Source organism: Lacerta agilis, chromosome 8 (assembly GCF_009819535.1).
Source record: "Lacerta agilis isolate rLacAgi1 chromosome 8, rLacAgi1.pri, whole genome shotgun sequence".
Classification (NCBI taxonomy): domain Eukaryota; kingdom Metazoa; phylum Chordata; class Lepidosauria; order Squamata; family Lacertidae; genus Lacerta; species Lacerta agilis.
Window position 1 is genome coordinate 77,856,224 of NC_046319.1, and position 141,131 is coordinate 77,997,354.

The window sequence follows — 141,131 nt, forward strand, 5'->3', positions numbered from 1 at the left end:
GCTAAAGGCAGCTTGAAAATCAGCTTTGCCAAGAAGTTCTGGTTCCTTCAGGAGTCGGAGAAAGAAACTCATCATTTGCTTAGGTATGGATTCAGTTGGATTGTTGTTGATTTCAGATTTTGAGTTGGCAAGTCTGAAACAAAGGAGATGCCTCCCCTTTGTTCCTTTTTAATATTTTTTTTTAGACTTGTATCCCACCACTACCTTACTGCCAAACAGTTCTGAGCAACTGAAGGGTATATGTCCCCCTGGGGGTGGCAGTCTATACCTTCTTAGCTGAAAGACTTGGGTTCAAATCCCGGCTCGACAATGAATCTCATGGGGTGACTTTGCGTCGGCTGCTGATACCAACCTGCTTCAACAGGTTCTGTATAGTTAAAGCTATGGTTTTCCCAGTAGTGATGTATGGAAGTGAGAGCCGGACCATAAAGAAGACTGATTGCTGAATAATTGATGCTTTTGAATTACGGTGCTGGAGGAGACTCTTGACTCGAGAGTCCCATGGACTGTAAGAAGATCAAACCCATCCATTCTGAAGGAAATCAGCCCTGAGTGCTCACTGGAAGGACAGACCCTCAAGCTGAGGCTCCAATACTTTGGCCACCTCATGAGAAGAGAAGACTCCCTGGAAAATGAAAGGCACAAATACAGGATGGGTGACACCTGGCTTGAGAGCAGTACATGTGAAAAGGATCTAGGAGTCTTGGTAGACCATAAACTTGACATGAGTCAACAGTGTGATGCAGCAGCTAAAAAAGCCAATGCAATTCTGGGCTGCATCCATAGGAGTATAGCATCTAGATCAAGGGAAGTAATAGTACCACTGTATTCTGGTCAGACCTCACCTGGAATACTGTGTCCAGTTCCGGGCACCACAGTTCAAGAAGGATACTGACAAGCTGGAACGTGTCCAGAGGAGGGCAACCAAAATGGTCAAAGGCCTGGAAACAATGCCTTATGAGGAACGGCTTAGGGAGCTGGGTATGTTTAGCCTGGAGAAGAGAAGGTTGAGGGGTGATATGATAGCCATGTTCAAATATATCAAAGGATGTTATATGTAGGAGGGTGAAAGGTTGTTTTCGGCTGCTCCAGAGAAGCGGACACGGGGCAATGGATTTAAACTACAAGAAAGAAGATTCCACCTAAACATTAGGAAGAACTTCCTGACAGTGAGAGCTGTTCAGCAGTGGAATTTGCTGCCAAGGAGTGTGGTGGAGTCTCCTTCTTTGGAGGTCTTTAAGCGGAGGCTTGACAACCATCTGTCAGGAATGCTTTGATGGTGTTTCCTGCTTGGCAGGGGGTTGGACTGGATGGCCCTTGGGGTCTCTTCCAACTCTATGATTCTATGATTCTAAGACCCTGATGTTGGGAAAGATGGAGGGCACAAGGAGAAGGAGACGACAGAGGGCGAGATGGTTGGACAGGGTTCTCGAAGCTACCAACATGAGTCTGACCAAACTGTGGGAGGCAGTGGAAGACAGGGGTGCCTGGCGTGCTCTGGTCCATGGGGTCACGAAGAGTCGGACACGACTAAACAACAATACAGAAAGAGAGACGCTCATTTATGCCACCTTCATCTTCTTGGAGGAAAGCGTGGGATGCAAACTCAGTAATAAATAAAACATTGCTCGTTTAATTAAGTAACATAACCCACTTAATAATGAAGATTGGCAGCAAGGCAACTTTTAAATCTGTGAACTGAATGGGGAAATACTCCCTTGGGAAAACATTACGTGGCAAATTTGGCTTTCGGTATGTCGGGAAGGGTGGTCGCCTAGAGGATTAGGTTAAATGGACAATTAAGAGTTATATAAAATGAATTTACAAACAATAATGACCCCAAAACAGTTAGCTACCGAGCCCTGCCCTAGGGATAGCTTCTTCCTGGTAAGAGGCAGGGAGAAGAGAAGAGAAGAGAAACTCTGGCCAAGTTGTTCCCTGGCTCTGGGCCAACGAGCTGCAAATTTATTACTTCGATGTTTATGTTCTTGGGCTTCAGAGCTGCTGATGCGGAGTTTTTTTTTTAACTCAAACAACAAAGGGAGAGCTGCAGATTACAGATCCCCGTCGCTATTCTGCAATGATCTTTAGCAGCTGAAGACTCTTGTGGAATAAACTCTGCTACAGGCAGTCGCTGAACCAATATCACACCCTCCAACATCCCTACTGATCAAAATCGGGATGCTAATTTTCTTTCGGTTCTGACCTCTGATGGGAGGCAGCTGCCTCGCAGGACAGACCAAAAAAGAGAGTCTCTTGGTCCGGCGCTCTGGTGCGAGCCAACTGACTCGCACCGGACATTCTGGGATCCAATCAAAAGCTGGGATGGCTTCTGTAATTCTGGGTTTGTTGTTGTTGTTGTTCAGTCGTTCAGTCGTGTACGACTCCTCGTGACCCCATGGACCAGAGCACGCCAGGCACACCTATCCTTCACTGCCTCCCGCAGTTTGGCCAAACTCATGTTAGTAGCTTCGAGAACACTGTCCAACCATCTCATCCTCTGTCATCCCCTTCTCCTTGTGCCCTCCATCTTTCCCAACATCAGGGTCTTTCCCAGGGAGTCTCCTCTTCTCATGAGGTGCCCAAAGTATTGGAGCCTCAGCTTCAGGATCTGTCCCTCCAGTGAGCACTCAGGGCTGATTTCTTTAAGGATGGATAGGTTTGATCTTCTGGCAGTCCATGGGACTCTCAAGAGTCTCCTCCAGCACCAGAATTCAAAAGCATCAATTCTTCGGCGATCAGCCTTCTTTGTGGTCCAGCTCTCAGAATTGTAAATTCAGGGTTATCCTGCTCAAATTGGGATGGTTGAGGAGCATGCAATATAGGAATGTAAGAAGAGGCTACTGGATCAGGCCAGTGGCCCATCTAGTCCAGCATCCTGTTCTCACATTGGCCAACCAGATGCCCACAAGCAGGATTTGAGCCCTCTCCCCTCCGACAGTTTCCAGCAACTGGCATTCAGGAGCATTGCTGCCTCTGACTGTGGAAGCAGAGCAGAGCTATCGTGTCTAGTACCCAACTTTATCATCCGTAAACCTAGGAAATTTCCTTATGCCCGTTGGCCGATCCAGCTCAGTGGTGTCAACGCTAGCAGGCAATGTCCCTCTCGGGGGTTCTCGGGCAGGGTTCTTTTTTTTCTGCACTGCTTTGAGGTGCCGGATTTGAACCCAGGACTTTCTGCATGCAAAGCCAGGGCTCTACTGCCTGAGTGACAGCCCCTTCCCCAATTCCAGGAGCCAAACAATGAGTGGCAGCACTGCCAAAAGAAGTGGACTGCGGATTTTCTGCCCTCTTGGCCGGGGTCACAGGGGGTTGAAGACCCCTGACTGTTTCTGTATCAAGGTCCCTGTCTCCAGCGTCCCACAGGGGCCCGATCAGCACGAAAGGTGGACTTCCTAGCCTCCATATGCTCCGAAAGCTAAACATTTAGGGACACAAAACACAAGGGGCTTCTGCTTCAAAAGTGTGCACATTCTGTTATTTAAGTCACTCCGGAAAAAGATACTGAAACACTCCAAATCATTTGCCAGTGTACGTGCAGACAAAATAGAAGATCTATCTGGACTGATTGCTGCAATGCATGATGAATTATTATTATTATTATTATTATTATTATTATTATTATTATTATTATTGCATAAGATTATTGTTATATAATCTTAGAAGGGGTGTGCCTGGGACTGCCATGAAGGGACTATGCTACTGTTTGGTGAGGTGCTCTCTTGCAAAGCTGGTTGCTGGGCAGGGACCTTAGAAACAGCTTGGCCCCCCCATGCCACTTCCCCCCCCCCCAATGGAGGATGGTGTGTGTGAGAGAGAAGGAAGCGTCTGCTACATGCTCAATGGTCACTAGATGGGGCTCATGGACACTCCCTGTTCCTCTTACCAATCTCATTTGGGTGCTTGTTGTTGTTTATTTATGGCACGTAGGACCCGGGTGGCGCTGTGGTCTAACTGTAAACCACTGAGCCTAGGGCTTGCCGATCAGAAGGTCGGCGGTTCGAATCCCAACGACAGGGTGAGCTCCCATTTTTCGGTCTCAGCTCCTGCCAACCTAGCAGTTCGAAAGCATGAAGTGCAAGTAGATAAATAGGTACCGCTCTGGCGGGAAGGTAAACGGCATTTCCGTGTGCTGCTCTGGTTCGCCAGAAGCGGCTTAGTCATGCTAGGCACATGTACGCCGGCTCCCTCAGCCAATAAAGCGAGATGAGCGCCGCAACCCCAGAGTCGTCCGCGACTGGACCTAATGGTCAGGGGTCCCTTTACCTTTACCTTAGGACGCTAATATCCAATACTAAGATGAAGCTGTGGCAGGTTTGTGTGCTGAGCACACCGCTTTGTGGAATGGGCAACTTAAAACCATCAAAGCCTTCCACATGTGTAACATCAGGAAGATTTTGGGCATCACAAGGCAGAACGGAGTCTCAAACAAATATGTGCACATTCACAACATCTTCGCACTCCTGTCTCAGCGACGTCTATGCTGGTTTATCCATGTCCACAGAAGGGAAGATGGAAGGATCCCCAAGGACCATGCTCAGTCAACGGTGTCTCCAATTTTTTTTACGTATCACTTGGGAAGACTGGCGAACTAATGCCAGTGTACTGGAAGAAGCAAAGATCACAAGTGTCGAAGCGATGATTCTTCAACATCAATTTTGTTGGACTGGTCATGTTGTTTGGATGCCTGATTATCATCTTCCAAAGCAACTACTCTATTCCGAACTTAGAAATGGGAAGCGTAATGCTGGTGGTCAACAAAAGAGGTTTCAATAGGTGGCTGGGGGGGGGGCACAATGCCACCACATCTTTCCGTACCTTACTAGGTCACGTCTTTTTAACCAAAACCACTTTCCGAATGTTTTTAACTGAAACTGTTTTCAGAGCGTTTTTAACAGCTTTAGCTGTTTTTAACCGTTGCTATTTTTAGAATGGCTTAAAATGTTTTAGAATGTGTTTGTTTATATATAATATACACACATACACACCACATATTTAAACCAATCTCATGGCACTTCAACAGCTGTGTCTGCCCACCCCACCCCAAAAAGGAGAATCGTGGGAACCGTAGTTTGCTCAGGCTGCTAGGAACTGTAGCTCTGGGAAGAAGGCCTCCCTTAAGAACTCTCAGCACCCGGAATACAGTAAATTAAGTTTCCAGAATCCATTGAGGGGACTCTCCAAGTCTTTGATTCCGTGTCGCCTTTCCTCTGAACGGGGGTGGGGGGGACCCAACGCTGTAAACTTTCTTCCCGGGACCCGGGAGCCTCCATATGGGAAGAGAGGCGGGGCTGCTCTTCCCTCGGCAGGGGGCGTGGCGCCTCCCCAGCTGTTCTGGGTCCACGTGGTTTGGACCACCTTAGGGGAAAGTGCAAGGACAGGCGGAGGTAGGGCTGGCATCCCCGCCGCTTTATAAAACCTCCATGCAGCGCGCCCGCAGCGTCCAGTGGCCCCCGCCGAGGAAAGGGCGAGTCCGGCAGCCCCGCTCGGCCCCACCATGCGCTGTGCGCGCCCCCCCCGGCCGCGCCTTGTCCCGGAGCTGCTGCTGCTTTGGCTGCTGGCTGTGGCGGCGGTGACACCTTTCCGTTTGGACACCTCGCCGGTAAGGGGGATCTTTTTGGGGCGCGAACAAGCCAAGAGAGCGATGGGGAAGGTCGTAGTGTGTGGTGTGTCTGTGTGTCTGTGTGTTTTTGGAGGATGGGGAGATCGGCACATGGGGCTTATTCCAGAACCAAAAGTCTTGCGTAAAGTTTGGAGGACGGTTTCCGAAAGCCGCGGCTTCAGGAATACTGGGGCAAAAAAAGAGACAACAAATGTGTTATTATGATGGAATAAATCTTCATTGTCATTGTCCCCTTGCAGGAAACAACGAAATTCCTCTATTAATGGCCATAGTGGGATTTAAGGGTGTGTGGTTGTTGTTGTTTTTAAGGGGAAATGCACTGCCCTTGAGTGAAAAACGCACTCACCCTTTTGCTTATATTGTTAGAATCATAGAACTGTAGAGTTGGAAGGGACACCCGAGGGTCCTCTAGCCCAACCCCCGGCAATACAAGTATCTCAACACGTGGTCTCCCATCCAGTTTGAAACCATACCGGGTCCTGCTTAGCTCTGCAAATGGGCTAGACTTATTTTATTGCTGCACCACAATTATTTAACTTAGTAGTTGCCTAACACGGGGGTGGGGGTGGGGAGTCTCTGGGCTATTCGCCATCAAGCAAAAATTTTGCTGGTCCTCTTCCTTATATTATCACCGTTCTTAATGCTATTTATTATTGAAGTTATTAGTTGCCTAACACAGGGGAGTCTCCAGAAGCGAAAGGTTCATTGAGACCTCTTACTTGTATTACTATTATTGGTAACATTAATATTGTTATTGTTATTTCATTTGTTGGTTGCCTGACTTAGGGGAGCCTCTGTGTGACTTGCAGCCAAGTTTAAGAGCTCGCGAAACGGCTCAGAACAGCAGCTGCCGATATCTAACAAATAAATGCACCTAAACTGACAACATCCTCACTCTGTGGGATTAGGGTAGGGGGAATTTATCAGCAACTGAGATTGACATCTTCCTGGTTTTGGCTCTGTGGCAGATATGACGCGGATTCGTGAAGGTTTGGATGCCACGGCACCTAAAATGTCAAATGTGGGTGTTTTATTTTTTTTAAAAAAAATAGAGAGAAGTTACGGTGATCAATGCTTGGCACGGCATTTGGTTTATTTTGGCTTAACTCCAGTTTACAATCCACAAGGTACAGAACCCCTAATGCAAAGTGTTTTTGCTCTCTGCAAATCTTTCCTTCCCAGAGGCTGCAGAAAGCCGTAGAGCTAACATTTTGTTTTTATAATATACACACATACACCTAGGGAGATTCTCACACTGCGGCTGGAAAGCCAGAATGCCTGACGAAACAAAGCAGTTGTGTCCTGGTTTTATTTTTTTAATTTTATTTTTTGGTGGTTTCTCTTCTGAAATTTGCACGTTCATTTTGGTGGTGCAGAACTCCTTTCTGGAGACTTCCTCTAACTGCCTCCAGTCAAGTAGTTTTTGTAAAATCTGGTTTGGAGCTTGGCGTCCGCTGAGGGTTGCAACTCTGGTGGTTTTTACCCAACTGGCCAAAAATCACTTTGCAAGCATGAGCTGCTCTTGTATTGGCTTGGTCCTGACAGCAAGATCTTAACTCGCCTCTTCTTAGCAGGAGGGCTGAGGTTTTGGCCTGCCGCGTTCCTTAGCTTTCCGAGACCACAGACACCCGAAGAATGAATGTCCCTTTTGAGAAGCCGAGATGATCTTGTAGAAAAGGCGGGCAGCGGTTTGGACTTAGGGGGTACAATCGTGTCAACACAGCAGACTTTTGCTGTCTGGGCTCAGCAGTTTTGCACCTTGGTTTGTTAGCAGGTCTCTCGAACAGCTGCGGGGCAGGCGGAAATTCACCTGGTACAGCTTTTGCTTGTCGTTGCTTTTCCATGGTATTTGGGTCAGTCCGACTTCTCTTCTGAGTTTCCTCAGCCTTGGGCGCTGATAAGGCCGAGGTTTCCAAAGGTCTCTGGAGTTAGGATTACGGTCATCACGCTTGGACTGCATCCACTGAAATTGATTTGGCACAGTTCATAGAATCATAGAATCCTAGAGTTGGAAGAGACCACAAGGGCTATCCAGTCCAACCCCCTGCCAAGCAGGAAACACCATCAAAGCATTCCTGACAGATGGCTGTCAAGCCTCTGCTTAAAAACCTCCAAAGAAGGAGACTCCACCACACTCCTTGGTAGCAAATTCCACTGTCGAACAGCTCTTACTGTCAGGAAGTTCTTCCTAATGTTTAGGTGGAATCTTCTTTCTTGTAGTTTGAATCCATTGCCCTGTGTCCGCTTCTCTGGAGCAGCAGAAAACAACCTTTCTCCCTCCTCTATATGACATCCTTTGATATATTTGAACATGGCTACCATATCACCCCTTATTTATTGATTTCATACATTTATATGCCATCTTTTCCTCAAGGTGGTGTACCTGGTACTTCCCTTCCCTATTTGATCCCCACAACAACCCTGTGAGGTAGATGCAATATAGCGGCATTGTAAAAGCAGATGTACAGCGTAAAGGGACTCCTGACTATTACGTCCAGTCGTGTCCGACTCTGGGGTTGCGGCGCTCATCTCGCTTTATTGGCAGAGGGAGCCGGCATACAGCTTCCGGGTCATGTGGCCAGCATGACTAAGCCGCTTCTGGCGAACCTGAGCAGCGCACGGAAACGCCGTTTACCTTCCCGCCGGAGTGGTACCTATTTATCTACTTGCACTTTGATGTGCTTTCGAACTGCTAGGTTGGCAGGAGCTGGGACCGAGCAACCGGGATTCGAACCGCCGACCTTCTGGTCGACAAGCCCTAGGCTCAGTGGTTTAACCCACAGCACCACACCCGCGTCCAGCATAAAACCCAATAAAACAGGTTTATATAAAAAAACTGGTGTTTTGTTCATTTGATGAACTCAAGGTGGTGTTTGTGGTTCCGCGCCTCCGAGACAACAAACTTGCGAAGTAGGTTAGGCTGAGAGGCTGTGACTGACCCAAAGTCACCCCATACAGAACTTCCAAATGTCCCTATTTTCCAGGGACGCCCCTGATTTATAGAAGCCATCCTGGTTTTCTGATTTGATCCCAGAATTTTCCTTAGGACGTCCCTATTTTCGTTGGAGAAATGTTGGAGGGTACAGAGTTATCCGACCCCTGAGCCGTCTGAAGGCAGTCCTGTATAGGAAAGATTTTTTTAAAAAATGCTTAATGTTTTATAATGTTTCTATATATGTTGGAAGCTGCCCAGAGTGGCTGGGGCAACCCAGTAAGATGTGTCGGTTATAAATAGTAACAAATATCATTATGGAATGGGACCTCCCTATTTTCATCGGAGAAATGTTGGAGGGTATGCTTAGGAGCTTCGTGGCTGAGTTCCCCTTATTGTTTTTATTATTATTCTAGAATCATAGAATTGTAGAGTTGGAAGGGACCCGGGGGTCATCTAGTCCAACCCCCTGCAGTGCAGAATTCATCACCAGCACTAACAAATACGTCAGTACTGCATTAACAAAAACACATCTTCGTTCCAAGAAGCACTTATAGTTATGTTGTGTGTGGCTCTGAACCCTGATCTCCCAGGCCCATGTCCAGTGTTCTAACCACTACACCGCGCTGCCTTTCTTCTGTCACAGAACCTCTGACAGCCACCTTATCCAGGCACTGACCAGGTCTAGGCCTACTTAGCTCCTGCAAGGTGAGGTCCTCCTGTGGCCTTAAGGCCACACCTTGCAGCTAATGGTTTATCAATGGCTATCAGTCACGGCGACTGTATTGAATCTCCACATTCAGGAGCAGTATACCACGAAATGCTGGCTGCTGGGAGAAAGCAGTGGGAAAGGACTACTCTTTCAACATGGTGAGCTTCCTAGGGGGCACCCTTTGGGTTACTGCTATTACTTCTTTTTATCATGTACACAAAACAGAGAGAGACCCACTCGGCTAGGTGAGAAGCAAGTCGCTGGTCCACATGGATCTTTAACCTGACCCAGCTGGCCTGTTCTCAGGTACTTAGGCAAGCGTGAGGAATCTCTGGCCCTCCGGATGGTGTCAAACTACAACTCCCATCATCCCTGGCTGTTGGCTGTGCTTGCTGGGGCTGATGGGAGTTGTAGTCCAGTAGCATCAGGAAGGCCAAAGGTTCCCCACACCTGCCGTTAGGGCTGGGCTCTTTGCCACAGACTTTCCTCCGTGCCTATGGCAAAGCCTTTTAATTATTGTTGTTGTGGTGGTGGTGGGAGGTTTGCCAGTCGGGGCAATGATGATTATTCCTTCGCTGTGTTTATCTGGGCATCTGTAGACAAAGACAACAGGCTTTGCTTGCCTGTTTACATGTGCCAGGGACACTGTGACATTTTGTTCCTGCATGTGCCAAGGCCGATTCACAACTTTCAATCTGCTGCTGCTGCTGCTGTCTTCTGCACTGTTTGCAAAGTTCTGGCCTTGGATGGGCAGCTGACCTCTTGCGAAGCTTGTATTAGCTGATGGAGCAGTTGAGCTCTTGCAAGGCGCTCTACTTTGATTCTTCCCTGATGTGCCAATGGGCCGAAACTCTGTCCTACCTCCCCAGAACCCAGTATGGCCTCTCCACCACTCTCCTAATCCTTTCATAGAATTGCAGAGTCGGAAGGGACCATGAGGGTCATCAAGTCCAGCCCCCCCTGCAATGCAGGGATCTTTTGCTCAACATGGGGCTTGAACCCACAACCCAGAGATGCCACTATGCCACTCTGAATCTCTCCTCCTCGACCCTTTCTAGCCCTTCTAAAAAGAAAAACCCACCCGGCCCATTTGGGCATACCCTTCCCATTAGCCTTGCACCTGCCTTCTCCCCGCTTCCCTCCTCCTCCCCGCAGCGTTGAAATGTAGGTTATAAGGGTTGTGGCCAACCTCTGTCCGACTCGGAGCAGATCCATTGGAATACAACCCTCCCGTTAGGCGAGCCAAGCTTTATGGGGGTGTATATTCAAATACCTGCCCCCTTCATGGTTGTGAACCGCCCTGAGATCTGCTGATGAGGGGCACTATACAAATTTAATAATTTTTTATTATTAAGTAAATTTTGTATGCCGCCCTATACCTGTAGATCTCAAAATAAAATGACAATACCACAAAATACATAATAAAAATGAAAATGAAAAGACAACCCAATAAGCGGAGGGTTGTGCGTCTGTTGATGAAGATGATTAACAATATCTGAATGATTTTGTTTTGTTTTGTGGGTGGTGGGGAGCAGATTCCTGCTCCTCTGACCACATTTCAGGTGCTTCTCTTCAGACCCAGCTTCCTTCAGAGGAGCCTAGACTGCGGTAGAAAGTCACATAATACACTGTACATTTAAAGAATCTTGGGAGCTGTAGTTTTTTAAAGGGCGCTGAGAGTGGTTAGGAGACCCCTATTGCCCTCCCAGAGCTACAGTTCCCAGAGCGGTTTAACAGCCATTCCATCTTCCCAGAGAATTGTAGCTCTGTGAGGGGAACGGGGAAGGGGCGACTCTCGGCGCCCTTGCCAAACTACAGCTCCCATAATTATTTGGGGGAGGCCGCTACTGTTTAAAGTCGCAGGTGCTTTCCTGCAGACTGTGCCCAAGTCGTATGCCTCAGTGTTTTTCAACCTTTTTTGGGCAAAGACACACTTGTTTCATGAAAAAAATCACGAGGCACACCACCATTAGAAAATGTTAAAAAAATTAACTCTGTGCCTATATTGACTATATATAAAGTAATTTTTCAATTTTTCCCACGGCACACCAGGCAACATCTCGTGGCACACTAGTGTGCCACGGAACAGTGGTTGAAAAACACTGGTATGCCTCACAATCTCCACCCCGGAGACACAAGCCAGGAACTGATCCAGAAGTCCCCCTCCTTTAAAATTTGGGTTGGGGTGATTCCCATCAAATCCACCCTCCCTGTGCAGGCCCCGAGATCTCTTCCCAACCCTCCATCTGTCACGTCCGAGCGAGGTGCGGGGACGAGAAGGCTATTGATCTGTGGGTCCTGTTGGCTGGCTTTCCAGCTGACTAATACTGATCTTTTTTTAAGTCCCTGGAGAGGGGATGACATCAGCCCCCAAGGGGCTTGGCCCTGCCAGGGCAGAGTAAAATTAGCTCCTGCAGGCAACCACCGGGAACTAAATATGGACGTCGGTCGTTCCCCGTTTGGCAGCCGCGGGCGGCCTGTGTTTCACAGCATGTGAAAGCGTGACCTATTCCTGAGCCAGGAGGACACACAGTTGGCCCATGAGCACGACCCTGGAGTCGGGGAGGGCTCCCGGACCAAGGAGACCAGCGGCGGCTGCATCTTCCGCAGCACCAGACCCTGATGGGGATGTAGAGGAGAACCCTGGCAGCGCAATGGTCCTCTTTTGCCCGGTCGGGAGAGTCAAGAGAAGACCTCTGAATGCCAGCTGCTTGCTGGGGATTCAGAAGTAGGGAAAGCGGTGTTGAGCTCAGGTGCTGTTGTCGGGCTTCCCATTGGGGCATCTGCGACAGGAGCCAGCCAGCAATAAATCACAGCGAGCAACCTGGAGTTAACTCTTTATTAGCAAACACAGGAGGGTCAGGCCCAAGGAGCACAGTAACTCATCTCTGGCCGGTGTTGCTTCCATGACGCAGTTGCTGAGACTGAAGGTCCCTGGCTCTCCCCACTGAAGTCCCCTCCTCTTCAGGATTTCCCCCCGCAAGCAATCGGAGACTGCACCTGCGTGCAGCCAATCTCTCCTCTGCCCTTTTCATGCCTCTCCTGGTCCTGGGAGACCAGGAAGGAGGGGAGCTTGATGCAGCAGAAGATGGAGACACCCATTACTTTCTACTCATTTCTGCCTCTTGGCCTCCGCTTCTGCCTCTGATTCTGGACTTCTCTCTGCCACAGACTCTCCCTGCTCACAGGGTTGTTGTGAGGATAAAATCCGGAGGGGAGAAGCAGGTAAGCCTCCTTGGGAGTTAACTACAACTACTACTACTGACAACAGCAACAACAACTTCTACCGACCTTTGCGCACAAAATGAGTTCCAAATATAACCCCCTCTTTTAATTCAGCTGTGATTTGTGTATACATAATCATAGAATTGCAGAATTGGAAGGGACCACAAGGAGCATCTAGTCCAACCCCCCCTGCAATGCCGGAATATTTTTCTCAACTTGGGGCTCAAACCCACGACCCTGAGGTTAAGAGTCTCGTGTTCTACCAACTGAGCTATCCCTCAAGACATTTTTATATCCAACATCACTCAGCTACAGCCAATGAGACTCTTTGGAATATTCGTTCCTCAGTGTTCTATAGTCGCCACCTCGGTCCATCACCTTTTGATTGACACCAGTACGGTTGCCGTATTTCAAAAAGTGGAAATCCGGATGGAAATAATCGTCAGAAACGACACTGCCGTACGTCCGGATTTTCCCGATTTCCGCTCGGAAGCTGCTTGCGGCTGCAGTAATCCAGATATGTCCAGACACCTCCTAGACCTGTTACCATCTCAGCTTCCGACGCCTCCTATTCCCAGGCTACTCCCTCTGCTGACTCGTCCCACCGTCGATCCATGGTCTCTGAGTCTTATTTGCTTGGGGGTTCAACATCCAGCTCCTCCTACCACTCCTCTGTATCCAGCCAGTCCCTGACACGTGGGACTTGAACCCAGGACCCTGAGGTTAAAAGTCTCACGCTCTACCAACTTAAACTCCCACTCCCAGTCTCAGCGTAAGTAGCATCACAGTTGAGATTCAATGGTATGAGACAGCTGTAAGTGCATAGGGCATGTGAGTCCCTAGTTTTAAGGAAAGTTTACCCATTGTGGTACCCTCTGTATATCACAGGACTACAACAACCATCGTCCCTATAGAGCAAACAAGATGAACTTTAACAGGGAGAAATGCAAAGTACTACACTTGGGCAAAAAAAAATGAAAGGCACAAATACAGGATGGGTGACACCTGGCTTGAGAGCAGTACATGTGAAAAGGTTCTAGGAGTCTTGGTAGACTACAAACTTGACATGAGTCAACAGTGTGATGCAGCAGCTAAAAAAGCCAATGCAATTCTGGGCTGCATCAATATAAGTATAGCATCTAGATCAAGGGAGGTAATAGTACCACTATATTCTGCTCTGGTCAGACCTCACCTGGAAGACTGTGTCCAGTTCTGGGCACCACAGTTCAAGAAGGATACTGACAAGCTGGAACGTGTCCAGAGGAGGGCAACCAAAATGGTCCAAGGCCTGGAAACGATGCCTTATGAGGAACGGCTTAGGGAGCTGGGTATGTTTAGCCTGGAGAAGAGAAGGTTAAGGGGTGATATGATGTTGTTGTTGTTGTTCAGTCGTTCAGTCGTGTCCGACTCTTCGTGACCCCATGGACCAGAGCACGCCAGGCACGCCTATCATTCACTGCCTCCCGCAGTTTGGCCAAACTCATGTTAGTAGCTTCGAGAATACTGTCCAACCATCTCATCCTTTGTCGTCCCCTTCTCCTTGTGCCCTCCATCTTTCCCAACATCAGGGTCTTTTCCAGGGAGTCTTCTCTTCTCATGAGGTGGCCAAAGTACTGGAGCCTCAACTTCAGGATCTGTCCTTCTAGTGAGCACTCAGGGCCGATTTCCTTGAGAATGGATAGGTTTGATCTTCTTGCAGTCCATGGGACTCTCAAGAGTCTCCTCCAGCACCATAATTCAAAAGCATCAATTCTTCGGCGATCAGCCTTCTTGATGGTCCAGCTCTCACTTCCATACATCACTACTGGGAAAACCATAGCTTTAACTATACGGACCTTTGTTGGCAAGGTGATGTCTTTGCTTTTTAAGATGCTGTCTAGGTTTGTCATTGCTTTTCTCCCAAGAAGCAGGCGTCTTCTAATTTCGTGACTGCTGTCACCATCTGCAGTGATCATGGAACCCAAGAAAGTGAAATCTCTCACTGCCTCCATTTCTTCCCCTTCTATTTGCCAGGAGGTGATGGGACCAGTGGCCATGATCTTAGTTTTTTTGATGTTGAGCTTCAGACCATATTTTGCGCTTTCCTCTTTCACCCTCATTAAAAGGTTCTTCAATTCCTCCTCACTTTCTGCCATGTGATATGATAGCCATGTTCAAATATATAAAAGGATGTCATATAGAGGAGGGTGAAAGGTTGTTTTCTGCTGCTCCAGAGAAGCGGACACGGGGCAATGGATTCAAACTACAAGAAAGAAGATTCCACCTAAACATTAGGAAGAACTTCCTGACAGTGAGAGCTGTTGGACAGTGGAATTTGCTGCCAAGGAGTGTGGTGGAGTCTCCTTCTTTGGAGGTCTTTAAGCGGAGGCTTGACAACCATCTGTCAGGAATGCTTTGATGGTGTTTCCTGCTTGGCAGGGGGTTGGACTGGATGGCCCTTGGGGTCTCTTCCAACTCTAGGATTCTATGATCCCTGGCCACTGGCTTGGCTAGCTCGGAGGATCTGTTCAGTTTCTGACAGGCAATGTCAAAACTGTGGACTGAGCTGTCCTATTCGAGGTCTCCTGTTCAGACAGTAATGCGTACAATTTGGTAACCCATGGGTGGTTGTTGTTTTTTTTGGTAGGGGTATCCTGCCAGTTCAACCGAGCGGGACCCTGGTCTTCTGCCCCCAAAGTCCTGCCCTTAAGGATCTCAAGGCTCTCTCCAGCAGCTGGAATTGAGAAGCGGTTTCAGAAGCGATCTCGCCGCGCCGGCGCCGTTCTTTTAAGGCCGTTTTGTCGTAAGCACAAACGGAAAAGTAACAAAGAAGCCTGGCGATCTTGCGGCCTCTCGCCCGCAACGGGATTCCCTCCTGTTTGTTTCCAGACTTGTGAGCTCCCTTTTGTGGGACAGGGGTGGGGGGAGAGAGCTTCTTTAGGCAGAAGAATTTTTGTGTAGGAATTTGGCAGCTCGGCCCAAAGCCTTCGTAAATATATTTTTAAAAGGAGCAAAACCCCAGGCAGCCAAAAAATGAATTAGAAAAGGAGTAGAGAGGGAGGTGTAAGGACACGTCGAAAGGAGAGCTGGTTTTTCGTTCCAAGTTCCCATCATCAGAGGAAGCAGAGAGCGCCTGAGGGTTGCACACCTGTGTTGAGGGAGAAAGGGGGGTGGGAATGCAACCCACCCACTGATTTCTGCTACCTGGCACTGTTGCTGTGGGAAGTTTTGTTCTTCAGCACTACTTAGTTTTGGAGAGGTGAGGGGTGGGGAAGAAGTTGGATCCATTTGGCACCCGAACCTGAACCAGAAGCTAATCTGCGCTCTCCGAAACAGTGCGCCAAGGGAAACGCAGGCCTCCCTCGGGAATTCGCCCTTCTCCACGGTTTGCAGTTCAGCCCTCTAGACCAGGGGTCAGCAACCTTTTTCAGCCGTGGGCCGGTCCACCATCCCTCAGACCATGTGGTGGGCCGGCCTATATTTTGGGGGGGAAAATAAAAATGAACGAATTCCTATGCCCCACAAATAACCCAGAGATGCATTTTAAATAAAAGGACACATTCTACTCGTGTAAAAACACCAGGCAGGCCCCACAAATAACCCAGAGATGCATTTTAAATAAAAGGACACATTCTACTCATGTAAAAACACCAGGCAGGCCCCGCAAATAACCCAGAGATGCAGTTTAAATAAAAGCACACATTCTACTCCTGTAAAAACACCAGGAAGGCCCCACAAATAACCCAGAGATGCATTTTAAATAAAAAGGACACATTCTACTCATGTAAAAACACCAGGCAGGCCCCACAAATAACCCAGAGATGCATTTTAAATAAAAGGACACATTCTACTCATGTAAGAACACGCTGATTCCCGGACCGTCCGCTGGCCAGATTGAGAAGGTGATTGGGCCGCATCCGGCCCCCGGGCATTAGGTTGCCTACCCCTGGACTAGACAGATCCTGTGTAAAAAAAGAGGGAGGGGGCATTTGTTAGAGTAAAGCATGCTAAAAAGTGCACACGTTACTGGAAATTAGGACACAGCTTTGCATTACCCTAAAACGGAGAAAAGTGTCCTCTATGTAAAATTGCATAGAAGAACACATGTTGGAGGGAAATTCACACTAAAATGCTGGTGAATTTTCATGAGATTTTTTTTTAAGCCTAAACTGTTGTGGAAATGTGGAGAACGGACTGGAAAAATGAGAAACAGAGATAAAATGAGATGGGCGGAGCCCTGCTCCAGATGCTGCAGTACCAACTTCTGCATTTGAGCAACAAACACCATCCTAACTGCACCCTTTTTGCTTGCAGCAGGTCCCAGGTTTAATCTCCAGGATTTTTAGGTTGACTAGGAGAGACTCTGTAGTAGACAGGTTGGATGCAACTGGGGAACCGGCTGAGGAACCACCGAGAGAAGAAGGCTGAGAACCCAGGGGGTGTTGGTGGGATGATCATGAATGGTCAGACGGGGAAGACTGGGAAGAGGAGGTGTCGAAAGCTGAAAAGGTAACATGACATAGTGAGCAGGGAGAGTCTGTGGCAGAGAGAAGTCCAGAATTAAGAGGCGGAAGCTGAAGCAGGAAAGGAGGGAGACCAAGAGGCAGAGATGAGTCCAGTTGGTGAAGAGACACGGGTGTCCCCCCGTCCTGCTGCAACACACTCCCCTCCCTCCTCGTCTCCCAGAACCAGAAGAGGCATGAAAAGGGCGGTTGGATGCAGGCAGGCGTCGTCTCCGATTGCTTGGGGAAAGCTCTGGAAAGGAGGAGACTTAAGCAGCTGTGGGGCGGCAGGTATTTTCAGTCTCGGCAACTGATCCATGGGGGTGAGACGTACCAGGGAGAGCTGTGCCCATTAGGCCTGACGCTCTTCCGAGTCTGTGCAGATCATGTTCTTGCTCGTAAAGACTTAACTCCAACTTGCATGGTGTGATTTATTGCTGGCTCGCTCCTGACTCCCAAAAACTTGTGGTGTGAATCACAGCCCCCCTAAAATGAAGAAAGTGTCTTGTTTTCTGGGTATCGGACTCGTCCAGCCTTCCCTGCCCCTCGGCCACAATAAATGTTATGCAACGACTTGCACCAGCTGGGCTGGGTGATCTTCTGACACCCCCCTCAGGCATGATTTGTTTTGGATACCCCTTTTTATATGTGGTTCTAACCAAAACAAATAACCCCCATCTCTGCTTTATTGCGAGAAATTTCCCCCGAAACCGTACGGTTGGGGCTGGGGGACAGGGAGTGGAGTGCAGGTTGTTAGAGGCCTGTATTATTTTATATTTTTTTATAATTATATTTATATATATATAAAAGAAGACTGATGTGTTTTGGCTGCCTTCCTGTGGCTTTCCCCTCTTTCAAATAAAGCCCCCTTCATAAGCCGCCGAGCCGTGCTCCCTCTCTAACCAAAGGCTTTTGTCGTCTCGGGGGGAAGCAAGGGAGGGTGCCCCACAATGAGGCTTTGAATCTGGCAAGAGAGTTTTTGCTCCGAGAGAAGCCTCTTTTTGCCATGTTTGCTGCAGGCGCTAACAAATTACTCCTCCTGACAGCTGAAAGACGTTTGTGTGTGTCTTGGCCCGATTCAGTGGGGCAGACTGGGGTGGGTGGGGGTGTCCGTGGGACCAGGAAAGCAGAGAAGCCCTATGGGTCAGCGAACATCATGTCTAAATCCTACGGCATCCCATATGCTTCAAGCCAGTGTGGTGTAGTGGTTAAGAGCGGTGGACTTGTAATCGGGTGAACCAGGTTCGCGTCTCCTCTCCTCCGCATGCAGCTGCTGGGTGACCTTGGGCTAGTCGCACTTCTCTGAAGTCTCTCAGCCCCACTCACCTCACAGAGTGTTTGTTGTGGGGGAGGAAGGGAAAGGAGAATGTTAGCCGCTTTGAGACTCCTTCGGGTAGTGATAAAGCGGGGTATCAAATCCAAACTTCTTCTTCTTCTTCAAACCATGGGTAGGCAGCCTAAGGCCCGGGGGCCAGATCCAGCCCAATCGCCTTCTCAATTCGCCCTTCGGACGGTCCAGCAATCAGCGTGTTTTTACATGAGTAGAATGTGTCCTTTTATTTAAAATGCATCTCTGGGTTATTTGTGGGGCCTGCCTGGTGTTTTTACACGAGTAGAATGTGTGCTTTTATTTAAAATGCATCTCTGGGTTATTTGTGGTGCCTGCTGGTGTTTTTACATGAGTAGAATGTGTGCTTTTATTTAAAATGCATCTCTGGGTTATTTGTGGGGCCTGCCTGGTGTTTTTACATGAGTAGAATGTGTCCTTTTATTTAAAATGCATCTCTGGGTTATTTGTGGGGCCTGCCTGGTGTTTTTACACGAGTAGAATGTGTGCTTTTATTTAAAATGCATCTCTGGGTTATTTGTGGTGCCTGCCTGGTGTTTTTACATGAGTAGAATGTGTCCTTTTATTTAAAATGCATCTCTGGTTTATTTGTGGGGCACAGGAATTCGTTCATTTTCTCCCTCCAAAATATAGCCCAGCCCCCCACAAGATCTGAGGGACAGTGGACCGGCCCCCTGCTGAAAAAGTTTGCTGACCCCTGAGTCAAACGATATCATTTTGTGTAATCATAGAGTTGCAGAGTTGCGAGGGACCCCCAGGGGTCATCCAGTCCAACCCCCTGCGACGCCGGAATCTCAACTAGAGCATCCCTGGCCGACGGCCTTCCAACCTCTGCTTAAAAACCTCTTCCCGAGGGAGTCCGTTCAACTGTCGAACAGCTCTTACCGTCAGAAAGTCCTTCTGGTTGTTGAGCTGGAATCTCCTTTCTGTTATTTTGCTCTCTCTTCAGAGAAATGTTGGAGGAGGGCATGGAGTTATCTGACCTCTGAGCCAAGGAGATAATCTGAAGGAAGCCCTGTGTAGGGAAGTTTTAAAATATTGTTTTATTATGTTTTTATATGTGTCGGAAGCCGCCCAAAGTGTCTGGGGCAACCCAGTCAGATGGGAAGGGTATAAATATTACTAATATTATTGTGGCTGTTGTTAAATAGGACGTTCCTATTTTCACCGGAGAAACGTTGGAGAATATGTCCCCCTGCTGATGTTTGGTCAAGTTTGTCTCGGGTCATGTCGAAGTGGCACATCTCGTCATAAGCGTTTTATTGGCCTGTGTTCAGGGCCACCCGATCTCGGTTCAGGAGCCCGTCCAAAATCCTGTCACGATGTTTGACCAGGGAGGCAAATTATCGCCTCCCTGCGGGGGTCTCATTAAGACCTGCTCGCTCTTCTGAGTGTGAAAAATATTGTTTTTGAGGCATCATTTCGTTTTAATATTATTTTTTTACGAGCCTGGGGACCGCCGGCCGTCCCTGTCGGCGGCGTCTATTTTTAAAACGGGGACTGACAGGCGATGGCATCATCGTGTTGATGCAGCGACCGGGGAGGGCAAGTTAAGAGGAAAGGGACGGAGGTTTATTCAGTGCCTTGAGGTTGATTTCCCAACCAAAGGCTGGTGCCTAGGAAGGCATTCTTATAACTCAAACACAGCTTCATTGTGGTCTATACACAGTACAACAATAGTATATAATATATCAACAGTTATTAATGTGGGAATGTTGTGTGGATAGTAGGAGAGGATATATGGATTAAATTTTATCCTTCCTCACTCAGGCTAGTAGCAGAGTACATTCCCAAGTATATAGCAGGAATCAAGCTGGTTGATTCATTTGAATCTCTTTACTTCAGCCATCCAATCTGGCTTTGTCCAGATTTGGCATGGGTAGCCAAACTAAGGACCAGGGGGCCAGATCCGGCCCAATTGCCTTCTAAATCTGGCCCGCGGACGGCCCGGGAATCAGCGTGTTTTTACATGAGTAGAATGTGCCCTTTTATTTAAAATGCATCTCTGGGTTATTTGTGGGGCATAGGAATTCGTTAATTATTATTTTTTTCCAAAATATAGTCCGGCCCCCCACAAGGTCGGAGGGACAGTGGACCCGGCCCCCTGCTGAAAAAGTTTGCTGACCCATGAGATTGGGGTTTGTTCCTGGCAAATTCCCCTCTTATCCCGCTCAAAAAGAATAAAGAGACAACAGTCTTCTTTTAAAAGTAAGGACAAGAAGTTTACTCACATTCAGTTCACAGTAGGTTCCCTGAAGGCAGACTTTAGCTTGGAATTACAGAGGAGAGAGTGGGTTCATCCCATGTAGGGAAATGAGCCCGTGTGCGGCTGGCAAAATACATTCAGGACGGAACAAATTTAAGAAGAATTGAAGGTGGCTGCGTGAACAGCCCTTTTATGGAGTCTCGCAGGGTCACATCCATCTACCTGGTCACATGCAGGGGGAGGATGCTCCAGACCAGGTGTGACAGGAAGTCCTCCTGGCTGGAGTAACATCCCCCTGTGTGTCCACTCTGGGCAAACAGGAAGTGCTGTACTTGACTGCTTATGTTACACCCCACAATTCAGGTTTAAGATCAGCCTTGCCAGCCAACGAGCCAGTACATCCTGATTTCTCGGCCTTTGGGCTAAGATCGAGTGTAGTTTCTTGTTAACTAGCAAAAAAAAAACCAAGGGCTGGGCTTGGGGAGCTGCTGGTTAGCAGCATCTTGAAGACAGGCTCCTAGGGCCCTTCCGGACATCCTTTTGCGGTGCATTCACGACGATTTGCGCTTGTGATGGTTTCAGAGCGGTTATATTGTGTGAAAATTCCGAAAATTCGGTGCTAGGTGCCATCAGGAAGGAATTGAAAACGAGACTTCTCGTATGAGTATGCCGTGATACGAATCGTTGGTGCAACTGCGTTTGGTGTTCTGTGGACTGTTCTGGGCGCCTCCACTCAAAAAGGATGCTGGGGAAAGTTCGTAGAAGGTCGGCCGTCATCCTGGCAATGGAGAGACTCCCCTGTGAAGAAAGGCTACAGCGTTTGGGAGGTTTTAGTTTAGAGAAAAGGCGAGGGAAAGCCGTCATGTTAGGCGTACCTGAAGAAGACGAATAAGAAGAAGAAGAAGAAGAAGAAGAAGAAGAAGAAGAAGAAGAAGAAGAAGAAGAAGAGTTTGGATTTGATATCCTGCCTTATCACTACCCGAAGGAGTCTCAAAATGGCTAACATTCTCCTTTCCCTTCACACTCTATGAGGTGAGTGGGGCTGAGAGACTTCAAAGAAGTGTGACTAGCCCAAGGTCACCCAGCAGCTGCAGGTGGAGGAGCGGGGAAGCGAACCCGGTTCACCAGATTATGAGACTACCGCTCTTAACCACTACACCACACTGGCTCTCAGTACCTGAAATGGTGCGTGGCATGCAGAGAGTGGACAGAGAAAAGGTTTTCTCCCTCTCTCCTAATACCTAAATGCACAGACTTCCAACGAAGCTCATGGGAGTGAAGCTATCTTATCAATGGCTACCAGCCACGATGGCTCTGCTTCTGAATCCCAGTTCTTGGAAACCGCAGGAGGGGAGAGGGCTCTGCTGCTTGGATCCTGCGTGCGGGTTCCCCACAGGCATCTGTTTGGCCACTGTCAGACCAGGGCACTGGATCCAGCCGGGTTTTTCTTACGTTCTTGGGGGTCAAGAAAGGGGGGAAAGAAAGATTTGAGCAAGAATGGACACTGACAAACTTTGAAAGCGAAGGTACCGTACTTTGCAGTCCTCTTACGCCATGGGTAGGCAAACTAAGGCCCGGGGGCCAGATCCGGCCCAATCGCCTTCTAAATACGGCCCGCGGATGGTCCAGGAATCAGCCTGTTTTTACATGAGTAGAATGTGTGCTTTTATTTAAAATGCATCTCTGGGTTATTTGTGGGGCACAGGGACTCGTTCATTTCCCCCCAAAAAAATATTGTCCGGCTCCCCCATAAGGTCTGAGGGACAGTGGACAGGCCCCCTGCTGAAAACGTTTGCTGACCCCTGTCTTACGCCGTGTGTCGTTCAGATAATGGACACAGACCACCAGCAGGACTCCTTAAAAGCTTGTGACAAGTCTTTGCCAACAGAGTCAGTGGATATGGGTGGAGTCGCATTGCTGGGCAACTGCCAAGGCATGTATCTCATGGGGGGGGGGCCTGCCAGACCCCCAAAGCCCACCCACCCCAGCCCTGCCCCTCTGCTATTTCTGCATGGCCATCTGCAAGATTTTTTTCCAGGGGTGGGGGCAAAGGCGAACACTGAAGGGGGAGAGTGGAATAGCCTTTTAAAAAAACAACACAACAACATCGAGAATAACAGTGCCTGTACGTTTTGCCTCCTGACTCAGGTTTTCAGAACCTCCAAGTCCCCCAATTTTCCAGGGACAGCTCCCCCCCCCCGAATTTACAGAAGCCGTCCTGGTTTCTTATTTGATCCCAAAAAAGTCTCACTTTTCCATAGGACATTTCTGTTTCCATTGGAGAAATGTTGGAGGGTATGGAATTATCCGATCCTCGATCCATCTGAACGTGTGTAAGTCGGGGTGGGGAATAATAATAATAATAATAATAATAATAATAATAATGGAATAGGACATCCCTATTTTCATGGGAGAAATGTTGGAGAGTATGGGTTTTGCCATTGCTAGGGAGTTGCTCTTTTGAAAAAAATGGTGGTCTGGAGATTGTGGTTTTCGGGAGGGGGGCTGCCCCTTTGTCCATCCGTCCCCCTGCCTCGCCCCATAGGTGCCGATGTATCTCTCTGCCTGTTTCCCTGCCCCTGTTTTTCACCAGCAAAATACTAGAGTTTGGATTTGATATCCCGCTTTATCACTACCCGAAGGAGTCTCAAAGCGGCTAACATTCTCCTTTTCCCTTCCTCCCCCACAACAAACACTCTGTGAGGTGAGTGGGGCTGAGAGACTTCAGAGAAGTGTGACTAGCCCAAGGTCACCCAGCAGCTGCACGTGGAGGAGCGGGGACGTGAACCCGGTTCACCGGATTACGAGTCTACCGCTCTTAACCACTACACCATTTTGTCCAATCTGTTGAAGGCTTTTCCTTCAGGGTGCAGACAGCACCCAGTTCCCCTGGGCCGAATGCTTTTTGGACAGAGCTTTTCCTGGTCTAGTTACTCTGTCGACGCGACACTCAGATTTTCCTGGCCGGAGCCCCTGTGGTTACCAGTGGCGGTGCGAGAGCCAATGTAAGCTTGGAGGCACTTGTGTAGCTAACACACACACACACAATTTGTTGGGCTGTGAGCCCTGCAGGCTGCCGTGTCAATCAATTCGCCGCAGTGTGATGTTAGCTGCCTCGTAACCGCTGCTCCGAATCCGTCCAACGGACCTGTTTCATCTTAGGCCATGTTCACACCACACATTGAAGAAGAAGAAGAAGAGTTTGGATTTGATATCCCGCTTTTCACTACCCGAAGGAGTCTCAAAGCGGCTAACATTCTCCTTTCCTTTCCTCCCCCACAACAAACACCTTGTGAGGTGAGTGGGGCTGAGAAACTTCAGAGAAGTGTGACTAGCCCAAGGTCACCCAGCAGCTGCATGTGGAGGAGCGGAGACGCGAACCCGGTTCCCCAGATTACGAGTCTACCGCTCTTAACCACTACATCACACTGGCTCTCTTGAAAGCACCGTGATGCCACTTTAAACCATCATGGCTTCCCGCAAAGAATTCTGGGAACTGTAGTTTGCTAAGGGCGCTGAGAGTCTGTTAGGAGACTTCCCCTCCCAGAGCTACAATTTCCAGAATTCTCTGTGAAGGGCGATTATTGACTGAGAATCGTAGCTCTGCGGGGGGAATATTTTTTTGTGGGGGGTGGGAATCTCCTAACAAGAGCACCCTTAACAAACTACAGCTCCCAGAATTCTTTGGGGGAAGCTGTGACAGTTTAAAGTGGTGTCATAGTGCTTTAAACATGAGGTGTGGATGTAGGGGGGAAAGTTGAAGCCAGCGTTTCATCAACCTGGTGCTGTCCAGATATTTAGGATGCTGGCTGGGGGTGTTGGGAGTTGTAGTTCAAAACATCTGGATGGCACCAGATTGACGAATGGCTGCTTGAAATGGAATAGTCACCTCCCTCCCTTAATGTACAAAGGTACAAACGTGTGTTTGCACAGAAACCATTTGTCAACTGGACTTTCCATTTGTCAATTGGACTTTCACCGTCGAGCCTCTCTTGGGAAACGGAAGCTCCATTTTTAACGAATTAGAACATTCGTGGTTGCCGAGTTTGATTTGGTATTATTTTAAAAAACTGGCCTTCTTAGCTTGGGAGAACAGGCTAGTCCGTCCCGTCCCCCCATCCCTGTAGATTTATAGACACCTGTATATTTATTTCATAGGTCCCTCGATATCTCAATTTACCCGATTTAAGCACCCTCGGTGAATCACTACCCCTGTTTTTCCCTCTGGGAGAAGACCTTGTGAGATGCTGGAATCACCATTCTCAGAGACACCATCAGGACAGGACTTTGAGACAGATGTTTTGGGCTCTATATCTGCAGGGCACCAGGTTGGGGGAACGCTGTTGTACACAACAGGGCTTTTCAAGTGGCGCTGTGGTCTAAACCACAGAGCCTCGGGCTTGCCGATCAGAAGGTCGGCGGTTCGAATCCCCACGACGGGGTGAGCTCCCGTTGCTCAGTCCCAGCTCCTGCCAACCTAGCAGTTCGAAAGCACACCAAAAAGTGCAAGTAGATAAATAGGTACCGCTCCGGCGGGAAGGTAAACGGCGTTTCCGTGTGCTGCTCTGGTTTTGCCAGAAGCGGCTTAGTCATGCTGGGCACATGACCCGGAAGCTGTACGCCGGCTCCCTCGGCCAGTAAAGCAAGATGAGCGCCGCAACCCCAGAGTCGGACACAACTGGACCTAACGGTCAGGGGTCCCTTTACCTTTACCTTTATCTGCAGGGCACCAGGTTGGGGGAATGCTGTTGTACACAACAGAAGTCAAAAATGAAAAATCCAAGAACTCTGGCCAGGCGGGAGATCAGTTTTAAAGTCTTCAAACAGTTTTATTATTAAGATATTGGAACAAATCCCAGTTGAAATAAATTCCAGGACAAGGCCCTGTTTCGATAATTGAAGTGTGAACAAGTTAGGCATCCAGAGAATTGACCATGAAAATCTGGGTAAGCTGTTTTTGTCAGTTATATACTGGGTAAAGTTATATACAGTTTGGTATAAACTGTATAACTAATGATCTCACGAAAGGGTGTTATGTATATAAGCACTTATAAATATTATAAGATTTATTTCTAATGTAGGATTTCTTAATATTCCAGCTGATGAAGAATTATCGAAACAGGGCCTTGTCCCGAATTTATTTCAACTGGGATTTGTTCCAATACCTTAATGATAAAACTGTTTGAAGACTTTAAAACTGATCTCCCACCTGGCCAGAGTTCTTTGATTTCTTTTATTTTTGACTTCTGGATATCACCAAGAACTCCAATCTCTACAGTTGTACACAACAGGGCTTTTCCAAGTCCATCTTTCATAGAAAAATACAATTTCAGAGGTGGAAGGGACCCCCAAGGGTCATCTAGTCCAGCCCCCTGCAATGCAGGTGTCGCAGCTAAAGCATCCCCGGCAGGTGGCTCTCCAACCTCTGCTTTAAGAATCTACAATGAAAGGATCCACCATCTGGCTAATTTCCTGGTGCGTTTGATTACAATTCCCATCAGCCTGACCAGTTGATGGGTTTTGTAGTCCCCAGCAGCTGGAAGGCAGCCATGACTGCTTTAACTGAACCAACGGAGACTCTTAATTCTTTTTAAATCATTGGAGCAAAAAGCTTAGGGTTGGCATTTGGTACAGAATAAGAACTTCTCCAGGTCGTAAGGCTTGCGTGTGCTACAGATCGAACGTCATTCCCTTTCCGGCGGGGAGGAAGGGGATGATTCCTCGGCTTGGAATGTGAAATGGAGTCTGCACGTTGATGGTCAGCGTTCGGTAGGCGATTCTCGCAAAGCCAATGCGTCGTGTGAGTCCCTCTTGCTGAAAAGCTCTTCTTAATGGCTCACGAAAGAAGGGAGCAGCCCGCCACATGAGCTGGGATCACGGTTCGGTTATTCTCCTTTTCTCCTATCATTTAGGACCATCCAATGAAATTGAGGAGTCAGGGCAGACAAATGAAAGCCCTTCTTCATGCAGAAGAGTTAAACAACCACCACCATCACCACCACAACAAATTATTATTATTTATACCCAACAACAACAAATAATTATTTATACCCTGCCCATCTGGCTGGGATTCCCCAGCCACTTGTGGTGGCTCCCAACAGAATATTAAAAACACGACAAAACATCAAACATTAAAAACTTCATATGTCTTCTAAAAGTCAGAGAGTTGTTTATCTCCTTGACATCTGATGGGAGGGCGTTCCACAGGGCGGGTGCCACTACCAAGAAGGCCCTCTCTGCCTGGTTCCCTGTAACCTCACTTCTCGCAATGAGGGAACCGCCAGAAGGCCCTCGGAGCTGGACCTCAGTGTCCGGGCTGAGCGATGGGGGTGGAGATGCTCCTTCAGGTATACTGGGCCTTTGAGGCCGTTTAGGGACAGTGTTCTCGAAGCGACTGGCATGGGTTTGGCCAAACTGCAAGAGGCGGTGAAGGATAGGCATGCCTGGCATGCTCTGGTCCATGGGGTCACGAAGAGTCGGACACGACTGAACGACTGAACAACAACAACAACAAGGGCTTTAAAGGTCAGCACCAACACTTTGAATTGTGTTCGGAAATGTACCGGGAGCCAATGTAGGTCTTTCAGGACTGGTGTTATGTGGTCCCGGCGGCCACTCCCAGTCACCAGTCTAGCTGCTGCATTCTGTATTAGTTGCAGTTTCTGGGTCACCTTCAAAGGGAGCCCCATGTAGAGTGCATTGCAGTAGTCCAAGCAGGCGATAACCAGAGCACGCACAACTCTGAAGAGACAGTCTGTGGGTAGGTGGGGTCTCAGCCTGCGTACCAGATGCAGCTGGTGGTAGACAGCCTCCCTGGACACAGAATTGACCTGGAGCTATGGAACTCACTGCCACAGGAGGCCACCAAATTGGATTATTAGACCAATTTGTGGAGGAGAGGACTATTGATGTCTACTAGTCAGGATGAAGGATCCCCACATGTTGCCTTTCGGCTGGATCTACTGTTTTCGGCATAGGCATACGGGCAAATGGTTTGGAGTGCTCCGAAAACATCTTTTGGAGTGACTCAAGCTGTGTTTTCCATCGCACTTAACAGAACTCGCATAGAACGTCTCCGGAAACCGAAGGACCTTGGCAGTTTCAGTGCTGCTAAATGCTCAGCTTTGGAGCATATCTTTCCCCAGAACCACCCCTTTCACGCGGACTGGACAAACGTCGCTGGATAGGGACCCTGTCCCCGAGAGAGTGGCGAGAGTCTTTCGCCCCTCCGGGATCCCAGGCTGCTGCTACACCACTTGCACCGATCCTGTTCCGCTCTGTCCACGTGAAGGCAAGCAGCTTTTCGGGCTTGAGCATGGCAAGTGTGCTCGTAGCTGCAACCCTGTCCCCCCCCCCCCTGGAGTGACTTAACCCTTGGCAGTGGGTGCCACCATTTGCAATCTTTGGAAGGGATCTTGGGCTGTTGCAAGCGGCGGAGTCTGTGTCTGAGGGACGCTCTGTCCCCCACACTTAACGGCAATAGGCGGGGGGACGGGACGTGGCGCCTTTTGGACACGGTAGCTATCTGCCTGGGGGTGGGTGCGGAGGATGACATCATGTCTGCAGAGCAACGGTGGAAAGACACTTCTTTGATTTAGAAATGCGATGGGGGGCCGGGAGAATCCTGCTGGAGACACGTCAGGGTCTGCGGTGTTAGGAAGAGAACAACACCAAGCATGAATCGTGGTTTCAGAGTTAGGTTTGGGGCAGGTGGTGGGAGGGGGGGGGAGAGATCGGCAGACCTGGGTTCAAGCCAAGCAAAAGAATTTGCTCTGCAAAGATCATCCTCTGTGAATCACAGTGGTGAATACTCACTAGATGTTCCCCTAGTATTCTAACGTTTGCGGAATATTTGGTTTCCATCTTTGACATCCAATCCCCGTTTTTATTTGGCCGCGACATGAAATAGTTGGCACCTGACAGCGTTCGATTGTTGACATGCAGCGGTGCTCAGTATTGTAATGCATCGGTTAGTATTTGGATTGAGCAGCGAGCATGATCCAGCACTCTGCCAACATGCTGGGTAGGGTGCAGATATCCACGATTAGCTACCAACGATATAATAGCAGTCTTCTTCAACCTCGGGCCCCTAGACGTGGTTGTTGGACTACAACTCCTATCATCCATGACCATTGGCTGGGGATGATGAGAATTGTAGTCCAGCAACCACGTCTGGGGACCCGAGGTTGAAGAACAGTGATATAGAAGGGTAAAATTTCGTTAAACGTAGCAACGCAAAGTGGAGGCATCAGCAGATCAAATAACTTTGGTTGCTCTTCTTCACCGACCTGGTGACCGCATAGGAACATGAAAACATCCTTGCTGGATCAGACCAAAGGCCTATCTAGGGCACATTCAGACATGGGAAATATTGTGTTAGTTTTCCTGATTACATTGGTCGTGCTTCTGCCTGATTTTCTAATGTTCCTTTCCCACTACGCTACCTGTGCGCTACAGAACTGTGGCTTTTTGACCAATATACTTGCAGGTCACACTAAATTTAATCCACACTAGTCGGGTATGTTGTGGTACAATGGCAGACATCATTGGACAATGTTGCTTCTCCCCCCCCCCTTTCTGCACCTGCGTTCTTCTGTGTCTCCCCCCCATTGATCCCCCCCCATTAAGAGAACAGGAAAGAACTGCATCCTGGTACACCCAGAGTTTTTCCCCCTGCGTTAAACAGATACCGTATTTTTTGCTCCATAAGATGCACTTTTTTCCTCCTAAAAAGTAAGGGGAAATGTCTGTGCGTCTTAGGGAGCAAATGGTGGTCCCTGGAGCTGAATTGCCCAGGGGCCAAAAGAGGATTATGCTTTTTATTTTACAAAGAGAAAAGGGGGTGTTGAAAGGACCCCGCTCAGCAGCTGATCAGCAAGAGAGCGGGAGAGAGATAAGAGTCCCTGCTCCCTTTCAGCCCCGCCCTCCTTTGTTGAATGTGCTGCAGAGGGAGGTTGTTTCCCCAGCAACATGTGACTGGCTGATTAGATTATCTGTCTGGAAACTGTAGAAAAGGCTCCCTTTCCTTTAGAAGCTGCAGAAATGTGAGTTGAACCCCATAAAAATGGGGCTTTTCCTCTTTGCTTTTCCCCCTTTGCAAAAGGAGCTTTGCTTTTCCCCCTTTGCAAAAAAGCTGCAAAACTTTTAGCTGATCCTCAAAAAAACCAGGGCTTTTAGAGGAGGAAAACCAGAAAAATATTTTTTTCCTTGTTTCCTCCTCTAAAAACAAGGTGCGCCCTATGGTCTGGTGTGCCCTACGGAGCGAAAAATACGGTATATTTTATTCTGGATCAGAGAACATGGAAAAGGCAGAGGGGCAGGGCCCAGTTGGAAAGCTAGTGAGCCTAATACATTTGGCTAGCAAGCCTAGTTTGTGAGGCTCATGTAAAAGGTAAAGGACCCCTGGACAGTTAAGTCCAGTCAAAGGCAACTATGGGGTTGCGGCACTCATGGGGAGCCGGCGTTTGCCCACAGACAGCTTTCCAGGTCATGTGGCCAGCATGATGACTAAACTGCTTCTGGTGCAACGGAACACCGTGACGGAAACCAGAGTGTCGGGGTATGGGTGCTGGAGCTCCTCGTGCACGGCCTTGGGCTGGTTATGCACGAGGTACCAGTTGCGGGGAAAGCGGCCAGCGTTCCGCGTGCTTTTGAGCACGGTCGCCGGCCAAGCCTCACAGTCTGAAGGATGATGAGTAAGCCAATTGAAGACTCTGGTGGTGTGTGAGTTCCTAATTGCCTTCTTTAAAGAAACGTTGCCTCGTGAAATAAAATATGTACCCTGACTCTGAATAGACGGACCAATTTACAGAAAATTAAAAATTTTACTTTACTCCCCCCGTTAACCCCAAAGGAAGACAGACACCGGTTGTATCTTTTAGTGGCTTCGGCAGAACCCGCGTAGGCTCGTCCCCTAAGCTAAGTTCTCCTAAGCTTAAAGACCCTGCGCGCCCAATCTTCCGCGAGGCTAACTAAATAAACTAAAACCGAAATATCTTCCGCGGGCCTAACCCTAGGCTAACCTATAAGAAAACCTAACTAAAACTAAAACCGAATGATCTTCCGCGATCTAACTCTAACTAAAGAAAAACCCATCCAACCCGTCCAGCCCGCTCCTAATCCCTTAAACTAAACTTGACTTCAACTAAAACCCAACTAAAAGAACATAAGAAGAACGTGCCTAAACCCAAACTGAACGTGAACAACTCGTGCCTAAGCGGGGTGCCTCTGCCTTTTATTAGGGAACAAACGTGACATCATCAATAATACTTTAACCAATAAAATCACTGTTGCTGCCCTCCAAAAAGGCGGGAAGCAAGTTTAACGCTCATTAACAACTTTGAACATGACCGGATCTACAAAATAAAGGCGGATTAATCTCATAAGTGAACCACATTATTCATTCATGCTTTCACTTTCGCTTTTACGCGCAATTATACCAAAAGTAGACCTCGAAAAACTTATAAGATAACCAAATAAATATGAATCCATGGCGGATCCGTGAAACGTATTCCGACACCAGAGCAGCGCACGGAAATGCCGTTTACCTTCCCGCCACAGCGGTACCTATTTATTTACCTACTTGCGCTGGTGTGCTTTCGAACTGCTAGGTTGGCAGGAGCTGGGACAGAGCAACAGGAGCTCAGCCCATTGCGGGGATTCAAACCGCCAACCTTCTGATCGGCAAGCCCAAGAGGCTCAGTGGTTTAGACCACAGCGCCACCCGCGTCCCATGTGTATGGCCTCATGCACATGGCTCATGTATATGGTCACCAAGCCTCGCATATGTATTTGTTGGAAGCAAACACAGCGTTTCGAAGGTGATAATAGGAAGCCACTTATCATCCATTTTACAGCATCGTCCAGGTGCTTGGCTGAGCTCCCAATAAGGGCATACCGGCAAGATCCGTGTTTTCCGACCCAGAAATAAATATATAGTTCCCTCCTCTAGGGTATTTGAGGCATCGAGGGGACACAGAGGACGGGGCCAGGGAGCCGCGTCTGTATCAGCCTTCATGTGGCCATTGCTTTTCTGCACGGTCAAGCAAGCTAAGAGACACTCCTCGGGTCCGTAAATCAAAAAATTGAGCAGCGCTGGCTTGTGTGGAAAAGAGAAAACAAGCGGCCTGCTTTGGCTGGGCTCCCCAATCTCTTGGCAGGGGAGCTGGGCTGGTGGTTTTGGCAGGGGAGGAGGAGGGGGTCTCCCCCTGATCCCACCCCGCCCCGAGGGAATCCAAAACAAGCTTCTCTTTGCTGGAGAAACCCACAGCTGAAATGGATGGCTGTTCGGGGCCAGGAAGGGAGAAAGGGGGTCGCCTGCCCCCTTGGGTCTGGAGTAAGAGAGAGAGAGTGTGTATTAGTTTTCCACCCCAAGGCCTAAGGTTGTTGCTGATGCTTAACTTCGTCGGAGGCAGGATTTAGCTTAGAGTTCCCTGGGAAGAAGCATCGGCTGTTAATCCACTCTGGGAACTGTAGTTCAGGGAAGGGGGGAGGTGGTCTCCTAACAGCTCCCAGCACCCTTAGCAAACTGCAGCTCCCAGGATTCTTTAAAAGCTGTACTCAGTGTCTCCATGCCAGGAAGAACTCCGCCTGTTGTGTTCCTGCCCGCCGTGCGGCTGTTTGCAAGCACGGACATGGCTCTATCAAGAAATTGGGGGGGGGGCTGTTTCCAGATGTGGTTGGGCTTCAGCTCCCATCAGACACACCTGGCAGAGTTGATGGCCAGGGAAGAAGAAGAAGAAGAAGAAGAAGAAGAAGAAGAAGAAGAAGAAGAAGAAATGTCCCTATTTTCACCGGACGAATGTATGGAAGCAAGGGATGTGCAAAGTGTTAAGCTCACGGCCTCCTTTTCTTCTTGTTGTTGTTCAGTCGTTCAGTTGTGTCCAACTTTTCGTGACCCCATGGACCAGAGCACGCCAGGCACGCCTATCTTCCACTGCCTCCCGCAGTTTGGCCAAACTCATGCTAGTTGCTTCAAGAACCCTAGAATCATAGAATCATAGAGTTGGAAGAGACCCCAAAGGCCATCCAGTCCAACCCCCTGCCAGACAGGAAACACCATCAAAGCATTCCTGACTGATGGCTGCCAAGCCTCTGCTTAAAGACCCCCAAAGAAGGAGACTCCCACCCTGTCCAACCATCTCGTCCTCTGTCGTCCCCTTCTCCTTGTGCCCTCCATCTTTCCCAACATCAGGGCCTTTTCCAGGGAATCTTCTCTTCTCATGAGGTGGCCAAAGTATCGGAGCCTCAACTTCAGGATCTGTCCTTCTAGTGAGCACTCAGGGCTGATTTCTTTGAGAATGGATAGGTTTGATCTTCTTGCAGTCCATGGGACTCTCAAGAGTCTCCTCCAGCACCATAATTCAAAATTTTCAACAGCTGGTCAAAGTGGTTGCGTTTATGCACATGCACACACCAGTTCCCCGCCCTTCCCCCCCCCAAGCCGGTAACCCCCCTACACTCCCCCCCCACCTGTGGTCTGGGCTCCTGTCAGGAGGGGGAGGGGAACCCCACGTCTTCTTGTACATCAAAGAAAAATTAGGTCTTGAGCCGTCGCTGGCTTTTGATTGGCTGCTCTCCCCCTGTGCGTTTATTTGCACGGCAATTAGTTAAACCAACTCCTTTCACCGGCCGGCCCTATCGCTTGCCAAGGTACACAGTTCGTAGGGCACCCCCTAGGGGCAGGGTGGAATGGCAGCAAGGGGAGGTGGAAAGAGAAGGAAAGTAGGGCAGGGCAGGGGGGGAGCGTGGAGGAGAGAGGACCAGGTGAGTGATTACAAGAAGAGACGGGAAGCTTTGGGGAGGGGAGAGGGGCGTGCGAGTCGGTTCCCTTGTTGTGAGAATGCACACAACTCAGACACACACACACACAAACCAGCTCAGTGTCTGTCTTTCAACAAGCACTCCCTATCCTGTTAGGAAAACACACAGTTCTTTCTTCAGTGTTGGTATACAGTGAAAAAGTGGACAGCCCCCCACTCCCGGCCTCGTCTCCCTTTCCGCAGTCAAAAGATTCCTTCTTGGACCCTCGACGGAGGTAGCAGGTTGCTTGGCACAGCCCCCTCCCCAGCGCCTAACTTCTAGTGCGGCCTTTGCCATTACCTGGTGCCGGCCAGGCGCTGTGCACTACAACTCCCAGCAACCCCAAAGCAGAGGGCGTCAGGTAACAGCCGAGTCTCTCAGCTCAAGCCACCACCCTCTTAATTTGGAAGAAGCCCCCTAATTCTTCTAGGTGTGTGGAGGAGACTCTCTGGGGTCACTTAGTGAGGGAGGCAAAGGCCCTCTGCACATGCTCAGAGACCACCCCCAGATGGAGTTGTGACAATGCCAAAGGTGAACATGGGCAAACCACCTGGCACAATTTGAATCAAAAGGGCTTCACGGCGTGTCGCGAGTTGGACTAGGGAAGCCCGGGTTCGAATCTCAGTTCACCCGTGACCGTAGGCCAATCGCCGTCTCTGAGCCTACCTCACCAGCTTGTTGTGAAGATAAAATCCGGGAGGGGAGTAGCAGGTAAGCCTACCTGAGCTCCTTGGAGGTTAACAGCAATGACTTCTACTGACCTTTGCACACACACAAAAAGTTCCAATTATAACCGCCTCTTTTAATTCAGCTGTGATTTGTGTTAATCATAGAATTTTCGAGTTGGAAGGGACCACGAGGATCATCTAGTCCAACCCCCTGAAATGCCGGAATATTTTTCTCAACTTGGGGCTCGAAACTGAGCTATCCCTCAGGACATTTTTTTTTTAGCCAACATCACTCAGCTACAGCCAATGAGACGCTTCGGAATATTCGTTCCTCAGTGTTCCATAGGCGCCACCTCCGTCCATCACCTTTTGATTGACACCAGTAGGGTTGCCAAATTTCAAAAAGTAAAAACCAGGACACCCTGAATGTTGTGGAGCTATATTTTAGGAAACACCCCCCCAAAAAAAAATTTTTTGCTGAACTTTTGTTTTAGGAAACCACTGAAATTGTTGAGCTTTTTTTTTATATACCAATCCCAGAACTGTTCGATTGACATTTCTAAGATACCTGACAGGGTACCGCCTTTCGGAAATTCCCCCCTGGAAGTCAATTCTGCCTTTGAAATCCCAGACATACGGCAGTCCTAGACACCAGACGAAGCAGCTGAAGAAGGCGGAAACCAAAACATTTTGCTTAAAGACTTACATTTATCTGAATCTTTTTATACGCAATTGCTGGTATAATCTTGCAAATAATATCTATGCAATTGCTTTATATTCATAAATGAAATTCTTATTACTAATAACTTCAACAGCATCTTTCCTGAGGAATAGCATCCCTCTCGAGATACTATCACTATCTCCAGTTTCCAGAAGCAGTTGCAAGACATTAAAGTTTTGGCAGCTGGATAAATGGGCCTTGACTGCTTGTTAGGGTTTCAGTCTTGGTTTTAAATGCATTTCTTATTGTTTTGTGCTTTTAACTGTCTTCAATCAGCTAGTGTGTAACTCGCCTTGAGACAGTGGCGAATTGGCGATTAAATCTCTGGTGATAACGATGAGAATGTCTGTTGCCTTGCACACACAGGTGAAACTCGAAAAATTAGAATATCGTGGAGAGGTTCATTTCTTTCAGTAATTCAACTTAAAAAGTGAAACTAATATATGAGACAGACTCATGACATGCAAAGCGAGATATGTCAAGCTTTTGTTTGTTATAATTGTGATGATTATGGCGTACAGCTGATGAGAACCCCAAATTAACAATTTCAACTTTGGGGTTTTCATTAGCTGTGCGCCATAATCATCACAATTATAACAAATAAAAGCTTGACCTATCTCGCTTTGCATGTCATGAGTCTATCTCGTATATTAAACTCCAGTAGCTAATGAAAACAATTGCTTACATAAATGGACATTTCCACGATATTCTAATTTTTCGAGTTTCAACTGTACAGTGGTAATAGCTGTCAAGTTTCGGATTTGAAAATAAGGGATCAGCAGCCTCACCTACCCCGGGGACAGTCACATGGCAGTGGTGGGCGGAGCCAGAAGCAAAAGTGGGCGGCACTGGTGTGAACGCGCGCAGTAGGCTTACTGTATTTTGGAAATGCTGCCCGTGGGCCACGATGCCTGTAAGAGCGGGAAATGGCTCCTGCTTGCTTTGAGGCTGCAAGGAGGCGAGGTCTTCCCAGTCCCTGGCCAGCAGGGGGAGGGAGAGGAGCTGCTTCCTTTGAAAAAACGGGGAATTAAAGGGATATAAAAAATAAGGGATAGCAGCGGGAAACTGCTTGAAATAAGGGAGATTCCCAGGGAAAACGGGATACTTGACAGCACTGACAGTTGTACCTCGGGTTACAGACGCTTCAGGTCACAGACTCCGCTAACCCAGAAATAGTACTTTGGATTAAGAACTGTGCTTCAGGATGAGAACAAAAATCGGGCAGCGGTGGTGCGGTGGCAGCGGGAGGCCCCATTAGCTAAAGTGGTGCTTCAGGTTAAGAACGATTTCCGGTTAAGAACAGACCTCTGGAACGAATTAAGTACGTAACCAGAGGTACCACTGTATTGAGTGATAAACAGGAACGTTTTTCGTTGTTAACATCGTACAGAGCAATCTGGCCTGAACTGCTATTTGATGCTATGGTGTCCATTTGCGGGGGTTTTTCTATTGCAAACCGCCCCGCGTTCCTCGAACGAAGGGCGGTGCAGAAATTTAATAGACAGATAAAACGAGATAACCGTTGTTGCTCTGCATCCTGTTTGTCTCCTTCGCAGTTCATCATCTCCGAGAGCGACCCGGGGGAATCTGCATGCCCGCTGGAGTGTCCTCACGAACGCGGGCGCCCGGTTTGCGCCTCCGACGGGAAGCTCTACAAGTCCCCGTGCACCTTCCAGAGAGCTCGGTGCCGCGAGCGGTCCCTCGAAGCCCTGCCTCGCTTCCGCTGCGGCGGGGCGGCCCACCGGGAGCCCAACTGTAGGTAGAGAAGGTTTGGCAGCGTGGCCTAGTGGTGGGGGACTGGGCAGAGGGAATCTCTCTTTCTTTTTTAATTAGTTACAGGTAGGTAGCCGTGTTGGTCTGCCATAGTCAAAATAAAATAAAATAATTCCTCTAAGGTGCTACTGGAAGGAATTTTTTATTTTATTTTTTAATTAGATTTTTCATTGTGCTATAAGATAAAAGAAACGAATCTAAAGGGAAAGAGAAAAACGGAAAGGAAACACCAAAGGAAATACCAGAAAGTAGAAGAAAAGAGGAAAAATAAAAAGGACGTCCACATGTCCGTTATGTAAAAGAATTTATTCGGAATATTCACTCTAGGAACGACCTCCAACTGATCTACTTTCTGTTAGGCAATATATTCGCAATCTCCCAACTCGTAAGTCTTAGATCAATTCATATTCCTTTTAGACAAAAAGTCCAGCAGGAGTTCTCTAATTGTTATCGTTTTATTAGATTGATATACTGTCTTTTTTTCGAAAGGTTGCAGGGCGGTTCCCAAGATAAAAACACAAGATAAAAACACAAATAAATAGTTAAAACAAAAAGAACAAAATAATATCCCCCAAAAAACACATTTTAAAGGGTGTAATATATTAATCAGCTGATAATTAATTAATAACCATTGTTATTAATAAATTTCCGCAATAGTTTTTCTCTAATCGAACTTCAACAGCTATTTCTCCCTATCAAGCAATAAGTCTTTCCATCTTTGTCCACCCAAGAATCTCTCCACTGCCATCATGTATTAAAATAATATTCCCTAATTCTCTTATTCCCTAATTTTCTTATTATGTATTCATTAGTTCACGTCAAGTTCTGCATCTTCTGTTCCCATTTCCTGTTGTACTTACCGTGGTTTTCCATCCTGGTTTCCAAAAGTTATCTCTGTACATGCTCAGAGGCACCCTTGATGCCTCCAGCAGGCTCCATTTCTGATGCTGCATCTTTCCTCCCGCCCACTGTGCAGATACCAACCTCACTCGGTGCCAGGAGGACCGAGCAACCGCCCTCTCGCAGTCCCGGCGTCAGTCTCACGCAACCTACGTCCCGGAATGCAATGAAGACGGCTCCTTCTTGCAGGTAGGACCCCCATTATCTGCAAAAAATAATTTTCTGCTTCTTGGGAGGAAAGCAATGACAAACCTAGACAGCATCTTAAAAAGCAGAGACATCACCTTGCCGACAAAGGTCCGTATAGTTAAAGCTATGGTTTTCCCAGTAGTAATGTACGGAAGTGAGAGCTGGACGATAAAGAAGGCTGATCACCGAAGAATTGATGCTTTTGAATTCTGGTGCTGGAGGAGACTCTTGAGAGTCCCATGGACTGCAAGAAGATCAAACCTATCCATTCTCAAAGAAATCAGCCCTGAGTGCTCACTAGAAGGACAGATCCTGAAGCTGAGGCTCCAAGACTTTGGCCACCTCATGAGAAGAGAAGACTCCCTGGAAAAGACCCTGATGTTGGGGAAGATAGAGGGCACAAGGAGAAGGGGGCGACAGAGGATGAGATGGTTGGACAGTGTTCTCGAAGCGACTGGCATGAGTTTGGCCAAACTGCGGGAGGCAGTGAAGGATAGGCGTGCCTGGCGTGCTCTGGTCCATGGGGTCACGAAGAGTCGGAAACGATTGAACAACTGAACAATATATATATATATATATATATATATATATATATATATATATATATATATATGGTGCTTTGTCCTGGATCTTAGAAAGTCAATTGATTAAATCGCTCAACAATTTTGGGGGTTTCCTTTAAAAAAAAAAAACTTAACAATTTCGGGGTGTCCTGGTTTTTACTTTTTGAAATATGGAGACCCTAGCTATCCCCATGAGCGTTAAATGTTTTGAACAGGTGTGGGGAAATCTCAAGCCTGGGTAGGGGGCAAATGTGGCCCCCAGCGTACTCTATCTGGTCCCCGGGAATCTCCCTAAGCCACGCCCCTCACATGTCACGCCCTCCCAACTGTCAAAATATCAGCAAATAAAAGTTAAACAGAAAACTTGCTGTCTATGAATAAATTGTTATTTAAATCTGTAAAAAAAGAAAGAGCAAAGTTACAATACAGTGGCACCTTTGGTTTAAGAACAGCATAGTTTATGAACAACTTGGATTAAGAACGCTGCAAACCCGGAAGTAGGTGTTTTGGTTTGTGAACTTTGCCTTGGAAGGAGAACATGTTTTGCTTCCTGTTGAGTGTAAATTGAGCCCCCCGCCGCTATGGGAAAGCATGCCTTGGTTTAAGAACGCTTTGGTTTAAGAACAGACTTCCGGAACAGATTAAGTTCGTAAACCGAGATACCACTGTATATAAAATACCACAGTACATAAAGGAAATATTGAAATGAGCAACAAGGTCACATAAACTTATGAAAGTATTCTTTGGGGTAAGCTAGGATTGTCTGGCGTGGAATTGTAGTGTTTTCAATGCGCGGTGTGCATGCAGCACCTGTACTTAGGGAACTCTGGGAATTGTAGTTCTCTGAGGGGAGGTGGGGGGTCTCCTCACAGCTCTCGGTACCCTTAACAAACTACCGTTCCCAGGATTCTCTGGGAGGAAGCCATGACAGTTTAAAGTGGCACTATACTAGATGCGTCCCCCCTGGCATGGACTCCATCTCCATTTTTAATATTCTTATTATGCTATGTAAATTACGTTTTTAATGTTGAACACCGCTCTGGGATCCTCAGATAAAGGGCAGTATATAAACTGAATAAACAAATAGATATATAATGCACATTTAAAGCTGCGTCAGGAAGTCTGTTGATGGTGGGACTATATTAAAAACGTACCCACCTCTTCCTTCTCCTCCTAGGTTCAGTGCCATAAACAGACTGGCTATTGCTGGTGCTCCACACCGGAAGGGAAACCGATCAGTGGAACGTCGGTCCTCAACGAAACGCCAAACTGTACAGGTACGATTCCCCACTTCTGGGTGCAGGGGACCCTGGGTTGCAAATAATAACAATAACAATAACAATAACAATAACAATAATTTAATTCCCAACAGAATATTAAAACCCTAAACAGGGCTGCCTTCAGACGTCTTCTAAAAGTCAGATAGTTGTTTATTTTCTTGACATCTGATGGGAGGGCATTCCACAGGGCGGGTGCCACTACCGAGAAGGCCCTCTCTGCCTGGTTCCCTGTAGCTTCACTTCTCACAGGGAGGGAACCGCCAGAAGGCCCTCGGTGCTGGACCTCAGTGTCCGGGCTGGACGATGGGGGTGGAGACGCTCCTTCAGGTATACAGGACCGAGGCCATTTAGGGCTTTAAAGGTCAGCACCAACACTTTGAATTGTGCTCGGAAACGTACTGGGAGCCAATGTAGGTCTTTCAGGACTGGTGTTATATGGTCCTGGCGGCCGCTCCCAGTCACCGGTCTAACTGCTGCATTCTGGATTAATTGCAGTTTCCAGGTCACCTTCAAAGGTAGCCCCACGTAGAGCGCATTGCAGTAGTCCAAGCAAGAGATAAGCAGAACATGCACCACTCTGGCGAGACAGTCTGCGGGCAGGTAGGGTCTCAGCCTGCGTACCAGATGGAGCTGGCAGACAGCCGCCCTGGACACAGAATTAACCTGCGCCTCAATGGACAGCTGTGAGTCCAAAATGACTCCCAGGCTGCGCACCTGGTCCTTCAGGGGCACAGTTGCCCCATTCAGGACCAGGGAGTCCTCCACACCCGCCCGCCTCCTGTCCCCCCAAAACAGTACTTCTGTTTTGTCAGGATTCAACCTCAATCTGTTACCCATTACAACTCCCTCCTTCTTTGTCAGGTAGGAAGCAGGGGCGTCCGCAGAGATTTGTCCGTAGCGGGAAACAAATCACTGAAAATGGGGAGCCGGCTTGTTGCTAACAAAAACATGAGAAGATTCATGCCTGTATATTTTGCCTCATATCTCAGCTTCCACAAGTGCTAGAAACTTGCTCCGTTTTCTTCATGAAAGCTGGGAATCTGGGAGTTGCATTTCATCTAGGGGGGTGCAAGTGATCCCCCTTGTTCCTGCAGAAATCCAACAGGGGAAGCTTTTCCTGGCGCAGATTCCTACTCACTCAGTTTCTGTGCAGCTGTTTTAAGCTGAACGAACAGGGTAGGCAACCCAAAAACAGAGGGAACCCGAAACACAAAACAGGGCCGACTGATGACTTATTTTTTATTTTATTTTTTAAACCCTGCCTATTTCTGTCCCCCTCTTTCTCCAGGGTCCTACACGGTGCGGACGTCATGGCCAGATCCCAACTCCTCTCGGAAAGGTAAGGCTGCCCCCCTCCACCCGATCCTCTCCCCCCGATTGCACACCCCACACCTTGGCCGGGCCATTTCTACCCAAGGGGATAATGTTTTAAAATCCCGCCCTACAGAGCTATGGGGTGGACTGTGGCTCGGGTAAGGGAGGGCTGTAGAAGGTCTGCTTTGGGTCCTGAGTTCAAATCCTGACATCTCCAGGTAAGGCTGGGAGAGAACCCTGCCCCCCCTAACCCTGGAGAGCTATTGTCAGTAGCAGACAATCGTCTGACTCAGTAGAGAACAGTTTCCTGTTTCCCTACTCCCTAACCTCCAACATAGGTTTTAGGGTCCTTAAGGAAGGGTGCTCCCTCTGTAGGCAGTTGTGGGTACTGCACATCCACCTCTGTGACTACAGTTGCCCTCCTGCCCCCACTGGCCCAAGAAGGGCAGGAGGCGGAGCCCGGACTCCTGGGTTCCATTTTCAGCCGTGGGAGAGGGGTGGGTTAAATAGTTGGACCCTGGAGGGACGCTACTGCTAAGAAGAGGACCCCAAGCCCGGTTGTCGCATTCTCGGCAGGCAGAAATCCAACAGGTTCAGCTCCATGCATGTTTTTTGGATTTCCGCCTCTCCCAAGGCACGAATCCTCCGCCAAGTAATCACCTTAATAATAACCCCAGACTCCGACCCTCCTTTAGCTCTGAACTCCACCGCTCTTTGGGCAGAGTAGATGACATTAAAACCTCTGTAATAGTTGCCTTCGACCTCTTTTCCTCCCTGAACGCAGAAGATGGTGCCAAGCCCCGGCCCACCCAGCCAAGCCCCTTCCCCCACAAGCAGGAAGGTAAGTGGCCCTCCTCTCGTGTAAACGCCCCCCATCACCTCCCAAAAACCCGCTTCCCTGCTGCAGCTGTGAGCAGCTTGGCCTGTTGCTTGGCTGGTTGGTTGTACAAATGTGTTGGCTCCTTTGACCCTCCGGGTGTTGCCGAACTACAATTCCCATCACCCTGGCCATTCGCCAGGCTTGCTGGGGCTGATGGGGGTTGTAGTGAACCTTGCAGGGCCAAAGGTTCCCCACACATGAAAGGCCTGTGATATGATGTGCTGAAATAGCTCAATTGGTTAGGGGTGTGTCAGTGCTGATAATGCCAAGGTTTTGGGGTTCCTCTACGATTCTATGGTTGTTGTTGTTGTTCAGTCGTGTCCGACTCTTCGTGACCCCATGGACCAGAGCACACCAGGCACGCCTATTCTTCACTGCCTCTCGCAGTTTAGCCAAACTCATGTTAGTAGCTTCGAGAACACTGTCCAACCATCTCATCCTCTGCCGTCCCCTTCTCCTTGTGCCCTCCATCTTTCCCAGCATCAGGGTCTTTTCTAGGGATTCTTCTCTTCTCATGAGGTGGCCAAAGTACTGGAGCCTCAACTTCAGGATCTGTCCTTCTAGTGAGCACTCAGGGCTGATTTCTTTGAGAATGGATAGGTTTGATCTTCTTGCAGTCCATGGGACTCTCAAGAGTCTCCTCCAGCACCATAATTCAAAAGCATCAATTCTTCGGCAATCAGCCTTCTTGATGGTCCAGCTCTCACTTCCGTACATTACTACTGGGAAGACCATAGCTTTAACTATACGGACCTTTGTCTATGGTAGTTAGAACCAAAAATGGGGGAAGAGCTCCCTCTCTTTCTCTCATATACACAAAAACCATACATTGAAAACACGCCTGCCCCCCGTAAGAATCCTGGGAACTATTTATTTATTGCATCCACACGCCAGCTTTTTCTCCAAGCTCAGGGTGGCAGGCGTGGTTCCCTTCATTTAAGGCCCACAACAACCCTGCGAGGTAGATTAGGCTGAAAGAAAGGGACTGGCCCAAGGTCCCTCAGCAAGCTTCATGGCTGAATGGGGATTTGAACCCAGGTCTCCAACGCGGGTGGCGCTGTGGGTTAAACCACAGAGCCTAGGGCTTGCCGATCAGAAGGTCGGCGGTTCGAATCCCCGCAATGACGGGGTGAGCTCCCGTTGCTCTGTCCCAGCTCCTGCCAACCTAGCAGTTCGAAAGCATGGGGGGAACACTGTTGTACACAACAGGGCTTTACAAGTGGCGCTGTGGTCTAAACCACAGAGCCTAGGGCTTGCCGATCAGAAGGTCGGCGGTTCGAATCCCCGCAATGACGGGGTGAGCTCCCGTTGCTCTGTCCCAGCTCCTGCCAACCTAGCAGTTCGAAAGCATGGGGGGAACACTGTTGTACACAACAGGGCTTTACAAGTGGCGCTGTGGTCTAAACCACAGAGCCTAGGGCTTGCCGATCAGAAGGTCGGCGGTTCGAATCCCCGCAATGACGGGGTGAGCTCCCGTTGCTCTGTCCCAGCTCCTGCCCAACCTAGCAGTTCGAAAGCACGTCAAAGTGCAAGTAGATAAATAGGTACCACTCCGGCGGGAAGGTAAACGGCGTTTCCGTGCACTGCTCTGGTTCGCCAGAAGCGGCTTAGTCATGCTGGCCACATGACCTGGAAGCTGTACACCGGCTCCCACGGCCAGTAAAGCGAGATGAGCGCCGCAACCCCAGAGTCGTCCGCAACTGGACCTAATGGTCAGGGGTCCCTTTACCTTTACATTTACCTCCCAGGTCCTAGGACGGCACTCTAACCACTGCAACACGCTGGCTGTCTATAGTTTACCCCATCGTAGAGTTATGATTTCCAGCATCTGTGGCAAACAACAGTTCCCAAAATTCTTTGGACAGGGGCAAACATGATTTAAATGCATTGTGTGTTTGTGTGTATGCAGCCTTAGTTGATGAATCAGTACAGACTGCCACCCCCACGCACCGTTACCTGAGATCCAAACCCATTGATCCCTCCTGGGGGGTTTACTTTTTGGGTAGATGGGAAAGCAAGCTAAACAGTTGTTTTGGATCACACTGAAACCATGCATTTAAATCACTCACCTGCCGCTTTACCGGTCATGGGGAATTCTGGGATCTGTAGTTTGTTTCGTGAACTACACTTCCAAGGAATCTTGGGGGAAAGCCATGTTAAAGCTGATGAATGTCAGGTCTGGATGGGACCTTGGAAGGAAAACAATAAACATAAACCAGGGCTAGCCAAAGCGGCGCCCCCTCCAGATGTTTTGAATGACAGCTCCCATTATCCCTGACCATGGACTGGAGCTGATGGGAGTTATAGTCCACGGCGCCAGGTTGGCTTCATAAGGGACTTGCAATAACATTTTTTAAAGTGTTTCTCTGGGAGCAACTTTCTACTCGATCAAACGCCTTTTAATCCTTCGCGCCAACAATGCAAGCCTAAAAATATACAGTCATACCTCGGGTTACGAACGCTGCAGGATGCACGTTTCGGGTTGCGGACCAGGCCGAACCTGGAAGTACCGGAATGGGTTACTTCCGGGTTTTGGCACTCGCACATGCGCAGAAACGCCAAATTGCGTCACATGAGTGCGCAGACACGGCGCTTCAGGCTGCGGTCGCTGCAGGTTGCGAACGTGCCTCCCGCACGGATCACGTTCGCAACCCGAGGTATGACTGTAGTACAGTGGTACCTTGGTTTAAGAACAGCTTAGTTTATGAACAACTTGGATTAAGAACGCTGCAAACCTGGCCGGAAGCAGGTGTTTTGGTTTGTGAACTTTGCCTTGGAAGCAGAACATGTTGAGTGAGTTCCATTTGTAAACTGAGTCCCCCGCTGCTATGGGAAAGCGCGCCTTGGTTTAAGAACGCTTTGGTTTAAGGACGGACTTCCGGAATGGATTAAGTTCGTAAACCGAGGTGCCACTGTATTGGTTGTACGGGCCTGTTTAAAACAAAGCTGGAGGCAACCAGTAGAAATGTTAGGTTTGCGCCTGCGTTTGGGTGGTGATATAGAGAAATAAAAATGAAATGGCATGTGTATTGTGACATTTAGAGGGAGCAACAGCATTGAGGCAAACTAATGCTTCTGAAGGCCAATTGTTGGAAATTTCAGGAGGGGAGAGGCCTCTTGTGCTGAGGTCCTGCTTGAGGGTCACAGCCCCCCCAAAAAACCTGTTTCTGTTGGGGGAGGGGGGAAATCACACCGCAAAATTGCCTGAGATCACGGCAACAAAAATGGCTGTCATTCTCTCCTTTTTTTGCAAGTGGGGTGTCTCACTTTTTTTCTGGGAAACTTGTTAGCAATGCAAAGTGGACGGGGAGGGTGTCGAGAAACAGATGGGTGGTGTGGGAGAGGCCTCCCCCCCGCCCGTAACATCTACTCTCCTGTCGTCCGTGCCTCTGTATATGTGTGTGTTTGTTTGTTTGTTTGTTTGTGTGTGTCTGTTTCTGTCTCCCCCAAATCTAGAGGGCACCTCCCTGCCGTTCCTCATTCCCATCATCATTCCGGATTTCAAACCCAGCCGCACGGTGAAGCAGGCTCCAGGTGAGTGTCAGGATCCCGCCGCTGTATTTTAATGGGTCAAATTTCAGAGAGGGATGTTTGCCGAACCTTGATCTTCAAAGCCCTAAACGGCCTCAAAGGCCCTGCATACCTGAAGGAGCGTCTCCACCCCCATCATTTAGGCCAGACACTGTGGTCCAGCTCCGAGGGCCTTCTGGCAGTTCCCTCCCTGCGAGAAGTGAGGTTACAGGGAACCAGGCAGAGGGCCTTCTCGGTAGTGGCACCCACCTGGTGGAACGCCCTCCCATCAGTTGTCTAGGAAAGAAACAACTGTACAACTTTCAGAAGACATATGAAGGCAGCCCTTTTTAGGGAAGTTTTTAATGTGTGATATTTTTGTATTTGATTTCTGTTGGAAGCTGCCCAGAGTGGCTGGGGAAATCCAGCCAGATGGGCGGGGTACAAATAATAAATATTATTATTATTATTATTATTATTATTAGATAGAGGAAGTTTTTAAGGTTTGATGTTTTGCTGTGCTTTTAATATGTTGGAAGCCGCCCAGAGTGGGCCAAGATATCACCATCATCACCACCATAATTTTATTATTATTATTATTATTATTATTATTATTATTATTTAATTAATTTCAAGAAGACCCTCATCACAAATCTGGAAGTGCACTTGATGATCTGATAAAGTTGATAATTTTTACTTGGACGTTTGTTATTTTAACTCATGCACAACTACTCGTTGTGTACGTATTTTGTAGTTTTGTTTTTCATCTTTTGTCTTCTCTTGCTGCCATCGTTCTCTCTGTTTTATATACATTATAAAATGAAATAGTAATAAAAAAAACCTTTGGCAAAAAGCAACAACAAAGTCGCTGGAGGAGCCAAGGTCCGTCTACAGTCCTCTAGCTGGGAACCACCAGAGGGTGGTCGGCGTATTTATTCTATTTATTTGATAAAAGTGTAGACACCGCTCGATGGTAAACAAAACAAAGGCAAAAAACAGCTCAAAGCAGTATGCAATAAGACAAAACAATAGAATAAAGAAAAATGTACAGCTGTCCTTTAAAACAATACAAAAGTCAAAATACTGAAACAGATTAAAAATATCTTCTGAAGCATTTGGGTCGGTTTGTCGGGGGGGGGAATGTTTTGGACTGACGCCGAAAAAAGTGCAGTGAAGGAGCATGTTGATTTCAATCGGCAGGGAGTTCCACAGTGTAGATGCCGACACGCTAAAGTTGTCTTCTTTGTTCCGATTGGTGGCTGCTTGTGCCACTCACCCCCGCAGAGTACCCGCCGTCATGTGAGCAGGAGCGGCGAGAGGCTATTGATGAGGCCCGGCAGCACCAACAGGAGGGCACTTTCATCCCGGAGTGCGAGGGGGACGGCACCTATAAGGCCGTGCAGTGCCACCAGGCCACGGGGTATTGCTGGTGCGTCAGGGTGGACACTGGCCGGCCCATTCCAGGCACTTCGACAAGGTCAGTATCGCCCAACCCGTGAAGTCCGGAATGAGGGGTCCTGGTTCAGTCGGTGGAGCATGAGACTCTTAGTCTCGGGGTTGCGGGTTCGAGTCCCACGTTGGGCAGAAGATTCCTGCACTGGAGGGGGTGGGATTAAATGACCCTCTACAGATCTGTGCTTCTAAGTGGGTGACTCCCATCATCAGCAAAGTAGCAGCATGAAGGCTATGTACCGTATTTTTCGCTCCATAGGACGCTCCGGACCATAGGGCGCACCTCGTTTTTAGAGGAGGAAACCAGGGGGAAAATATTTTTCTGGTTTTCCTCCTCTAAAACCAAGTGGGTTTTTTTGAGAATTAGCTCAACGTTTTGCAGCTTTTTTTTGCAAAGGGAAAAGCCCTGCTTTTTGAGGATCAGTTCAGATTTGTGCAGCTTTTGTAAAGGGGGGAAAAGCATTGCTTACAAACCAGTAAGCACCAGTACAAACCAGTACAGACCAGTAAGCACAAGTACGCACCAGTACAGACCAGTAAGCACCAGCAGGTAATAGGCAGCAAGAGGAAAACAAACCAGTACAAACCAGTAAGCACCAGTACAAACCAGTACAGACCAGTAAGCACCAGTACAAACCAGTACGTACCAGCAAGTAATAGGAAGCAAGAGGAAAGCCAACCAGTACAAACCAGTAAGCACCAGTACAGACCAGTAAGCACCAGCAGGTAATAGGAAGCAAGAGGAAAGTGAACCAGTACAAACCAGTAAGCACCAGTACAGACCAGTAAGCACCAGTACAAACCAGTATGCACCAGCAAGTAATAGGAAGCAAGAGGAAAGCGAACCAGTACAAACCAGTAAGCACCAGTACAAACCAGTACAGACCAGTAAGCACCAGTACAAACCAGTACGCACCAGCAAGTAATAGGAAGCAAGAGGAAAGTGAACCAGAACAAACCAGTAAGCACCAGTACAAACCAGTACGCACCAGCAAGTAATAGAAAAAAGTGCGTCTTATGGAGCAAAAAATATGGTATGTTGAAAACACACCCTCCCGCCTCCTCACGTGAATCCTGGGAACTATAGATTACACACCTCAGAGCTACAATTCCCAGCACCCTTGACAAACTACAGCTCCCAGGTTTGGGGGAGGATTCTATGCTGTCCACAGATGTAGCAGTGCCTCCAGACGACCTTCTTAATTGAGCATTCAGCCTGTTTTGTTTGTTAGTGGTCTTCCCCCCAATATTTCTGTTAATTAGGAATTAGGCCTGGGCGATATATCGATACACAGTGGTACCTCGGTTTACGAACTTAATCCGTTCCGGAAGTCCGTTCTTAAACCGAAGCGTTCTTAAACCAAGGCATGCTTTCCCATAGCGGCGGGGGACTCAATTTATACTCAACAGGAAGCAAAACATGTTCTGCTTCGAAGGCAAAGTTCACAAACCTACTTCCGGGTTTGCAGCGTTCTTAATCGAGTTGTTCATAAACTAAGCTGTTCTTAAACCAAAGGTGCCACTGCATTGCCCAGCAGACTGCGATGTATGAGCAGCAGACTGCGGTGTTGGTTTCACTCAGAAGAGGGCAACCAGAAGAGGGCAACCAAAATGGTCAAAGGCCTGGAAACAATGCCTTATGAGGAACGGCTTAGGGAGCTGGGTATGTTTAGCCTGGAGAAGAGAAGGTTAAGGGGTGATATGATAGCCATGTTCAAATATATAAAAGGATGTCATATGGAGGAGGGAGAAAGGTGGTTTTCTGCTGCTCCAGAGAAGCGGACACGGGGCAATGGATTGAAACTACAAGAAAGAAGATTCCACCTAAACATTAGGAAGAACTTCCTGACAGTGAGAGCTGTTTGACAGTGGAATTTGCTGCCAAGGAGTGTGGTGGAGTCTCCTCCTTTGGAGGTCTTGAAGCAGAGGCTTGACAGCCATCTGTCAGGTGTTTCCTGCTTGGCAGGGGGTTGGACTGGATGGCCCTTGTGGTCTCTTCCAACCCTATGATTCTATGATTCTATGTACACAGGTGAAACTCGAAAAATTAGAATATCGTGGAGAGATTCATTTCTTTCAGTAATTCAACTTAAAAGGTGCAAAGCGAGATATGTCAAGCCTCTGTTTGTTATAATTGTGATGGTTATGGCGCACAGCTGATGAGAACCCCAAATTAACAATCTCAACTTTTGGGTTTTCATCAGCTGCACGCCATAATCATCACAATTATAACAAGCAAAGGCTTGACATATCTCGCTTTGCACGTCATGAGTCCATCTCATATATTAAACTCCAGTAGCTAATGAAAACAATTGCTTACATAAATGGAACTTTTCCACGATATTCTAATTTTTCGAGTTTCTCCTTTATAGGACGGGGAGGGAGAAACAAGCTGTATCGGCCGATAGCCTCCCTCTGCATCTTTAAACTGCTCAACTGAGGAGTGGGCAGCTGCCCTGACCTCAGCCGAGCAGTTAAAGGAGCCCCCAGCTCGACGCTGGCTCCCGTGAGCCGGCGGTGAGGTGGGGGCTCCATGAAACTGCCCAGCTGAGGGGAGCATGGTTGGCGCTCCCCGCAACATGCAGTTAAAGCTGATTATCACCCAGCCCTGGTAGGAATCAGTGCCTGAGCTTTTTTCCCCCCTCATCCTTTCCAGCCCCTTTTCCTTTTGTGCTGCGTCTCTCATATTGTTACCTTGAGGACAGGGACAGTCGCTGAGTTTTTGGGCAGCTGGGATTTAAAGAATAATAACAATCTTACTGCCATTATTGCTAGTATTCTTGTTACAGGTAGGTAGCCATGTTGGTCTGCCATAGTCAAAACAGAATAAAAAATAAAATAAGTTGGTCTCTAAGGTGCTACTGGAAGGAATTTTAATTTTTTTATTTTATTTTGCTAGTATACTTGTTGATGTTAGTGTTCGCTCGGCATCTCTCTTCTTTCTTTCTCGCAGGAACTTCCCCCCTGACTGCGAGGCGGATGCGGCGGCCAAGAATGCAGAAATGGGCTCCCTCTTCCGGGATCGTTTGCTGCCAGGTGGGAGCATGGCTTTGAATCTCTGCTTCTTTTCAAACGCTTTTTAATCGTCGCCTTTCTGCCAGGTGTGGGTCTCGACAGACAAATTGTTCCTTTTGTTCTTTCCTGCTAGGCTGTCCAGGCTCCAAGAAGGTAGAGTTCCTCTCCAATCTGATCAAAGCCTTGGCTTCCGACATGCTGCAGTCGAGGATGATGCCAGTTCCATACCGAAGGTAAATGCTGTGCACTCTCTTTCTCTCTCTCTCTCTCTCTCTCTGAAAGGGCACAGGGAAGAGAGTTGTTGCCAAACGTTTTAAGCAAGAGTTAAAATCTAATAGAGGATTCCATTTGTTGAACCAGAAACAGGTTTGCTTGTGAGATAATGGTCCTAGTTGCCACCTAAGGACCACCCTTAGTTGTTGCCATCTGGTCTGTCTTGAGAAACAATGGAGTAAGCCTCTGGGGGTGAAATCAAACCGGTGCATTAGTAGCACGGAAGTGACTGAGGCGATCGCACACAGGGTCCCCGGATGTTTAACGGTCTATTGATCCCTGTGCCACCACAGTCCCTCTTTCCCGCTGCCACCAACCAGGTACTCGCCAATAACTTACTGAGTCCAGTCAGTTTTTAAAAGTGAACCAAAAACACAAGTTTATTTTCTCAAAACACAAGTTTATTTTCTTAACTTTAGTTCCTATACCGGCCTATACCATCCTGTTGTTGTTGTTCAGTCGTGTCCGACTCTTCGTGACCCCAAGGACCAGAGCACGCCAGGCACCCCTATCCTCCACTGCCTCACACAGTTTGGCCAAACTCATGCTAGTTGCTTCGAGAACACTGTCCAACCATCTCATCCTCTGTCGTCCCCTTCTCCTTGTGCCCTCCATCTTTCCCAACATCAGGGTCTTTTCTAGGGAGTCTTCTCTTCTCATGAGGTGGCCCAAAGTATTGGAGCCTCAGCTTCAGGATCTGTCCTTCCAGTGAGCACTCAGGGCTGATTTCTTTAAGGATGGATAAGTTTGATCTTCTTGCAGTCCATGGGACTCTCAAGAGTCTCCTCCAGCACCATAATTCAAAAGCATCAATTCTTCGGCGATCAGCCTTCCAGCTCTCACTTCCGTACATTGCTACTGGGAAAACCATAGCTTTAACTATACGGACCTTTGTTGGCAAGGTGGTGTCTCTGCTTTTTAAGATGCTGTCTAGGTTTGTCATTGCTTTCCTCCCAAGAAGCAGGCGTCTTTTAATTTCGTGACTGCTGTCACCATCTGCAGTGATCATGGAGCCCAAGAAAGTAAAATCTCTCACTGCCTCCATTTCTTCCCCTTCTGTTTGCCAGGAGGTGATGGGACCAGTGGCCGTGATCTTAGTTTTTTTATGTTGAGCTTCAGACCATATTTATACCTTCCTAATACCTTCTGACCGATTATCTCAACTTCCTGACTGACTCCTCTTAACAAATTCTCTCTCTCTCTCTCTCTCTCTCTCTCTCTCGCACAAGACTAAACCAACCCACAGACTCAACTTCCCTTCAGACTTCTCTCTTACCTATCTGATCTGATCTTCTCCTAAACACCTCTGTGCTTAATCTTATAACCTCCCTGACTCCACCCCCTGGTTTCTCATTGGGCTGTCAGTTAACTCTTTCACTCTCATACTGGGGTGACATCACCAGTATAAGAGGGCACACGCCACAGTGACCTCCCTGGGGCCCAAGCCTGGGCAGTGTGTCCGGAGGTTCTGGGCTGCCCAGAAGACAAGACTCCGCTCTCGGTCTCACCGATATGGTCCAAAGGAAAGGAAAGCAAGACGTTTGGCACCAGCTGGGCTGCAGGAGTTGCCGGAAGGAGGCATACAAGGTGCCATCCAACCGTCTTAGGGACTCCAGTCTGCATTTGTATTTGTATTTTTTCCCCTTTTGTATTTTTTTGGTTTTGTTTTTATTTTATTTTGACAAAGTAATAATCATACGTAAATAAGAATAAAAAGGTGCACCCCACCACCGAGACCATTCCATTGTAACTGCCGTATTTTTTGCTCCATAGGGCACACCTCGTTTTTAGAGGAGGAAACAAGAAAAAAATATTTTTCTGGTTTTCCTCCTTTAAAAGCCCTGTTTTTTTGAGGATCAGCTAAAAGTTTTGCAGCTTTTTTGCAAAGGGAAAAACCCTGTTTTTTGAGGATCAGCTAAAAGTTTTGCAGCTTTTTTTGCAAAGGGGGGAAATCAAAGCTCCTTTTGCAAAGGGGGAAAAGCAAAGAGGAAACGCTCTGTTTTTATGGGGTTCAACTCACATTTCTGCAGCTTCTAAAGGAAAGGGAGCCTTTTCTACAGTTTCCAGACAGATAATCTAATCAGCCAGTCACATGTCGCTGGGGAAACAAACTACCTCCTTCTGCAGCACATTCAACAATGGAGGGCAGGGCTGAAAGGGAGCCGGGACTCTTATCTCTCTCCTGATCTCTTGCTGATCAGCTGCTGAGCGGGGTCCTTTCAACACCCACTTTTCTCTTTGTAAAATAAAAAGCATGATCCTCTTTTGGCCCGTGGGCAATTCAGCTCCAGGGACCACCATTCACTCCATAAGACGCACAGATATTTCCCCTTACTTTTTAGGAGGAAAAAAGTGTGTCTTATGGAGCGAAAAATACGGTACCTAACCTCCCAAAATTTCAACACCCCTTGCGATGGTTTTCCCCCTTTCCATTTTAATGGTATAAATTTGACAAACACCCTCCATATCTCCTCAAAATCATTTCTCATGTATATTCCCCATCTTACCTTAATGGCACATGTTAAATTTTCATTAATAGCTCTATCCCACACCTCTTTATGCTATTCTTCCATTTTATATTCCGCGTGCCCCTTCCACTTCCTAGCTATCATAATTCGTGCAGCTGTCAATAAATTTGTGAGCAAGTCCACTCTGCATTTGTGTAGGGTTTGCCCCTTAGAAAGTAAACAAAGAACTCAGGCCAACTATTGCCATTCAGTAATGAGAATAATCCCTATTCACAACTCAACAGTAAACATAGAAAACAAGAAGCATACAACCATACAATTTATATAACAATGCAATTTTCAAGAGTATATGTCAGGACGTTCAGTGGTTGCTCATGAGAAATCAGGCGAACGCAGAACTTCTAAAAACTAAGTTCTTTATTGTGCAGATATTTACAGTGGAGCAAAAGTTCAAACGTCCATCTCATCCCTTCCCAGAGTCCGGGAATGAACCCTTCCGGTTCTTTGTCCAGCAAAAGAGGCGCGGGATTCTAAACCCCCGCCTCCCCCTTCCACGTCTTTCCTGTCTACGAACTCGGGGCGCGGGAACCTATCCCTGTTCCCCGCTTCCCCCTTGGTGCTCAGGCTCTGCGGTCCCTTCACAGCCCCTGCGCCGACTTCCTGCCTCCAACTCCCCCTCCCCACTGGAGGAATGGTCGCTTCCTCCAGAGGAGGGGGATGACGAACTGGGGAACAAAGGGGGTGGTTCCCTGTACTGCAAGCGATCCTGGGATGCTACCAACCCCGGGGAGGGGGGTTTCCTGACAGTATATGTCCGATCAAGAGGACAAGCTTTATCTTGAGATAGTTTTCACAAACCGAAACTTTTCAAAGGTAATGTCTCAGTTCAATAATATTTAATCAAATAGTTCAGGTTCCAGTTCCATTAGAGAGTCTTTTGATGCAAAATTGGAATACAGTGTTGGATAAAAAGTCTTTTAACGTAAGGTGGGGTCTCAATAACCCAAAGGCAGGACAGGACCCTGTTTCGGTGTCTTTAACCTTCGTCAGCTGAAAAGATTAAATATGATATAATAACTTGAAGAAACATACAAACGCTAGATACACGAATAACAAATGTAAAACAACACAATAACCCCTTAGACTTTTCTTCTCCTGAAGATACACTGCAAGGCAGCAGAGGTTTAGAACCAGAATTTTCCTTCTCCTCGATGGGCTACCTTGCCAGGTGCACGAGCTCCATCTACCCTTCATTTCCCTCTGCAGCACGGGCAGAAACCATCTCCTTGACCACTGGACCCACTCTTGGTCTTGTCTGCTCAATCTGCCAGAACCAGTCTTTGCATGCAGGGAAAGTCCCTAATTCACTGAGGGTTTAAGACCCATCGGCCACCCTCACCTGGTTTAGCCGGCCAGTTGAAGCCATTCTTGGGGTGTGGCCGCTGTCGCCTGCTGACAGCTCCTAGGAGCCACAGGTGAGAACCAAAGATGGACAAATGATGAAGGAGCATGATGTGTCCCTCGCCAGAGGTACTAGGTAAAGGGACCCCTGACTGTTAGGTCCAGTCGCGGACGACTCTGGGATTGCGGCGCTCATCTCGCTTTACTGGCCGAAGGAGCCAGCGTACAGCTTCCGGGTCATGTGGCCAGCATGACTAAGCCGCTTCTGGCGAACCAGAGCAGCACATGGAAACGCTGTTTACCTTCCCGCCAGAGTGGTACCTATTTATCTACTTGCACTTTGACATGCTTTTGAACTGCTAGGTTGGCAGGAGCTGGGACCGAGCAACGGGAGCTCACCCCGTCGCGGGGATTCGAACCGCCGACCTTCTGATCGGCAAGCCCTAGGCTCTGTGGTTTAACCCACAGCGCCACCCGCATCCATACACCACCAATACTATGGCAAAAGAGATGATGATGATGATGCCCTCTGGGCAAATGGGTGGGCATTTCACCTTCCTCACTAGGCTGGTACTTAGGAGGATGTGTGTTAGCTGACCTGAAAAGCAGGCTGCAGGCAGAAGCCAGAGGGTGAGAGCTGTGCTTGTCCACCGATAGCTCAGCTGGTTAGAACATGGTACTGATAATCTCAAGGCTGCAGGTTCGATCCTCGTAAGGGACATATTCCTGCATTGCAGGGGGTTGGCCTAGTCCTCGGGGTTCCCTTCCAACTCTAGAATTCTGTGATTCTAGAATTTTTGCAAGATTCCAAGCCTGCGCTCTTGGAGTTTGGGGCGGCAAGCTACAATACATTTCTTTAAAAGGATCAAAGGCGTTTCTGTTTTTTAAGGAATGCACATGTCCTGGGCCGCCCAAAACTAGGTGTCCCTGATCCGGCAGGGCTCTCCTGACCCCCCCTCTGCTCCCCACCCACAGGTTTTCGGACAGCCTGACGGGGCCCAGCCTGGAGGAGCGGGCCGTGCGCTGGCAGTTTGTCCGCCTGGACAAGGACTTCAGCAACAGCATCAGCGAGCGGGAGCTGCGGCCCCTGAAACTCTACATGAAGAGGAACACGCGGCCGAAGCGCTGCGTCCGCAAGTTCCTGGACTATTGCGACCTGGATGAGAACAAGCTCATCTCCTTGCATGAGCTCAAAGGCTGCCTGGGGCTCAGTTAGCCCCACACGCGTGGTGCGTATCCTCCTGTTGGTAACTCCACAATATTATTATTATTATTATTATTATTATTATTATTATTATTATTATTATTATTATTATTTGCATTTAGATCTCCCTATATTTATCCTCACAACAACCCTGCAGGGTAGGCTAGGCTGAGAGGGAGTGGGTGGCTAACAAGGCTATGCCCAGTGAGCTTCAGGGCTGAGCGGCAGAATTCGAACCCTGATCTCCCGGGTTAATTTCTCCCCCCCCTTTTTTTTGCAAAATCTCCAACAAATTGCAGTTTTCTATCTATCTTTTAGGAAATTCGCCCCCCCCCCCCAATCAACACTTCCCATGTGGGCTGAAATACGCCTGGATTTCCCCGGACATTTTAACTGAATTTCGAAAATTCCGCCAGGATGACATTATCGATGGACGATTCCCGGCTATGTCCGGGAAATTCCAAGTGTAGGCCAGCCCTCGTATATGTTCCAAAATTCTGCAGGGGAAGAACTATAGATAGATTGATAGGTCAGTAGATAGATATACAGACGGATAGATAGTAAAGGATGTAAAATTTGGCATTCTGAGAATTTGAGATATATACACAGTATATATTTCTTGAAATTTAAACACAGCTTGATTGTAAAAAAAAAAAAAACACAAAATGCAAAGAGGTGATAAAATGGGCCACAAATGCAATACTGTAATGCTTATTTATTTTTTAAAGGGCGAACAAATGCAGAGTGGGTTGGCGGAGATATTCTTTAGCTGGGGTGCAATTTGTCCTGCAACCAGGCCTGACTAGACACCAGGGCCATCTGAAGCATATCTGGCGCTGTGGTGCAAAGCTCCCTCCGGCGGTGCCACCCCACCAACACCCCCCACCCCGTTTCCCAGATGTTTTTTTAGGGAGGACGGAGCTGCTGGCAGGGCTGGAGGAGGCAGGCAGCAGCTGGAGGGCAGCTCCTCTGGCGGGGAAGAGGCAGAGGCTGGACGCAGCGCCTCCCGGATCAGCTGGCCGCTTCGTGCCGCGGTGGCCACGGGATACGGAGGCTCTGGGCGCGGCATGGCAGAGGCAGGCGAACTGATGCCGGGAGGCACCGCGCCCAGCCTCTGCCTCTTCCCTGGCGCCCTCCAGAACTTGGCACCCTGGCGCCCCGCGCCACTAGCCTCTATGGGTAAGACAGCCCTGCTAGACACCACCTTACTTTCCTGAGCCTCCCACAATCAGTCAAAACAAAGGGGGAAGGGGGCAGGAGATCGGGGGAGGCTCGGGAGTCACGAGCGGGCGGCGCATTTATGTTTCACAGGGTGCTTTGCACCTTTATACAATATGCATGTGTGCTTGAAAAAAATCTGGTAACCATACGTCTACAGCAGCAGCCTCACCAGCCTGTGAGATTTGCCAGGGCTTGGAACAAACTGTTCCTCTCTCAAAAGCCTCTCCACGCACCCCACCAACCACCCTTTCCCCCCTCATATAACTTAAATCCAGCTCTTGCCTCTCCCTCGCAGACAAAGGGGGACTCTGTGCATTACCTTCTGGTGGATTAAACGTGGATTAGCTGCGTGGAACTCAGTTGCCTGCAAAATGGTTGCAGCGGCGTCTATTCTCGAAGCAGAAAGTCGGGCGGGTTTTTTTGTTTTATTTTATTAGGTTAACTTGAAACGCTCTACACACCTCCCCAAACAGAGCAAATTGATTTCTTGTTACTTGCAACTGCGTCTGGGAAATTCGAAGCCCTAATTAAAGTCTAAAATGCTTTGGGCTTCTTTTTCCTTTCCCCCTGTTAACTTCGCACAATGCAAGTGACGGAATTTTATTTTTGTTTTTTAAGTAATTTATTTACAACATAGTCCACAACAAACAAACAAACAAACCCACCACCGTTGAGAATTTAATTGCCAAAATTAAACTCCTATCCCTTTACACAAAGAAAACATAATATAAAAACAAAGACTTCCTTTATCCTGTAAATGGCCTCTTTATTTACTTCTTGTGTACTGTTCCTTTTATATGTGATTATTACAATTTTTCCTAATTATGACTTAAGAAACCACAAAGTCTCCTGTCGAAATCAATCGAAACAAGTCCAGGTGTATTTTTGGAGGGGTGGCTTGGTAAAATATTCTCTGCATTTCCCCCATTCTTTTTGAAATTCTTGTCTCTGTTAATCTGGCCAGTTCAGTATAATCTAATAATTCATCCTGCCATTTCGTTGGCACAAATTCCTTTTTTCCAATTTCTGGCAATTAAGCAGCGCCTGTGACATCAAGGAATATTTTCTGGTCTTTTTTTTGCTAAAGCTGTGTCTGTTATTCCCTCTGTATTTTTCACAAAGTTGTATTTAAACATATATATTTTTAAAGTTCATCGTATACTATATCCCAGAAGCTTTTGATTTTTTTTCACAGGTCCACCAGATATGTACAGTGTATAAGTGACGGAATTTTAATTTTGCCTTTCTTCACTTGATTTAATTCTCCCCAAGCTTCTCCCTGCCTTTTGGTATTGGTTTTTTCCTCTCCCCAAAATTTAATTAACTGCCTCTAGCACAAGCTCCTGGAAACTACCTGCAGGAGCAAAGAATGACAGTCTGAAAAACTTTCCGTTTGGGTTCAGGTTATCTTTCTAGGGTGGGGGGTGTGAAATTAAGGATGGTTGCAGTTCCCTTAGCCTCCTCTTCAAAAGACTCAGCTGCTATTTTAAAACAGATTAAGCACAGGGTATGGGTGTGGGACGCAGGTGGCGCTGTGGGTTAAACAACAGAGCCTAGGGCTTGCCGATCAGAAGGTCGACGGTTCGAAACCCCACGACGGGGTGAGCTCCCGTTGCTTGGTCCCAGCTCCTGCCAACCTAGCAGTTCAAAAGCACCTCAAAGTACAAGTAGATAAATAGGTACCACTCTGGCGGGAATGTAAACGGCATTTCCATGCGCTGTTCTGGTTCGCCAGAAGCGGCTTGGTCATGCTGGCCACATGACCGGGAAGCTGTACGCTGGCTCCCTCGGCCAATAATGCAAGATGAGCGCCTCAACCCCAGTCGTCCGTGACTGGTCCGGGGTCTCTTTTCCTTTAATGTTCACATTAGCGGTTTAAAGCACAGCAAAGTCATTTCCTCCTCGCTGCTTGCACGCTCCCAAGATTTACGTATAAGCTAAACAAGCTATAGCTTAGAGCTCCACTCTCTTCGGGGCCCCCCCAAAAAAATTTAAAGGAAAAAAAACCTGGATGTACATTTCCAAAATATAAGATAAAAAACAAATAAAATAAAATCTACACACAGCAACAGTGTTTTGTGTTGTGCTGGCTCCTATGATGTAAGTCATGGGCCCCACCTGCTAGCCTGCTCCCTAAAATATCACTGGTTTGCTCCTTTCTATATATAGGGTGCCTACATTCTGCATGGACTGGTTGCATGGCAACATGCGCAAATGGCTTTAGATACCTATCAGGTCCATAAATTACCATATAGCATATATTCAACACACAAAACAGCGACCCTTTATTGTTGACAAAGGACAGCTGGACATCTAAAGGGCCCCATTACCTTCAGTAGCTTAGGGCCTCATCAAACCTAAATCCGGCCCTGGAGATACGTGACCCCTGCTCTTCTGTGAAGTTCACTGAGTCATCTTTGCTGAATCTCATCCCAGCCCGACTCACACTACTAATCTACAAAAAGCTTACCTGTGTTGATCATTTGCATCCTGAAAGAAAAAGCCACGTGTGCAAAATCTCCCTTTCTACTCGCCTAGATGTGACTCTTAGTCGCCGCAGGTGACCAGGCTAATGGTGGATTGTGAGCCTAACTTAATCTCTCTCCCTCTTTCTCTCTCAATAGACTTCCCCCTGACAAAGAATGGCGCTTCCCCCCCTCCAGAAGCCCAGGGGGCGCTCTCTCATTCTCTGAGCACTGCATTCCCGCCTCTGGTTGCAGACTCTTTGCACTTTAAAGAGACGGACTGGACTTCCTGCCCAGAAGGTTGACGATGGTTCCGGGAAGTGGAGATAAACGTGGAAAGGGGTGGAGACAAACGTGGCTAACAGTCCACTTTTCTGTGTTTCCCTTTTTAATTTTGTTTTGCTTTTTAAAAAAAGAAACATGGATAACAACAGGCCTGCAGAAACCATCTACCTTAGTAGATTATATATATATATATAAAATAAGAAACAATAATCTTTGCTTTATTTTTGCAATGTAATTTTTAAGAGAGAGAGGGAAAAAATGAATGTAAGGGGACCTCCATGTTTGTTAGAGGGTGTTTCAAAAGGCTGTGCTCCTTTTCAGTTTCTGCCTCTGCGTAAAAAAATCAGCTGGGTTTTAAAACGATTTGTAGTCTACGTTTATTTGAATCAATAAATTATGGATATACAAGGGTGGTTTCTTTCGTTTTTTAAAATATATATATTTTTATTAAATTTTGACATATTTCCCACACTTATATTTAACACCTCTTCACACCTTATACAATCTTTTTTTGGACTTCCACCAACCACATCTAAAGATTTCCAATTTTTCAAATCATAATTTTGTAATTTCGTAATTCTACTATTACTTTAAGAATCTATAACCAGAGATTCTTGGAAGATTGGAAGAAATTTGAGGAAAAATAACTGTACCAAGTTACGCTAGTAGGTTTGGAAGAAGTTTTGTAAGGAGAATTATATGAAATATTATACGATAAATTTAAAATAGGGCGGTTTCTTTCATATTTCTGGGCCCCTTTACGTGGAATTAATATTGGGGAACCTACTTCAATATTGAAAAAAATGTACTTCTCTGCTGGGTCAGGGCAATTGATAGTCGTCATTGATAGCTGTATCCCCCTCGATGAATTAGTCCAATCCCCTTTACAGCCATCCACTGAGAGGGACTGGCAGTATGCTGAAGACCATGGGGGAGAAGAAGGGCTGGTGTCTGACTCCGGAGAGGGGAGCAGTGATTTGTGGGGAGTTGTACCTGCTAGGGGAAGAAGGGGAAGAAATGGAGGCAGTGAGAGATTTTACTTTCTTGGGCTCCATGATCACTGCAGATAGCGACAGCAGTCACTAAATTAGAAGACGCCTGCTTCTTGGGAGAAAAGCAATGACAAACCTAGACAGCATCTTAAAAAGCAGAGACATCACCTTGCCGACAAAGGTCCGTATAGTTAAAGCTATGGTTTCCCCAGTAGTGATGTATGGAAGTGAGAGCTGGACCATAAAGAAGGCTGAGCGCCGAAGAATTGATGCTTTTGAATTATGGTGCTGGAGGAGACTCTTGAGAGTCCCGTGGACTGCAAGAAGGTCAAACCTATCCATCCTTAAAGAAATCAGCCCTGAGTGCTCACTGGAAGGACAGATCCTGAAGTTGAGGCTCCAGTACTTTGGCCACCTCATGAGAAGAGAAGACTCCCTGGAAAAGAGCCTGATGTTGGGAAAGATGGAGGGCACAAGGAGAAGAGGGCGACAGAGGATGAGATGGTTGGACAGGGTTCTCTAAGCGACTGGCATGAGTTTGACCAAACTGCGTGAGGCAGTGGAGGATAGGCGTGCCTGGCGTGCTCTGGTCCATGGGGTCCCGAAAAGTCAGACATGACTGAACGACTGAACAACAACAAGTATCGGCTAGGAGGCAAGAGTCAAAAGCAGGGGAAGTATCAGAGCTGGAGTGTGGGGAGCACAGGATGGGTAGGAGGAAGAGGCAAGTGAAGGGCTAGGTGCTCCCTCCTCCTTCTTGCACCACTTTCTTCCAGAACCAGGACGGGACTGAAAAGGGATGAGCATAGGATGTTTCCACACAGGCGCAGTCTCCAGCTGCGTGTGTGTAGCCCATCAGGGGAAGGTACATAAACTAGTGGAGGGGGAAGAGGTCCCCTCTTTCTGCAGCTGCTCCACAGACTTGGGAGAAGCTCTCTATACTGTGTGTGTGTGTGTGTATGATTTTACAAACATACAACGAAAAACAATTCAAGATCCAAATTTCGAGATTACTCTGAATCCCCTAGCTCCCCCCCCCATCCCTCCATGGGTCCTAATGATAGTATTTACAACTGCACATCAATACTTAACCAAATTTTAATCCTTCCAAGTACTTTCCGTTACTTTACAAGTGCGGTTGAAATCCCGCTAATGTTTTAACCTGCTTACAGTGGTCTCGTAAATAAATTATGAACTTTCCCCATTCTTTCTTAAAGTTCTTGTCTTCTTGATTTCTGAGCTCCCCAGTTAATTTTGCCATTTCGGCATTGTCCATTACCTTGGTTTGCCATTCTTCTCTGGTCAGGGTTGTCTCTTCCTTCCATCTCTGGGCTAATAGCATCCGTTTGGCTGTTGTCACATAAATAAACAGCCTTTTCTGCTCCTTTGGTATCTTGGTACCTATAATTCCTGAAAAAGAAAGCTTCTGGTTTTTTAACATTTTTTTTCATTTCATTATACAGTGGTACCTCCGGTTGTGCACAGGATCCGTTCCGGAGCTCCGGTCGGATCCTGAGGAATTTGCAACCGGAGGTGTTGCTTTTGCGCATGCGCGGTAAAGTGCTTCAGCGCATGCGCGCGGGGCGAAACCCGGGGAAATACTTGCTCCGTCATGCAGGCCCTGCGGAAAGATGCCAAATCCCGCAGGGCCCTGGTCTCTTGTGACAGACCATTCCACCAAGTCGGGGGGGGGGCAGTACTGAGAAGGCCCTGGCCCTAGTTGAAGCCAAGCTAGCATCCTTGTGGCTCGGGACCTCCAACAAATTATTATTTGAGGACCTTAATGTCCTACCCGGGACATACCAGGAGAGGCGGTCCCTTAGGTACCCTTCAGATATATTGGGCCTTTGAGGCCATTTATGGCTCTAAAGGTCAGCACCAACACTTTGAATTGTGCTCAGAAACGTACTGGGAGCCAATGTAGGTCTTTCATGGTCTTGGCTCCTCCCACTCCCAGTCACCAATCTAATGTATTTGTGTGCAAGCCATTAGATTTCCTGTCCCTTTCCCCCCTGTCCCTATTACCCCTTTGTAACCTCTTCCTGCCCACCAGAGCCTTTTATAAATCGGGTTTCAGTGCAGCTGTGTGGTTGAGGCTGGGAAAGACAATGTTTTTTTCCTGAACTTCCCTGCTCACAATTCCTTGGAGTTTTGCGCCCTCTGCTGGAATAACACAGCATCGCTTAAAAAGTGTTTATGCTCTGGTAAAACGGATCTCTCTTTTTAGGTTGCTTGCTAAATATATTTTTTTCATACTCAAAGTGATTCATTCCTAAAACAAGAGGTGTTGGACCAGGGGCCTGCACAGAAGCTGGAAATCCTGTGCCTCTTTTTCCCGTTCTGCATAACCTGTCGTCAAATGCGCAGTGCCTATATCTGAAATGGATTTTCTATTTTTTTATATTAAAAAAATCTAATATAACAATACAAAAATGCAAAAACAATACAACACACTACAAACAACAACAATAATTAAAAAACAACATCAACACAATATATTTTCCTAAATTCACTTACATCTTCTATTACATTGTCTTGGTGACTTCCTCACACCCTCTCCTCCTACGTACACTGTATCACATCTGTAGTAATTCCCTATCCTCATATTATAAAAAAGATACTACTAAACTTAATTCTTATAATTCTATATATACAATTCCAAACTGTAGCCTATTTCTTCTATCTGCTCTTTTCTTAAATCTTTATTTTTGCATGCGTTCTTAAATATTCCTTAAATTTCTTCCAATCTTGCTCCATCGCGTCGTCCCTCTGGTCTTGGATTTTCCCGGTCAATTCTGTGAGCTCCATGTAGTCGATCATTTTGATCTGCCATTCTTCCACTGTCGGTATCACTTCAGTCTTCCAGTTCTTCGCTAATAATATCCTAGCTGCTGTCGTGGCATACATAAAGATTACGCTATCTTTTACTGGGATTTCCTGGTTCACTTAAATGGATTTTCTGCCTATATACATAAAAACGAAAGGCTGTTGTCACGCTCTGCAGTTGCGGGTGCAGGTGGGGTGATCTGTGGGAGGCGGGTAAGCAGGGTGGTGAGATGTAAAGATAGGGGGGTTGGTCTAACTTGGGACACACATTCATAGAATTGTAGAGTTGGAAGAGACCATGAAGGTCATCCAGTCCAACCCCTTGCAATGCAGGAATCTCAGCTAATGCATCCATGACAGGGTTGCCATATTGTGAAGACACACATTTGCTGATTATGGTGACCCTACCCGTGACAAAGAAGATGTGTCCTGAAAAAAAGGCGAGGGGAGCACTCTTGTGCTCGAGTGCTTCTTGTGGGTTTCCCACAGACATCTGGTTGGCCAATGTGAGAGCAGGATGCTGGCCGTTGGCCTCATCCAGCAAGTTCTTATCACACTCTTATCTGGACTTGGGGAAATGCGGCAGTTCTGTGATGGGACATGTGCTTTGCATGGAAAAAAGTCTCCGATGCAATCCTTGGCCTCTCCAGGTGGGGCTGGGAGAGATCTCTGTCTGAGACCTGGAGAGCTGCTGCCAGTCAGAGTAGGCAGTACTGAACCTGGTGGACCAATGGTCTGGTTCAGTATAAGGCAGCTCCCTGTGTTCCTATGTATCAGGAATGCCTCATTTACGGGTGACTTAGAGCACATGAGCCTCTTTGGGATTCTGCCTCATCTCTAGGCTTTTTGGAGTTAAATTTCTGAGTGGTTTGGGTGGTAGTGGATGTAGTGTTAATTATTATTATTATTATTTATTTATTTATTTATACCCCGCCCATCTGGGTGGCTCCCAACAGAATAATAAAGCTATCAAACATTTAAAATTTCCCTAAACAGGGAAGTGCACATGGACATAAATCAGGGTGGATTTGGTTTAAATCAAACTGAAATTAATAGCGATTTAAATCACGATATAAATCACTAGTCAGTAAGGCTCAGGGTGGATTTAAATTTTAAAAATCCAATTTTTTTGATTTAAATCAGATTTTTTTTATTTAAATCGGATTTCACTGAGCCTTACTGACTAGTGATTTAAATCGTGATTTAAAATCGTGATTTAAATCAGTTTGGTTTAAATCAAATCCACCCTGACATAAATGCACAACTGCACAGGAACACTAGATCCATGTGCCATGCTCAGCCAGCCACATCGCCCACTGCAGCTGATGTACCTTTTGAACTGTACCCGCACAGCCTGTTGGCATTCTTCCAATTATTATTTTTTAAATAAACCCAAAGGCCTCCTTGGCTTTTAAGTCAGCAGAGGGCAAGGGCTGTTAATGAGTGCAAGCATACAAGAGACAGAGCGGAGCCGGCAGCAAATTAATTTTATTTATTTATGCATCGTATTTATTCATTTAAAGGCATGTATCCAAGCCACTTAATATTTAAACATCTCGAAGCAGAATACAAAAACGCAGCATAGAAAGAACCTAACTTCTGCTCTGGTGGCTTCCAGGCTTAGATCACTGCAATACGCTACACTTGGGGCTGCCCTTGATGACGGTTCAGAAACCGCAGCTGCTCCAGAACTCAGTGGTCATTATTAGCAACCAAGGAGTTTCTAGGCTCAGTTTTGGCTTACAAAGCGATAAGCAGTTCAAGACGTCAAGGACCACATCTCTCTCCACATGAACCAAACAGGACCCTGCATTCCAAGGGTGACCACACAAGATCAGGCCTTTTCAGTGTTGGCTCCCCCTTTGTGCTCTCCCCAGGGAAGCAAGCCTGGCACAATCATTGTGTGTTTTTAGGCATCAGGTAATTTTTATTAAATTTACCTTTGGTTTTTAAACTGGGAAGATAGTTAAATCCAGGGTTCCCCAAACTAGGGCCCGGGGGCTGGATGAATCCTCTCAGCACGATGGTCCTCTTGGATCCCAGCCCTCCGGCGAGGTTTCCTCGGTATGGCACTTGCTGAAACACGAGTTTATAGAGATATATGACTGCGGGAGTTCAAAAGCATATTCATTGCAGGGGGCTGGGCTAGATGACCCTTGGGTCCCTTCCAACTAACTCTAAGATTCTATGATTCAAGGCAACATGCAATACTTCCCATCATCCCTGACCACTGGTCCTGTTAGCTAGGGATCATGGGAGTTGTAGGCCAAAACATCTGGAGGGCTGCAGGTTGGGAATGCCTGATCTAACTTGATACAATGAGTTTGCTGTGTCCCTACGAGGGAAGCAAAAGTAACTTGGGAATCACAAAACAAAATAAAAAATATAAAAATTCCTTCCAGTAGCACCTTAGAGACCAACTAAGTTTGTTCTTGGTATGAGCTTTCATGTGCATGCACACTTCTTCACGAAAACTCATACCAAGAACAAACTTAGTTGGTCTCTAAGGTGCTACTGGAAGGAATTTTTTTATTTTTTTATTTTGTTTTGTCTATGGCAGACCAACACAGCTTGTTGTTGTTCAGTCGTGTCCGACTCTTCATGACGCCATGGTCCAGAGCACGCCAGGCACCCCTATCCTCCACTGCCTCCCACAGTTTGGCGAGACTCATGCCAGTCGCTTTGAGAACACTGTCCAACCATCTCGTCCTCTGTCATCCCCTTCTCCTTGTGCCCTCCATCTTTCCCAACATGAGGGGCCACCCTTAGTTGTTGCCATCTGGTCTGACTTGAGAAACAATGGAGTAAGCCTCTGGGGGTGAAATCAAACCGGTGCATTAGCAGCACGGAAGTGACTGTGGCGATCGCACACAGGGTCCCCGGACGTTTAACGGTCTATTGATCCCTGTGCCACCACAGTCCCTCTTTTCCGCTGCCACCAACCAGGTACTCGCCGATAAATTACTGAGTCCAGTCAGTTTTTAAGAGTGAACCAAAAACACAAGTTTATTTTCTCAAAACATTAGCAAGCTTATGGTTTCTCAGATAATATCCTGTCAGTATCTTAACTTTAATTCCTATACTGGCCTATACCATCCTGTTGTTGTTGTTCAGTCGTGTCCGACTCTTCGTGACCCCATGGACCAGAGCACACCAGGCAATCCTGTCTCCCACTGCCTCACACAGTTTGGCCAAACTCATGCCAGTCACTTCGAGAACACTGTCCAACCATCTCATCCTCTGTCCAGGGGCGTCGTAGGGTGGGGGCGGGCCGCCCCTCGTGCCGCCCCTAGGCGGGTGTGTGCGGTGCTGCTGCTCCCGGGGTGACGGAGGGAGCGGCGGCGCGTCCCACCACTCCCATGCGCCGCCGCTCGCTCCATCACCCCGGGAGCAGCAGCGCTGCACGGACGAGGCTCCCGAAGTGGCGGCCCGGCATACCCCAGGGGCGGGGGCGTCGCTGCGCGCGCGCGCGTCATGACGCACACACAGCGATGCCCCGCCCCCTGGGATGCCGCGCCGCCGCTTCCGGAGCTTCGGTGGGCTGCAAAGAGCTCCGAAGCCGCAGCCTGGCAGCCCTTTGCGCTATGGCAGCGGCTTCGGGGCTCTTTGTAGCCCGCCGATGCCCCCAAGCCCCCGCCCGGCATACCCCAGGGGCGGGGCCGTCGCTGCGCGCGCGTGCGTCATGACGCACACGCAGCGATGCCCCGCCCCCGGGGATGCCCCTTGGCTTCCCGCCCCGGGCAGCCAAGGGGCTAGGAACGCCCCTGCCTCTGTCGTCCCCTTCTCCTTGTGCCCTCCATCTTTCCCAACATCAGGGTCTTTTCCAGGGAGTCTTCTCTTCTCATGAGGTGGCCAAAGTACTGGAGCCTCAGCTTCAGGATCTGTCCTTCCAGTTGAGCACTCGGGGCTGATTTCTTTAAGGATGGATAGGTTTGATCTTTCTGCAGTCCATGGGACCAACACAGCTACCTACCTGTAATTGGGAATCGCAAGGCTTTCTCACCCTGGCCCTCCTTGCTAGGAAAAGCTTCCCTTGCTGAAATGCCCTTCCTTTTTTAAGAGGCAGAAGCAGGAAGAATGGAGGTGGCAAGATGTCATTAGCAGGCAGCAGAAGTTGGCAACTCTTCACCAAGACCGACAAGTCAGACGACAGCTCCACGCTGGATGGGTGTGGGAGCAGCAGCAGCAGCAGCAAAAAAGAGAGACAGAGAAGGCCCTCCCCCTTTACGAGGCCGGGAAGCATGCGCATTAACGCCAGCAGGGAAGGGAGGACCTTTTTCTCTTTCCTCTCTCCGTCCGCGCCCTTTCCTATTCCGGGACAGGCTGCGAGCGAGCGAGGCGGAGGAGGGCTGGGGGCTGTTGAGAAAGCGCGCGCGCGAGTGAGCGAGCCCGAGCCGAAGCGGGCGGGGTTTTGGCAACCCGGGAAACGGAGCCAAGGGGACCCCCCCATCCACCCACCTCTTTCTCCGGTAGGGCTTTTCCCGTCCGGGAGGCTGCTGCAAGCTGCGCCTTACTAACCCGGCACCCCAAAAGAGCTTTCTGGGGTGTGTGTTGCGGGGGGAGGGGGGAGTGCCAAGTGAGTGGCCCTGGGGGAGGAAGCTGCGGATGACTTTGCAGCCGGCGGAAGGAGCAGCAGCAACTGGAGGAGGAGGAGGAGGCAGCGGCGGCGGCGATTGCGGTTTGAGCGGCGGCGGCGGCGAGCTCGGGAGCCCCGTGGAACGTTGAAGCGCCGGGGAGGAAAACACCCCCCATTGTGACGTCGCGTTCTTCGGAAGTGGAAAGTTTGTCCCAGCGTTCGAAAGGCGCGCCCGCTCGCCTTTGATCTCCTTGGCTCGCTCGAGAGAAAAGAAGGGACCCCCCCCCTTCCTTCCCCCGCGGCCAGAGGAAGCGGCGTTTCTCCGGCTGCTACTTTTCTTTCCCCTTCTCCCGCTGCTTCTTCCAAGGTGAGTGGCGGTGATGGGAGGCTTCTCTCTTCATTTTCCTGGGTGGGTGCACGCACGTTTCTTCCCCCCCTCCCATCCGGAGCAACCCCTCCCCTCCCCACTGGAGGGGCGGAGGTTACAACACGTGTGCCCCGTAACGAGGAGAAGCGCGGGCCCGTGGGTAGAGGGGGCTCGCTCGTAACCTCTCTCCCTGACCTCGATCGTGTGGACGCACTTTTCTCGGTCGACGCTTGCTTGAAGGTGTGCGGTGAGACGGCGCTGGGCTCTGGGGAGCCCCCCTTTGATTTGTACCCCCCCACACACACCGATTTTGACAGAATTTTGGGGTGTTTGTTTTTTTAGAGCTGCTTCGCTTCTTTCGCCCTCTCCACTCACGTGCACGCCTTTCCAGAAGTTGCCCAAAAATCCTTGCGGGGAAAAGTTTGCAAATATTTAAAGTGGTGGGGGCGCGCGAGAAGAGCGGGCGGTGGTGCGATGAGCGAGAGGGCGCGTGGCTTCTTCACGACCCCGGCTACCTTCCTGTTTGATTTCCGTACAGATTCGTAGAAGCGCCTGCAGGACTCGATTAGGGGGGTTGGGTTGGGTCGGGGGGGTCTGAGTTGGCAAATCTGGTAGCTATAACTCGCTTGTAAAGAGAGGCGAGGCGGGTGCGTGTTTGGGTCTCGCCTCCGCGCCCCCCACCCCAACCCCAACGTTGGAAACTTCTTCTCATGGGTGGGACATCTGGGGTTTGAATTAAAACTGCCGTTTAGACAGGAACAAGCGGGGCGAGCGCTCGGGCGGCTTCAGACGCGTGTTCGCTTTCCGGAAGCGGCGCGCACGCTTGCCTGAAAGAAGTGGGGCGGGGGGGGGTGACTGGAGCAAGCAAGGGGGTCTCTCTCTCTCTCTCTCCAAATCTTTAATGTGGGAAGGGGCTGCCCACCCGCCGTTCTTTCCCTGCTTGGACAGTACTTTACTAGATTTGAATCGGTGCCATATTAAGAAGACGCCCTAGAGAGTCGAATCTGGTGTGTTGTGTGAATTGTGACACTTTTCCCGAACTGGAGGGATTTTTTTTTTTTCGTGAGGAGGGATCTAATTAATCTGAGACTCCCCGTGGGGTGGGTGGGGTGGGGAGAGAGGCTTGGACATTTCATTTCCTTCCAGTTATCTAGGGACCCGTCTCTCCCTCGCCGCCCCGCGCTTTTCCCTTTGTTACAGCTGCTCACTCAAGGGCAGGCGAAAACTTCTTAATACTGTAAAGGCAAAAGACACGCGAGTTTTGCGCTCTCGTCTGGATGGTGCCCTTTGGCCTCCCCCCCCCCTCCGCTCCGGTCATTTGAAAAGTAGAGCTCTTTGACCCAGTTCCTCAGTAGCAATAGCGAGGGAGGGGGAAGGGGAGGGAATCTGTGAATTCATTTTTGTTTCCATTCAGATCTTTCTCACTGTGTTTCATTCTTTTCCATATCTGTCTGCCAAAAACGGGGGGGGGGGGGGGAGAGAGAAATCTGCAGCTTCTTGGAGGTTGCCATTTTGAAACGGGGGGAGTTGTCTTGGTTTTCGTTTTTTTAAAAGTCCTGGCGTGATTTTGAAATGGTTTGCGGGGCCTGATTTTCATTTCATTTTCTAATTTCCAGTATGGAGGAGAGAACTTTCCTCTGCGTCTGTGTATAAAACTTTTCTCACCTGTTCCTCAACTTGGCTGAGAGTTATTTTTCTGCCATGCCTCTCCCCCCCCCTTCTTTCTCCCCTGCCCCAAAGTATTTTGAACTTTTGGAGAATTTTTTTTTTTGGGTGGGGAGAACGACAGACACCTGGAAAAGCAGTGTGGCAATAAAATCAAGCCTCAGTCCTGGAGGGGCGTAGAAGCAGGATTGCAAACTGGGGAGGGGGGTGGAGTAGCCTTGCAGACACCCACCCACTCGCAATTAATAACTTTTTCGGCTGCTGGGCCCTAGCAGAGAATTGAAATCCAAACCCCAGGTTCGAAATGTGCTCGAGGAGCACATGCGTCTAGGAGTCTCTGTAAACTTGAGAGTGACCTTCATACCTGTCCTGTGTCCTCCTGTGATGTTTGGCTTCCATTGATGTGGCTTTTGCGCGTGAGAGGAGAAGTTGGGAACCAGAATGGAAGGCCGCGCTCTTGAAATTGGGGACGCACACAAACGCAACCGGGTTACGGATTTGGAGCCTCACCGAAACGTTTGGGATGTTTGCGGTGGAAGAATCCCACCCCCCCTCGCTGAGATCTGGTATGGTGTTGAGGCTGGGGAAATCCTACATTTGGGTCCTTGCTCAGCCCCGAGAATATGAGTGTTGTGAGAATATTAGCATTATAAGGGGATAGTTAGGATCCCCAGGATTCCTTGCTTGTTCTGGGTTGGAGAGAAAAGGGGAGGGAGGTGTTTTTGCCGGGGTTTCTGTGCTGCTTTGAGGAGGGTCAGGGTTCAAGTACGACCTCTGCCGCAGAATCCTTACATGACCTCGCGCAGTTCGCTGGCCACAGTCCAGAGCAAAGGACGTGTATCGAAGTTCTGCTGGAACGAACAGGACTCTAAACCTCCTGTGGGTTTCACCCACTGCCTCCCAGTCTCACTTCCCCTCTCTGTGAAATGAGATTTTAAAAAAACCCACTAGTATTATTACTAGTTACTGCATTTTGGCCCCACCTTCCAAGGAGCTGAAGGTGGCAGGTGTGGCTCTCCCCGCCATCTCATTTGACGAGGGTAGGTTAGGCTGAGAGGCAGTTGTGGTGACTTGCCCCAGGTCACCCAGCGAGCTTCATGTGGCACGGTGGGGATTTGAACTCGGGTCTCGCAGGGCCTAATCTGGCGCTCTTAACCACTACGCCACACTGGCTCTTGGGGTGATTTGTGAAGGCAAGTGCAGTACTTGTACCTGAGCCTGTGTCAAATTAAAGGCATAGGAAAAGAGACCTGTGTGTGTTTGCTCCTACTGCCCTAAACTGCTGGGACGCAGTCTGCCCCCACAGTGGCCAGCCACATGTCTATGTGGCGCTCACAAGCAGGACACAGGAGCTGTAGAATTGGAGAGTGGGAAGGGCCCCCCGTGGGTCATCTATTCCAACCCCCTGCAATGCTTATTTTGCCCCATGTGGGGCTTGAACCCATGACCCCGAGATTAAGAGTCTCATGCTCTGTCTCTTGGTGACTGCAATCCACAGGCAGCGTCCCTCTGATACTGGAGGGAAAATATAGCCACCAGGGATAGCTCAGTCGGTAGAACTGAGAGACCCTTAATCTCAGGGTCAAGGGTTCGAGCCCCGTGTTGGGCTAAAGATTCCTGCATTGCAGGGGGTTGGACTGGATGACCCTTGGGGGTCCCTTCCAACTCCAGAATTCCAGGGAGCTCAAGTACATGGTCCTCCCCAATATTACTCTCACAACAACCCTGTGAGGTAGGTTAGGTTGCGAGGCAGTTCCTGGCCCAAGGTCACCCAGTGAGCATCGTGGTCGGGTGAGGACCGGAACCCTGGTCTCTCCCAGGGCCTGGTCCGACACTCTAACCACTACACCACACTGCCTCCCTGCTGTTATCTGGAGGCACACAAATTTCCTCACCCAGGCACTACTACAACTACTATTTTCGAGGCCTCAGACGTATGTGGAGAAGGGCTGGATCTAAAACCGAATGCCAGATTTGGCATTCTGGAAATCTTTATATATTAAAAAAAGCCCCGCAAGTTTCTGGACCTTATGACTGTGACAGCTCAGATTGAAAGTGTGGGGGGGGGCCCTTTCAGATAGGCAGAAGTGAGATTGGTAGGACTTTTAAGTGGGGTTGTAATAGTTGTAAGAAATTAAGGGTTGTTTTTTTTACAACATAGTAATGGGCTTCTGTGCCTCCCCTTGAATAAAACTAGCCATGAAAATCATGCAACTCTGCAAATTTCAGGAACACTGTTGCAATAATATTGATAACAACAACCGCAGCAGCAAAAATAATTTTATTATTCATACCCCGCCCTTCCGACCTGGGTTGTAGTGCACCTGCCGGCGGCCTGTTTCGCATTGCCATAGTGCTGGCGGCGACGGATGGAGCGTTTTGAGGTTGGCACCACCCCATCCTGGGGGGCTCCCTGCGCATGTCGGTCGGCCACTTCTAGGAAAGGGAGAAGCGAGACGGTTAAGTGTCAGGCCGTGAGAAGCAGTGGAGGAGAAGGGAGCCGGGGGATGAAGGTGCAGAAAGGGGAAGTGGTTTGAAAAACGGAGAGGGAGAAGCTGTTCCAAAGCAAGAAGAGGCCGGAGAGAAAAAAAGAGTGTAATTAATCGGAGAGACAGAGTCACTAGGGCAGGAGTAGAACCATAGGATCCTAGAGTTGCGAGGGACACCGGGGGGTCATCCAGTCCAACCCCCTGCGAGGCAGGAATCTCAGCTAAAGCATCCATGACAGATGGCCATCCAACCTCTGCTTAACTGTTGTCGTTCTGGACTACAAATCCCATCAGTGGCCGGGGATGATGGGAATTGTAGTCCAGCAAGAGGATGCTTTCCCGCATGTTGCCTCCCCTGCGCTAGAGTGACGCCCAGCCCACGTTTTCAGAGGCGGAAATGGGAGTTGCCGTCGCCCCCGGATCTCTGTGGGTGTAGAGTGACTATGCCCTGTCCCTCTGGGTAAGTAAGTAAATAAATCTACCCTTCGTACAGGAAGTTAGTGGCAAACCAGGTCAAATTCAAGCCCCAGAGAATGGTGCGGGCGTGTGACTCTAGTCTTTCTGCCTCTAGGGCCGCTATGTAGTCCTCACTTCCTCTTCCTGTTCAGAAGCTGCTGTTTGGTTGGCAGAACTGTAGTGCTGTTGTTGAGAATCAAGTCCTCGCATGTGACTAGTCCTCAGTGCAATGGCGAATCAGTTGCCCCAAAAGAAGTTAGTTGTGTGTAGGGGGGAGAGAGAGAGGAAGGAAGGAAGGAACCAGCTCTTCCTATCCTGGTCACCCGCCAGAGATTCTTAGCTCGCCACAGGCGACCAAGCGGTCAACTGTTTTATATAAGCTTTTCCTAATATCGGTTGCCACCTTGCGTGTCATTGTCTGTGTACGAATTGCCAGAGGACATGGTGATGTGACTGGCCAAAGAAGAAAAGGGAGAATGAATCTGGAGGAACGTGGCTGGAGTAGGCAGCAGCTGGGACATAGGGCATGTAAGGGTGAATACAGTGAAATGAAATGTAGGCCAGAGCACCCTATTTATTTATTGCACATTCCTACATTGCAGGGGGTTGGACTGGATGACCCTTGGGGTCCCTTCCAACTCTGCAATTCTGTTATTGATCTCGCACCTTTTTCTCCAAGGAGCATAAGGTGGCATGAACGGTTCTCCCTGCCACCTCATTTCATCTCCACAACAACCTGTGTGGTAGGTTAGGCTGAGAGGCAGTGACTGGCTCCAGGTCACCCAGGGAGCTCCATAGCCGAGCGGGGATTTGAACCCTGGTCTCCCACGTCCCAGCCCGGCACTCTGACCGCTACACTACGCTGGCTGGCTGCCTTTCCTTGGGGTGCCCAGGTCTTAAGTTGCCCTGGGGAAGGTTGGGGAGGGGCTGATTAAGATGGGGGCACACAGATCAGAGAATCGTAGGATCGTAGGAAGGGACCTCCGAGGGTCATCTAGTCCAACCCCCTGCAATGCAATGCAGGAATCTTAGCTAAAGCATCCCTGACAGATGGCCATCCAACCTCTGCTTAAAAACCTCAAAGAAGGAGAGTTCGCCACCTCCCGAGGGAGACCGTTCCACTCTCAAACAGCTCCTATTGTCAGAAAAGGGTCTTTTATCTCCTTGCACACCCTCAAATTTTGCAGGAGATGTCATTGAGGGCAGCACTGATATACCGGAGATCAGCCTTTTTGAGGTTCCCCCCCCCCAGCATTGGGTGGAGCTTTCCCAATCCAGCCCAGTGTTAAAACTCAGGTATACTACATAAGCTAGGCGCCAAATGGCACCTTGAATCTAGGTTGCGGTTGCTGCAACGGAATGTCTGTTCGCCATTGGGTTGGACTAGATGACTCTTGGGGGGGCCCCTTCCGACGCTACAGTTCTGTGATCTCAGCTACTGGTCCCAGTATTGAAGAGGGAGAAACGCACACATTGGAAATGGCATTCACTCTTGAGTAAGGCAAAGCTTTTTAAACCGGTCGCCAACCTAGCGCCCATCGGACCAGCGCCAGTAGCAAAACGCGCCTGGCTAATTTCAATCACAGCTACGGCCGAACGTTTGGGCTCCCGAACGCCGCAAACCCAGAGGTTTGCGAACGTTCTTTGGAGCCCAAACATCTTCCGCGGCTTCCGATTGGTTGCAGGAGCTTCCTGCAGCCAATCGGAAGCCTGGCCTTGGTTTCCGAGCGTTTTGGAAATCGTGAACGGACTTCCGGAATGGATCCCGTCCGACTTCCGAGGTACCACTACTCTGAGGGTGCCGATCGTAACCTGAAGTAGAGAGAATGGAGGGCCTTGCTAATTTTGATCTTCTTCTCCTGTTTCCTCCTCCCTCTTCAGCCTTGTATGGACTGTGGTGCTTGCCCGCAGCCATGGGGAAGATGCTATCAAAGATATTCGGCAACAAAGAGATGAGGATCCTCATGCTGGGTTTGGATGCCGCCGGCAAGACCACCATCCTCTACAAGCTGAAGCTGGGCCAGCCGGTGACCACCATTCCCACGGTGGGCTTCAACGTGGAGACGGTGACCTACAAGAACGTCAAGTTCAATGTGTGGGACGTCGGGGGGCAGGACAAGATCCGCCCTCTGTGGAGACACTATTACACCGGCACCCAGGGGCTGATTTTCGTGGTGGACTGCGCCGACCGCGACCGGATCGACGAAGGCCGGCAGGAGCTCCACCGCATCATCAACGACCGGGAGATGCGAGACGCCATCATCCTCGTCTTTGCCAATAAACAGGACCTCCCCGATGCCATGAAGCCCCACGAGATCCAGGAGAAACTGGGCCTCACGCGCATTAGGGACAGAAATTGGTACGTCCAGCCGTCCTGCGCGACGTCGGGGGAAGGACTTTACGAAGGTTTAATGTGGCTTACTTCCAACTACAAATCATAATTCTAGGGCTATATATCTATATCTATATATATATATATATATATAATTTGCGCACGCACACACAGAAAGAATCTCTAACCAATGAATCCTAGAACATATATATTCTCTCCTCCTCCTCCTCCCCCTGTTCCTCCTCAACAAAAAAAATTGAAACGAATTCTTCGCTCTAGCAGAAGTGGAGAGTTTTCTCGGCAAATCGCTTTGCTGTAGCAGAAGTGGGGAGTTTTCTCGGCAAAGGGGTGTGGGCAGCAAGCTGTCCCCAAGAGATTTCTCTCTCTCTCTTTTGCCGCCTCCTCTGTCCTGGGAGATGGCGGCGTTGGATATATGCTGATGGGATCAAAGGGGTCTCGGTGGGGAGACTCTTAGCCCCATCCCTATATACGAGAGTTATGTCTGCTAGGTTTGCACCCCTTTAACCTTTCCTCTCTGCCCCCCAACTCCTGTGGTTCTCCAACCTGTGGTGTCCTCAGCCTGAAAGCTGAGCTGCCTTGTGGGCAGAGTTGGCAGAGCTTGGCGATGTTGCCCGTGCCATAACGGCAGTGTGTTTGGGCAGGTGGGCACCTTGACCGGGGAAATTGCTTTCCCCTTCCTGCGTTGTTGAGGGCGAGGGGTGGATTCTGTCTCCTTGCTTGGTGTTCCTGCAAGCCTTGGGTTCAAGGGCCGCAAGTGGGCAGACTGCCCTTGGCCCATTTTTGCATGGTGGGTGGGTGGGCATGGGAGAGACACTCCCCCCCACACCCACCCCGAGACGAGGCGAGTTCAAGTCCTGTTGCCGATGGAAGTTGACATTCAGGAATGCTTTGCTCGCTGCAGGCTGCGCCCTGTCCCTTCCTTTGCTGGGAACACCCGTCTCTCTTCCCCTGCCTCTCCCCTCTCTCTCTCTCTTGACCTGCTCAACCTGCCGGGGTTCCCTGCTTGGTGTAGGCAAGGATGTGCGAGGCCAACGCCCGACCGAACCAGTTCCCCCACCGCAAGGTGGGTGGAATTGAAGGAACCATTAATCAGAGCTGGCGCAGGCTTCCTCTCGCCAGAGCCTGGATGTTCATGATGGAGGCAGCTGGAGCTTCCCTCCACTTTGTCAACAAGGGACAGGTGGAAATCTAGATTGGGGTGGGGGGTGGGGTGGGGGGTGCGCCGGCTTCCTGGGCTTTCCACCTGGCTTTGGGGTGGGGAGTTTCTGGCTTCCAACCCGGCCAAATTTCTAGCCGGACTGAATCAATCTGTTTTGCTCCTCTGCCCTTTTCCGATTCCATCCTTCTGCAAAACTTGGTTTCCCCAAACGGGGAATCGCCTCCGCCACCCCCTTCTCCTCTCTTTTCCCGTCTCCGGGCCACAGCCTTGGCTAAAGATCTGCCTTGCCAAGTTTCCCATCCTAGAGAAAGGACCATTGGACCCAGAATTTGCCAACCTGGTGCCCTCCAGATTTTTTGGACTACCACTCCAAGCAGCCCCAGCATTTGGGGGGGGGGGTGTGCCAGGTTGGCAAAGGCTGATTTAACTCAGCTTCAGCGGTGGTTGAGACCCTCTTCCAACTGTTGGGAACTATGTGTTCATTACCGGGGTGTGTTTGTTTGTGTGCGTGTGTGTTTGGTGTGAGAAACGTGCTCTGCCGGTTGTATTCCAGGTGGGTGCGAGTTCTCCTCGCTTCCTAATCTTACCGACAAAGTCGACGAACTTTTTGGTCCATAGCAGCTTAAACTAAGCACAGGATCCGAGGCACGGAACAAATAAGAGGCTTCTTTTCAGGGACCATGAATCACTTTGCCCTGATTTCTGCTGTAACTCGAGATCTATTTCCCCTTATCTCTCCCCCCCCCCTTTGCATTTGAGACTGATTCTTAAGAAGCAGTGACCAATTTGGGATGAAATCTCTTTGTCATCATCCCTTGATTCACCCTGGGCAGGGAGGACTCGCAGATGACCGCGCCCGTCCAAATTGCTAGCTTTTTTGAACTTGAACTGGGTTCGTCCTCTGTCTCCCCCCCCACCCACCCGCCCAGCAAAAATGGGTCTACTCAGGTAGTCGGGCATTTCCACCTCCCTCCCCTTCCTGTGCAGGATCACAATGGGGAGATCTCCTCAGTTTAACTTTGCAAACTTCTTGCTTGGATGCCTTGCTGGGTGAGAAACCTCCCCTCCCTTTGATACAAGATCCGGTTAGTCTCCCCCCCCCCCCGCGATTTACTTTCCCCCCCCTGAACTCACAGGTGAGGACCGTGTGTGTATGTCGCAGGGGCAGATTCTCGGTGGGGATGGTTTTTTGGGCATTGTGGGGGGAAGAGAGCTTTCTTACCCCGACCCCCCATGAGAAAGAGGAAGCCGTTGCATGGCCAGACGGCTCAGGCCTTGGTTTTTCTGCTACCCCTTAGATGCAATTGCAAGCTGCGTCTTAAGGAAGGTAGATTTTTCATTTTTTCATTTTTTATTTTTGCACGGTGGGATCGGGAGCCTGTTCCTCTGCGCTTTGGAGAGAAAGGAAACGGCTCTCGTTATCTGGAAAACACCCAAGTCTTGGTGGTGGAGTTGTACGGGAGGTACCAAGCGATCGAGGTGGGGGTCCACACACACCCCTCCCTGGGACCTATCAGGCCTCGTGCTCCTGCCGTCCCCGCAGGAAAGTCTTGCCCGCTGTCCTTTGCGCCATGTTCCCGCACCGCAGCCTGCTCTGCTAGGGTGTGATCTCCTTTTTTTGAGAAAGCGTGACTCATAACTCCCACAAGGAGTGTTCATTCTCCTCTCTCTCTCTTCCCCCCCCCCACGCTTTCAGTAGAGCGAGGGAGCGGTTCTGCACAGCTCAGCGAGCTCTTAACGCACATCTGCAGCAAACTCTTCCCCCTCTTCTTCCCTCCATGCCAGCCTTAGAGGGGCAACCTTCCGAATTGAACCTGCGGCAGCGACGGGATCTGTGCCTCTTCCTCCCCCTCCCCCCCCAAAAAAAAACTTGCACCCAGGACTAAGACTGGTATGGGACTTCTCCCCCGTCTTGCCTCCCTCTCTTTCTTGAAACTGACTTGGATGAAAAACTCTGTGCCTGAATTTCACGGTGGCAATATTTTGTGCCTGTAGGACCAACCCTTGATTTTTTGATCAGACCCCTGAATGGTGGAATGATGATTATTTTTTTGGAGGGAGGGGGGGTGACCAGGTGTGCTCCCCCCTTCCGCTCCTGATGGCAACCTTTCTTTCTCACCCCAATAAGCTGCATTTAACCACGGTTAGAAACGACGCTTGAAAAGTACGCTTTGAAAGTATTTCGCGGGGTGGGACGGGACGGTTTAACTCTTTTAACATTCCTGCGCTGTACGTTCCCCCCCCCCCGCTTCCAAAATCGCTCTCTTCCTGCCGTCACCCGATCGCACCCTGCACTTCTCTTCCCACCCATAATCTTCCCAACATTCCAACGGATCTGCTCTGCTTTTGGGGGGCCGGCGGGGATCTTCCAGTCGGATTCCCGGGCGATCGCATCGGAACGAGACAGAATTTAAAAGTCAGGTGACCGCCATCTGCTTAGGCGTTCCGAGATAATCCAATTCCGCTGGCACGAAATGTGTGTGACCGTCATCGGGAATTTGTGCGATGGGAATTCAGGCTGGGCCGCGGGGGGGGGGGATAATACCCCTGGCCACTTTTCTCTCTCTTCTAGGTATCTTTTACCTCCCTTTCATTTCTTCCAAGTAAAATGTTGCTTTTGGCTGTTTCCCCCCCCCCCCCAATTGTTTTTTTTGGGGGGGGGGCTGTGTGCTTTACCTTACAAAGAAATAGGTGTCGTTGTTTGCCCCCCCGTACCCCACGAGCGCTGATGAGAAATGACCCACCTTAAACAAAGCTTTTCAAGCCCCACACCTGGGTGGGTGAACGTTTTGTGGCAGCCAGTTCTCTGCAGATTCCTAGGGCACAGATGGCTGCAAATTTAAGCTGGAAGGCAGTGGTTAATTTGGGAGGGCCGTGCCTTAATTTGCTGGCGAAGATCTGAGATCTGGCCACTAGGATACGCGTATTAATGCACTTGGAAAGTTCTGTGTCGGTGGTGGTGATACAAGAAGGCACTTAGTTTTTTTGGGGGGGGGGGGTTGCCTGTGTAGTCACATTGAAATAATTCCCAGATCACGCACAACGGAGGCACAGAGGTGCTTGATTTCTTGCGGGTGGGAGGGAAAGATGTGTGTGAATATATCTGGGAGGGTTTCTGCGAAGTCAGTAAGGGCTACTCAGTTCCTGAACGGGGGGAACAAGGTACTTTTTGTCAGCAATATCTGCAGCTGTCTTAACTGGAATACATTGGGTTTGTCTTCGGGGTTTTTCTTGGTTCCCTCCTCTTCCCCCACCCCCGAAAAAATTATGTTTCCTTTCTCTTCCCTCCCCCCCCCCGACTAGCAAAATGAGGGGTGTGTTTATCAGATGCTGATCTGCATATGCAAAAATGTACTGTACATTTAACGCTGGAAATTTCTTTTGGAATCTTTTCTTTCAGGTTGGGGGAATCCAGATGTGTCTTGTGGTTATGGGTCCCCGGGGTGGGGGAACACCCTAATCTTTACAAACAAGGGCTCACTTCAGTGAACTGTTTTTTTAAAAAAATAAAATAAAAATAAATGATTTTTTCTTTCTAGCCTTCATGAAAATTGTGTGATTTTTCCTTATTTTAAAAAAGAGACACAAGAGAAATTCCAATTTCATCGAGGTTCGTCTTATCAGCCTTACAGATAAGCCCTCAAGTCTTATGGTGGCCCACTTGCCAACAAGTTTCTGTGATAATGCCCCCCATATTAAGACTTAGGGGGGGGACTTGACTTCTGGTCGCCTAGAGACTCTCCCGACTCTCCGCAGGCGACTAGGTGAGTAGCAAATACAAGGCTGTGGCTTATGTTTGTAATTCAAGTGGTTATTTTCTTCAAGGGCAACTCTTCCTGTAGCTTCTTTTCCTTCTTGGGTCACTTAATGGCCGCGTGACAGGCAGACATTCACCAGGTCCATTTTCCTATGGCTGTGGAAATTCAGCGTAACTGAAAAGCTCCACTTAAGTGGATCCCAGGGGGTGTCACTTCATCGCAGCTTCAAGTTTCCCCTTGAGCTGCTTAATGCTATGCACCCAGCACCTCCCTCAAAGCGGCAGGCGGGAAGTACAGGAGCCTCTGCAGGGCTGTTGTGCGACGCAGCTATTCAGCCGGCCGACTGGTATCTCAGTCACAGTGGAGGGTCTAGGCCTCGGAAGCGAGGTTGGGGGAGAACCTGCAGGACCCGCCAGATACCATATAATTGTAAAGCTGGAAGGGACCCCATGGATCATCTAGTCCGAGGGGTCAGCAAACTTTTTCAGCAGGGGGCCGGTCCACTGTCCCTCAGACCTTGTGGGGAGCCGGACTGTATTTTGAAAAAAAAATAATGAACGAATTCCTATGCCCCACAAATAACCCAGAGACACATTTTAAATAAAAGCACACATTCTACTCATGTAAAAACACGCTGATTCTCGGACCATCCGCGGGCCAGATTTAGAAGGCGGTTGGGCCGGATCTGGCCCCCAGGCCTTAGTTTGGGGACCCATGAACTAGTCCAGGGGTCAGCAACCTTTTTCAGCCGTGGGCCGGTCCACCGTCCCTCAGACCATGTGGTGGGCCGGACTATATTTTTTTTTGGGGGGGGGGGTTGAACGAATGGATTCCTATGCCGCACAAATAACCCAGAGATGCATTTTAAATAAAAGCACACCCATGTAAAAACACGCTGATTCCCAGACCGTTCGTGGGCCGGATTTAGAAGGCGGTTGGGCTGCATCCGGCCCATAGGCCTTAGGTTGCCTACCCCTGATTTAGTCCTACCCCCTGCAATGCAGGAATCTCGGCTAAAGCTGTCCAGCCTCTGTTTTAGAACCTCCAAAGAAGGAGAGGTGTTGGTCTGTAACCCCCACCAGCCTTAGAGAGCATGGCTAATGGCTGGGTATGATGGGAACCGTAGTCGAAGTCCTCTCAGTCTCAGTGGAATTGCGGGCCTCAGATTGTGCCCATCAAATTCAATCCTTTTCTCTCTCTCGGCCGCTCTGCGTTTTCCTTTTATTCACTTTTCCTCCCAATTTCAGCCTTGACCGGGCAGACAGGGAACCTGTGGCCCTCCCGATGGCAAGACTACAACTCCCATCATCACCCTGCTGCGGCTGATGGGAGTTGTATCTGACAACACCTGCAAGGCTACTGGTTCTGCCCTCCCTGACTTGAGGCCTACAGGAAGCTTGGGGAGCCCTTGGCCTTCCAGATGTTGCCGAACTACGACTCCCCTCATTGCTGGCCATTGGCCAAGCTTGCTAGGGCTGATGGGAGTTGTAGTCCCGCAACATCTGCAGGGCCAAAGGTCCTCTAGGCTGGAACCTCCCCTGTTAATTCTGACTTTCCCATTTTGTGCCAGTTTCAGAACATAGCAACTGGGCCAGGGAATGCCTGTTTTCCTGAATGTTTCCTTCTTAGCCCACATTTGAACCACTAAGGCGCCGTTTTAAATGGCTACAGCTTCCCGCAAAGATTTCTGGAGACCCTTCTTCCCCTTCCCAGAGCTACAGTTCCCAACACAGCTTTAACAATCCCAATTCACGAGGGACTTTGTAGTTCCATGAGCGGAATGGGCTTCTTAATCCTCTCAGCAGCAACCTCATAACAAACTACAGCTCCCAGGATGCTTTGCGGGAAGCCATGGAATCGGATTGAAATGTATGGTGAGGCCCCTATTCCAGTGTTTCCCAACCTTGGGCCTCCAGCTGTTTTCAGACTACAATTCCCATCATCCCTGACCACTGGTCTTGCTTGCTAGGGATGATTGGAGTTGTAGTCCAAAAACATCTGGAGGCCCAAGGTTGGGGAACACTGCCCTATTCCCCTCAGAGAACTACAATTCCCAGAGCTCCCTGTGAAGAGGGACTGGTTAAACCACTCTGGGAATTATAGCTCTGGGGGGGGATAAGGAGGGGCTCTCCTAACGCCTCAGCGCCCCTAAACAAACTACAGTTCCCAGGATTCTCTGGGGAAGCCGTTTACATGTGTGGTATGAATATATCCACCATCTCTGGCAGAGTCTCTTTGGGGGAAGCTCTGGTCCTCACGGAGGGTGAAGGGAAGAGAGGGACATTTATTTTCTGTTTTTCTCCTGTGACAACCCACTTGTGACGTCCGTGGTGTCTTTTTTTGGTTCCCCTTTAAGAGGTGAGCTGCAGCTGGGACTTAGCACCAATGACCAGGGAGCTGGCAGGCGGATGTGCTGGTGTCAACAGGTTTTCATTTCCCCTTTTCTAAACATAACAAAAGATAGGTTTGTGTGTGTGTGTGTGTTTTGCTGTTGAGAGGGAAGTATCACACAGCCTCTGCAGCCGCCTCCCGCAACCCAGGACCCAGATGTTTTGGACTGCAATTCGAGCACCCTCTTAGCCAGCACAGGGGAAACCCGCTCGGAACAACAGCCTGCGTTTCAAAAGGCAAAACCCGAGACACGTTTTCTCCCTACATCCATTCTCCAACATGGTGCCCTCCAGATGTTTGGGGCTGATAACTCCCATCGGCCTCCGTAGTCCAAAACATTGAAGGTGGCACTAGGCTGGCACAGACTGTACATTGGTTGTTTATTGCCAACCCGATGCCCACGGGCAAGTCTAGGCCTCCTAGAAAGAAAGTTATGCATCAAAATGTTCAGGCATCTTTTAAGCAATTTCTGTAAAATAGGGGTGAGAATGAATCCGGGGACACTTTTCAACTTCCTATTAAATAGATGGATTTTGTCAGGGGACTTATTTGTAAATCCGGGGACTGTCCCCGGGAAACGGGGACGTCTGGTAACTTTATTCTAGGCTGCATTAACAAATATAGCATCCAGAACCTCTGTTCTGCCCCTAAATCCTTTTCACATGCACTGCTAGTAAGTCAGGTGTGCCCCATCTTAGGTTTGTGCACCTGGTTCTTCCTGCCTAAGCGCAGAACCTGACATTTGTCCCCGTCGAAATTCATTTTGTGAGCTTGGGCCCAGGTCTCCAATCTGTTAAGGTCATTTTGAATTCTGATTTCTGCACGCAGGCCCAGGGTAGCTCAAGAGAGGAACCTTAAAAGTGCCGAGACACCTGGGGAAAATGGTGCGTGCGAGGCGCGGCTCCTGGCAGTCCCCCAACGCCTCGCTGCGACACCAGTGGGTTGTGCGGAGTGGGTGGGGTTTGTGGCTTGAAGGTGTGGAGCCGCACCTACTTTTGAACACAGCACCTTTATTCCTTCTCCTCTTAAGCAGGTAGGGCTTTGTCACTGGCAGGGCTCCAGGGTGGGGCTTCCAAGGGCCGGGAGCCACGCAGCTTGCAACGCCATTGCGGTTTCCATTCATTCTTGCCTTCCCACCAGGACTCTCGTGCCTTTGGCAGCTGTGAGGCAGGCAGGAACTCCACAGGTCTAGCTTTTGCTGTTGCATTTCATCTCCATGCAGGGAAGCAATCGTCCCAGTCTAATTGCTGCCACCTGTCACGCAGCCTTTTAATATATATATTAAAAAGGCACAACTGGAATCCTGCCATGAAAATAGGCTGCAACATTGATAACAATATTTACCATATATACTTGAGTATAAGCCTAGTTTTTCAGCACACTTTTTGTGCTTTAAAAGCTGCCCTCGGCTTATACTCAAGTCAACCATTCCTTAAGAAGTGTACAAGAACGGTGGTTCTTTACTCTCCCCAGGCAGCTTGTTCCATTCCTGAACTGCTCGCATAAATGCAAACTTTAGACCCCAGAAGGCAGAAAGCCTATCAGTTAAGGAAGTACTGAAACCCCACAGGTGCTCACTTTCCCTGGCTCCTGCTTAAACAGGACAGGATCCCAGCCTTCTCTGTATAACACAAGGGAACATTGCGCTGTGGGTTAAACCAGAGCCCTAGGGCTTGCTGATCAGAAGAATGGCGGTTCGAAACCCTGCGACGGGGTGAGCTCCACAGCAGCAAAGGAGGAAGAGGAAGGAGCAGCCCAAGTGGCTGCTTTGGGCTGCTCGTTCCTCCTCTACCACAGTGGCAAAGGTGAACCGGCTTATACTTGAGTCAATAAGCTTTCCCGCATTTTTGTAGGGAAATTAGGTGTCTCGGCTTATATTTGGGTCGACTTATACTCGAGTATATACGGTATGTATATCCCGCCTTTTTTTTTCTCTGATAGAGGCTTAAAGATAATAATTGCTGTTAGAAACATAGAGTTGGAAGGGGCATGAGTGTCATCTAGTCCAACCCTCTGCAACATTGTGGTAGACCACAAACTTGACATGAGTCAACAGTGTGATGCAGCAGCTAAAAAAGCCAATGCAATTCTGGGCTGCATCAATAGGAGTATAGCGTCTAGATCAAGGGAGGTAATAGTACCACTATATTCTGCTCTGGTCAGACCTCACCTGGAATGCTGTGTCCAGTTCTGGGCACCACAATTCAAGAAGGATACTGACAAGCTGGAACGTGTCCAGAGGAGGGCAACCAAAATGGTCAAAGGCCTGGAAACGATGCCTTATGAGGAACGGCTTAGGGAGCTGGGTATGTTTAGCCTGGAGAAGAGAAGGTTAAGGGGTGATATGATAGCCATGTTCAAATATATAAAAGGATGTCATATAGAGGAGGGAGAAAGGTTGTTTTCTGCTGCTCCAGAGAAGCGGACACAGGGCAATGGATTCAAACTACAAGAAAGAAGATTCCACCTAGACATTAGGAAGAACTTCCTGACATTGAGAGCTGTTCGGCAGTGGGATTTGCTACCAAGGAGTGTGGTGGAGTCTCCTTCTTTGGAGGTCTTTAAGCAGAGGCTTGACAGCCATCTGTCAGGAATGCTTTGATGGTGTTTCCTGCTTGGCAGGGGGTTGGACTGGATGGCCCTTGGGGTCTCTTCCAACTCTTATGATTCTATAATTCTAACATGGGAATATTTCTTCGCTCCACACGGGGCTTGGACCCACAACCCTGAGAATAAGAATCTCATGCACTACTGACCACTTAAAGACAGTTAGAAACACAAAAAACAACAACAGATGTGTTTAGATCAAAACTGAGGCCCTAACACGGGTAGGCAACCTAAGGCCCGCGGGCCGGATGCGGCCCAATCGCCTTCTCAATCTGGCCCGCGGATGGTCTGGGAATCAGTGTGTTTTTACATGAGCAGAATGTGTGCTTTTAAAAAAAAAATGCATCTCTGGGTGATTTGTGGGGCATAGGAATTCGTTCTCCCCCCCCCCCAAAAAATATAGTCCGGCCCCCTCACAAGGTCCGAGGGACGGTGGACTGGCCCACGGCTAAAAAATGTTGCTGACCCCTGCCCTAACAAATGGTAGAGACGAAAGTTGGGAACACCCATTGGAAGAAAAAGATCTGGCCCTGTCTGTCCTGCCTTCTGCACCAAGAGGTACCAGCCACCACCAAAACCCTTCAGTGCTGGGAAATTTATTTAAAAGAAGGGAGGCAGGGAAGACCAACTTTCTAGTCCTCAAGATTCTAGTGAGCAGCTTGTGTAGCCAAGCAAGGCCACCCACCCACCAGAGGTGCAGGCCTTTGTGTCACCTGCACCCTCCACCCCGAGACGTCTCATCCCTCCCCGACTGTAGGGAGGACAGCTCATTCGGTAGAGACACATAACCTCGGGGTTGTAGGTTCGAGTCCCACGTCGGGCAAAAGATCCCTGCATTGCAGGGGGGTTGGGCTGGATGATCCTTGTGGTCCCTCCCGGGCTCAATGATTCTATGACATCGCCCTGAACTGCCTGTGCGTGTGGCTCTTCCCCCGCTACAGGCGCCGCAAAAGCTTTCAAACGCCAGGCACTCAAACCCACCGGCTCCCTTCTCTCTCTCCGACAAACCCAACCTCCCTTTTGTCTTGGGAGACATTCCTCTTCTGCGTCGGAGGGTCCTGGTGAACCCAGCTTGTGCCTCTTGCCAGCCGAGGCTCAAGGTCTCAGCGGGGAACCGAATCAAGCCCGTGGGAGAAAAGGCTGCCTTCGTTTTATTTTAAAAACCGAACAAACTATCCTGGACTTTTAAAGTTTCTTTGTTGCTGGGTTTCCCGATGGGGTGGGCAGCAGCTGGCAGTGTAACAAGGTGTCCGAAGGCCACCCTGTTCCAGAGAGAGTGGGCTTGGGGAGGAGGGAGGGGGAATTTGCAGTCCTCAAAATCCTGGAGCCAGGCCTGAGCGTAGGAGGAAGAAGAGAAGAGAGAGAAAGGAAAGATCCCAGCCAGGAGTTGGCGAGCTGGCGAGCTTTGCCAGTCCACGTGCCGAGGTCTGGAACTTCTTACTACGACGGGCGACGCCTTGTGGGGCAGCGGCGCAGAAGCAGCTGCGGCCTTTTGGGGCCGGTCCAAGCCAAATATTAAATGCCAGAGGGTGGGGGAGAAGGAGCAGAAGCCGAGGCCGTCTCTTGAATTGTTCCCCTGTCTGGTGGTTCTGTTTGGAGCGGCGGCTGGCTTGCATCAACGCAGGGAGAGTCCCGGGGAAGGTTTTTCTGTGGCAAGGGCAGCGTCAAAGAGGAGGAATTGGTGCTCGCCCGGCAGGGATGATCACCACACGTAGGCTAGTCCCGGCAAGAAGCTAGGAATAAGATAAGGCAGCTGGCATCTTGCAATGGTGTAAAAACATGCAGGGAATAATAGGCATGGTTGGCCAATCTTATAAAAGAGATGTTGTTGTTTATTAGGACAAAACAAAATATAAAACAAAATAAAATAAAAAATCCTTCCAGTAGCACCTTAGACACACCAACTAAGTTTGTTCTTGGTATGAGCTTTCGTGTGCATGCACACTTCTTCAAACTGTTTAAAACAGCTTGGCACAACTTAAAAATTACGGCAATGAGGTGGCAATAAGGCACCCCAAGTTTCAAGACTCAGGATAAAAGAGGTAAGACCTGCACCAAACCTATTGGGAAACGTTATTTATCAGAAGGTGAAGTTCCATGACCGCTCAACCTTATCTGTTATTTTCCCTCGTATGATTTGACCTTCTGCTTAAAATATAATAGAAACCCAAGGACACCTAATAAGTTATGTAATGCTCCCTAAACCTCAATTGACATTTTGTGTGTGGATGCAGGATATTATGAAATGATACACAGATGATATATATATATGGTAAATATTTTTTTTTTCCCTTTAGCAACACATCTTCTTCTTAAAAAATGAGGAACTTTTGCAGAAAGGAAGAGCGAATGCATCAGGCAGGAAGCGGGTGGCAAAGAGGTTGCAGATTCGTGGCTCCACCAAAACCGCAAAGGGACGTGTTTGTGTGTGTGTGTAACCGGTCCCAAGAGCACAAGAATCCGCCTTTGAGACTGAGTCAGGCTTGTTAAGTAGTACTGGTATTTATTCTGACTTGTGTTGGCTCTCCAAGATCTCAGAGAAATCTTCCTGGCCAGCACCTGCCACTTTGGAACAAAGGAAATCCACCTTAGAGAGAGTTGGACCGACCATCCCTCTAGCACAGGACTGTTTAACTGAAGATTGAAGCCAGGGCGTTTGACCGGCTGGGGCGGCTCGGTCACTAGAGCACGAGACTCTTAATCTCAGGGTCGTGGGTTCAAGCCCCACATGGGGCAAAAGATTCCTGCGTTTTGGGGGGGTTGGACTGAATGGTCCTCGGGGTCCCTCTCAGCTCTAGAAATCCGTTATCCAAATCTCGAACTCGGTAAGGTGGCTAGAGAGAATTGTCTCTTAGCCCTCCTTCTGCAACACGTGGATAATAGGGACACTACCTTGCAGGGCTGCTGATTTAATAGGAGCTGGCATGGTGCACTGACACAGAGCATGTGGTGTTCATAGAATCATATAATTGTAGAGTTGGAAGGGACCCCCAAGGGTCATCCAGTCCAACCCCCCGCAAGGCAGGATTCTAAGCTAAAGCATCCGTGACAGGTGGGTCACCCAACCTCTGCTTAAAAGCCTCCAAGGAAGGAGAGTCCACAGCCCGAGGGGGACTGTTCCCCGGTCGAACTGTCAGAAAGCTCATCCCGATGTTTAGTCGGAATCTCCTTGTAATTTAAAGCTGTTGGTTCGATTCCTGCCCTCTTCCATGTGACAGCCCTTGAGGTATGTGAAGATTTGTGTTGGGTCCTTAATTCAATTTTTTTCCTGTTATACCCCACCTTTTCCTTCAAGGAGCTCGAGGTGGCATACCTAGTTCCCCCTCGTCTCATTTAATCCCCAAGACACCCCTGCGAAGTAGGATAGGCTGAGAGGCAGTGACTGGCCCAAGGTCTCACCCGCTGAGCTTCATAGCCAAGGGCGGATTCGAACCCTGGTCTCCTAGGCCCTAGGCCGACACTCTAACCACTACACCACGCTGGCTCCATGTTACTCCAATCATTGCCTGGTTAGGTGGCCTTAGGGAAATGCAGGTCCCTTTCTCTCTGTGCTGCAATAGGAAGCTACCTCACAGGGCTATTGAGCACGAAGAGCCCTGACACCCCAAAAGGGCCTTACAGGTGCAGGCGGTGGGAAAATGAAACCCGCTCTCGAATTAATCTCCGGGGTTTTGAGTGACAGCAGAGAGGGTGGAGCCAGCGGCCCTGTAACCTGCCTCTGAACGGACTTGCATCTCACAAAGTGAGAGTGCGTGCCCGAAAAAGCAGCCAAACAGGTTAACCGCGGTTAATGTTCCACCGGCCATCAAAGCATGAACTGATCCCCTTCCTGGCATTAAGTTTGCTCAGTCAGCTGGTCTTTGAACTTGCAGAGGGGGTGGCAAAAGTGTGTGTGGGGGGAACCATACCAGAGATCAGCTCGTGGCACAAGTTCTTTCAAAGCGCTGCGTCCTTCAACCCATGGATACAACTTGCCCTCCTGCAGCAGAAGCCAGTGTTCAGAAGGGTCTTCTCTCTTTGTGGTCCAGGGTTGCCAACTGGTTGGCATTGTCAGGTGCACGGGGGGGCCCCTCACTTGTCTGAGGCGGTGGAGCATCTTAATCTCAGGGTCGTGGGTTCGAGCCCCACATGGAGCAAGAGAGTCCTGCATTGCAGGGGGTTGGACTTGATGACCCTTGGGGGTCCCTTCCAACTCAATCGTTCTGTGGCGTCCTGTGGCCGACAGGTGGGTGGTCCCATGAGGGGGAGGCATGCTTTATCAGAGCATCACCTACAGTGAGGGGGGGGGGAAGTATTTGATCCCCTGCTAAATTTGCCCGCTTGCCCTCTGACGAAGAAATGACCAGTACATAATTTTAATGGTAGGTTTATTGTAGCTGTGAGAGACAAAATAACAACAGGAAAATCAGGACACTTGGAGGGTATGTTACAGCACACAGCAGGAGTGGTGGGATGTTGGCTTGCAGGTCAGTCTTGGCCACCGGGGGGGGGGGGTCAGTCCTGCTGGGTGCTGCTTAAGCCAGCATGTACAGTGAGGGGGGGGGGAGGAAGTATTTGATCCCCTGCTAAATTTGCCCGTTTGCCCTCTGACGAAGAAATGACCAGTCCGTAATTTTAATGGTAGGTTTATTGTAGCTGTGAGAGACAGGATAACAACAGGAAAACCCCCAGAAACCCAGAAGGCAAAAGTCAGAGATTGATGTGCATCATAATGAGTGAAATAATTATTTGATCCTTTTGCAAAAGATGATATAGTACTTGGCAGTTACAGAGGCCAGACGTTTCTTGTAGGTGGCCACCAGGTTTGCACACATCTCAGGAGGTATTTTGTCCCACTGCTCTTTGCAGATCCTCTCCAAGTCAGTAAGATTTCGAGGCTGATGTGTAGCTACTCGAACCTTCAGCTCCCTCCACAGATTTTCGATGGGATTAAGGTCTGGAGACTGGCTAGGCCACTCCAGGACCTTAATGTGCTTCTTCTTGAGCCACTCCTTTGTTACCTTGGCCGTGTGTTTTGGGTCATTGTCATGCTGGAATACCCATCCTTGACCCATTTTCAATGCCCTGGCTGAGGGAAGGAGGTGCTCACCCAAGATTTGACAAAACATGGTCCCGTCCATCGTCCCTTCGATGCGGTGAAGGTGTCCTGTCCCCTTGGCAGAAAAACACTCCCTAAGCATAATATGTCCCCCTCCATGTTTGACAGTGGGAATGGTGTTCTCGGGGTGGTAGGCAGCATTCCTCCTCCTCCAAACACGGCAAGTTGAGTTGATGAGCTCGACTTTGGTCTCATCTGACCACAACACTTTCACCCAGTTCTCCTCTGGGTCATTCAGATGTGCATTGGCAAACTGCAGACGGGCCTGTACATGTGCTGTCTTGAGCAAGGGGACCTTGCGGGTTCTGCAAGATCTCAGTCCTTCACGGCATAGTAGTGTGTTACCAACTGTTTTCACGGTGACTATGATCCCAGCTGCCCTGAGATCATTGACAAGTTCCCCTCCGTGTAGTTCTGGGCTGCTTCAACACTGTTCTCCTGATCATTGCAGCGCCACGAGATGAGATCTTGCGTGGAGCCCCAGACCGAGGGAGGTTGACGGTTATTTTGTGTTTCATCCATTTGCGAATTATTGCACCAACTGTTTTCACCAAGCTGCTTGGCAATAGTCTTGTAGTCCAGTCCAGCTTTGTGCAGGTCTACGATCTTGTCCCTGACATCCTTGGACAGCTCTTTGGTCTTGGTCATGGTGGCTACTTTGGAATCTGCTGGACTGATTGCTTCTGTCGACAGGTGTCTTTTGTACAGGTACTGTAACGAGCTGGGATTACAGGTAAGACCTCTCCCTTACAGCAGGTGCTTCTAATCTCAGCTCGTTACATACAGTGATGATACCAGGTATCCTGACATCTGGCTGGTTGACAAGGGATCAAATACTTATTTCACTCATTATGATGCACACCAATCTCTGACTTTCATCTTCTGGGTTTCTGGGGGTTTTCCTGTTTTTATTCTGTCTCCCACAGCTACAATAAACCTACCATTAAAATTACGGACTGGTCATTTCTTCGTCAGAGGGCAAACGGGCAAATTTAGCAGGGGATCAAATACTCCCCCCCCCTCACTGTACATGCTGTGCTTAAGCAGCACCCAGCAGGACTGACCCCCCCCCACCCCCCGGTGGCCAAGACTGACCTGCAAGCCAACATCCCACCACTCCTGCTGTGTGCTGTAACATACCCTCCAAGTGTCCTGATTTTCCAGGGACTGTCCCGGAATTGTGAAAGCTATCCCAGCTTCTGGTTTGATCCCGAAATGTCCCTAAGAGGAAGGATGGAGGATGAGCCAGCACTTGGTCCCAAGTGATTGCAGCAGCGGCAGCCGCAGAGCAGGAAAATATCTTGTTGCCTCTCCATGGCCGCTGCAGCCGGCCTCCTCCCTTGGGCAGCTCGTAGTGGTGAGGAGGAGAGGCTGAGGCCCAGCTTAGAGTGATGCCCCAGCTCTGAGGGGCAGGCAGAAGGCAGGACCACCCTGGGAGGGAAGAGAGTAGGAACAGAGCAGAACGCAAGGAGATTTTTTTAAAAATACAAAAATGCTTTGTGCATCTGCATCTAATCTTGCCCCTTTCTAAAATTTTCGTATTGAGTATTTAAAATTGGAATTAAAAAAGGGGGGATTAAGGAGTTTTCTCAGGGCATGTGTGTTGTGTCTTTGTTTAGCGGTAGTGGAAATATTCTGCGGGGTGGAAGGACGAAAAAGGAAGGTTGAGGAGAGTCAGTTGTGCAGGGGAGTGAGAAACGTCCCTATTTTCATCTGAGGGATGTTGGAGGGTTATGTTATGGTGCTCTGCTTCCATCTCCTTCAAAGCCAGCTGCTTCAGAGGGCAGTCTGTTCCACTGCCCAGAACAAAGACAGGGCCAGGTCATCAACTCAGGCAGAAACACAAAGATTTGACCTCCACTGCAGCAGGTATTTCTTACATTCTCACAGTGTAACAGGAACCCTCTCTGTGTGTGTACATCTGCATGTTAAGAGTGGACAACTACGCCTTCCATTTTAACCCAGGAAGAAGAAGCGAGCAAGGAAGCATGCTTCTGCTATCAGAAGTTTGGGGAACATGCGGGTTTTTTGGCATTTCCGTAGCCTTTGCTCCGCGTTGCGCCCGTTTGCTCTGGATTCACAGCAGTGAGGTTCTCCTGCAGATAACCCTCTGGTCCTGCTACTTGAGTAACCACAGATTTAACTGACTTGCAATATGGAAAAGCAGACGAGGCAGCCGGAGGGAGGGCGAGAGCGGCGGAAAGTTTGACTCGCAGGGTACCAGTGGAGAGGCAGTTTCAGGGCTCCCTCCCCTTTCAACCACAAAGCTTGAAGAGATCTCGCTTCTAACAAGCAGCCTCTCAAGTGTAGCCTGCAGCTGCAGAAGCCTCACACCAGTGATGGGATTCGGGGACAGCTGCCCAGGTTGCAGCTGTTACCAAAACAGTCTTTCTCTCTCCACCTCCCCCCCCCCTCGGTGCAATCCCTTTTTCCTGTTCTCTCAAATATTATTTGGAGTAAAAGACATTTTTGCTAACTTTGTTGTTCAGTCGTTCAGTCGTGTCCGACTCTTCGTGACCCCATGGACCAGAGCACACCAGGCACACCTATCCTTCACTGCCTCTCGCAGTTTGGCCAAACTCATGTTCCTCTGTCGTCCGCTTCTCCTTGTACAGCATTGGACTTTCCTTTCACTTCCAGGCATATCCGCAACTGAGCGTCCTTTCGGCTTTGGCCCAACCGCTTCATCAGCTCTGAATCTACTTGTACTTGTCCTCCGCTCTTCCCCAGTAGCATGTTGGATGCCTTCCGACCTGAGGGGCTCATCTTCCAGCGTCATAACTTTTATATGCCTGTTGTCTTTGTCCATGGAGTTTTCTTGGAGGGATACTGGAGTGGCTTGCCAGTTCCTTCTCCAGGTGGATCACGTTTGGTCCAAACTCTCCACTATGACCTGTCCATCTTGACCTGTCCATAGCTTCCCTGAGTAATTCAAGCCCCTTCGCCACGACAAGGCAGTGATCCATGAAGGGGTTTTGCTAACTAGCTCCCTTCAAAAAAAGGCTGGAAGCAGTGGGTGAAACAGAAAGGCACAGCCTGACATTTCCTTTCCATGAGCCCATCACGCTATTCCTACACCTTCCCACAAACATATTTTTGGGGGGACAGGGGGCGGGCGGGTGTTGGGGACTCCCTGGTCCTGAATGGGATAACTGTGCCCCTGAAGGACCAGGTGTGCAGCCTGGGAGTCATTTTGGACTCACAGCTGTCCATGGAGGCGCAGGTTAATTCTGTGTCCAGGGCAGCTGTCTACCAGCTCCATCTGATGCGCAGGCTGAGACCCTACCTGCCCGCAGATTGTCTCGCCAGAGTGGTGCATGCTCTAGTTATCTCCCGCTTGGACTACTGCAATGCGCTCTACATGGGGCTACCTTTGAAGGTGACCCGGAAACTGCAACTAATCCAGAATGCGGCAGCTAGACTGGTGACTGGGAGTGGCTGCCGGGACCACATAACACCGGTCCTGAGAGATGTGCATTGGCTCCCAGTACGTTTCTGAGCACAATTCAAAGTGTTGGCGCTGACCTTTCGAGCCCTAAACTGCCTCAGTCCTGTATACTTGAAGGAGCGTCTCCACCGCCATCGTCTGCCCGGACACTGAGGTCCAGCGCCGAGGGCCTTCTGGCGGTTCCCTCACTGCGAGAAGCAAAGCTACAGGGAACCAGGCAGAGGGCCTTCTCGGTAGTGGCATCCACCCTGTGGAACGCCCTCCCATCTCATGTCAAAGACTACCTTACATTCAGAAGACATCTGAAGGCAGCCCTGTTCAGGGACGTTTTTAATCTGTGACATTTTAATGTATCCTAATATCTGTTGGAAGCCGCCCAGAGTGGCTGGGGAAACCCAGCCAGATGGGCGGGGTACAAATAAATTGTTGTTGTTGTTGTTGTTAAAAAGGGTATCTGATGTTTTTCAACCAAAGGCCTGGTTGAAGAAGAACGTTTGTGCCTGGTGCCTAAAGGTGGATGCTGAAGGTGGCAGGTGAGCCTCCCTGGGGAGAGCATTCCTCAAACGGGGAGCCACAGCAGAAAAGGCCCAGTTCTCGTGTTGCCACCCTCTGGACCTCTCATGAAGGAGGCACACAAAGAAGGCCCTCAGAGGATGAACACAGGGTCTGGGTTGGTTCATATGGAAAAAGGCGGTCCTTGATGAATTGTGGTCCTGAGTTGTTTAAGGCTTTATAGGTCAAAACTAGCACTTTGAATTGGGCCCAGAAACTACTGCATTTCCCCATGTATAAAACGACCCCTATTTTTGGAGTCAAAAACTCAGAAATAATTAATTGCAACATTCCGTGTATAAGACGAACCCCAATTTTAAACTTAATTTTTTTTGGGGGGGGAATATAGTCTTATACATGGAAAAATACAGTAATCTGCAGTCAGGGCAGGATCGGTGTGATATGCTCAAACCGTCCTGCCTGGCTGCTGAATTCTGGACCGGCTGAAGTTTCCGACCCCTCTTCAGAGGTACCCCTAAGTATAACGTGTTGCAGTAATCTAACCTCGAGGTTACCAGAGCGTATTTATATTTTAGACGTTCCTGCTCTGATTATGATAACCTTGTGACCTGAAACCTGCACCCTTTCAGATAGAATCGGATGATCTATAGCAGCAGTCGTCTGATCCACTCTCCTTTGGAAATATCTAGCCTCCTAATGCTACCAAAATTCTGCAGAATCGCTGGGAAAGGGAACGATTTTCCTAGAGAACTGAGGGGCAAAACCTCAGAAATGCTACAAAAGCATACAGGTGGGTCTGCTGCCCCAATTCCATTCTTTGGCTCTAATCTGACAAAGCTTTGAACAGAAGCAAGGGGTCCTCCCTCCCAACGGAGATGGGCGAGGTGGTGCTCAAAATAGCCACAGTAGAACAGGCTGTGCTGCCTCCTTTTTGCTGAGTAATCCCTTTGGCTGCATAGTAATCCCCTGCTATTAAACTGCTGAGCAATCTCCATAAATCCTCCTCCTGCAGACACAGTTAACTATTGCTCTCCAGGCCCCCATGTGGCCATAGAGGGCTCTCAGGACACCTCCTAGGGAACCATTTCCACCTGAGGACCACACTTCCTCCTGGGCAACCTTGTGGGGGCCGCATGCCAGTGGAAGGAGGAGCCAGGGGCAAAAGTGGGCGGAGAAGAACATGTAAATTTTCTCTTTGAATAGTAGGCTGGTTTCCATGACCCTCACTAACTTCCTTTCAGGCAAGCAAGGACACATTCCAGCCAGGTTAAAAAAACTTAAGGAGAAATGAGAAATAGGGCTGGTGAGGGGTGTGGCTTGGGAGAGTCCTGGGGGCCAGGTAGAGCCCTTGAGGGTCCGCAGGTGACAGTGTTAGAAATTAGCCAAGCACCAGGCGTGTTTTGCAACTGATGTGGGTCCAACTGCGACCATGTGGGGGATCTCTGGATGCCAGGTTGGGGACTGGGGAATGCAAAATGTCACTTGGAGAAAGACCTGTTTAGGGAAGTTTTTAATTTGTGACTCTGTATTGTATTTTGATATTTGTTGGAGGCCGCCCAGAGTGGCTGGGGAGACCCGGCCAGATGGGCGGGGTATAAATAATAAATTATTATTATTATTATTATTATTATTATTATTATTATTATCTGAAATATTGAAGCTTGGATTTGTTTTATTCTGGATTGTTTGCTTTTATGTTTTAATGTTTTGTAAACTGTGTTGAGATTTGTTCTTTAAAATATAACACGGTATAGAAATGAAATTAATAATAATAAACTCCATTGCAAAAAAAAAGCCCCTAGACATTCCATTGTGGCAACCTTAACCTAGGTTTAAGGTGCCATTTAGCGATTAGATTACAATATATGTCTCCTCTTCCTGTTGAAATAAGTGTTCTGTCTTGCAGCTCAGTCAAGAAGCCAATTGGCTAAAGTGAAGAGCCACTCCCACAATCCTTTGCTGTTATTACTTCAGCCAAGCTAGACGCCCATTGACTTTCCCGGCCAACATCCAAGAAAACTCCCACAATCCTTTGCGTTATCATCAGCATGAGGCGTGTGGGCGGGATTCTTTTCGTCTTAACGATAAGAGTGGATAGGCCTTTTGTGGAGGAAAAAAAATCCCGCCTCCTGTTTTATTTTATTGGCTCAAACTCACAAGGGACGGGGGGGGGAGCTGAAATCGCGCTCACCAATTAAAATAAATAGCACGGGCTCCAAGTCCAATGGTTTTCAGCGAGCAGGGCGACGGACACAAAAATTAGCCAATAAAATTGACGCAGGGAGACAATGCGTTCCGTTATAGGAACAAATACATACGAGGGTGTCTTCTTGCGATATGGCCCAATCAGACTTTGCGTTGCTATGATGGATACTCCAAGTACCCAATAAGGCAACAGGAGCGAACTGCAGCGTTTTCGGGGAGCCAACGGTTTTCTGGAGAAGAAGGAGGGCGCTCCACGAGAGGCAATGCGGTGGGGCGGGATGCCGACTGGAGAGACGTCGTTTTCGTCCAATTAATTTGAAGGGTCATCTGATGGACGCTGCCGCCGCCCAACCGGGCTTGCCAAGCCGCTTGAAAAGCAGGCACGGAAGCGAATCAAGTCGGCAGGCGGGAGACACCCGATCCAATGGCGTCGGAGGGCGGGACGCAGGTGGGTAAGGGAGCAACTGGACCCAATGGGCGCCTCGGCGCTGCTGAATGACGGGAGGCGCGCCCAATAGAGGCGTACCTAAGCTGGTAGCGAGGGTGGGCTGCTGTAGTGCGGGCGCCATGTCGCGGCGGAGGTGGCGCGGTTCGCAGAGCGGCGAGGGCGGCGGCGGCGGCTCGGGACGCGGCGGAGATATGGTGAAGATGGCTGGCGGAGGCGGAGGAGGCGGGTCGGGGCGCTACTATGGGGGAGGCCCTGACGGCGGCCGCGCGCCGAAGCGCCAGAAAACGGAAAACGCGGATCACGGCCCGGGAGGAGCGGCCGGCGGAGGCGGGGTGAGAAGAGCCAGGGCCGGCGGGGCGGGATGGGCCTGAGGGGGAGGAAGGCCGCACGGCGGTACTGGGGGAGGGTTGGGGAAAGCGGGACGGGGATGTGCGCGCGCAGGGTGGGAAGCGAAGCAAAACGGGCCTAGTGGCGGCCCAGGCGGAACCTCCATGCGCAGGAGCAGCCTACCCCTCCAGGGAAACTCGCGCCCCGGCACGCCGCCTTCACTGGACGTATCGGAATCTCAAGAGCGGAGCCTCCACGTGCGGGAGCAGTCTACCAGGGGCAGGACGGCGTCTACGCCTGCCACGCGTGCGCCGGCTTTCCTAAGCGGGAACAAGGGCCCTAACCCTAAAACGCTTTCATGTTCGGTATAACATAGTGCATACGGTACATGCGTACCTACAGTGCGTAAACACACACATATAGATAGGTATAGGTCCATGTTTATAAATGCACACAAGGAGACATGTGTAAATCTGGAGTTCAGCAGTCTCTTTTTTTTCAAAGGTTGGGAGGGGAATTTTGGAGGGTTCTGTTTTCCCCAGGTGACAAAGATGCAACCCATAATAGTCCCTGCTGAATGCCAGGCGCATGGCAAAGGCTTCATTGATTTAGCAGGTATTTTAAGGTAGTTCTTTTGCTTTTGTAATGAATATTAATGGCTCTTACTCTCTTTATGGTGGTTTAAAAAAAAATTCCCCACCACTTAGAAATTCCGAATGAATACATAACTAAATCCGAAGTGGAGTATGCCCAATGAAACTAAGTTAATTGGGTCAATTAACTTCCTAGGGTCTACTATGAGAAGGATTAGCATCGGATGCCCCCATGGTGCCTCACTTTGTGTGCCCTTTCCTACCCCTGCTGCCCTACAGATGTTTGGGACTGCAGCGCCAGTTGTAGTCCAAAACACGGAGGGCAGCAGAGTGAAAAAGAATGTACTGACGTAATTGAACAGGGTAGTAGGTGTGAGGTGGTACTGTTTTTGTGCTCCACTAAAGGACTCTTTATCTTTAGCAACTGCCACAGGCTTTGATGGCTGGTAGACTAGGTGACACTTTAAAATAGACATTACACCTGTGAAGTAGGGGGACTTAACTGATAACTTGCAAGGCAGGAGAGCAACATGGAGCAGGCATAAAGGACATGTAACACCACGCCACACCAGACTTGCAGAACTCTCTGCTGCAATATGTAGTAAGTGGTTTTGAAAGGATGGCATGAAGGGATGGGTTTGTTGTTGTTTATTAGCTGTAATATGTAAAGCAGAGCCTGGGAGTATAGGGCAGCATAGCTCTCAAGTACCAGATACTGTACAAGGCACAGAACATGGGGTCGGCGTCACCATCTCTCCTCCCACTCTGCACCAATTGGAAATGGCAAGCTCAGTAAGATGGTGCCCTTCATTCTGATTCACAGGGTTTTTCCTTCGCCTCGTCCTTAATACAGAGGCAAAGTAGTGTGTTGCTGATAAAGTTATATTAATAATAGGAGAAAGTTTAGGTTTTTTTTATTGCCTCCAAATTTGCTATAGTTCAGCTGCCAAAAGCAAATTTCAGGAAAAGCAAACACCTCTCACCCCCACCCCCCAATACATCATGGTGTGGTGGATAAATCTGGGAAGAATACCTTGCTCCACACACTCTGTGAGGTGCTAGGCAGGACAAAAGCTCTTTTTCAGATTTCTGATGGGATTAGGACAGTTCATTGCTAACTATGTGGAACCACAGGCATGAAGCAGTCACGGAACCTTGGATGAGGGTTTGTATTGAAATAAGGACTGAGCCTCTTGGCCAGGGATGGCCAACCTTTTTTGACCAGAGGGCCACATTTACTTTTAGCTCACCCTCCCGGAGCCACATATGAGTGCTGGCTGTGGTTGCACCACACTTGTGTACACTCTGCTTGCATGTACAGGTAGACACACACAAAGGTACACAGCCTCCTCCTCAGCTGATATGTGATTATTGCCCCTTCTTCACTCATCAAGTGATGCTGTCATCAGGGTGTTGGGCTCATCCACCTCAGCACTCTCTACTTTTGCCTCTGCCACCAAAATTGGGATGGGGGCAGAAAAAGTGCTTGGGATCAGGCTGCCAAACTAAGACAAATCCTGATCCTCAACTAGTGGAGTTCACTGTCTGCTACTAGCAACATGGGCATCTCTGGAAGGAGTTTGATTGGCTTGTGAGAGGTGAGAGAAATAATGATGACTTGAATAGAGGGTACTTTTCATAGTGTGCCCAGATTGAGAATGCGGAGAATTTTGTAACAGTTGCAAAGTAGTCCCCCCCCCCCCAAAGGCAAGAGTCTTAATTTCTCTGGGGGAAATAACTTGAACTGTCTTTTACCATTCTTGGCAGTAACTTCTCAAGCTGCCCAAGGGCAACTTTGTTATCTTCGCTCAGACTGACAAGACTGGTTTTGTTTTAGAAAAATAAGAGTCTAGGTTGTTTTTTCAAGTTTACTTGCCTTTTGGAGGGGTAGTTATTTTTCTCACAGAAATACAGTAACTTTGTGGTGTTGGAGATGAAGCCTGTATTTTGATCTAGAATGTGTCGTATCAGTATGGAGCCTGCTCTTAATTGTTAAGTATATCAAATAAAATGCCTGAGTGTAGCAAAGGATGCTTTGGAGAGTCATGTTAATACAAAAAGTTTTTCCTTAATGTTTGATTACTTCACTGAGGAGGCTCCATGTCTTTTTACTTGTGGGGCAATTGCTAGAGAGAACTAACCTTTCTGTAAAGAGGCTATTCTTCATTTGCAGCTAGAATGGTTTGCAATAGAGAGCAAAGTTTTTCTCTTCTTTCCCCCCTGGCAGGAGAACTATGATGATCCCCACAAGCCAGCTGCTTCCCCTGTTGTCCACATCAGGGGCCTGATCGACGGTGTTGTGGAAGCTGACCTTGTGGAGGCCCTGCAGGAATTTGGCCCCATAAGGTTAGGAGCGGGCAAATTGGGCATCTGACGAGATGGTTTGGAGGATGGTTGGATGTTCATGTAGTGTTGACTACTTTGGCAGTGTAAGCAGTCTGGTTCCTTTTCTTCCCCCAAGCTATGTGGTGGTGATGCCCAAAAAGAGGCAGGCTCTGGTGGAGTTTGAGGATATCTTGGGAGCCTGCAACGCTGTGAACTACGCAGCTGACAACCAGATCTACATTGCTGGGCACCCAGCCTTTGTCAACTACTCCACCAGCCAGAAGATTTCACGCCCCGGCGACTCGGATGATTCTAGGGGAGTCAACAATGTTCTTCTCTTCACCATCCTGAACCCCATCTACTCCATCACAACGGTGCGTAGTGATGCTGCATGTACTCGGCCAGAAACACTTGAACGTAATTGGTCTTTGTTGGGGGCCCCAGGGTTCATTTCATACACAGTGCAGATGCATAAATTATAGCTGCCAGGATAATTGCTGTCCTTGCAAGTCCACCCAGGTCCACAAAATAGCTTGCCTGGATACTAGGGTGGCTGGCAGAAGTGTGTTCCATTGTTTCTGAAGATGCTCTGTTGCCTGTGGTCTTGTGACTAGTAGTCAGATCTACTAGGTTGGGGTGTGACCTTCCAGATATTGGACTCCAGGTCCCATCAGTCTTTCTCACTGTGGCCAATGATCAGGGATTAGGAGGGTTGTAGGCCAACAACATCTTAAGGGCCACATGTTCCACAGCTTTAAAATATGCGATTGTTTTTCATCTTACAGGATGTGCTGTACACCATCTGCAACCCATGTGGCCCAGTGCAGCGGATTGTTATCTTCCGAAAGAATGGTGTCCAGGCTATGGTGGAATATCCTTTTCTCCCCCTGGTGTCTGGGATGCCTGTAGCAATTGAACCATGTTTGTCCTTGGAATAATTCAAACTAAGTGCCTTGCAGCTTGGACAAACAAATTGCTTTTATCTGTTGTCTCAGGCTTTTTGACAATAACATTTGCTGTGCCACTAGCCTGAAGAAAGATTATTACTGTTCTGTCTTCATTTGAGTTTCAGTGAGTAGTCTCCTAATTCATCTCCTCAGAAGACAGTTATAGTGGTACCTTGGTTTTTGAACGCCTCCATAATCAAACGTTTTGGAACTCGAACGCCGAAAACCCAGAAGTAAGTGCCTTGGTTTTCGAATGCATCTCGAAAGTCGAATAGGAAACACGGCTTCCGTTTTGAGTTTTCTGTATTGAAGCTTGCGTTTTGAGGCTTCTGTTTTTGGTTTTCTGACGTTTTGGAACTTGAACGGACTTCCAGAACTATGTTAAAAAACCAAGGTACCACTGTACCTGTACTTGTGTTTCGTGGACTCCCTTGATAGTCTACTCTACTGTGAGAGCATAGGTTTACAAATCCCCAAGTCCTGTTTGAGCCTCTGGCTTTGGTCAAGGTCTGGAGCCATCTGGGAATTGGCAGAACACTGTGTCAGGCCTGTTTACGTGGCCCTCACCTGATTACCTGAGCACTATGCTTGCATACCACAGGTATCTCCACCACTAACCTGAAGGAGCAATCTCTACAATAAAAGGCAAGAGGCAATTGCAGTTTCAGTGGGGTGGGTTTGGTTCTGAACGCATGTGATCTCAAGTTGGACATATGAGGTGAAAGCGGAAGGGAAGGCAATTCTCAGACACAGATGTACTTCTGAAAGGGTCCAACAACAAGAACTTCAAAGTTGGGAGCATTAAGTTTCTCCGATGGCCAAAAGGCTGCCCCAATTTCTCCAAGGCTTCCTTAACACTACAAACATTTGACTCTGTGCAGAGCGCTCAAAGAGCAAAAGCTTCTCTGAATGGGGCTGACATTTACTCTGGATGCTGTACTCTGAAGATTGAATACGCAAAGGTGAGTGTCGCTTTGAAGAATGTGATATGGTTCTTCTGTGTGATCCTTGGTGAATTGAAAGGGGCCTGCAGAAAGGGAGATGACCCTTGCCATCAATGTGTATAAGTACTCTCTCCCTTAGTTCAGGTATGTCACTCCCTGTTCCAGGGCTTGTGGGTAGTCACACTATTCTACAATATGTTTTTGCCAGCCCTAAAGCCTCCCTTTCTAATGCCTCTCCCTAAAAAAAAAACCACTCCCAAAGCATACTGGTTTGTGCTCTGATTTGTGTTGAGTCTTGCTTTCTCATCCAATATGGCATTAGCTACATTATGTTACTGCTGGCCATAAGGGGAATCACAAAAGTCTTCACATGCCAACTGATCTGTGGAACATGTTGCTAAAAAATTGTGGCTAGCAGCAAAGAAGCCTCAAAATGCATGGGGGAATAAGTATAGGGGCTGTTGCCTGCAGTAGCAAAAAGTACACCTGCCAAGTTAATGTTACTGAATAAGTTGGGTTTGTAATGGTCACTGTACCTTGTTGATGGCTCTTAGACTGAGCTGGATGAATTGCTGGTCTGGCCTAGCCTGTGCACAGTATTGCACTCAACCATCATTGCAATGAAGCTTTTGGAAGAGGTGTAGCTAAGGGTTGGCCACGTAATTTCGACGTCTTGCATTACTTTTGTACGGCCGTGTGTTTGTTTTTTAGCCAACCCGCCTGAATGTGTTCAAGAACGACCAAGACACATGGGACTACACCAACCCTAACCTCAGTGGACAAGGTAACCTTGATAGACTGCTTTGAAGCCACACATGAACCCTTGCCTTTCCCGTTGAATAGCACACTTCATAGATCTGATTTGTGTGATGTAATGCCATTTGCCTGCTGTCCAGCATTGTGGCTGATTTTGGAAGTCTCGAGCTAGTGCAGCTGTGCTTTGACTTCTGACATTTTTTGTAAGGCATTATCAGGCCATTGGAGCCTTTATTTAGGAGGCCTAATAAGACATTTAAGATAAGCGGTTGTAAATAGTGACAAGTAGTTTTGAAGGGAAGTGTGCATTCTCATTGGCATGTTTAAGGTCTCCGGGACAACAATGAATTTACTTCCTCCACCCAGTATAGGCAGGGCCATGTGACCAGGCTTCAGTCACAGCGCCAGTTTCTCTGGCTCCACCTTCCTTTCCTTCCCTTGCCTAGGATAGTCTCCAATCTACTTGTGGCAAGATTCGAAAACTGGAACACAGCATTGGGAATATGGTGGAACAGTTAAAAGGAGGTGGTTCCTGAAGTTGAACTTCAGGGCACACATGGAGCCTGTATAAGGTACAGCTACCAGGGTGAAGAACTGGCATCGCTAATACTATTTTGCAAAAGGCAACGCCAAATGGACTTTAATGAAGCGCTTGATCCTGGAGGGATCACTTCAGGGAATGGCTGTTCTCATCTGCTTGAAAAACAAGGCGCATTGTTGAAAGCAGAAGCGTCAAAGTGGCCTGCTGCCCTAACCCTGATCCAGCTGGTGGTGGTTGCATAGCACACCTGCCATTCAGTGGGTTGGGTATGGGCTCCTTCCCACTGAGAATTCTCAGGTGACACCTTGCTGTGCACATAGCACAGAGGTAGTGAAGGAAGGGGGCTTTGCTCAGGCTTAAGGTAAAGCTGTGCATTAAGCTCACAGATATTTTTAGGGGGGCGAGGAATGTGGCCTTTCAGCTGGTGGTCTCGAGCGCCATTTCCTTGAAAGTGAAATTAAGGAGGATGAACAAGTTAGAACGTTGACATGCTCCAGATCAGCCCACAATCGGCTGAAGAGCAGTTTCTTGGTTTCTGAATTGGAGGGGAGTGGCAAGTCATACCTGACCCACCTTATTTTTAGCAGCTTGTGTGCAAGGGCGATGCTGTCTTTTTGTGTGTTACACTACAAGCAGTGTAATTCACACAACAGGCATTGAATTGGCTTAAAGGTCGGATTTGTGTGGTCTTGTGCCCTTAAAACTTCGGCGTTGCCCTGCATTCTTCCATGGATGTAGAGATCACCGAGTGCTGCAGAAAAGCAGTTGTGGGGGGCGGGCTGGAGGAAGCTGTTGATCAAGGGGGCTGGCCAAGGTCATTTTGGGCCCCACCCCGTAGCAAAGCAAGCAATGGCATTACATGACTTGACATGAACATGACTCACTTTCTCCTCCAAGGTACATAACTAGAAGATTGTACAGATTGGCAGTGGCTAGTTGGCAGGGCTGTGCAATTCAGTTAGCTGCCTCCTGGCTCTCCTGTCTTTAGGCTGGGCAAAGAGGAGGTGCATTAACCTGGCCTTTCCCCAGCTCTGAACAGTGCGTTCACACATGACCCTGGGGGAACCGTATGCTACTGCAGCCGAAGTCCTGAATTGCCTGTGATCTGCCTTCTGCTACACATGCTTTTAACACCACACAGTGTAGGAAAAAAAAGCCAACCTTCCACTAGCTCTGCCTGGAGAAAACACGCAGCATCTTAAAAAAGTACCTGAAAAGCAGCAGATTTTGAGTTCAATTCTTTTACATCAAGAACACCACACCGTGATCCAAGAAACATCTACAAGCACAGAGTGAGACAGAGAGAGAATGAGAGAGAGAAAGACGCACCAGGCCACGACATTCTTACAAATCCAAACAAACAAACCAAACCTTGAACCCAAGAATGTTACACAGAAACTAGGAAAACACAGACCAGATGGGTCTCAGACAAATGCACCAGCGCTCTTACCGGAGAACGGAGTAGATCCCAGAGACCCTCCAAGACAATAGGACGCTCTCCATATCAACACGGTTTGGTTTGGGAGGGCAGTTTATCACTCCTTTTCTCGCAGTCCACGGCTGCCAACATTTATCAGCGCCGAGCGGAGACAGACAAAAAAACACCAAGTACCCAGAGCCCCCAGCTCCCTAGAGACTTGGGGGTGCTTTCTGCTCCAGGGGGCACTTGGTATCCAAGGCACATTCCATTATCAGAGGAGAGACATGCACACGGGAGACCTACACAGAGCCAGAAGCACCAAACCTGTTAACAGCACATGACAAAAACATCAGGAGATGCAACACGGAAGGGACACTCATTATTACACCTTTGTTATGTCCTTTTTTTCCTTGATACCATCTGAAGACAAACAAAAACATCTCTTGTGAGCCCTATTTTTACTTTAAAAACTTTTTTTTACTTGAAAATTGTATCAGTTTGGTGCCTGTTGACTTGTATTTGACTCTGAAACCATGTAACGCAGGGTCGCAGTGTATGTTTGATGGGACGCCATCTTTCAGAACTGTGCTTACACTGTTGAAGCGTCCAATGGTAAGAGAAATGCAGAATATGTATGTGACAATGGACATTGTACTGTGTACTCCTGCTGTAAGTAGCCCTTTTCAATCTTTGTAATGACTATCGAAATAAACTGCAAAACACCCCTTTTTTGTTTTGTTAGAGCAACAGTGATATTGTATTGATTGCTTAAATTATTCTGCCTTGTATACAATCGTGTGTTTTAACTTGACTGCTGTTTTTTTGCTTTGCTTTGGCGTACTCTCCTCAGTCTCTTGCTTAGTCCCTTTACCTTTGCTAGAGTTGGGTGGGGATGTTAGTTTGTTTTTTATATTATTATTCTTGTTGCCCTGAGTAGAACTGCCAAGTCCTTTGACTCTCTTCTCCTCTTCCTCCCTCCTCCCCTCGGCCAAGGTCGCCTATCTTTGTAACTCGTTTCCATGTTGATACGGTTTGGCATGCTCTCAGACACCACCGGGTGCAGAAATTGAACTTCACTTAGGCCAAAAGGCAGCTGTTTCGAGAACACTGGATCCAAATGCAAACCTGTGCCAACCATGACCTCGGAGTAGGTCAAACAAGTGGCAGTGCTCTGCTTAAAAGGCATATCAGCCTAGAAAAAATGGCTGGATTTGTAGTGTTGCAAGAGAAAGCAAAATGTCCCCTTCCAGCACTGCTGCCCCTGCTCCCTAGCTCAAAGTGTGTGGGGGGTGGTGGAGCTGTTTGTCTGCCTCAGGAGAAGAGTTGGGTGCACTTTGCACCCTTGAAAATGAGTTGACCTTTTGCCACCTTCTGTCTTCCAGTGGCTGGAGGCAGATCTTATTCTTAAGGTGTTGGAAATAATTAACGTAAGGAGAGCCATGGGGGTGGACTTGTGACTTTCTAGCATCCACATGTGCCCCAGAGATAACAAGTGCCAGGCTTTTGCTGTCTTTTCCTAATGGCCTCCTCTTTTTGGGCAGGTGAGCCGGGTGGGAACCCCAACAAGCGTCAGAGGCAGCCTCCTCTCCTTGGGGACCATCCGGCTGAATATGGTAAGAAGCCGGCACACAGCAACAGCATCCAGGGGAACAGACCCTGACACTTCTCTAGCCTCACCTTGAGCTCTCGATGTTCGTTCCCTCCCCAGGAGGACCTCACGGTGGCTACCACGGGCACTATCACGATGAAGGCTACGGCCCTCCACCGCCTCATTATGAAGGGAGGCGGATGGGCCCACCTGTCGGGGGCCGCCATAGGGGGCCGAGCCGCTACGGGCCTCAGTATGGACACCCCCCTCCTCCACCCCCACCCCCAGAGTATGGCCCCCATGCTGACAGCGCAGTCCTGATGGTTTATGGCTTGGATCAGTCCAAGATGAACTGTGACAGAGTGTTCAACGTCTTCTGCCTGTACGGAAACGTGGAGAAGGTAATTAAACTGACTGTCTCCTCCTCCCAGTCGGAGAACACGTTGAGCTTGCTGGCAAAACGGCAGTGCGGTTCTGCTTGCCATCGTGATGATGGATGGGCCTAGATTATCTTTCAGCAGTAGAGGTTAGGCAGCAGAAGATTACTCTTCCCCCTTGATTTGGAAGCAGACCTGTGCAAATGACAAGATGCCACTGGAAAGAGACACTCTTAAGTTCCCTTCGCTGAGCTCTAGCTCTGAGCTCTGTCTTGATAGCAGTTGTTGTATACGGCATTGAGATTACTTCCATGACTTGTCTTCCGGCTCTTAAGTCAATAAGAGGATGGCCACCTCTTTCAGTAGCCCCATCTCCTCTTCCTCTGTCTGTTCATACTGCCCACTTGTGTGCCCCATCTTTCTGGGACCATTCCACCAACACCCAGAGTGATGAGCAGGCCAAGGCTAGCAAAGATTGCTGCTGCTGTTCTTGTTCCTGGTTCCTCTCACTGTTGAGGGTAGATGAGAAGGCAGCAACAGGAAAAAGGAAGAGAAGGGACACCTTTAGGGTTTGAGGGCTGGCAGTGAGGGGCCCCCCCAGGTGTTGGTTGCTTGCAGCAGATGCTTGATAATATCAACCCCTGAAACTGATGAGAGTGGAATTTGACAGCAGTAGGATTCTTATCTCTTGCTGCAGTGGCGGGGGCTTTCTGATACTGGGAATTTACTCTTTCGAGAAGACAATTCTCATAGGTTCTCACTCATTGAAAGTTGAACAAGGGTACCCAGAATGCCAAGAGTATAGAACCTCGCTCCTAATGCAGCTGGAAAACTGGGCTGAATTTTAAAAGCAAGTGGTTGCAGAGTAAGGGAAGCTCGTGCTTGCAATTCAATTCAAAAATGTGCCTCCTGCAAACCAGTGGCCAAATGAAAGATGGTGGCGGGATTGGCTAAGGAATCTGCAGGCGACTGAGGAAAGTTAATACTGGCTACACTCTTGTGCCCAGTGTCCACACAGTAAATGCCTCCTAAAATGAGTGGAGGTTTGTGGCTGTACCTTAGAGTTGGGGTTTTGTCTCCAAAAGGGGTCAATCTATGCCAACAGTTGTGTTTCAACAAGGGTATGTGTTTTGTTAGGTGAAGTTCATGAAGAGCAAGCCTGGAGCTGCCATGGTGGAGATGGCCGACGGTTATGCGGTAGACCGAGCAATCACTCACCTGAACAACAACTTCATGTTTGATCAAAAGCTGAATGTATGGTGAGTGCTGCTACTCCTAATTTCCCTCATTCTGCTCTGTTCTCTGCCCTTGAAGGCTGCTCCATGCCCTTAATGTTTGCCCGCTCTTAAGCTGTGTGTTTCCTTCCGGCAGTGTTTCCAAGCAACAGGCCATCATGCCTGGCCAGTCTTATGGCCTTGAAGATGGTTCGTGCAGCTACAAGGATTTCAGTGGCTCTCGGAACAACAGGTTTTCAACCCCAGAGCAAGCAGCCAAGAACAGGATCCAGCACCCCAGTAATGTGCTTCATTTCTTCAATGCTCCTCTGGAGGTGACAGAAGATAACTTCTATGAGGTAATGCCTCAGGCCCATCTTGGAGTCAGGTAACAGAGAAAAGGGAGTTTGGCAGTTAGTCTGGCCAAGGGAGAGTCTCGAGAGGTGTGCCGAGGCCTGCTGCCCAGATGGATCACAGGCCTCTCCTGGTATTTGGCTCCCTAGGAGGATTGCCACATCATAGGTGTGGGAAGGAAGGGACTGTGTGGCAGTGCTAAAACATGTGAAAATAGGACTACAAGTTATTTGTTATGTCCCCAGCACCTTGCATTGTAGATAACTGTTCACGATGCAAAAGCATTTTTCTTCTCTGGGATTTGGAAACGGAACATGACTTTAACATGCATGTTATAAAAAAAACCTCTGCAATCAGTTTTGTAACTTAACACTTGCCTTGCATTTTTCTCCTGTCAGATCTGTGATGAACTGGGGGTGAAGAGACCAGCTTCAGTCAAAGTGTTTTCGGGGAAAAGTAAGTACACGGTACAGTTTTCAAGCTTGCAAGTGCTGCTACTCAGCAAGCAGGAATGGGGGCTGGAGGGTGCACCTCAGTTAGCTAGTTAAAACACTGTGCTCCACATCAGCGTGTCCATTTTACCTTATACTGCGTGTTCAGAACTGCTTTTGAGACAGCAAAACTAAGGCTGGCTGCAGCATGCTTTCACTTGGACCAGGGAAGAGCCTTGAAGATTTAAATGGTGTATGGGTGGGGGAAAACAGCATTGTTCCCCTTTGTTAGCCACCCTAACCAGCCAGGCATCCAGTCCTGTGCACATTCTCCATGGTGGCCCATCTATGTCTTCACTGTTAACGTCTTCATAGGTGAAAGGAGCTCCTCTGGCTTGCTGGAATGGGAAACCAAAGGTGATGCTCTGGAGACTCTGGCATTCCTCAACCATTACCAGATGAAAAACCCAAGTAAGCTCTGTGGTGTGCGCATGTTGTGGGCTGGAGGCCTTTTTTTTCTTTCCTTACTCATTTTTTCTGGTCTCATTTTATGTAGAACAGTTTACTCAACGAGTAATGGGTGAGCTCCTTTTTCCCTAAAACTTCCTGCTGGCAGAAAGTGGGAAGTGGAGTAGGTGCCAACAGGTTTCTGACATTTTTGAAATCGTTAAGGAAGCAGCATCTGTATGCTCCTCCCATGTTGCTGGCCTGCAACTTCATCATTTACCATTGGCCACACTGGCTGGGGCTGATGGGAGTTAGTTACTGTGACATTTGAAGGGCCACAGTTTCTGCACACCTGATCTAGGGCCTACTGGAAGCTCTGCTGTTGGGCTGCCGCCACCACTACCATGAACACCAACTATCTTGAAAAGGGATGGGGAGAGGGCAGGTTCCTGCATGGGCTCACTGCCAACTGGGCCTAAACTTTGCAGTTCAGCCTATTATTGTATTTTATATTTTAATATTCTGTTGGAAGCCGTCCAGAGTGGCTGGGGAAACCCAACCAGATGGGCGGGGTATAAATAATAAATTGTTATTATTTATTGTAATGGGCTCATTTTTCAGAAACCCCCCCCCCCCTTTCAATACTCTTGATACCACTTCTTTTGCCTACGTAAGTAGGCAAGCAGGTCCCTTCAAATTGGTCCAAATCGGAGATCGCCAAACTTTAAAAACTTGAGCACACTTGCAAACTGGAGGAACTGTCATGGGGCATCCCAGCAGTGACACCCGCCCCCTGGAAATTGCCCCTCCTCCATTGTAGTTAGCCCTAAAAAATGTTTTCTTCTGTAGCCAGTGAAGGTGGTTTTTCCCAAGCTTAGTTGGAAGTGGGGGCATTTTCCCATATTGCAATTAGCTGTTTTTTAAAAAGGCTTCCAGTGGCTACAATAGAATTCTTCTTTCAAGCCTGTTGGTTGTGGGGGGCCTAGACTCTGCATATGCACCCATGGGCATGACACATACTCGTTAAGTAGGTCAGAGTGTGTGGAGACAACAAATCTGGAAACTTGTGAAAACCCTCTGAATACATACATCCCTTTTGTTGCCACAAAAACAAATAAAGCTTAGGGGACCCTGATGCATGTCTCCTCTTCTGTCTAGATGGGCCGTATCCCTACACACTGAAACTGTGCTTCTCGACTGCTCAGCATGCCTCGTAAATTTCGTTTGGCTCCTGCCAAGGAAGACTTCCTCCGTTACTCTTTTTGTGTGTGTGGGTTTTTTCAAAGTGCCCTGCATTCCTTTTTTAAAAAAAGAAAAGAAAGAAAGCTTAAGTAGAGGCTGCCTGCAGCTATGTCAGCTGGGAAGAAGAAGCCCTGTGGAGTTCGGGCGACATCTGATTTTAAAACTATTGTACATGTGACTTGTTCTCCCCACCCCCCCAGTCTTACAATGTGCTGCCTGTGCAACTTGGCACACCTTAATAAAGCTGTTTGGAAAATATCTCTGGTGGTTGTCTATATTGGTGGTGTAGTGGGGGCTCTTGAAAAAGTTTGCTTGAACTTTGGTGGGAATTTTTCAAGTACAGAGGAGGGATGTACATGGTTAGTATTGGGGACCTTGGTGTGTGGTTTTGTCCCCTTAACCTTTGGTTTCATGGAAGGAGGCATAATGGAACTGTCAATACTGACTGCTCAGAAATCGAAAACACTAACTAGAGTAACTTACTTTCATGAAAAATATAGCAATGTGAAATGCAGCATTTAAAAATAAAATCACCAGAAACATACAAATCATAAATACTGCTTGGATTAACAAATAAAATATTGGTAAACAAGTACGAAATACTTATTTGTCTAAACATAAACATTTTCAAAATAAGTCTGGCAAAAAACACTCTTCTCCCTTCAAATCTTTTACCAGTAGGGAGTTCCACAGGACACACTAATTCAAACGTGGACTCAGAATCTTCAGATTTCTTCTTGTATATTCTGTGTTTTGAGAATTTGATGTCTTAAGCAAAGACTACAGGAATAAAAAGTGCAATGGTAATGTGTGTGATCTGCTTGACTCCATATGGTGCTCTCTCCCAGGAGGCTCAACTGTTCTATAGTCGAGGGCCAACCTTATTTACTTGGAAGTGGATTTCTCTTATGAGCTTTATTTCCTCACAAGTGTGCATTTGACAGCATTGCAGCCTAAATATTTATACAGTGCCTGCTTTAAAAATTCAGTGGCTTCCAGTCATGAACGAAAGCATCGGTGGTGAGAGGTGACCTCCACCTGCCTGCAACCAGTTTTCGTACTTGCTCCAAAGTTGGAAAAACAGGTAATGTGGTGTTACTGTTGTTCCTGATCTTCCCTACCACAATAATATTTTAAGAACGGAAGCAACGCTTCAATTTCCGTAACGGTGAAAAACCAAAGTCTCTATACGGCCTTGAGTTTAGTAATAATTGGCATAAATCCCCCCACCTCCCTTGCAAGAGACTTGTAGCAGCTACATTGAGCGGGAGATTCCCAGAGGATCAACTGCTGAACTTCCTTTTCTGTCAAAACAAAATAAAAAAATTCCTTCCAGTAACACCTTAGAGACCAACTAAGTTTGTTCTTGGTCTGAGCTTTCCTGTGCATGCACACTTCTTCAGATACACTGAAACGGAAATCACTTGACTCCCCAATATGGGTTCTTGACTATTGCAAGGCAAACTTCAAGCGGCGCTTCTAGCTTTCCCTCTCCCACGTGCTCCTTCCGGCACGGCAACAAGGGGCGTGGAAAGGGCGACGAACCGATTGGATAATGCGCGAATAGGCCCCGCCCTTTCCGCTTGCAATATTTGCGGAGCAGAGAGAGAGAAGAAGTGGGACCGGCGGGGGCGGCGATTGGCTGGCTGGAGCGGAGGAGGAGCTAGATGAGGGGACCTTCTAGCCTTCCGACTCTGTGGTGCGGCCTCCAGCCGCCCCGCCCACCTTCGCCCGTCAGTCGGAGAAGACATGGCGGTGGCTGCGGGAGCTGTTCTGAGGGGTCTCCTGCCCAGGCGTGAGTTGGCGGGGGGCTCCCCACTTCCTTGGAAAGAGGAGGGGGGGGGGTTTCCTTCTCACCTGCCCCATTTCTGTCCTCTTTTTGCTCTCCTTGTGGAGGGAAGGCGTGTCTTTTCCCTATTATTTTTATTTTATTTATTTTCATTTTATTGCAGGGGCTCAAGCCAGCCAGCCTGCGGGTTAAAAGCAAGAACCGCCTTAAAACACAAGGGGGGTTTGGTGTGTGCGTGTGTATGTTTGAAAAGCAATCTTTGGGGGGTTGGGGATTAAGTACTAATAGGATTCATAAACTACCTGCGTGTACAAATCTGTTTTAAGAACATAAGGATATATACCAATAAGAAATGACCGTGGCCGCTTCCTTGGATTTAAAACAAAATATAAAATATAAAAAATTCCTTCCAGTAGCACCTTAGAGACCAACTAAGTTTGTTCTTGGTATGAGCTTTCGTGTGCATTCAAGAGAAATGGAGTCGGCACAATGGGTGGCACTGAACCCCAAAACTCTGTTGTTGTTTTTCTTTATTTATTCGTTCGTTCGTTCGTTTATTTACTCATTTATTATCCCCCACACACACCTTTCCCCCCTCTCAGAGACTCTCTTGCCTTTGGTGTCGCCCTTCCCCTCTCCGAAGAAGGGCAAAGGTGACTTGACAGTAAATAAGGTCTCCTGTTTTTAAATGGCTTCCTGAGGATTGTGAGGAAGGATTGTGAGGCAACTTTGCTAGGGGGTTTCTCTCTTTCTTTCTTTCTTTTTTTGGTGGGGGCTTAAAAAAAAAACAAGACGAGTGTTATCAACATCATTCTTTATTCATCCGGCAGTCAGAAAAAATACATTTATCCATACAAAATTAAAACATCTAGAGGAACTTTAGAATAAAACATAGCCAACACTAACATGAAGCTATACAGATAAACTCGTGTCAATGCAATCAATTTTAGTCTTACGACGCTTAAGAGCTAGAAAAAGAAATTTGGACGAGTGTTATTGGAGTCACCCTTTCCCAAGCACCTTGGAGCCTAAGCTGCTGTATTGCATTGTATTTCTCTCCAACCTTTTCCTTCAGTTAGCTCAAGGTGGCACATACGTGGTTTTCTTTCTCCTTCTTTCTTGCTTAATCCCCTTCAAGAACTCGCTCGTTTTATTTGACCCCCATTCTGAGTCGCCAGAGGGGCTTCCCCGTTAACAGTGCGTTCCCCCCCCCCCCGCAGACCTGCTGACCCGTCCTGCTCCCTGCCTCAGTTTAAGGATGGCGTCGTCGCAACCGCCGGAGAAGCCCAAGGCCTTGGACACCTATGAAACCCTGAAGCTGGAGAGGGTGAGAGAGAAGGTTTTGCACGTGGAGCTCAACCGGCCAGAGAAAAGGAATGCCATGAATGCTGCCTTCTGGAGGTAACGGGGACGTAATGGGAAATATCGCGGGAGGGGGCACCTGTTTTCAGTATGCAACAATCTGAGCCTTTTGAAGATGGTAGATAAGACGCCAGCTACCTGCTTTTTAAGAGGCTTGGTGAGGGCAGAAGACCCAGCACTGTAGCACCATTGCAGCTTCTCATTGGCCCAGTACCTGCAGCCTAACACAGCAAGGTGCATTCATTCAGCCACTGGATAAGAAACTAAGGCGTGTGACCTTGGATCATTTTCATCAGCAAGTGTTTTGTTTTGTTTTGTTTTGTTTTGTTTCGTTTCCCTCGTCGTCGTCCCCCAGCTTTAGAGCAATCTAAGCAACGAGAAGTTGGATTTGTCAGCAGAAAAAAAATCTTTTCAGTTTTACAACCGGGCTGAATTCATGCCAGTTTTTGAAGACGGGGTGTGTAAGCTTGGGAGCACGGAAACAAATAGCCTGGGCAATGGGGGCTGGTGGGGAGCGGCTCAGAATTTCTTTTGTGGATAAGTTGAAATGTCCCACCTCTTCAGCTCTCTTGTCTCCAGCAAAGGAAGTGCACAAGTGATAGGTATTCTGTTGATGACCCCCCCCCCCCCCGGGAGCTGGTCCTTTTCACAACATCAGAAGATACACTGGAGATTGCAGAGGAGGGAAAAGCCACAGAATAAACTCAGCGGGTGGCGTTGCTGATGGCTGCTTATGCTGCCCCAGCGTAGGGCTAGCTAGCAGAAAATTAATGTGCCTTCTCTAAAGTGGAAGCCCTGTACACAGTCGTATGCGCTGCCGCCTCCATGAGGCGCCACATGAGATTGCTTCGAAGACTTGTTAGGCAAGACGTGCGTAAACCTGTCTCAGTCAAGTGGCTTCCACCCACTGCTAGCAGGTGTTCTCCAGGTGACAGGATGTGCTCCCAACTCACCTGCCTCTCTCTTTTTTTTTGTCTCTCTCTCTCACCCTCCCCTCTTGTCCTAGGGAAATGGTGGAGTGCTTCAACAAGATTGCTCAGGACTCGGAATGCCATGCGGTGGTGGTATCTGGCGCTGGGAAAATGTTCACCTCAGGTAAGTGAGGAGAGACGCTGAGGACTAGAAAGATGATTCTCCTGCTCTAGGGTAGGAAGTTCGTGGGTTGTTGTAGAGGCTGGCTCCTGGGGGGCGGGGAATTAACTGTTCTTCAAGTGGGGCAGGGAACCTTTTCTATCCGGAGGGCCGCATTCCCTTCCAGGTAACATTCCGAGGGCCACACGTCAGTGGTCGGTGAAGTCAGAGGGGGAAATGGGCTGGAGGGCAATTACTGCAAACACTCACACACCCCTCTCCATCCTGACAAACAAAAGGCATTGTCGGAGTGCAAGGACGCATTCCAGCCTGGCAAAAGCACTTGAGCTCTAAAGTGTGTCCTTCTGTTTGTGCAGAGTCTGTTGTGTCTCGTGTGTGTGTGAAGGAGGCATGTGTTTAAAAAACAACAAACCCCAAAAACAGTTTGCTGACTGTTATGGGGAGGATTAAAACGGCCCCAATGCACAAGTGTCTGTTGTGCAACTGTTTTGCACAACACAGAATGTGGAGGTCTTTGGAACAAAAGGTTGGGTACCTACAGACTGTCACAATTTTAGGAGATCGAGCGTATACTGTAACTTTAGCGTGGTGGATTTAAAGACTCCATCAACCCTAGTGCAACAATTCCATTTCTTAAAAAGAAGCCATTTTGCCGTTTGGAAAGTGGCCAGGAAATGCGTTGAAAAGTATGGGACAAGAGACTGATTTATGCGTAAACACCATGTAAGCAAGCAAGGACGAGTGCGTATTACCTCATAACCTGTCCCATATACAAAAGGATGCTCAAAAAAGCTTGGGCAGCCTAACCACTGCGTAAGCTTTGACCAAGCAAATCAGGATAAACAAACAGGTTTTCTGAAGAAGCCCGGAAGCTTCTTTTGAGCAAAGCAGCGGCACAGGATGAGACGGGGTGTTGCGCTTAGTTGGGAGTAGCGTGGGCCATCCTGGTTCTCCCATGCTCTCGCCCTGCAGGTATTGACTTGATGGAGATGGGCAGCACGTTCCTGATGGTGCAAGGAGACGACACAGCCCGGAAGGCTTGGAACATCCGCCAGAAGATCCGGGAGTATCAAGAAACCTTCACGGTATTGGAGAAGGTGAGTGGGCTGATCCTGCAGTTGGCCCCACCCTTGGGTGAGAAACCGTCTCCATCCACGGCTAACCGTTCCTTTGTCTTTTAGTGCCCTAAGCCTGTAATTGTTGCCATCCACGGGGGCTGCATTGGAGGAGGTGAGTCTGCAACACTTGCGTCATAAATAATAACCTGACCCTGACCCTCTTCCCCGCTCCCACCATCCCCCCTCACAACTGCAATTGTTTTGTGGAAGTTGCAAGTTGCAACAGGTAACCGTGAGCCAAATCTGGCATTTCAGCAGCGGCTTAATGTCCTTCCTTTACATTTGTATCCCACTTTACCTCCAAGGAGTTCAAAAGTGGCATACTTCTCTCCCTGATTTATCCCCTGTTAAGTAGGATATACTGAGAGGCAGTGACTGGCCCCAGGTCACCCAGTTAGCTCCGTAGCCGAGCGGGGATTTGAACCCTGGTCTCCCACGTCCCAGCCTGGCACTCTGACCGCTACACCACGTTGGCTGGCTGCCTTTCCTTGGGGTGCCCAGGTCTTAAGTTGTCCTGGGGAAGGTTGAGGAAGGGCTGCTTAAGATGGCACATGGAGATCATAGAATCCTAGAGTTGGAAGGGACCCCAGGGGTCCTCTAGTCCAACCCTCCGCAATGCAGGAATCGCATCTCAAGCATCCATGACAGATGGCCATCCAGCCTCTGCCTAAAAACCTCCGAGGAAGGAGAGTCCACCACCTCCTGTGGGAGACCATTCCCCTGTCAAACAGCTCTTGCTGTCAGAAAGTTTAGTCCAGGGGTCCCCAAACTAATCGCCTTCTCAATCTGGCCAGCGGATGGTCCGGGAATCAGCATGTTTTTATATGAGTAGAATGTGTGCTTTTATTTAAAATGCATCTCTGGGTTATTTGTGGGGCCTGCCTGGTGTTTTTACATGAGTAGAATGTGTCCTTTTATTTAAAATGCATCTCTGGGTTATTTGTGGGGCATAGGAATTTGTTCATATTTTTTTTCAAAATATAGTCCGCCCCCCCCCCACAAGGTCTTAGGCACAGTGGACCGGCCCCCTGCTGAAAATTTTTGCTAACCCCTGGTTTAGTCGATGTTTAGTGGGAATCTCCTTTCTTGTAATTTGAAGCTGTTGGTTCGATTCCTACCTTCCAGAGCAGGAGGAAAAAACAAGCTCGCTCCATCTTCCATGTGACACCCCTTGAGATATGTAAAGATTTGTGTTGGGTCCTTAATTCAAATTTTTTCTTTTATACCCCACCTTTTCCTTCAAGGAGCTTGAGGTCGCATACCTAGTTCTCCCTCGTCTCATTTAATCCCCAAGACACCCCTGCGAAGTAGGATAGGCTGAGAAGCAGTGACAGGCCCAAGGTCTCACCCGCTGAGCTTCATAGCCAAGGGCGGATTCGAACCCTGGTCTCCACCACCTCCTAGAGAGCCAGTGTGGTGTAGTGGTTAAGAGTGGTAGACTCGTAATCTGGGGAACCGGGTTCGTGTCTCCGCTCCTCCACATGCAGCTGCTGGGTGACCTTGGGACAGTCACACTTCTCTGAAGTCTCTCAGCCCCACTCACCTCACAGAGGGTTTGTTGTGGGGGAGGAAGGGAAAGGAGAATGTTAGCCGCTTTGAGACTCCTTCGGGTAGTGATAAAGCGGGATGTCAAATCCAAACTCCTCTTCTTCTCTTCTTCTATCCACTCTCAAACAGCTCTTACCATCAGAAAGCACCTTTTATCCCCTTGCACACCGTCACATCTTTGGGGAGGTATCCTTGGGGGGAGCACCGGCATACTAGAGATCAGCCTTTTAGAGGGATTTCCCCCATGAATTCCCAGCTCCCAACCAGTACATCTGCAGCCATGCATCTCCCTTTCATTATTGGTCTCTTCTTTCCTTTAAATAAAGGGACGCGGGTGGCGCTGTGGGTTAAACCACAGAGCCAAGGGCTTGCCGATCGGAAGGTCGGTGGTTCGAATCCCCACGATGGGGTGAGCTCCCGTTGCTCAGTCCCTGCTCCTGCCAACCTAGCAGTTCGAAAGCATGTCAAAGCGCAAGTAGATAAATAGGTACCGCTCTGGCGGGAAGGTAAACGGCGTTTCCGTGCGCTGCTCTGGTTCACCAGAAGCAGCTTAGTCATGCTGGCCACATGACCCGGAAGCTGTACGCCGGCTCCCTTGGCCAATAAAGCAAGATGAGCACCGCAACCCCAGAGTCGTCCGCGACTGGACCTAACGGTCAGGGGCCCCTTTACCTTTACTTTTCCTTTAAATGCCCACAATAGTTTTGCGGCATTGAGGATGCCATCTGCTGTTGAATCAGTGTAGGCCTCCCAGACCAAGGGCTTAGAGAAGCGTTAACTGGCAGGGTCCTTTGGATGGGCCACTCTTTGGAGTTTGTGTCTTTTAAATTCCCTCAGCTATCCCAACTGCAGGGGGCAGTGTTGTAACGTTTAAAATGATTGTTTTTTATTATTAAAATAATATTCTTAAAAGCATTTGATCTACACTTCGGCCACATAATCAACTTTCCTTTCTCTTAAATGGGTGTAATCTGAAGGGTGTCACACAGTTGAAGCAAAGCCGGTCTGCACCTGGTTGCAGGTTCCTGGACATATTAAATATATAACGTTTGAAACATATAACCCAGGCTTTCCTGGACTCTCAACCATGTTTCCCCCCCCCTTTGGTGTGTGTGTTCCTTGCTCGGTTTTACATAAATAGTTTCCCTCGGTTTTTATGAAGTTAGAATCATAGAGTTGGAAGAGACCACAAGGGCCATCCAGTCCAACCCCCTGCCAAGCATTAGTTCTGCCGAGTATTATTGCAGCACGCTTACCGGTATATATTCATTTAACAAAACGTGACTGTAATAATAATAATAATAAACCAAGTGGTTTGCAAAGTGCATCAACATCATCAATATGTCCCTGACTTTTTCTGATATTTTAACTGTTTATTTGTGCTTTTATCTAGTGTTTTTATCTTGTGAACCGCCCCGAGATCTTTGGGCGAAGGGCAGTAAATAAATCTTAACAAAAATAAAAATAAAATTTTGGTTTTTTTTGCATTCAGCATGCTGTATGTGAACCGTTTAGATTCGCTGCTGTATTAATCAGCATGTAAACTATATAGAAGAAGAAGAGTTTGGATTTGATATCCCGCTTTATCACTACCCGAAGGAGTCTCAAAGCGGCTAACATTCTCCTTCCCCTTCCTCCCCCTCTCAGTGGGGCTGAGAGATTTCAAAGAAGTGTGACTAGCCCAAGGTCACCCAGAAGCTGCATGTGGAGGAGCGGGGAAGCGAACCCGGTTCACCACATTACGAATCTAACGCTCTTAACCACTACACCACTCTGGCCCTAGATCTGGAAACGTGGTGAATGTTCAGCTGCTGAGCGTCCTTCTATTGGGACATGAACAGCATGGTTTATCTGTTCTTGTTCCCTCTGCAGGTATGAATCTCATCTCAGCCTGCGATATCCGCTACTGTACTCAAGATGCCTGGTTCCAGGTTAAGGTGTGTTGTGACAGCTCCTATCACCTTTCTTCCCCAGGAAACCTACCTGGCTTGGTAATCTTGTTCCAACCCCCTTAGGAACAGAGGAAGCTTCCTTACACCAAGTCATACCCTTGGTCTGTCTAGCTCAGTATTAACTACAGTGACTGGCAGCAGCAGAAGCAAAGCTGTCCAGGATTCCAGACGAGGGACATTCAGGAAAATTCAGGAGAAACTTAAGAAAATGTTTCAGTGCATAGTTACATACCCTCCAGCATTTCTCTGATGAAAAGAGGGACATCCTATTCCATAACAACAACAACAACAACAGCACTAATAATAATATAATTTATACCCCACCCCCCTGACCGGGTTGCCCCAGCCACTCTGGGCGGCTTCCAACGTATCTAGAAATATAATAAAAACATTTTTAAAAATTCCCTGAACAAGGGCTGCGTTCTGATGGGTCGAGGATCAGATAACTCCATGCCCTCCCAACATTCCTCCAATGAAAATAGGGACGTCCTGCAGGAAAGTGGGACATTTGGGGATCAAATCAGAAACCGGGACTGCTTCTGTAAATCCAGGACTGTCCCTGGAAAATAGGGGGACTTGGGAGGGTCTGAACGGTTGCCTTCAGTTGTCATCTGAAGGCTGTATAGTTGCTTAGCATTGCATAACTCCAAACCCTTGCAACATTTCTCCAATAAAAACAGGGATGTCTTGCCATACCCTCCAACATTTCTTGGGTGAAAATAAGGACGTCCTAACAGGGGTGGAGCGGGGGGGGCGTTCCGCCCCGGGTAGCGCCCGGGGGGATGTCACTCGCCCCCCCCCCCCGCAATAGGCGCCTCCAACCAGCGGCAAAAAAAGCCGCTGAAAGGAGGATTTTTTCGCCGCTGGGCTCCCTGAGCGGAGCCGGGGCATGAAGAGGGGCGGGCCAGCGAGGAGGGGTGCCACGCCAGCCACAAGCGTGGCGCCCCTCCTCGCTGGCCCGGGCGGAGGCATCGCTCCGTGCGCATGCGTCATGACGTCATGCGCACAGAGCGACGCCCCGCCCCCTGGGGGTGCCGCTTGGCTTGCCGCCCCCCGGCAGCCAAGCGGCTTGCTACGCCCCTGCGTCCTAAGGAAAAGCGGGACATTCCAGGATCAAATCTGAAACCGGGACAGCTTCTCTATTAAATATTTCTTAGTTTACAATGGGAGAGTCTGTAGTTAAACTATGGAACTCGCTCTGGCAGAAAGCAATTATGGCCACCGTATTGGGTGGCTTTTAAAAGAAGACGGCTACCAGCCACAATGGCTATGCTCTGCCTCTGTGGTCGGAGCCAGCAATGCTTCTGAATACCAGTTGCTGGAAACCCTGGGAGGAGAGAGGGCTCTGCTGCTCGTGTCCTGCTTGCAGGTTCCCCATTGATGCATCTGGTTGGCCACTGGGAGAAGAGGATGCTGGATTCCATGGGCCAGTGGCCTGGTCCAGCTCTTGCCTTCTTAACATGCCCATCCCTGCCAGGAAGGTGTCAAAAGATGGAACCTGGGACCTTCTGCGGATGCCCTGCCCCCGCCCCGAGCTACAGCCCTCCCCTTTATCTCAGTCCGAAGCCCTTTGACCTTCCCCATTCTGCGTCACGGGGTGCCTGAACCCATCTCTCCTCCTCCCTCCAGGAAGTGGACGTTGGTTTGGCAGCCGACGTTGGCGTTTTGCAACGGCTACCTCATATCGTCGGAAATCGGAGGTCAGTGGTCGCTTCCCTTTCAAGCTTTGCTTCCTTTAACCTCCCTCCCTCTCGCGGCTCGTAAGGGAGGCAGTAGCACTGGTGACATTGATTTGAGGCACACTGCAAGAGAGAGGCGGCAAGCCTGGGGGGAAACCACATCCTGGAACCCCTTGGCTTGACGGAGAGAACTGGGTGTTGTGGGAGCTTCAGAGGCCCCACGTGCCCCAAGGCACCACGGGGAGCCAGGTGCTAGCTCTGTATACCTAGAAATGGGTGGGGAAGACCACCTTCACTGTCGTTTTCCGTGAATAAGACAAGGTGTTTGGGTTTTTTTTTAAAAAAAAAAAGTATGTAAAAAAAGCTCAACAACTCTGGGCAATCTCCCCCAATTTTCCTAATTTGGAGCCCCCCAAAATAGGGGGCGTCTTATACACAGGGGCGTGTTATGCACGGAAAAATTTTGTATTTCTGGGCACGTGCCAGTGGTGGGCGGGGCCAGAAGCAAAAGGGGCGGGGCGACAAATGTGAAAATTCACCCTTTCCGCGGCTGGCACCAACATCCTTCACATGTAATCAAGAAGCATTGCATTAAATTTGCAAGCGCCGTTCAGAGTGTCAGCACTGACCTTTAAAGCCCTAAACAGCCTCAGCTGTTCAAGGAGGGTCTCCACCCCCATGGTTTAAGCTACACACTGAGATCCACCACCGATTCTGGCGTTTCCCAGAGAAGAGAAGTGAGGCTACAGGGGAACCAGGCAGAGGGCCTTCTCGGTAGTGGCGCCCGTCCTGTGGAACGCCCTCACGTCAGATGTCAAGGAGATAAACAACTATCTGACTTTTAGAAGACATCTGAAGGCAGCCCTGTATCGGGAAGTTTTCAATCTTTGATGTCTTAACTGCGCTTGATGTTTTAATTTGCTGGAAGCCTCCCGGAATGGCTGGCATATTAATATTATTATTATTATTATTACTATTATTACTATTACTCAAGGACCCATTCCAGCCAGGCAGAAACGCTCAAGGAGGATGCAAAGCCAAGCTGACTTGGCAGAGTGCATGCTCTACCGAGTCTCCTGAGGGCCATACACAGAGGCCTGGAGGGCCAAATGCGGCTTTTTGGGCAGGGGTCTCCCGTTCTTGGCCTAGAATGGCAGGGTTTGAAGGTGGCATAATTTTCCTTTATTGAAGGTTTCCAAACAGAGGATGGGTGGCCCCCTGTCAGGGATTATTTAGCTGCATTGAAGGGGGTTGGGTTGGATTATTATTATTTATTAGGTTTGTATAACGCGGGTGGCGGTGTGGTCTAAACCACTGAGCCTAGGGCTTGTCGTTCAGAAGGTCGGCGGTTCGAATCCCCACGACGGGGTGAGCTCCCGTTGTTTGGTCCCTGCTCCTGCCAACCTAGCAGTTTGAAAGCACGTCAAAGTGCAAGTAGATAAATAGGTACCGCTCCGGCGGGAAGGTAAACGGCGTTTCCGTGCACTGCTCTGGTTTCGCCAGAAGCGGCTTAGTCCTGCTGGCCACATAACCCGGAAAAACTGTCTGCGGACAAACGGTGGCTCCCTCGGTGAGTAAAGCGAGATGAGCACCGCAACCCCAGAGTCGTCCGCAACTGGACTTAAATGTCAGGGGTCCCTTTACCGCCCTAGGCCGGTTCACAACAGAAAAAGACAAAATGGGAATGCAAAAAGAAAACCTCTTGGCATTGCATCCAACTGGAGAATGGTTTACAAAACCGCAAGAGTTGGTAGTTCAGCAGACAGTTCAGCTTTGCCTGCAGGGAGAAATGCCCCACTTCCTTCTCCATGAAGGAGATTTTTTTCCTGACCTGCTGATTCTTTCCTCCTGCTCCCAGCCTGGTCAACGAGTTGGCTTTCACTGCCAGGAAGATGATGGCCCCCGAGGCCGAGAGCAGCGGCCTGGTCAGGTATGTGGCACCATTCCCCCAGATAGTCCGCCTGTTCATAATTGTGTGGGGCTGATAACAGCATTTCCTCCTCGGCCCACAACCCTCTTTGGAGGGAGGCAGGTTGTTCCCCTTTTCATTTCATGGCTTCTGCCCAGCAAAGTCACGAGTCTGGAAATTGTTAGGGGAGAGGATGTAAATGAGAGTGGCTAAAGGCCCTAATGCCATGCAAAATCTGCCTGCCTGCATCAGGCTGGAAGGCACATCTTAAAAAAAAAAGATATTTAAAGAGCCAAGAAAGATCTGGAACAAAGAACCACTTGAACAGGGTGAAGCAGGAGGAAAAGCTGAAGTGGGAGTGGATAGGGACCACGTTTTCCTGCAGGCCGTCGTCTGCGTGTCTAGGGCCCCTCCAGGTAAGCAGGAGGTCTGGCCAAAGTTGAAGATCACGTTTATTGTTCATGACGTTTATAATCCACCTTTTCCTCCGAGGAGCTCAAGGTGGCACGCTTGGTTCTCCTTCCCCCTCATTTAATCTCCGCAACAACCCTGCGAGGTAGGTTTGGCTGGGAGGCGGCCACGGACTCTGAGGTCACCCAGTGTGACCTTCACGAGCTGAGGATTTATCCAGGTGGGGCACAGAGGGGTTTGGCCTGGGGAGAAGAAGTGTGCTTGGGGGTGGGGGGTGGGGGTGAAGGGGCCAGATGGAAAGGCCTGGGGAGCCACATTTCCTGCCAGCTACGCCAGGCCTGAGGCTTCCTTCACCCCCTGGCACTTGAGGGGTTTGTTAACTTCAGGCGGCTAAGTGAGAACACAGCAGAGAGATGCAGGGCGACAAATCAGGAGCGTTAATTGCTTTATTCCGCAGTGATTCACACGGCTGCTCTCTTACATGATTTTAGGGACGACTCGGGCAAATTCACAGGAGACACCTTTTCAGTAACCATTATGTCTAAAAGGAACCTCAGAGGTTATTGACTACAAATACTTTCTGAGTGTGTTGAATATGTCTTCTGGGGGAGCCAGTGTGGTGTAGTGGTTAAGAGAGGTGGACTCGTAATCTGGTGAACCGGGTTCGCGTCTCCACTCCTCCACATGCAGCTGCTGGGTGACCTTGGGCTAGTCACACTTCTTTGAAGTCTCTCAGCCCCACTCACCTCACAGAGTGTTTGTTGTGGGGGAGGAAGGGAAAGGAGAATGTTAGCCGCTTTGAGACTCCTTCAGGTAGTGATAAAGCGGGATATCAAATCCAAACTCCTCCTCCTAAATAAACCCCCCTCCCCGAAAAAGAGATGCCTGTGAATTTCCCCTTTTAGAAGGACATCTTCATGTATGTTTTTTCCCCCCTTCTAACTCCCCCACCTTTGGCATGGATAACTAAGTGAGATGATGCCCTCCTCCATCATTGCCCTGGGTTGGACTAGATGACCCTCAGGGTCCCTTCCAGTGATTCTAATGTCAGGACCCTCCCCCTTGGCTTAATCATACCATCCTGCTTCCCTCCCCTGCTCAGCCGTGTCTTCCAAGACAAGGAGACCATGATGCAGAGCGCCTTCGACTTGGCCACCGAGATTGCCAGCAAGAGTCCGGTTGCTGTACAGGGCACCAAAGTCAACCTGGTCTACTCCAGGGACCACCCTGTGTCTGAAGGCCTGAAGTATATGGTGAGTGTCGTGGGGCACTGGGGCTTTGCAGAGTAGGGAGTCTCGGGTTTGCCGCCCGGACCCTTCAAGAGACAGCAGAGATTTCAAAGGCCTTTAGCTGCAGCCACTGCCAAGCCAGAGGCTAAGAGTGGCCCTCCAATCCTTCCTACCTGGCCCTCGGGACCCTGCACCTCTCACCAGCCTTGCCTGTTTTTGCCTGGCTGGAATATGCCCCCCCAAGTCTGACAGTACCTCTTTGGTGGATGAAGCCTGGCTGGAGGGTAGAGAAAGTTGTGCGCAGAAACTCGCCTACTGTCAACAAAGCAAAATCTGTACAGGTTGCTCCTCCCACTTCTGCCTCTGGCTCCGCCCATCACCAGCATGCAGCCCCCGGAAGGTAACGCACCCCGCAGGTTTAAATACATTCCCCATCCCTGAGACAGACAGCGCTTTGCAGGAAGGTTTCCGCCTAAACTGGCTCCATACAACTCATAAATGCATTTTGCCCTTTGTTCCCGTTTTGCAACAGGAGCAAAGTGCCGCCGCCCATGGTTCCTAGGATTCGGCACCAGCAGAAGCAAGCGTAGGGCAATAAAGCAATAAAAGTGATTTGCACAACATGCTTGCCGGGCTGCAGGATTCCAGGCTCTGGCTTTTGCACTCAGCTACAGCTGCTCCTGCTGTGCCGTGGAAAATCCCAACGTGCCCAGTCGACTTTCAGGGATGTGTCCAGCCAAGTTCTGCTCGGATCAAGCCCATTGAAGTGAATGGGCCTGAGTTAATCTTGAATGCTGGGGGGGGGGCTGCTCTGAGCTACACTAGTTGAATGGTTTTCGACAGGGGCTGGAAAAAGTGAAGGTCCTTGCTTGGTGTGAGCAGGCAGGGAGTCCCCCAAGTGCGGGTGCTGAAAAACAGATTTCTGACAAATGTGGAACAAGGGTTATGTGTAGCCGTTCTTGAGCGAGGTCCATATACAGTCAAACCTCTGCTCCCAAACGCCTCCGTTTTGGAAGGTTTCGGCTCCCAAACGCTGAAAACCCAGATGTAAATGCTCCAGTTTTCGAACGTTTCTCGGAAGCCGAATGTCCGACGCGGCTTCCGCTTGAGTGCAGGAAGCTCCTGCAACCAATCACAAGCAGCGCCTCGGTTGTCGAACGTTTCGGAAGACGAACGGGCTTCCGGAACAGATTACGTTCGACAACCGAGGTTTGACTGTAACGAATGAATTTTAGATGTTTCGGTCTGAAGGGTGGGAAAGGATCACTTAGCGGAAGGTAGGATAGCTGGATGTTAGCCTAGAGAAAATATTTTGAATAATTTTTTGTGTATAACTGAAAAATGCAAATCAGAAGTCCCTTTGATCTCTCTCTCTCTCTCTTCTTTTCCTCTCTTCCATTTTTCTTCCCCCTCCTTTTCTTGGTATCCTCGGCTCTGGGTTTGCATTGGAACTGTACACACATGACGATGACAGATGGTTGGCAAAGGACCTTGGGTGAGAGGCTGGGATGAGAAAGGGAAGCTCCCAGCTAAGAGCTGGGACGGTCCACACCTTTCTGTATGACATAAGGTTTAAGGTCTACCTTCGAAAGAGGACCGTGCATTTTTCTTTCTTTCTCTGTTTTTATTTAGATTAGTTTATTTTAAATGGTCAAAGGCCTGGAAACGATACCTTAAGAGGAACGGCTTAGGGAGCTGGGTACGTTTAGCCTGGAGAAGAGAAGGTTAAGGGGTGATATGATAGCCATGTTCAAATATATAAAAAGGATGTCATATAGAGGAGGGAGAAAGGTTGTTTTCTGCTGCTCCGGAGAAGCGGACACATAGCAATGGATTCAAACTACAAGAAAGAAGATTCCACCTAAACATTGGGAAGAACTTCCTGACAGTGAGAGCTGTTCGGCAGTGGAACTTGCTGCCAAGGAGTGTGGTGGAGTCTCCTTCTTTGGAGGTCTTGAAGCGGAGGCTTGACAGCCATCTGTCAGGAATGCTTTGATGGTGTTTCCTGCTTGGCAGGGGGTTGGACTGGATGGCCCTTGTGGTCTCTTCCAACTCTATGATTCTAAGAGGTGCTCACATGCATAAAGCACAAACAGCTAAGGTTGTTGCTAAGCCCTCCTCTGAGTCTGCTTTGTTTCTGCCCTGCAGGCTACCTGGAACATGAGCATGCTTCAGACAGAGGACATCCTCAAGTCCGCCCAAGGCATCCTGGAGAAGAAGACAACCAGGCAGATAACCTACTCCAAGCTGTAGCTGCTCTGCTCTTGCAGCAAAAGGCAGCAAGCCCCCACCAGGAGCAGCAAGGGTGGGCTGCCACTTTGGCCGTGGGTGAGACTGGACTCCAGGACCCCCTGCGAGAAAAAGTGCCTTCAGATACTGGCTCAGCCATGCGGCTTTCAAGCTGCGACACGTAACTCCTTAGGAGGGGTAGAGGCCTTCCTTCTGGAAAATGGTGCTTTCCCCACCCAAAGGAAGGTTAGCGGTAGAACCGGAAATAAACATTTAAAACGCAATCAGCGCTCTGGGAGGAGAGGAGATTATTTCGGCAGAGAATAAACGCCGCTTCAGCGAGGATGTTGGTTCTCGGCTCAGTTTGTTTGCTTATGTACCGCTTTAATTCTGTTTGCTAATAAAAAGCTGTAAACAAATAAGCTGGGAATACATTCATAAAAGTGTATGGCAACGTGCTGGTTGCCCTTCTCTTCCCTCTGCCTGTGTAAATAAGAAGAAGAGTTTGGATTTGATATCCCGCTTTATCACTACCCGAAGGAGTCTCAAAGCGGCTAACATTCTCCTTTCCCTTCCTTCCCCACAACAAACACTCTGTGAGGCGAGTGGGGCTGAGAGACTTCAGAGAAGTGTGACTAGCCCAAGGTCACCCAGCAGCTGTATGTGGAGGAGCGGAGACACGAACCCGGTTCCCCAGATTACGAGTCTACCGCTCTTAACCACTACACCACACTGGCTGAGAGTCAGGCTGACCTCTTCCCTTCCCTGAGATCCCACAGGTCTGTCACCAGGGCCAGGTTGAAACTTGAACGTAGAATAATAATACACATCAAAATTCCGCTGTGATTTCTCTCTGGTGGTTTGAGCGTGCAGATATTTATTTTGCAACCTCTCCACCTAATCCTGTTTTTGCATCCATAAGAACTAGAAACTTGGCGGCATGCTCAGTAGGACGCTGAGTCGTGTACACCCTGTGCCAAATTTTGCACACCTGCAGCCCTTGTGTACCAGTGCCCCTGCGGGAATGCAGACCCCGACAGAACACATAGCGCTCCCCAGACCGCCTTACCCTGGTCCAGAATCGGAGAAGACACTCGGACCTGCCCAAAAGTCTTCCCTGCCCTCTTTGATAGCTGTGAACGGGGAAGATGAAATTCCGAGAGAACGGGAAGCCGCATTGAACGCTGGTCTTCCTTCAGGAAGCGGTACACGAAAAGAAGTTTTCTCCCGATGAGCAACAGGGAGGAAAGCTGAATTCATTTCAGATTTGGGACCTTTTGCGTGCCAGAGAAATCCAGCAAGTGGCAAGGAACCTTTGACTCTTCCAAGTGGTGCAGGATGCAATCCCCCATTGCCCTTGGCTATTGGGGACTGGGGTTTATGGGAGTTGGAGTCTATTCAATAATACCCAGAGAGAGACTGGTTCTTTTCCCCTCCTTAATCAAGTGGTTCTCAAAGGGTGTGAGAGGCGGGAAGATTCAAGTACAATCAAATAAAACATTTAAACATTTCAGGGTAGTATACAGCAACCCCCGATTAGCATGGGATGCCCCCTTTTCCGGACACTTCAGGGTCGTGCGCCAGTTGGACGTGTGTAAATTGGTTGTTGCCCGTGGGATCAGAATTAATCTTTCTATTTGCAGAATGTGAATAGGTATCTTCAAAATGAGAGCAAGAGCTATTCTCCACGACGTATTGTTGTGAACGGAGATTTTCCGCTGACAAATGTGGAAGATCAAAAAAAGAGAAAGGCTTCTTTGGGTTAATGAGATGGGAGTTTGCTCGTCTCAAATTAGATGCGATTGTTGTTGTTGTCGTTCAGTCGTGTCCGACTCTTCGTGACCCCATGGACCAGAGCACGCCAGGCACGCCTATCCTCCACTGCCTCCCGCAGTTTGGCCAAACTCATGCTAGTCGCTTCGAGAACACTGTCCAACCATCTCGTCCTCTGTCGTCCCCTTCTCCTTGTGCCCTCCATCTTTCCCAACATCAGGGTCTTTTCCAGGGAATCTTCTCTTCTCATGAGGTGGCCAAAGTACTGGAGCCTCAGCTTCAGGATCTGTCCTTCCAGTGAGCACTCGGGGCTGATTTCTTTGAGAATGGATAGGTTTGATCCTCTTGCAGTCCATGGCACTCTCAAGAGTCTCCTCCAGCACCATAATTCAAAAGCTTCAATTCTTCGGCGATCAGCCTTTATGGTCCAGCTCTCACTTCCGTACATTACTACTGGGAATGTCTACTGGTGATGTCTTTGCTTTTTAAGATGCTGTCTAGGTTTGTCATTGCTTTTCTCCCAAGAAGCAGGCATCTTCTAATTTCGTGACTGCTGTCACCATCTGCAGTGATCATGGAACCCAAGAGAGTGAAATCTCTCACTGCCTCCATTTCTTCCCCTTCTATTTGCCAGGAGGTGATGGGACCAGTGGCCATGATCTTAGTTTTTTTTATGTTGAGCTTCAGACCATATTTTACACTTTCCTCTTTCACCCTAATTAAAAGGTTCTTCAATTCCTCCTCACTTTCTGCCATCAAGGCTGTATCATCAGCATATCTGAGGTTGATATTTTTTCCGGCAAGCTTAATTCTGGTTTGGGATTCATCCAGTCCAGCCTTTCGCATGATGAATTCTGCATATAAGTTAAATAAGCAGGGAGACAAAATACAGCCTTGTCGTATACAGCCTAGATGCGATTACCCAGCCCAAAGCCCGCCCACACCTCTCACTGTGTTTGTATCCATACTAGGTACATATTTAAGAGGCTCGTTTATCATTATATTTTGGGAGTGAGTCCTATTCTTATGTAGCTGTGTTGTTTTATACTTTCCGGGCGTCCCGTGATCATACTATAAACCAGTCGTGTTCTATGTTACAAATCAATCACTGCAAGGAGCTGTTTCTTCTTGTTTTCCAATGTATTTCTTACCAATAAAAAAACTCAGTGTGGTGCGAGCCAATTTTTATTCTGAAAGTATGGCCCAGGAAGAAAAGTCTTGCGAGCCACTGCATTAACCGGTTTCCCCCTTCCTGGTTCATCCATGGGAATTTCGAGCTTGAAGGCTGGATCTCAAAGCATCTGTAACCTTGAAAAGCTACTGCTGTTCAGAGTGGGCTAGGCCAAACCAATGGCCTGACTCTGCAGCAGCTTCCATGGCATTTTGCGGGGTTGTGAACCAATTCTCCAGGAGTCCAGGAAACAGGTCTTTGAATAGAACTGAAACCTAAAATAATGGGGAGGGCCATCTCAAAATTCATTGTTCATCGGCCAGTCCTGTTCTCACAACCGGGACGGTTATATCCCCACAATCTTGCAATCCCTTTACCCATCAGTGACAGGCTAGCGTCTGAACCTTCGGAAATAAGTCTCGAGCACGAATTTTAGAGTTTCCGTTCCGCTGGCGTCGGCGCGGATGCCAGCGCCCCTTGGCCTCTGGCAGATTGAAATTGGCGTTTGTGGGCGGATGATAACTCAGGCTTAGCAAACAAGCAATAAAGGCTAAAGGTTAGTTCAAGGGGAAAGTCTATATAGCTCAACGGAACAGCATAGAGGATAGATCCCAAGTTTAGTCCCTGGCTAAATCTCTGGGCAGGGCTGGGGGGGGGGGGGAAACCCTGGAGAATTGCAGCCAGTCAGTTTAAGGAATACACTGAAAAATATTCTCTCCCTCTCATCATAGCAGAGCTTGTGGACATTGTCGACTGATATTAGAAGATTTGGGACAGATAAATAATGATAATAACATTTATTTATTTTTTATATGCTGCCCACCTGACTGGGTTTCTGCAGCCACTGTGGGTGGGTTCCAGCAATCGAATTAACCCCTCAAACACGGACATCCCTATACAGATAATCAACTAAAAATAAGATTGTTGTTTTATTTCCTGACGGGAGTCTTAAGATTTAGTGTCAGGAGTATAACGTATTCCTGGACACCGCAGAGTTAGACGCAGACTTTTCTGGAAGCTTTTGGCTGTTGTGTAATTGACTGGACAGCACAACGCAGGAACTCAGCAACTCAATGGATAACTATATACAGTATTTATTGATTGAAGCAACTAGCATCCATAAGTTACTATTTACAGACTTTACAAAATAAAAGAAACAAAACATAAAATCTTTTCCTCTCTGTCTCTCTCTCTCTCTACACTGACCACTTTCTCCACACCAACACCTGCACCACACTAACCACACAGAGCTGAGTCTTTAGGAACTCACTGACCAATCACAGGTCGTTGCTAAGGGTCTGAGAGAGAGCAGATCTGGGCTTTCTGCCAACTAGTTAACTGCTTGGAGATAGACAGCTGCAATTCTGCACGTAGGCAACTCTGAAATCTCTAACAGGGAGGGCGTTCCGCAAAGGAGTTCTTCCAGCAGGGCAAACTTACAAACTCTGGAATTCCCTTCCACAAGAGGCTACCAACTTGGATGGGCTAGAGACCAATTTGATACCTAGCTGCCCAGTTAAGAGACAGCTGTTGGAAACGGCAGGAGGGGAGAGATCTCTTGCGCTCCAGTGCTGCTAGGGGGTTCCCCAAAGGCGTCTGATTTGCCCCTGTGAGAACAGGATGCTGGACTAGATGGGCCAATGGCCTCATCCAGCAAAGCTCTTGTGTTCTTATCCTAAGCTAGGATGGACTAATAATGGGTTGACTCTAGAAGAATGTTCTGTCCATTCTTAGCACACAGTTCATGCCGGTGAATTTTCCTGGTGGCCTTGTAGTAAGGTTAAACCTTACTAGGAAATGATACATATAATGAAATGAAAAGGATGTTTAAAACAACCTTTGGAAAACCAGAAGCTTTTCTTTTGGGAATTATAGAGACAGAGCTACCCAAACTATATAGAAACTTACTCATGTATGCTACTACAGCGGCAAGAATCTTAAAGGTAAAGGTAAAGGGATCCCCGACCGTTAGGTCCAGTCGCGGATGACTCTGGGGTTGGGGCGCTCATCTCGCTTTACTGGCCGAGGGAGCTGGCGTACAGCTTCCGGGTCATGTGGGCAGCATCACTAAGCAGCTTCTGGCGAACCAGAGCAGCGCACGGAAACACCCGTTTACCTTCCTGCAGGAGCGGTACCTATTTATCTACTTGCACTTTTATGTGCTTTCGAACTGCTAGGTTGGCAGGAGCTGGGACCAAGCAACGGGAGCTCACCCCTTTGCGGGGATTCGAACCGCCGACCTTCTGATCGTCAAGCCCTAGGCTCTGTGGTTTAACCCACAGCGCCACCCGCGTCCCGGCAAGAATCTTACTTGCCCCCCAAATGGAAAAAAGCAGGTCCCACCCAGCAAAGGAAGAATGGTTACAAAAACTTAAGGAATATGCCAAGTTGGCAAAACTTACTAGAAGAATAAGAAATCAAGATAACTCTCTCTCTATATATATATGGGGGGGGGGGGAATGCTTTATTGAATATTTGCAGATAAATTGTAAATGGATAAAAAGATTGGCGGGGTTATTGTAATAACCTGCAGTTTCATAAGAGTATGTATTCAAAGAAGATGAATAAGTGAGCAAATTAGGTTAATTTGGATATGCAGAAGGTATTTTTAAAAAAATTAAGGAACCGCAGAAAGAGGGGGAAGGAAGTCAAGTTTCGAAATGTCAAAATGATTGTGAAATTGATGAAATGTATAAAATGAGTGAAAGGTATAAAATTGAAAAGTATAAATAGAAATTAGAAAAAGAAAAAAATGTTGGCGCACCCAGTGCATGCAGGGTGAGGGGCAGGTAATTAATAATAATAATAATAATAATAATAATAATAATAATAATAAATTTATTTATACCCCACCCATCTGGCTGGGTTTCCCCAGCCACTCTGGGCGGCTTCCAACAGAATGTTAAAATACAATAGTCTATTAAACATTAAAAGCTTCCCTAAACAGGGCTGCCTTCAGCAGTAGTAATAATAATCAGAGCCATAGCAGGCCGGGGGGTAGGGGGCACCTCTCCAAGTAATTTATGCAGTGGAACGGCTTAACTTCAACAGCAAAACTTTAGCTGCAACCTTTGCCTTCTGGTTGATTCCTTGGCCGTAATCCTCCCTGCTAGGGCTGTGGGGGACATAAACCGAAGCCCACTTATAATGTTTATTTATTAACAATAGCTCCACGTACAAATATTGTTAATAAATATTCATCATTAGTGATCTTCGGCTGCCCGTACAAATATTTATTTAAAATATTACTGCTTATCGATTTACATATTTATTTGTACTTTCCCTCCCCGGTTGGAGGCAGCCATGTTCCAGAAGACAAAGAAGATGAAGACGAAGAAGAAGAAGAAGAAGAAGAAGAAGAAGAAGAAGAAGAAGAAGAAGAAGAGGTGGTGTTTGGATTTGATATCCCGCTTTATCACTACCCGAAGGAGTCTCAAAGCGGCTAACATTCTCCTTTCCCTTCCTCTGTGAGGTGAGTGGGGCTGAGAGACAGCAGAGAAGTGTGACTAGCCCAAGGTCACCCAGCAGCTGCATGTGGAGGAGCGGAGACACGAACCCGGTTCACCAGATTACGAGTCCACCGCTCTTAACCACTACACCACACTGGCTACACCAAAGACCAGTCGCTGGAAACCCAGGACGGCAGAGTGCCGCCCTTGTGCTCAACTCCTGCTTACTGTTTTCCCATACGGCCCTGCCATTAGGAAGGATAAGGCCTTGAACATTAGAACAGTGTGCCCCCTGCGGCCCCCCCCCTTGCGAGATTGCCCTCTGCTGAATATCGTCGCCTCGTCGCTACAGAAGTGCCGTGCAAATGCCAACCCACTCAGCGTCTGTGTGAGGAAGCCACCTCCTTGCCCTTTGCCTCGGGCGGCAAAAAGTCTTCGGTCGGCCTTGGCTTACATCTGTTTGAGTGGGATGGCAACCCGGGCACCGCCTCTTGGGTGCCCGGGCGCCCATCCCGTTGTTCCATCTTCCAGCTGCCGCCTGGCTGGCTGCCACAGTCCAGAGTCCAATCGGTGGGGCGTTGCCTCCATTTATGAGGCTCATCCCCCCCAGTTCCCCCTTCCCCAGTCTCTGGACCCAGCCCATCCTCCTTCGCCTCTCCCAGGTGGTTTCTGCCAAGACGTGCCACTCCACCCAGTATCGCCCGCCCTCCCTTTCCACAAGCAAGTCTCCGGGATTGTTTGCTGTCAATTCATTCCCACTGCCCAGCCCAGCCACTGCAAACAGCGCACCCACCTGTTTAATGACCCATTATTGGTTTCCCAGGGACAACAGTCTTGGGGGTTTATTGTAGCTGCTTCCTCCTAGGGTGTTCTCGCCAGCTCCTGATGCAGCCTGCTCCGCAGGGAGGGCGTTTCAAAGATTTGCTAGCCGAGATAAGGAAGGGAGAGAGGGGTGGAGGTCTCAGGTGAGGAGAATGTCAAGGGCTGGGCTTGAAGCCAGCGGCTGAGTCAGGAAGGTACGAGGCCGTCAAATTTCCTCAAAGCGCCCTGATGTCACCTTCGTGCCACTTTAAACACCCCCAAATATCTATCTATCTATCTATCTATCTATCTATCTATCTATCTATCTATAAATCTATCTCCTGGGAGCTATAGTTTGATGACTGGTTAAGAGACTCCCCTCACAGGGCTACGATTCCCAGACTTCCCTGGGAAGAGGGTTTGACTGTTAAGCCACTCTGGGAATTGTAGTTGCATGAGAGGAACGAGGAAGCCCCTAACTACTCTCAGCACCCATAACAAACTACAGCTCCCAGAATTCTTTGGGGGGGAGGGAGCCATATTGGTTTGAAGTGGCATCGTAGAGCTTTAAATGTTTTGAGTAACCCCAGCAAACAGGTTCAGTGCTGGCACTCAGGTGGCAAGCCCCCAAGCATTTCTTTGGGGGGGGGGTCTGTCTGCCAGTGGATCTGTCCCCCCGCCCACATGCCTCTGAAACTTTCCCTGCCGGGATGATCACCCCGCTTTGACTCCTGCTTTGCATTCGTTTCATTCAACCCGCTTTCGATGTATTACTCGGTGGTAAGAGGTGAACTCTGCACATGGACAGAACCCTACCTTCTAACATCTTGAGCCCCCAAACTGGGATGCACATCTTCCTGCCTGTGCTCACACACAAGTTACGGAGACCCAAAGATGTGTTTTTTGGGCGGATGTGTTTGCAGTGCCCCCTAAAACGCATGTTTTGGGGCTTTGCATGAGATCACGGCCCAGAAAATGTGCTTTTTTAAAAAAGGTTGAGGTCTCGGCGCGAAATTGCACAAGATCTCAACATCCCAAATGACTCATGTGAGAAAACAGGGTGTCCCTTTTTTTCCTGGACACTCGGGGGATATGCAGGATGTGACGAGTTTGGAGGCTAAAATTACCCAAGCTCTAAAACACCCAGGCCTGATCTGGCACCTTTCTGGTGTCCGAAACTGCCCTTGCGGGAATTTTGCGAGGTGCCCCAACTCCCTGAGCGCCTGTGTCCCACTCACCCCACAACCACAAACTTTTAAGAATAACTTGTATTGTGTATTCTTCAGAGCTGATTGGCTCTTAGCAAAGAGACGGCAGCCAACACAGCTCTCGTTCTTCTTGCCCCGAATCCAGTAGATCTCCTCTGTAGCTAGGTGAACCATTTCCCCTGCCACTGCAAAATTTATTCCAGATGAGATGTTTCACAGGTGAAACCGTTTTCCTGGCACGTAGGAAAGCAAAATGGAAAGCTTGGCCTGTGAGATTTCTGCCTGTCGGGCTGTTAAAAGCACTGGAGCAGCCCAGGCGGATTGACAGAAATCTCTCTCTGCAACATTAAACCCTGGTGCCCATCTATTTCCTTGCTGCAACCACTAGGCAATCCAAAAAAGGAGCAACCCCCCCACCCGAATTTTCCATTGCGGAACAGCCAACGAGGTTCCCCCCTCCCTGACTGCGTCCTTGGAGAAAGGCTGGGCTGAGGATGCAACTGAGACAGGTGAGCTTCTCACCTGTTGAGATGGGTGGGTCCTGGCCAGACTTCCTGGCTGTTCCACCACCCCTTTTGAGCCATGTGCTATAAAAAGTATTCCGGGTGGCTCTGGGAGGTTTTCCTACAGCCGGTCTTGATCCACATCCGAGCAGAAGTCAGACGGCGGCACCATGGCTTTCGTCCCAGCGCCCGGTTACATGCCCAGCTACAACCCGGTAAGTGTTCGGCCTCCATCTCTCCCTGCGCAATCTGTGCTCTCGTAATCTCTGCAAGAAAAGGATAAAATTTGCCGCCACTTACCTGACTCCTCCATTCCCTCCAACCCCACTCCCTCCAAAGACCAGCTCTGTGATTTTAAAAATGCAATTGTTCTATTTAACTTAGGGCTTATTCGCACTTATCCAGTCAAATGGGCAGGGTACAATTATTATTATTATTATTATTTAATTAATTAATTAATAACAACCACCTTTTGCCCTGCACTTTCCAGGCACAGGTTCATGCTTTTATAGCTCTGTGTTTGAGCTCTCTCTCTCTTTTGGCGCAGAACTCTGTCCCGCTCTTTAAAATTGAAGTGCCATGAACGATAATTCGGGTCTTCTGCAAATTGCAGTTGGCTCCAATTGAGATTTAAAGAGCATGTTATTGTGGAAGGGGGGACGGGACTCCAGAGCAAAAGACGGAGAGCGCTTGGACACAGAACTTTAAAGCCCAGAGGAAAGCGTGGATAAGCCCTCATTTATTTATTTAAACCAAACAGAAGCATTTGGCAGCTTCAAAGCGGCCTCTAAGACGCCGTTAAATTTCGTTCCAATTTGTATCACAAACAGATCCCCCCCCCCCCCGGTCTGAAGTTACTGTAGATTTGTATTAATAAGTAACCTTGCCGACTCACACACATTCTCTCTCTCTAGAGAAGAATTTGCTACCGTTTTTATCTAAGAGTTCTTTGTGTCTCTGAGGCTTGCACTGCCTGGAGTTCGGTTCAAGCGCTCCGTTTGGGAACAAGCCCCTCCAGATCTCCCCACTCCCTCCCCCAGTCTAAGGGCTGCCAGGGCACCATGAACGGAAGCGTGCGCAGTTTATTTACAATGCACTTGCCGCAACTGGTGCCTGGGATTTTAGGCAATTGAACTGTCCTAGAAAGTGGCTTTGACACCAGTGACCTGCTGTCTATTTTATCAAGGGCGCCAGAAGTCACGGCATTTGTGACATACAAAAATGCGTTCCACAGACGTACCTGCGTGACCCCTCCCCCCCCCCTGGTTGCACTTTTATTAAAAGTAACACAAAATGTTTTAAAATAATGCCAGGCGCCAATATGGTTTAAACGACACAAGTCAAATGCAAAACGCTGAGTAAATCCTGCGGCTGCCACCACTCTTTCTGAGTCCCTGCTCCTCTTCCTACCTCCACTCCTTGCTTGCTGACTTGGAGGGGCAGGTGAACAGGCGTTAAGAACCAGGAAACAGAAAAACAGGACAAGGAGCTCCCAGCAGTTCACAGTGGGGCAGCCAACTTTGGCGCAGACCTCGGGATACGCCCAATGAGGTTGACTCCTGCCTCTGATATGGGACAGCACCCCGGACTATGTCCCAGAATCCTTTGCATTGCACAGAGATTTCCCCAGGAGACAAGCTGATTTGTCAAGGACGGGAAGAAAAGTCCTAAAACCAGGCAATTTACTCAATGCAGCAAACTGAACATTTTTCAAGGTCCTAAACGGCGTTTCTGTGCGCTGCTCTGGTTTTGCCAGAAGCGGCTTAGTTATGCTGGCCACATGACCCGGAAAAACTGTCTGCGGACAAACGCCGGCTCCCTCGGCCAGTAAAGCGAGATGAGCGCCGCAACCCCAGAGTCGTCCGTGACTGGACTTAACTGTCAGGGGTCCTTTAAAAAGGTAAAGGGGCCCCTGACCATCAGGTCCAGTCGTGTCCGACTCTGGGGTTGCGGCGCTCATCTCGCTCTATAGGCCGAGGGAGCCGGCGTTTGTCCGCAAACAGCTTCCGGGTCATGTGGCCAGCATGACAAAGCCGCTTCTGGCGAACCAGAGCAGCACATGGAAACGCCGTTTACCTTCCTGCTGGAGCGGTCCCTATTTATCTACTTGCACTTTGACGTGCTTTCGAACTGCTAGGTGGGCAGGAGCTGGGACCGAGCAACGGGAGCTCACCCCGTGGTAGGGATTCAAACTGCCAACCTTCTGATCAGCAAGCCCTAGAATCCGTGGTTTAACCCACAGCACCACCTGGGTCCCCAGGGGTCCTTTACCTTTACCTTTTTTACAACAACAACAATACAAAATATTAAAATACAGTAGCCCTTCAGATATTAAAAGCTTCCCTAAACAGGGGTGCCTTCAGATGTCTTCTAAAAGTCTCGTATTTGTTTTTTTCCTTTGACATCTGGTGGGAGGGTGTTCCACAGGGCGGGAGCCACCACCAAGAAGGCCCTCTGCCTGGTTCACTCCAGCCCTGCTTTTCCTGATGGGGACTTTGCCGGGTATATAATGTACCTGTTCCAATTTCCGCTTTAGCCAGGAATTTGAAGCGTTCGGTCAATTTTGTTGCACCGATTAATCAACCATGTGCTTCCTACCCTAGCGTAGTGTTTGAGCCTGGGTCCCTAATGCACAGCTAGGGGGGCCATTGGGTTGGCACAACAAGGCCTATGCCTTCCTTCAGATGGGGGGGGGGGCACTTCAATTAACGCTGCCCATCCTGGATCCTGATCTCGCCAGTCCGACCCAGCTGGCAGAAAAGTTCCCCTTCCTTGGTGTTGTTTTTTTTTTAGTTCCATGCGTGCAAAGATCTGATAAGGATACCCGGCCGGCCAGCCAGCCACCCACCCGACCTCTTCCTCAATGCACCTTCCCCAAGTTCAGATCACCTGTGGATAAAAGCAGAACTCATTTGTGGCTTGAACCTCAGCCAGCCTGCTCCACCCTAACCGAGAGGTTGGATGACTTAATAATTAACTTAACTTAAATTAAATTAATAATTAACACGGCACTTTCTGCAGATTCCCAACTGATCTCGCAAAGCAAAGGATGAGCTGGCAGCACTGGGGTACGGATCTGGCCATTCCGAGTTCTCGCTTTTTCCAGTCTTAAATACAATTCTCCACAATTTCTGAACCAGTTTTGCATTTAAAAATAAAGGAAAGGTTATCGGGAAAACGCTCGGGGCTTTTAGTGCAGGTTTTCCCAAATAGGCACCTTTTTGTCCTGATGTACATAAGAACATCGGGGACGCGGGTGGCGCTGTGGGTTAAACCACAGAGCCTAGGGCTTGCCGATCAGAAGGTTGGCGGTTCGAATCCCCGTGACGGAGTGAGCTCCCGTTGCTCGGTCCCAGCTCCTGCCCACCTAGCAGTTCGAAAGCACATCAAAAAGTAGATAAATAGGTACCGCTCCGGCGGGAAGGTAAACGCCGTTTCCGTGCGCTGCTCTGGTTCGCCAGAAGCGGCTTAGTCATTCTGGCCACATGACCCAGAAGCTGTACGCCGGCTCCCTCGGCCAGTAAAGCGAGATGAGCGCCGCAACCCCAGAGTCGTCTGTGACTGGACCTAATGGTCAGGGGTCCCTTTACCTTTACCTTTGCATAGGAACATCAGAAGAGGCTGCTGGATCAGGCCAGTGGCCCATTTCGCCCAGCCTGTGGGAAACCCGCAAGCAGGATTTGAACCCAAGAGCCCTCTCCCCTCTTGTGGTTTCCAGAAACGGGCATTTAGAAGCATGACTGCCCCTTGGCAGTAGAGGCAGAGCACAGACACCAAACACATTTTTTTACAGGCTGGTTCAGGTGAACGAACTTGGTTCTCAGGATATTGCATCTCTCACACACCCCAAACTTCTTGTCTTTCAGCCCCTCCCTCATACCCAGCCGGTCCCCGGTGGGCTCCGCCCAGGCATGTCCATATATGTGCAAGGGACGGTTCCACACCACACCAAGAGGTAAGGGGTCCTTTCTGGGTAGGAGGAGGGGTGGCCACAGAACTGGGACTGACCACCTGGGACCAGCTTACCTGCGAGATCGCCTGAACCCTTATACAGGTGAAACTCGGAAAATTAGAATATCGTGGAAAGGTTCGTTTCTTTCAGAAATTCAACTTAAAAGGTGAAACTAATATATGAGATAGACTCATGACATGCAAAGCGAGATAGGTCAAGCCTTTATTTGTTATAATTGTGGTGATTATGGCGTACAGCTGATGAGAACCCCAAATTCACAATTTCAACTTTGGGGTTTCCATCAGCTGTACGCCATAATCATCACAATTATAACAAATAAAGGCTTGACATATCTCACTTTGTATTTTGTCTTTTTCTTTTGTTATTCTTGAAATATAATAAATTTTCTTTTTTTAAAAAAAAGACATATCTCACTTTGCATGTCATGAGTCTATCTCATATATTAAACTCCAGTAGCTAATGAAAACAATTGCTTACATAAATGGACTTTCCCACAATATTCTAATTTTTCGAGTTTCACTTGTATGCCCTCTCGGCCGCTTTGTTCTCCAGAACTGGCATCCTTACAGGTGCCACAAAACACCCCTTTCCACATTCATATGAAATATTTTAGTGTGGCAGCACATGCACTTTGGAACTCCCTGCCTATTGACATCAGGCGAGCACCTTCAGTTTACTCTTTTTTAGCAAATGCCCCAAACATCTTTTTTTTTTTTTAAAGGCAAGTCTATCCAGACATGTAGAATGTCGGGCACGTTTTTAACCTGTTTTCAACTTATTGTTGATTTTAATCGTTTTTCGGATTCTTAAAAACTGCTCTTATTCAGAATTTTATTCTTTTATTATGTTTGGGAACTGCTTTGAGGTGGCTTTTGTTTTTACACTCAAGTGGTATATACATTTTATCAAATAGAATTAAAAAAAATAATAATTGTGTGATCAGATATCCTCTCTCTTTAACTCTGCATATTCTGCAAAAGCCCACATTCTCTACCAAGAAACTTCCACATTAATGTAGTTTTGTGCAAACGTGGCAAAATCGAGAGAGCAGATCTGCTTGTTCTGTTTATTCTCCTAGCCATAGGTCAGAACAAGAAACTACGTCATTGCCTCTTGGCTGCTATAAATCCTCATTTAGGCTGCAGTTTTATACCCACCTCCCTGGAAGGAAGCCCCATTGATCTCAGCAGAACTTTATTCTCCGTGGACTATATTGACTGATTTCATGACATTCATATACTGTAACTCTTGGTAATAAAACCTCAAAGCAGTTTTCCAAAATGTGCATCTCCCCCTTTAGCTTCAGATATTTTATCCTTAGTACTTGCTCCTTGCATGTTTCGAATTGTATTCCAAAGCAATGAGGACTAGTAACTTGCCTATTATTATTTAAACGGACTAATAATAATAATAATAATAATTTATTTGCACCCCGCCCATCTGGCTGGGTCTCCCCAGCCACTATGGGCGGCTTCCAACAAATATTAAAATACATTAGAATATCACAGATTAAAAACTTCCCTAAAGAGGGCTGCCTTCAGGTATTTTCTAAATGTCAGGTAGTTGTTTATCTCTTTGATCTCTGGTGGGAGGGCGTTCCACAGGGCGGGCGCCACTACTGAGAAGGCCCTCTGCCTGGTTCCCTGCAACTTCATTTCTTGCAGTGAGGGAACCGCCAGAAGGCCCTCGGCGCTGGACCTCAGTGTCTGGGCAGAACGATGGGGGTGGAGACGCTCCTTCAGGTATACTGGGCTGAGGCTGTTTAGGGCTTTCAAGGTCAGCACCAACACTTTGAATTGTGCCCAGAAACGTACTGGGAGCCAATGCAGATCTCTCAGGACCAGTGTTATGTGGTCTCGGCGGCCGCTCCCAGTCACCAGTCTAGCCGCCGCATTCTGGATTAGTTGTAATTTCCAGGTCACCTTCAAAGGTAGCCCCACGTAGAGCGCATTGCAGTAGTCCAAGCGGGAGATAACCAGAGCATGCACCATTCTGGCGAGACAGTCTGCAGGCAGGTAGGGTCTCAGCCTGCGTACCAGATGGAGCTGGTAGACAGCCGCCCTGGACACAGAATTGACCTGCGCCTCCATGGACAGCTGTGAGTCCAAAATGACTCCCAGGCTGTGCACCTGGTCCTTCAGGGGCACAGTTACCCCATTCAGGACCAG

At 48.8% G+C, this 141,131-nt stretch overlaps 5 protein-coding genes across 7 annotated transcripts in view; all 5 read left to right on the plus strand.

Moving 5' to 3' along the window:
• The first annotated feature begins 5,318 nt into the window (after window positions 1-5,318).
• Window positions 5,319-59,318, plus strand: LOC117051792 (SPARC-related modular calcium-binding protein 1-like). Of its 3 annotated transcripts, none has more exons than XM_033158457.1 (12): window positions 5,319-5,602; window positions 36,274-36,472; window positions 37,467-37,579; window positions 39,320-39,419; window positions 40,711-40,761; window positions 41,488-41,577; window positions 45,073-45,150; window positions 46,411-46,603; window positions 49,532-49,614; window positions 49,727-49,826; window positions 54,711-54,964; window positions 58,785-59,318. In XM_033158457.1, exons 1-11 carry the CDS (start codon window positions 5,498-5,500, stop codon window positions 54,949-54,951), a joined length of 1,353 nt encoding a protein of 450 aa, XP_033014348.1. In that variant the 5' UTR covers window positions 5,319-5,497; the 3' UTR covers window positions 54,952-54,964; window positions 58,785-59,318. The 3 variants fall into 3 exon arrangements, with proteins under 3 accessions (XP_033014348.1, XP_033014350.1, XP_033014349.1); XM_033158458.1 differs by having other exon boundaries at window positions 5,323-5,602; window positions 41,521-41,577; XM_033158459.1 differs by lacking the exon at window positions 41,488-41,577 and having other exon boundaries at window positions 5,321-5,602.
• An 8,080-nt stretch (window positions 59,319-67,398) lies between these two features.
• Window positions 67,399-74,779, plus strand: LOC117051794 (ADP-ribosylation factor 6-like). The gene is made up of 2 exons (XM_033158460.1): window positions 67,399-67,671; window positions 74,163-74,779. Exon 2 carries the CDS (start codon window positions 74,195-74,197, stop codon window positions 74,720-74,722), a length of 528 nt encoding a protein of 175 aa, XP_033014351.1. The 5' UTR covers window positions 67,399-67,671; window positions 74,163-74,194; the 3' UTR covers window positions 74,723-74,779.
• Window positions 74,780-96,431: 21,652 nt separating this feature from the next.
• Window positions 96,432-110,025, plus strand: HNRNPL (heterogeneous nuclear ribonucleoprotein L). Its single transcript, XM_033158461.1, has 13 exons — window positions 96,432-96,593; window positions 99,409-99,527; window positions 99,643-99,880; window positions 100,292-100,377; window positions 101,319-101,415; window positions 102,109-102,181; window positions 105,656-105,727; window positions 105,823-106,103; window positions 107,217-107,338; window positions 107,451-107,652; window positions 108,046-108,103; window positions 108,454-108,549; window positions 109,684-110,025. The coding sequence occupies exons 1-13, from the start codon at window positions 96,453-96,455 to the stop codon at window positions 109,740-109,742; spliced, it is 1,644 nt and encodes a 547-aa protein (XP_033014352.1). The 5' UTR covers window positions 96,432-96,452; the 3' UTR covers window positions 109,743-110,025.
• Window positions 110,026-111,443: 1,418 nt separating this feature from the next.
• Window positions 111,444-126,428, plus strand: ECH1 (enoyl-CoA hydratase 1). Its single transcript, XM_033158462.1, has 10 exons — window positions 111,444-111,562; window positions 112,777-112,957; window positions 113,925-114,013; window positions 114,983-115,107; window positions 115,192-115,240; window positions 118,549-118,613; window positions 120,258-120,328; window positions 122,166-122,237; window positions 123,730-123,880; window positions 126,005-126,428. Exons 1-10 carry the CDS (start codon window positions 111,517-111,519, stop codon window positions 126,107-126,109), a joined length of 954 nt encoding a protein of 317 aa, XP_033014353.1. The 5' UTR covers window positions 111,444-111,516; the 3' UTR covers window positions 126,110-126,428.
• Window positions 126,429-135,160: 8,732 nt separating this feature from the next.
• LGALS4 (galectin 4) overlaps window positions 135,161-141,131 on the plus strand; it is a 15,196-nt gene continuing 9,225 nt past the window's right edge. Inside the window, exons 1-2 of the mRNA XM_033158791.1 lie at window positions 135,161-135,205; window positions 138,857-138,945. Of these exons, the coding sequence (XP_033014682.1) occupies window positions 135,161-135,205; window positions 138,857-138,945 (134 nt within the window). The remainder of the gene's footprint in view (window positions 135,206-138,856; window positions 138,946-141,131) is intronic.

Excerpts from the sequence above, each read along its gene's own strand:
- HNRNPL (XM_033158461.1), top strand. The coding sequence starts at position 96,453 with ATGGTGAAGATGGCTGGCGGAGGCGGAGGAGGCGGGTCGGGGCGCTAC. Across the intron at positions 99,881-100,291 it reads CCATCTACTCCATCACAACG|GATGTGCTGTACACCATCTG; the intron begins GTGCGTAGTGAT and ends TTCATCTTACAG. Across the intron at positions 107,339-107,450 it reads GATCAAAAGCTGAATGTATG|TGTTTCCAAGCAACAGGCCA; the intron begins GTGAGTGCTGCT and ends TCCTTCCGGCAG.
- ECH1 (XM_033158462.1), top strand. The coding sequence starts at position 111,517 with ATGGCGGTGGCTGCGGGAGCTGTTCTGAGGGGTCTCCTGCCCAGGC. Across the intron at positions 112,958-113,924 it reads ATGAATGCTGCCTTCTGGAG|GGAAATGGTGGAGTGCTTCA; the intron begins GTAACGGGGACG and ends CTCTTGTCCTAG. Across the intron at positions 123,881-126,004 it reads CTGAAGGCCTGAAGTATATG|GCTACCTGGAACATGAGCAT; the intron begins GTGAGTGTCGTG and ends TCTGCCCTGCAG.
- LOC117051794 (XM_033158460.1), top strand. The coding sequence starts at position 74,195 with ATGGGGAAGATGCTATCAAAGATATTCGGCAACAAAGAGATGAGGATC.
- LOC117051792 (XM_033158457.1), top strand. The coding sequence starts at position 5,498 with ATGCGCTGTGCGCGCCCCCCCCGGCCGCGCCTTGTCCCGGAGCTGCTG. Across the intron at positions 41,578-45,072 it reads CTTCCCCCACAAGCAGGAAG|AGGGCACCTCCCTGCCGTTC; the intron begins GTAAGTGGCCCT and ends CCCCAAATCTAG. Across the intron at positions 49,827-54,710 it reads ATGCCAGTTCCATACCGAAG|GTTTTCGGACAGCCTGACGG; the intron begins GTAAATGCTGTG and ends CCCCACCCACAG.